This window comes from Pan paniscus, chromosome 1, assembly GCF_029289425.2.
Source record: "Pan paniscus chromosome 1, NHGRI_mPanPan1-v2.0_pri, whole genome shotgun sequence".
Lineage (NCBI taxonomy): Eukaryota > Metazoa > Chordata > Mammalia > Primates > Hominidae > Pan > Pan paniscus.
In genome coordinates, this window is record NC_073249.2 from 46,274,751 (window position 1) to 46,382,273 (window position 107,523).

The window sequence follows — 107,523 nt, forward strand, 5'->3', positions numbered from 1 at the left end:
ATCTAGGAAGCTTCTGCTTTGGTCTCAGTATTGGGGTTTCATAGCACAGATGGCCAGGGTTATTTATAACTTGCAACAGGCAGAGTTGAGATCGGTGAAATGCAAGAGGCTTGGCTGACAATGGTTGGGGCCAGGGTAGGGATTGAGACCTCCAGAAGCCCTCCTAGAATGCAGGACTTTGTTTTAGGGATGGGGGTACCACCATGGAAAGGTTATGGAGCCCAAGCCCCCTCCTACAGGCTAGATGAGAAGTTTTCCAGAGAGCTACTGCTTTTAGGAATAATCATAGTCCCATTAATAATAATAAAAAATAATAGCTAACATTTTATTAGCTGACCGGGTGCCACGCAATAAGCTAAGTGCGTTATTATCCCCATTTCCAAAATGAGAAAACTGAGGCTTGGTGAGGGTAAGGAACCAACCTAAGGCCTCATATCCATAAGTAGTGAAGCTCTCTATCTGCTCTGTATGGGAAGGAGGAGAAGCCAAGGGCCTAATATCACATCTATGTCACAGCTATGTCACATCAGCCCTTTGCCACCCAACAGAGGCAAGATCACTGGGGTAGAAAATTGGGCAAGGAGCTTTGATGGGGGGCAGTGACAGGAATCTGGAAGGATCTGGGGCTTGGCAGGCCCAGGAGAGGTCCAGAAGGGAGGCTCTAGACAACGTGTGTGTGTGTGTGTGTGTGTGTGTGTGTGTGTGTGTGTGTGTGTGTACTTAAGTGATCACCTAGGTAAAGGTGGTGTGATTATATGTAGAAGATATTAAATGAATATTTCCTGGCTCTTGAAGACAAGGCAGGCAGGCTGCTAAAGTCCAATGTGGCTTACTCCATTCTGCCATCTGTCACTTCAGACAAGGACTTCCTCCTCCCTACTTCTCAGTTTCTCCTCTCTAAAATGATGCAGTTGGCCTAAGATTCTTCCCAGTTCTGATAATTTGTGCATCTGTGATTTCACTGTGGTTACACATGTGGAGGAGGGGGAAGGCTGGATGTCAAAGGTCAAAGGTTGGCTATCAACCACCAAGGCTGGCAGCCAAGCCCTGGCAAGGACAGCCAGCAAGATCAAAGCTAAAGGAAAACCAGTCAGGAGGCACTGTCTGCTCCCCAAGCTCGAGCCCAGGAGCAGCATGTGCAGGGAGTGAGGCGCCACAAGCACAACTGATCCTGCCAGCACCCACTCCCAGGGCTCCAGGCACTGGTGCCAAGTACCCCCACCAATGGGTGGATGGAATGCTCAGAAATTCACAACTCCAGGAGCAAGGCTGTCTGTCTCAGGATAAACAAAGCCCCAGGCAATTTGATGCAGCTCACCTACTCTTCCGGCTGCAACAACCTTTTTGAAGGTCAAGTCATCCAGCCCCCGGAAGCAGTCTACAGTTCTACGTCCCTCTGAATTACATCCTTGTTTTTTCCCAAGGTCAAAAGGGCCAGTAATTCACCCCTGGTCATAGAGCACGTGGCTATTCACAGGATTCAGATCTCTGAATTCTCACTCTGTGCCACAGAAAGGACTTGCTTCAATGACATGGACTTTATTGCTTAGTTTCACTACTCAGTGAGTATGTAGCGAATATCCACAATGTGCACTTGCTGAGTGTCTACTGTATACACACTCTAAAGAGGAGTTGTCACCAAGGTTGTCCAAGGTCAACCTTAATGGCTATAGATCTTAATGGAGAAGACTGTCCACTGACTTTGGAGTAAGCCAGGCTGGGTTCTAATCCTGCCTTTATCTTCCAATTGCACCACAGCAAATTTCTTAACCATACAATATGATTTGGCTCGGTGTCCCCACCCAAATCTCATGTCGAATTGTAATCCCCACCTGTTGAAAGTAGAGCTTGATGGGAGGTAATTGGATCATGGGGGCAGTTTCTAAGGGGTTAGCACCATCCCCCTAGTGCTCTCGCGTGATAGAGTTCTCGTGAGAACTAGCTGGGTTTTTTGTTTTTTGTTTGTTTGTTTGTTATTTGAGATGGAATCTTGCTCTGTTACCCAGGCTGGAGTGCAGTGGCATGATCTTGGCTCACTACAACCTCTGCCTCCCAGGTTCAAGCAATTATCCTGCCTTAGCCTCCCAAGTAGCTGGGATTACAGGCACCCACCACCACAGCTGGCTAATTATTGTATTTTTAGTAGAGACGGGGTTTCACCACATGTTGGCCAGGCTGATCTCGAACTCCTGACCTCGTGATCCATCCGCCTCGGCCTCCTGAAGTGCTGGGATTACAGACATGAGCCACCGTGCCCGGCTGAGATCTGGTTGTTTAAAAGTGTGTGGCACTTCCCCCCACCCGCCTGCCACTATGTGAAGAAGGTGCTTCCTTCTCCTTCACTTTCTGCCATAATTGTAAGTTTCCTCAGGCCTCCCAGTCATGCTTCCTGTACAGCCTGCAGAACTGTGAGTCAATTAAACCTCTTGTCTTCCTAAATTACCCAGTCTCAGGTAGTTCCTTACAGCAGTGTGAAAACAGACTAATACACCTTGACTCCCAGTCTGAAAACTGGTAATAATACCTAGCTCATAGACTCATTGTAGGGACAAAATAGTTAATGTGCCTAATGCATTTATCACAGTATCCAGTAAACAGGAAGGTCCTAAATGATGATGCAACTGTTGATGATGGCATGGTGATGATGGTCACATTGTCCCCCTGAGGCAATCCTACTCTGGACCCAGGTACTTCCTTGACCATCCAACCCCTACCAGGTGACATTACATGAAGAATGCAGCTGGCTCTAGGTTCAAGAATTTAAAACAAACAAACAAACAAACCACAAAACCATTGCTCCTTGCCCTTGGACCAGGAAGTATGAGAGCTCACAAGCCAACAAACAAACAGCTGCTTTCAGAAATCTAGTAACAGCCAAGAAAGATGAGGCCCGTGTTGTGGCCGCAGCCCTCCTGAAAGGGCAGGGTAGGAGGACCCCGAATCAGGGAAGGACAGGTTCCTGAGCTCCTATCCCAGGCTGGCCCCTGACCCACCTCCCAATGCCTCTACTTCCTCACCTGTAAGCTCAGGAAAGCAAACCACAGGTGAGATGAGCCACAGCTAGAAATCTGAAGTCAGGGCTTTGTCTCCACTGTGGGGGAGCCAAGATGGGCTGACGATGTGGAACAAGTGAATCACTAAATGTCTGGCTGCATGAACTCCTTCAGTGGTGTGAGGACACAAGGGTTGGCACTCTAGAAATGGGAACAGCCTGCTGATAAAAATCCTTGTGCCTGGGAAGCAAGTCCACCCAACCCTGCCCCTACCATAAGGAAGCCATCTGCTTTCAGAAACAGAAAAGCAAATGGGTCCTGACTTGGGCTGGCCCAAGCCCCCACAGAAAGGGGAATGCAGACAGGCAGGGTGGCTCAGGGAAAACACTCCAGGCACCAGGGTCTGGAGGGTGGAACACAGTGTTCCCACGGCCCGCTATGCAGGGAACGCAGCAGATGGAACTGCACTGACTCCAGGGAAACATTTGGTTCCTTGTCTCACGCCAACTCACTGGAGAGGATGGTAAGGAAGGCCTGAGAATAGACAAACAAAAGAGAAGGTCAGGGAAAGGCAAGGAAGCCAAGCCAGGAAGCTGAGCAGAAATTTCCTCAGATCCTTCCAGAGGCCCTGAGCAGGTGGTGACAAAATGCCAACACCAGAAGGAACTTTCTAGAACAATAAATCCAATTCCCTTATTTTATGGATCAGGAAACAGGTCCCTAGGGAAGTCAGCACTGTGCAGTGGAAAAAGACTGTAGAGTCAGGGAGATGTGAACTCCATAGCTGTGTGATTTGGTGCAAGTTTATTAACCTCTCTGATCCTCAGGTTTGTCTTTTGTAAAATGGGGACCCTGTCATCTCCACAGTCATGCCGTGAGAAGGGAGTGAGGTACTCAGCACAGAGCAGAGCCTCAATAAATACCGGCTTCCAATTCTCAAAGTCACATACGAGTTAATGGCAGAGCTAGAACTAGAATCCAACGTCCGAACTTTCCACACTCCTTACTCCAGTTACAGAAAAGAGTCAAAGAAAAGACATGCCTGTGATGTGCCACTGGGGGTGGGGTAGGGAGAGGGCAATGAGATGTTAGAAGGGATTTTCTCATGACCAAAGCACGGGAATGCATTACCAAGGGTTCCATTTTGGGAGCTTATTTAAGTGTGTGCCTGAGATGGATTAAAGGCTGGGAATGAACTAAATGTCATCTTGATGACCTGTTCAGCCCACAGATGGTAGAATTCAATTTACCGGAGTTAGGGCTGGCTATGCCACTCCCTAAACTCCTCCAAAGAAAGGAAATGAATATGCATTCTTTCACTCAACTAACATTCATTGAGCACATAATATGACCTGAGAACAAGGTTTTCTTATTATCATTTTTGCCTATGAGGAAACGAAGGTCCCAAGATATTACAGGAAGATTCCATGCAGCTAGCAAGTGGCGGAGCCAGAATTCAATGCTATCTTAGTCTGCTCTTTGCCCAATGCCATATTGCATCTCCTGTCTTCTGATAGACTGAAAGGGGTAAAACTGTGCTAAGGCTGAACTTCCTCAGAACAGTGTGCATGGTGTGCATAGACAGAAGGGTTCTTAGAAGAACTCCCCAGCTTGCCCCTTCCTGGGGGTAGAAATAGCTCCTGGAAGCTGCCTTGGGATCTTGTTTCTGGAGCTGCTCTGGGGAGGAATCTGCCTAGGATCTCCTGGCTCCCTCACCAAGGCCAGATCTATCCACCAGACAGAGTTTCCCAGGCAAACAAAAAAATTCAGAGCCTGACAGGCAGATGCAGTTCCTGTCTAATTGTGGAGACACAATCCCTGACCTCAGGGAGCCCCCATTCTTTAGGGGAGATGCAGCCCTACTCTGCCAGAGAGCTCCCAGGATAATAGAGTGATTGAAGAAACACTACTTATGCTCTCAGGAAGCTCCCAGTGTGATGGAGGAGACGAGGACAAAAGGATGTAAATTAATAACAGAGCCAGGCATGGTGGCTCATGCTATAATCCCACCACTTTGGGAGGCTGAGGTGGGAGGACTGCATGAGCCCAGGAGTTTCAGACCAGTCTGGGCAACATAGTGTGGCTCCATCTTTACAAAAAAACAAAAAAATTAGCTGGGCATGATGGCATGAACCTGTAGTCCCAGCTACTCCAGAGGCTGAGGAAGGAGGATCACATGAACCCAGGAGGCTTAGGCTGTAGTGAGCCATGACTGCATCACTGCACTCCAGCCTAAGCAACAGAGTGAGGCCCTGTTTCATAATAATAATAATAGGGCTAATGCTTATTGAGTGCCAGGCACTTTATAAATATGAAATCATTCAATCTGTATAACAACCCTGTGAGACACATCTCATTTTTATCCTTATTAAACAGATGAAGAAATGGAGGTTGCTATTGTCTGAATGTATCCCCCAAAGTTCATGTGTTGGAAACTTAATCCCCAATGCAACAATATTGAGAGGTGGGGCCTAATAAGAGGTGATTGGGTTTTGAGAGCTCTGCCTTCATGAATAGATTAATGTCATTATCTTGGGAGTGGGTTAGTTATCATGAGAGTGGGTTGTTATAAAACCAAGTTTGGCCCTCCTCTTCCTCTTGCTTTTGCCCTCTCTTGCCCTTCCACCTTTCACCAGCACAAAGGCCCTTGCAAGATGCTGGTGCTATGCTCCTGGACTTCCCAGCCTCCAGAACCATGAGCCAAATAAATTTCTGTCTGTTGTAAATTACCCAGTCTGTGGTATTCTGTTATAGCAGCATAAAGACGAAGACAGAGGCACCAAGAGGTAAAATGACTTACATAAAATTACAAAGCTTTCAAGTGATAATTCCAGGATTTAAAATCTAGGCAGTCTGGTTCAAAGATCTCTTAAATAAAAGAGAAAGATAAAGTGAGCCACTGGGCAGTTCTGGAGACTCTGGGGATCCTCTGGCTACTGGTGGACTCCAGGTGGGCCAATGACAGTTGGTTTGGTCTGATAAGGCTGCCTAAGGATAACAGAAGAATAGTGTTGCAGGTCTTGCAACATCTGGACCTGGATCCACATCTTTCTGGATGAGGGTCCAGAAAGCCCTGAATCACAAAGCAGGCCTGCTGAGATCAGCATGGGGGAGCCAGAAGTAAAAGCAGTGAGGATAAGATCCTTAGAGGAAGAAGGCCTTATGAGGTGTTTGGATCAAGCACCCAGGAAAAGCCAGTGACCCTGCCAAGGAAAGAGCTCACTGGGGACATAGGAATCTCACAACAGAAGAACGAGAGTGGGGAAGAACATAAGAGAACACCCAATGGTAGAGTTTCCATTGGGAAGGCTCTTGAGCACCAAGCTCAAGCTCAGCACAGCTCTCTGCAGGGTGCCCATCTTGAATGCTGTAACTAGTTGCCTTTGGAATAACACACTGATCATGAGCTGGGCTTTGGCATGAGACAGATCTGGGTTTCTGCTCCTAGGTTTACAACCTACCAGCTGCCTCTCTGAGCTCTGGGGGCTCATCTGCAAAACAGTGATCACTGTAATTACCTTATGGCATTATTGTGAGGATTATGTAGCACTTAACTCAGGGCTTTATTTTCACCTAGCTTAGTAAGTAATAACCCATGGGTTATATAGAATTTTAATTTCCAAATATTTGGGGATTTTCCAGAAATTTCCATTATTGATTTCTAATTTAATTCCATCGTGATTGGAGCACATACTCTTTATTATCAGTATTTTAAAGTTTATTGAGAATTATTTTATAGCCCAGTGTATGATCTTGGCAAATGTTTCATGTGTCCTTGAAAAAAAATGAGTATTCAGTTATTGTTGAGTGGAATAGCCTACAAACGTCTAATGGTAAAACTGATAGATAAGGTTTTCTATTTCCATAACGACTTCATCTACTTGTTCTATGAATTACTAAGAGAGGAGCATTGTCATCTCTAACTAAAATTTTGGATTTGTCTATTTCTCCTTGCAGTTTTGCTTTGTGGACTTTGAAGGTCTGTTGTGAGGTATGTATAAATGAAGGATTAATATGTCTTATTGATAAACTGACCCCTTTTATCATTATGTAATGTGTCTCTTTATTCCTGGCAATATTCCTTCTTCTGAAATATACTTTTTCTGATATTAATGTAGGTGCTCCAGGTTTCTTATGATTAGTTTTTGCATGGCATACAGTTTTCCATCCTTGTACTCTAAGCTGTATCTTTATATGTCAAGTTAGTTTCTTGCAGACAGCCAATAGTTGGATCTTGCTTTTAAATCCAGTCTATTTATGTTTAATGCAGCTATAGATATGGCTGAGTTTAAATCTACCATCTTGCTAATAGTTTTCAAATTGTCTCATCTTCTCTTTGTTCCTTTTCTTGCTTCTTTTCCTGTATTCTTCTAGATTAACTGAGTATTTTTAAAACATTCCAATTTATCTCTGATTAGCTATAACGGTTTTGTTTTTTAGTAATTGCTCTAGTGTTAATAATATGCATCTTTAATTTATCACAGTCTACCTTCAAATAATATTATACCACTTCTCATATAATGTGAGAAACTTACAACAGTATACTTCTAGTCCCCACCTCCCATTCTTCATCCTATTGTTGTCATACATTTTATCTCTATTTATGCTGTAAACCCCCCAACACATTATTATTTTTGCTTTAAGTAGGCAACTATCTTTGAAAGACATTTTAAAATGAGGGGGAACAGTCTTTTTATATTTGCCATATGTTTACCACTTCTGATGCTCTTCATTCCTTTATGTACTTTACATTCCCATCTCGTATCATTTTCCTTCTGTGTAAAAAACTTCCTCTGACATTTCTTGTAGTGAAGAATGGCTAGTGATGAATTCTCCCAGCATATTGTTGTCTGAAAAAGTTATTTTGCCTTCATTCTTGAAATATATTTTCACTGGATATAGAATTCTTGGTTGACAGCCTTTTCTTTTGGCACTTTAAAGATGTTGCTCCATTGTCTTCTGGCCTTCATTGTATCTGATAGGAAATCATCAGTTTTCCTATCTGTTCCTATATACATAATGTGTCTCTTTTTCTTTGGCTGCTTTAAAATTTTTTCTCTTTATCACTGGCTTTCAGCAATTTGATGATGTGGGTTGGTGTGGATTTCTTTGTGTTTATTCTTTTGGGGACTTATTGAATTATTTAGATCTGTGAGTTTACAGTTTTTATTAGATGTGGAACCTAGAACATTATTTCTTCTAGGCTTTTCTGCCCTTTTCTGGAACTTCAATAACACATATGTTAGCCCACTTGATATGATATTATCCCACAGGTATGAAGCTCTTTTTGTTTTGGTATTTTTCTCTGTATTTCATTTTGGGTAGTTTCCATTGCTTTGTACTCAGATTCAACAAACTTTTTCTGCAATGTCTAATCTGCTAGTGATCTAATATTGACTGAGGGTTTGTGTCCTCCAAAATTCATATGTTGAAGCCCTAACCCCCAATGTAATAGTATTTAGAGATGGAGCCTTTGGGGGATAACTGGATGATACGGGAGGGGTCCTGGTCTCATGGGATTAGTGTCCTTATAAGAGATACCATAGACACTAAGATCTCTCTCTCTGTCTCTCCCTCTCTCTTTCTCTCTCTCTCTCTCTCTCTCTCTCTCCATCCACACACCAAAGAAAGGCCAGGTAATCATGAGGGCATGAAGGTAGTCATCTGCAAGCCAGGAAGAGAGCCCTCACCAAAATCTGACCATGCTGGCACCCTAATCTCAGACTTCCAGCCTCCAGAGCTGTGAGAAAATAAAAGTCTGTTGTTTAAACTACCCAGTCTTAGGCATTTTGTTATGGCAGCCTGAGCAGACTAATAAGTAATACTGTCCAGTGAAAGTCTGATTCCTTTTTATAGGATTCCTTCCTATCTGCTAAGTCTTTTTTTTTTTTTTTTTTTTTTTTTTTTAGATAAGGTCTCACACTATCTGGGCTGGAGTACAGTGTCATGATCACAGCTCACCATAGCCTCAACCTCCCAGGTTCAGCCTCAGCCTTCCAAGTAGCTGGGACTACAGGCATGCACCAGCATGCCTGGCTAATTTTTTGGTATTCTTTATAGAGACCAGGTTTCACCATGTTGCCCAGGCTGGTCTCAAACTTCTGTACTCAAGTGATCTGTCCCCCTTGGCCTCCCCAAATGCTGGGATTACAGGTGTGAGCCACTGTGCCCAGACCCCTATCTGCTAATTATATCACGTTCCTACCATTTCTGGGTCTATATCAATTGATTTTTCTCCTGATTATGAGTCACATTTTCCCCTGCTTCTTTGCTGTCTGCTAATTTTTTATTGGGTGACTCACTGTGAATTTTACACAACTGAGTGGTTAGATTTTGTTATAATCCTTTAAAAAGTATTGGACTTTATTTTGGAAGACAGTTAAATTAATTTGATGCTTTTGAGGCTTGTTTGAAACTTTTTGAAGGCAGATCTAGAGTAGCTTTTATTACTAAGGTGTGACCCTTTTGTAATCTCAGTTAAATGCCCCATGTCTTCAATGAGGCCTCTCACTTTGGCTGGTGGAATTGAAAAAATCCCTGGCCCTATGTGAATCTAGGAATTGTTTGGGGCTTTTTTGTTTTGTGTAGTTTTGTTTTGTTTTGTTTGAGACAGGGTCTCACTCTGCCACCCAGGCTGGGGGTGCAGTGGTGTGATCACGACTCACTGCTGCCTCAGACCTCTTGGGCTTGAGCAGTCCTCCTACCTCAGCCTCCAGAGTAGCTAGGACTACAGGCATACTCCGTCATGCTCACCCAATTTTTAAAAATTATTTCTTGTAGAGACAGAATCTCATCATGTTGCCCAGGCTGGTCTCTAACTCCTGGACTCAAGTGATCCTCCCACCTTGGCCTCCCAAAGTGTTGAGATTACAAACATGAGCCACCATACCTGGCCTAGGAATTGTTGAGACGAAGAAGACAGCAGGGATTGTTGGACTTGTTGAACAATTAGATGTGGAAGGATAAGAAATGAAGAGCAATTACTGGGTGGGTGGTGGCATCAGTCACCAGTAAGGGGGATATTGGAATGGAGGACAGAGTGAGTGAATTCTTTATCAGATAAATTTAATTTTAGGAGTCCGCATGACATGGAAGTAGAGAAGTCTACTAGCACCTTGGATATGTGATCCAGCTCAGGGAAGAGGCAGAGGCTAGAATATAGACTTGGGAGTAATTAATACGTAACATAAATACATAATTTAGTACATAAAGTTAAGAGACGTTAACATTTATCAAGCATTTATACACATGGTAGTTAAACTAGGTGAAAGAACGAGATTACAAAGGGAAACTGTAAAAAAGCAGACTAAAAATTAAAAATCCTTCTTAAAGGGTGGGCAGAGGTGAAGTGCATGAAAAGAACAAAGAGGAGAGGAGAGAGGAAGCAAAGAGAGGAGGAGAAATGGTGAGAAAAGTTAGAGAAGAGCCAGGAGATGAAGGGGTCGTGGAAGCTAAGAAAGCAGAGAGTTTCAAGAGAAGCATGGTCAACATTGTCAAATGACACAGACCAATCATGTAAAATTAAAACTGAGAAATATCCAGGCGATGGTGCCCAGTGAGGGTCTCTTTGATTTTGGGAAGACCCATTTTAGTAACTTGGGAAGGTAGAAGCCAATAAGTAGACAAGCAAATGAGAAGTGAGGAAGTGGAAAGAGTAAGTGTAGACTCCTCTTTCTAGAAATTTGGTGAAGAAGGGAAGGTTAGTTTTCGAGCCCTAGCTGAGGAGGCTCCATGGAAAAGAGAAGGATTTTTTTTTTTTTTTTTTTGACGGGACAGACTTCAGCATGTTTATAGGCTCTTAGGAAAGCCCAGCAGACAGGAACAATGGAATGAAGTCCTCAGAGGAGATAAGAGTAATGGGATCAATAGCACTGGCAGAGTTCCCCAAGTCTCTACAGTTAATAGGTGGCAAAGTTACTTATGACTGGTAGGGAAGAGACATGATTCGTCACCGCACTTTAAAGATAGAAAAACGAAGCCCACAGTGAAAAGAGAATTGCCTCAAACCATACAGCCTGGGACTTAATAGAAGAGATCCACCCCCCACCACTGGCCACATGACTTTCTATCCCAGAAGACTCCCTCTGTATCAATGTAGAGCCTTGGCCACCCCTGCAGAAACCTAGGAAATGGTGGATGTCTGAGTCCCAGAGAGGAGAATGCAGGGAGGGTCATAGGGCACATTCTGGGAAGGGGTGGCTCTCCGGAGAGGGACTGGGGAGGAGAGGACAGAGCTGGGAGGAAAGCAAAGGCATCTCCACCCAGGCAGCAGCTGCTTGCAAATATGTTACAACTTGTCAAACAGGCAGAAATAGATGCAGTCCAGGGAATGGAGGGGGTGGTGGCATGCTAGGGCTTCTGAACCCACAGAGAGGGCAGATTTGGGGGGTGGGAGGGAGTGGCAGGGAAGGGGACAGCCAGGGGAGCAAATCCACAAGTGAGTATGACAAATATATGCCGAGCAGTTCTAAGTAGGTGGAAATGGGTCCAGAGAACCGTCTGGTTACCTTTCAATGAGGTTAAACCTGGGAGCCGAAGTGGAGATGGGAAAAGGACAAAATATCTCTAGAAATCTACCCTCTCTGATCCTGTGAGTCTTCAGGGCTAAACCTGGTTCAGACAAAACAGTCCTCCTACCCTGACTCCATGAGCACTTCCTCCAGATGCACATGCTAAGTCAGAAAAAAAAAAAAAAGGGCATCCTGACCAGTCAGTTCGGCATCTTGGTTTACAGATGGGGAAATTGAGAACCAGAGAGGAGACAGAACAGCAACATGCCCTGCCTTATCCAGGGCTCCCTCTTCTACTTTCCCTCCGTGTCCTGATAGTATTTGTCCTAACCAGGAGCTGAAGGCCCAAAGGCCCTGTTCCCATAGGAACGTAGGATACTTGTAAGAAATCCCTGCCCCTATTTCCAAAGGCCCCACCAGAGCCAGGTCCCCAGTTCACAGTGCTAAGCCTAGTTCTGGTTATTTTTAAAACCAGCTCTCTGCTTTGTCTCCACCAATCACCTCCCCTTGACCCTCACCCACTCTCCTCCAACCCAACCCCTTCCACCTCCGGGTCTGCACCTTCCCACACCCTAAAGCCAGAAATTCTTGAAGAATGATCCTGGCTCTGAGCATCAGATTCCAGGCAGGGACGGGATTTCCCAGTGGTCATCCGATGCTCAGTCCTCCATGGAAACAACGTGTGGCTTCAGAGGCCTGGTGGAGGGGGGACCCTCCCCTCCTCCTCACATCTCAATCCTGGCATCTGCCTCCAAATCTCCCCTGTCTCAATCCCTCAGGCCTCTGCCTGGCACCTCCAGCCCACTCTCTCTCTCACACCTCTCCTGTATCTTCTTTTCATCTCTCCAGCAGTACCTCTCCTGATGTCTCTCTAAACCCTCCGTTCAAACTCTCCAACCCCTCACTGTCTGCCTACTTGTGGCCCCAGGCCCACCGGGAAATATCTACTCACTTGCTGCTTACTACTTACCCTTCCTCACCTGCCAGCCTCACAGAGGGAGAGGAGGCTCTGGGATTCAGAACAGGCACCCTTCACACTTCTGACACTCATCCTCTGTACGCTTGAGCAAGTCACTTCCCTTCTCTGGGCCTCCATTTCCCCATGTGTGGAGGAAGAAGGTGGACTAGTGGATTCTAGACTGCCTTGCAGCTCTGACATTCTGTGATTCTGTGATCTGTTCTCATCTTGCTGCAAAGCTACTGCCCCACAAATAATCAATGCTGATTTGCATGTAATTTTTATGCATCTATGTCCTATTGAAATGCACAAGCATTTGCCACCCACCCCCCACCCCCCCACCCCCGACCTCATCCTCATCAATAATACCCAGAGACCCAGCCTAGGAAAATATATGGTGAGACCTGTTTGGAGCAGCCAGAGGCCCCCACCCTTCCAGACCCTTCTCCTTCTTGCTCCTCTATTCCCAAGCACATGAGAATCCAGAATGGAAAATTTGCTTTGATTTTAGCCAAGCACCATGGCAGCCCAGGTCAGCCCACCTGCAAAATCAGCAGGGACTAGAAGATGCTGAAGGCCAGAGAGCTGTGACTGGGTGTGCAGCAGAAGGGGTAGTAAGGAGCAGGGAGCAGGTGAAGGGGATTTCTGAGCATTTTGAAATCCAGCCGCTACCATGCAAATGACATCAGCCCAGCGTGCAAACAGACAGAATCAAGTTGAAACAGTCAGGGTTGGGGAGCCAACAATGTGGCCCTGGAGCCCCAGTAGGGGATAAGGGCTTCCTCTGGAGGGCGCAGGACTGCTGGAGGAGGAGGCTACAGTCAGGGCAGGGGGCCCTGTGTGCCCAAGCCAGCAGGGATGGGGATTAGGGCCGGACGCCCTGCTGTCAGGTTGGAGCTGATGGATCGCCGCTGGTGGCGGAGCACAAAGGCTGTTCTGTGCTTGGCACCAATGTGTTCCCATCCATCAGAGGGCAGCTTGTGGGGGTGGAGGGGTGTACAAGGGGAGGAGGACCAAGCCTCTAGATGAGGCGTCTCCACAGCTCGGCTCTGAGAGAAGAACAAGATGGGTACAGGGCCAATCCCCCCCATCAGGGTATGGACAGGTCAAAGACACCTGGGTCACTCTATCAGCTCAGACCAAGAGGGTCTGTGCCCCACAGCGGGCTTTGACATGGTCCCCAAACCACTGTACTCAGACATACACAAACACACACACAGACAGGGATTCACAGAAACCAGGCACACAAGGTCACCCTAACCTCCCGGCTCTGCCCTCATGTTTGGTCAGAGGCAAACATCATCCAGACACAAGGCCAAATGCATGCCCAACAGAGCTTCTGCAGGCAAGCGCCGAGTCTAGGCACTGCTCTTGCCCCAGGTCAGGTCCCAGCCAGGGAACTGACAAAGAGTGGGTTCTCAGTAAATATGTGTTGAGCAGATGAAGGAGTGAATTAATAAATTCCTTCTCTGGATTACGTCAGCACTTTCTCTAGCCTGCTGTTTCTACCTTGGTTAGATGACTTTGTATACTCATTCTCCTTACTCATCAGTGAACATGCTGAAGGCAGAGAGGGCATGTCTTAGTAACCCCAGCACCTGGCACAAGGTGCTGAATGCACAGTACTTGATAGAAAAAAAAATGAATGAATGAATAAACACATTCGGGGTGGAGCCAGGTTTTCCCTCCTCCATTCCTGCTGCTGTGGTCCCCTGCAGGGCACACAGAAGTAGAAGAGAAGACAAAGCAAGAAAAGGGAATAACATTTACCAGGTGTATCCATGTGCCAAGTACCCTATCATTTAATACAGCCATTCCCCTATTGCTTGGATACTCGCCATCCTTTGCTAGCCTGAAACATGCACCCTCTCCCAGTCGAATCCATCCTCCTGCCTCTGAAGAGGTTGTTCAGACCTTCATCATCTCATTCCTGGATGACCATCACACTGTTCTGTGCGGTCTCCTTGCCTCAGCTCTCAAGTCCTTTCCTGCCCAGCTGGGCCTCCTCCCCTCTGTGCAAGTTTGTCTCAAATCACCCCCTTACCTGAACCCCAAGCTCCATACAAACAGCCTACCCAACGTCCCCTTCCCCTGCTCCCCTCTCCTCATCTGAATCCTACCAGTTCTCCAAGAGCTGGCCCAGCATGCTCCCCAAGCCTTCTGCAGAGCACCAGTCTTCAGCAGTTTTGCCGTCCCAAAAATTCCCGAAACGCTTTTGAAGAATCTACTGGTTTGCAATTGATCAAAGCCCCCATGTTTGCTGTAGAATCAACATAGCTCTCCCTTGTCTTGTAATCCAGCTTTCACATGTCAACCCATGCTCACCAACTAGACAGTAAGGTCTGGAAACCACCATAGAGCAAGCCAGCTCTGCCTCCATTTTAGAGGAAGAAGACACATTATTTAGAGGTAAGTCACACTGGATCCTGGAATAACAAAAGATGCAAATATGGGGGTTCCTATAGTGGCTTCAACATGACTTCTTTTCTCAGGGCTCATAGGACTGGAGGGTAAACTGAGGCTTTTTTTTTCTTTTTTGTTTGGCAGGGGATGTGTTAGAAATAGAGACTCTTCTTCAGCCCAGCTGGTCAGGGGAAAGCAAAGTTTAGAACCCACACAGTACCTATGCTGCTACTTTTTTTTTTTTTTTTTTTTTTGAGGCAGAGTCTCGCTGTGTCACCCAGACGAGTACAGTGGTGCGATCTCGGCTCACTGCAACCTCCTCCTCCCGAGTTCAAGCAATTCCCTGCCTCAGCCTCCCAAGTAGCTGGGATTACAGCGCCCACCACCATGCCTGGCTAATTTTTGTATTTTTAGTAGAGACAGGGTTTCACCATCTTGGCCAGGCTGGTCTTGAACTCCTGACCTCGTGATCCACCCGCTTTGGCCTCCCAAAGTGCTAGGATTACAGGCATGAGCCACCACGCCCGGCCTATGCTGCTACTTTCTATCATGCTGGTAAGGCCAAGAACAGAATTAAGACCTCACTGCTCTCCCTCAACATGCTTAGGGTTCTTTTGTTGTCCAGCTATGTTCCCTCCTTCCCTCCATTTCCTGTCCCAAAAGGACATCAGAATTCTCCTGGCTCCCTGCTGTGAATAATGAGAGGAAGGAACACTGGTTCTTCACATGCCTCGCAGATCTCACGTTCCCTGTGAAGTCTCCCATGAGTCCCCAGCAGGGTTCCCCTTCCTCTTATTGTCCTTGCCACTGGCTTGAACTTGTCAGTTTGATCTGTCGTAGGATAAGGAGCAGGACATTAGTCTATGGGGAGGAAAAAACTGGGAACAAAGGATAAAAGATAGAGGGAGCAGATTGCAGCCCAAAGCTACACGTCAATGGAACGGGCTGTCTCCTGACGTGAGCAGAAGCTGAACAGTAGCCGCCTCGGAGGCGATTTGGGCATCAGGGGCTAGGTAGAAAGAGGTGATCACCGTTGTCTATCAGATGGTAAGTTCGAGGGCAGGGACCCTGTCTGGGGTGTCCCTATAATCCCCAGCCCTAAGACTGAGCCTTGTTCACTGCTGGTGTCTAAGGTCTGCCCACTGCATTGGAAGGAATTTGTCCTCTCAGACCCTGAGGCACCTACTGAGAGGTGACCATGGCCTGAGAGGCCTGTAGATTAAATAGTCCCTGCTCTACCTGACATTTGAGACCTGCATGATACATGTAAAATTGATGGCTCAGACAGGAAGAGGCAGAACAACCAAGCCCGGTGGCCAACGAGAGAGGAGATTTAAACTGAGTTTGAAGGGCTCTGTTTTTTCTACTTTTTCACCCCCATCCACATTAATGAGCCAGGAAAATTCTGGTGTTGGAAAAAGAGTTGAGGAGGTAACATAGAAGGACAGATCAATGGTCCGGAGTGAGACAGGGAGGAGACAGGGAGCTTAGTACATCTTGACCTTGCCGCTCTGGGGAAGGTGGCAACGTGTAGGCTGTAAATTCTAATCTCTGCTCTGACCACGGCTGCTGTATTAAAGAGGAAATTTCTCTTTACCCCTGCCAAGAAAACCAAAACCCAAATAATTTCTCTTGCCCCAATTTACGCCCCAGATGAGACCTAAGAGAACATACAGCTCAGAGCTGCTTGGGAACCCCAAAAGTAGAATCTGTTAGCTGCTCTGAGTCTTGATCCTTCTTATCCCTGGATACTGAGTGCCCGTGAATGCCCAGAATCTGAAGCAGTCCCATTCTTTCCACAGGGAAGTCTTTAAAAGAGTCTCATCGACTGATGTAGTGTGGTTAAGGTGCTGTCAGGAAGCAAGGAGATGGATAAGTTGGCTCTTAAGACCCCTTCCAGCCTAAGCCTACCCTTCCTTGTTCCCTCCTGCCCCTATACCCACCAGCTTCTTCGGGACTGCAAGGAGACAGCAGGCAGGCCGCCCAGCTAGGAGTAATTGAAAGGAGCAGATGAGAGGGGAATGTGTCCTCCCCCAACGCCCCTGCCCCACAGGGGCTGCTGAGAAATGAAAACTAATCAAATTACACCCGACGGCCTCCCGACCCGTGCACAGGAGCCCGCCTGGGCCAGGGGCAGGCTGGCTGGGTGGGGTGGGGGCCATGGGGGAGAGAGAAGGGGAATCACATCTAATCCACTGTAAACGTCTTGATGTGCAGCAACAGCTTAGAGGGGGCTCAGGTTTCTGTGGCGTTGGCTATATTTATCTCTGGTTCCATGCCAGCGGGGAGGGTTTAAATGGCACCCAGCAGTTGGCGTGAGGGGCTGCTGGAGCTTGGGGGCTGGTGGCAGGAACAAGCCTTTTCCGACCCCATGGAGCTGTATGAGACATCCCCCTACTTCTACCAGGAACCCCGCTTCTATGATGGGGAAAACTACCTGCCTGTCCACCTCCAGGGCTTCGAACCACCAGGCTATGAGCGGACGGAGCTCACCCTGAGCCCCGAGGCCCCAGGGCCCCTCGAGGACAAGGGGCTGGGGACCCCCGAGCACTGTCCAGGCCAGTGCCTGCCGTGGGCGTGTAAGGTGTGTAAGAGGAAGTCAGTGTCCGTGGACCGGCGGCGGGCGGCCACACTGAGGGAGAAGCGCAGGCTCAAGAAGGTGAATGAGGCCTTCGAGGCCCTGAAGAGGAGCACCCTGCTCAACCCCAACCAGCGGCTGCCCAAGGTGGAGATCCTGCGCAGTGCCATCCAGTACATCGAGCGCCTCCAGGCCCTGCTCAGCTCCCTCAACCAGGAGGAGCGTGACCTCCGCTACCGGGGCGGGGGCGGGCCCCAGCCAGGGGTAAGTGGCCATCCCATCCCCCTGCCCCAAGGGGACGGGGCCAGAGGGAGGCACCTGGACAGCCTCAAGACCCCAAGAGGGGCTCAGAGGGTTGGAGCAGGTGCCAGACAGGGTCGAGGGGCTGCAGGAGCCCTTCCCTGGTCAGAGCTGGGCTATCCAGCTGACCTCCTGTGTCCTGTGTTCTTTCCAGACAAGATAAAGGCAGTGGGGAGGAAGTGCAGAAGGGGTGGGGGTGGGGAACACAGGACTGAAGAAAGATCAGGAGCAAGGCCACAGTCAGCCCGGGTGAGGGTGAGGATTAATCCCAGCGCCTGAGTCAGAGCCTAAAAGGCCAGGCCAAGTTCACCAGAGAAGACTGCTTTGCCCCCTGCCCCACCCCCATCCTGGGTGTGGCTGAGCAGAGAGAAAACCCACTCAGTCTCATTGGAACTCCAGCAGGCCTGCACAGAGCGACCTTCACTGGGCCACAAAATCTGTCTCCATCACCCTTATTGCCAGAGTCAGGAGAACCAGGGACCCCTTTAAGCTGGTGTCCCGTGAGAGCAGAACCACCACCCAGGATGGAAGCCAGGAAGGCCTGGAAGCAGGGCCTCTGGGGTGTGAGAGGAGCTAGTTACAAAGATTCTGGGGTTGGGGATGGCCTGGGCTGGAAGGCCACAGCCTGTGGCCCACCCTCCAACCCCACCACAGGTACTTCTGCCCACTGGGACTAGGCAGAGAGAGACATCAAAGAATGGCTGTGCCCCGACCTTGGGCCTTCGCCCTGTCTTGCAGGTGCCCAGCGAATGCAGCTCTCACAGCGCCTCCTGCAGTCCAGAGTGGGGCAGTGCACTGGAGTTCAGCGCCAACCCAGGGGGTAAGTGAGGCCTGACTGGTAACCTTGGCTCCAATCCCTCAGTCCCTCCCTGGGCCAGGTTCTCCCCTCTTACCTTATTCCTTGCTCCGGTCCTCTTCCCTTGGGTCTCTCCAGGGACCTGCTGACTCCAGGGCCCAAAGGGTGGGCTGGGAGGTTCTGTGTGCCCCTGCAGTCTTGACCAGCAAAGGAGTGATAGTAGCTCCTGCAGCTCCCCAGCTGATGCCTGGTGGTTGACCTTCTCCACAGAGAGGACAATGTCCCTGCCCCAGGGGTCCCTGTGAAGTGCTGAGTCAGTGCTGCAAAACTGGGCCGAGCAAAGGGCAGGTCCAGTCTCTGGGGAGCTCCATCCTGCTCCAACTTGAGTGGCTGCTTCCAAACCCTACCTACTAGGGGAGTTCAGAGAAGAGGCGCATACACACACACACACACACACACTCACTCACTCACAGAGCATGGGGAAAGGCAGGCACTAGGGAGTAGAACTCCGGAGCTTTGTCATTCATCTGTCCTGGAAAACCTCTGTCACCCCAAGGGTCCCATCCTCTATTCTGGGCCTCAAGAACCCCCACTGCTCACCCAGGTACCACCTTCCCACCTCCCCTTACAGATCATCTGCTCACGGCTGACCCTACAGATGCCCACAACCTGCACTCCCTCACCTCCATCGTGGACAGCATCACAGTGGAAGATGTGTCTGTGGCCTTCCCAGATGAAACCATGCCCAACTGAGATTGTCTTCCAAGCCGGGCATCCTTGTGAGCCCCCCAAGCTGGCCACAGATGCCACTACTTCTGTAGCAGGGGCCTCCTAAGCCAGGCTGCCCTGATGCTAGGAAGCCAGCTCTGGGGTGCCATAGGCCAGACTATCCCCTTCCTCATCCATGTAAGGTTAATCCACCCCCCAGCAAGGGACTGGACGCCCTCATTCAGCTGCCTCCTTAGAGGAGAGGGCATCCCCTTTCCAGGGAGGTAAAGCAGGGGACCAGAGCGCCCCCTCGTGTATGCCCCAGCTCAGGGTGCAAACTCAGGAGCTTCCTTTTTATCATAACACGGCCTCTAATTCCACCCCCCAAGTGAAACAGTTTGAGAGACGCAGTGTCCTGACCTGGACAAGCTGTGCACGTCTCCTGTTCTGGTCTCTTCCCGATGCCAGTGGCTGGGCTGGGCCTGCCCTGAATTGAGAGAGAAGAAGGGGAGAGGAACAGCCCTCTGTTCCCAAGTCCCTGGGGGGCCAAACTTTTGCAGTGAATATTGGGAACCTTCCAGTGGTTTTATGTTTTGTTTCGTTTCGTGTGTTGTTTGTAAAGCTGCCATCCGACCAAGGTCTCCTGTGCTGAAGTTGCCGGGGACAGGCAGGGAAAAGGGGTTGGGGCCTCTTGGGGGTGATTTCTTTTGTTAACAAAGCATCGTGTGGTTTTGCCATTGTTTTGTATTTTTTTTTTTTTTTTTTTTTTTTTTTTGCTAACTTATTTGGATTTCCTTTTTTAAAAAATGAATAAAGACTGGTTGCCAGAAGAGTGTCGGTGATGATGCCCAGGGAGGGAAATGACTGACAGCCCTGCCCCTTCCCACTGAGCAGTCCAGACACACCCTAGTGGGCGGGGCTCCACAGTGCTAAGGGCCTCATCTTGCTGGTGGTCACTAGGCACTGGGGACCCCTGCTCTTTTTACCATGATAAAGGAAGTTGAGCATGTCTGGACCTCAGTCTAGGTGGAGACCAGATTCCACAGACATCCTTGTGGGACACGGAGGACAACTGGCTATGACTATACTTCAAAGCCACTGCTCACAGGCTGCTGTGCTCTGTGTTATGTCCCAACAGGTCCTCTGGTTTCAGTTAACTGAGCACCTCATAAGCCCAGTGCTCAGCCCACAGCCAGGGTGCAGAGCTAGAAGTTGTGGTTTCCCTTCCCTAGTCCCCACCTCTGCCCTGGTGTCACAATACCAGGAGCCCTGTAGAGAAGTGGGAGGTGAGGAAGGGGGATCAGACACTGTCATTTCCTTGCGGGCCAAATAGCATGGCCCCTCCCCATTCTCCTCCATTCCCTCCAGGCCGAAGGGGATTGTGGTTCCTGCTTGCAGCTCCCAGCATGAAGGAGATTCAGATTTAGCTTGGGGAGGGTAAAGGGGTCCACAAAGAACAATCAAAGAGAAGCTGGGGTTCTCTTCATTTGGGGTGCTATTTTCAAATATTAGCTTCCTGAGGTTAGAAGGTGGGTGGGAAATTGAGAACAGAGATTTTTGGGTAGACATTACATAAGGATTAACTGGGGAGTTTAACAGGAGCTAGAATTTAAACGGAACATGGACATCTACTGAAAACTTTATTAATTCCAACTGCCTGGGGCTAAGTTCATCAGATTTATTGCAAATTATAAGTTTCAGAATCATTACCGAAGCAGGGATTCAGAGCATGGTACATTCCAGCTCTACTTAATCCTTTGGGGCCCTTGACAATGGTCTTAACCCAGTGTTGCCTGAGGCTCTAGCGACCACCCTGCACCCGCTCCGGGCTCAGCTGGGCCATCTCTCCCACACCCACCCTCCTGACCTTACTGCTGGAGAGGAGAGTTACCACTGTGCCCCCCGAGTTTCTTCAGAAACTCTGCCTAAGGAAAAGAATCAGAAGAAGCCTCTGGAGGCTCCCAGAACTCAGGTGAGGGTGCAGAAGGGAGGGTCTCCCCCACTGCCTGCTTGTCCCAAACCAGTCAGGCAGGGCTTATTGGGAATTGTAAATTGGCCTACTCTGCTCCCATTGGTGGGATTTTCTTCTTTTCAAGTTGGTGTCACTAAGTTTAGTCTTTCCCCCTTGGAGGGGCTGGAGAGGAAGACCAAGGTCATTTCCATGACTCTTAGCCCTGATTCACTGCCCTGGGGAATGAGGAGGGCAACGAGGAGGGCAACTGGGTGGGCTGCAGTGCCTTGGCTCTGGAATCTACATTCACTCCCTTATTACCCTCCGAAAATACTCAGAACACATTCATGGAGGATCGTCTCCCTTCAAGTTCATTTCTCTGCCCCTGGCACCTCCCACACTCCCAGGGTGGAAACCACCCTGTCCCCTGCAGCTATGACCTGCCTATCCCTTGCCCTCCTTCTTACTGGGATAAGAAGGGCTGGCCAAGGAAGGCACTCAGCTCTGCTGAAGGACAGGTTCTGGGGCTGCTGGATATATTTTTTAAGTCTGCTCCTCTTCAGTTATCCTGACAATTAGACAGTGAGGATCACATTCAGACTCGGGAAAGAATGAACAGTCCTCAGCACTGTAGTCACTGTCTACTTACTTTTTCATGTCTTTAAGTCCTTAAGGGAAAAACAGTTTGCTAGAATTCCACAGGTGTGAATGGCAAACTCTGCTAAGCAGCAGGCCAGCCTCACTCGTTATTTTCACAGAATAAACAATTGTTATCGAAGCATGGGGACTTTCTTAAATTAGCAAATGCTTAATCTTCACAACAGAATTACAGAAAAGACTCCAATTAATGAATAATGAGTTGGAGTTCTTTAGGGAGATTAGCTCAAATTTGTTCTTTAGTTGGAAGCACCTACAATAAATCAAACTGGATTAATCAAATGTTGCTTAATAATGGACTTTAGGGAATCCACTACAATGAAAAGATAAATATTACTTAAAATTGGCATACCAATTGTTGGTATGTAAATAGGAACTTCTTCGAGTGCTTAGATAATTGGTGTGAATTGAACGCTTACAGTACTACTTGTGGCACTCCGATAAACATTCCTAGGGATCTAACCTCCCAGAGTAATTTATTTGGTAGACTGGAAAACCTTCTTAAGTGCTACAGGTGTAGATGGGGTGGATCAACTGGAGAGGGAGGCGGCAGAGGGATGGCGGAGGGTGAGAGGAAAAGATACCCCTCAGCTCAGGTATCTGTTTCCTGGGTAAAACGCCACCCCAACATGTTAGGTTCCTTGGGCTTCCCCGGGCTTCTGGGCCCCAGGCTTGGGCAGAAAAGCCTGAGGGTGGGCCTGGAAGATTTCAGGTTGAGCCAGGATTTTGGCTAAGGAAGCTCAACCCAGTCCTGGATAGAAACTCCAATCACAGCCCCTCCACGATTCTGGCTGTGCCTCATCCCTGTCCCCCTCTGCCACAGGTCCCCACTCGGATCCAGACTCCCTGCCCCTCACTGCTTGGAGCATTCCTAGAGGGAGCAAAGGAAAGGGTTCTAGGAAAGACACCTAGATTCTTCTTTCCTACAAGTGCGGATGGAACCATGATGTCCAGTTCTCACCTCAAGCCCAGGATGTCCAAAATCAAACTCCCATTTACACATAAGTCGGCTCCGTCTATATCTCCTGTCCCAGTGGAAGGCAGCACAAGGAAGTCATAGTTTTCCTGGATCCCTTCAGTGAAGATCTCATTCCCATAGCCAGCCAGTCACCAAGGTTCATCAATTTTACCTTTGATCCTGGAGAGGGTAGCAAGGGACCCCCAGAGGCCTACAGGCACAGGGCCAGTACCTTCCCTCACCTCTGTTTTCCCTCCCTGGGCTGTGTCCAGGGTGCCTTGTCCCACTCCCTCCTGTCACTTGTGCCCATGGACTCTGCTGTCCTTGCTCCATCCATGTTTGGGGCACCATCAGCCTTAAAGAGGACACAGGATGCATGGTGCACTGTGCTACACGAAGGGGAGTTCACCACTCAGGGGAGCAGGGGAAACACAGCCCCCCAAAGATTCACAGCAGCCAAAGACCACATGAGTTGTACACACAAAGGAGTCAGGGAAAGGGAGCTGGGTAGCTGGGGAAGGCTTGTTGAGGGGCAGGGACTTGAGTTCACTTAAAAGAGAAGCTAGCAACATTCAATAAGCATTGCTTTTCATCATGCTACTCCTAATGAAAAAAAAAATGATAAATACTCCTGGCACTGGGTCAGGAGTTTGAACATACATATCATAGTTAAGGACAAGGCACTGGAGTCAGGAAGGCCTAGGTTTGAGACCCACAACTGTCTCTTACCAGCTGTATTATCTTAGTCTTAAAATGTCCTGTTCTATAAAATGCTGAGAATATATCAGAATTGTGAGGATTCATGAGTTAATATATTTACCATGCTTAGAACAGTGTCTGGCAAACAATAGTACTCAGTAATTTTTAGCTTTTACTAATATTAATCCTTATACAACCCTCTGAGAGAAGGCTGGTGCATTTATTTATTTGAAGATATACACCTAGGGATGGAGAGATCAACAAGACTGCCCTAAAGGAGGTAACTCACAGCCCAGCGTGGGAGGCAATCACTGCCCAGCTTGTGCAGTGTACAGAATGTCTGGAGAGCAGAGGTTGCTGGTTAACTAGTTCTGCTGGGGAGAGGTAGGTGATGCCTCCCCAGTGATGCTTGAAGTGGTCTTGACGGCTTAAAAGTACAAAGGTAAGGACAGAAGCAGTCATGCTGCCTTCTGGTGATGGGGTTGGGTGGACACCATGTTTCTGAGTTAGGTGGACTTGAAACTGGTGGGAGGAGGAGAGGTGAAGGAGCCAAGTCATGAATGGCTTCTTAGGCCACACTGAGGAGGAACTGCAACTCTGATCTAGAGGTGCTGGGAGCTGCTGAAAGTGGGAACGGTGGAGTGATGTGACCAAGGGGCATTCAGGAGAAGGAACTCCAGGAGCAGCAGGAAAGGGTGACAGCCTGACCAGGTGAGCGAGATGAAGGAAGACATCAGTTTCCTCTCTCCTTATCTGGTCCTCTACCTACTGGGCACATGCAACCCAAACATTAATCTATCAGTCCTGTGCTTATATAAATAAATAGACAGTTATTGACTACAAGTTCTGAAAATTGTGACATTTCCTTCCAGAGTACAGCAGCCTTTACAACTGTGAAAGAAGCTGGAAATCTCAGGTGAGTTCAGAGTTTAAAAAAAAAAAAAAAAAAAAAAAAAGACTGGAGGCCATTTGTACATTGTCTTAAAACCAGGTTGTTTATTGGTACGTACACACCCACACTCACACCCACCCACACACACCCATACACCCATTCCTGATGCACTGAGCAAATACAGTACTGAGAAGGGACCTGATGAGATACAGGAGGCTGGTGTGGAGGGCTCGGGTCACTGGTGACTCACCAAAAAAAAAATATATTGACTATGAGGCAAGGGATACACCAAGACAACAGCCTTCCATCACTGTTTGCACAGATTTCTCTTCTTAACACCTCCCTGCAACACTTCTCAAGGTGCTCTGAATGGACCCAGCTATCCTGGCACAGCTGCTGCCTCACGACATGGCCAACAGTGGCAGGAGTTGTAGAGGGGAGAGGCTGGGACTGAGTCTCCCTTACAGCCAGCCCATCAAGAGCACCCTGAAGGAGTCAGATGGCTATGCATTGCCCAACTCCACCAATCTTAGGAATCTCCATCATCTTAACATCCATTACCCAGGGATGGGAGCTGTTTATCTCCATCCAACTCATTTTCTGCTCAATAATCCCTCCATCTCCACTCCCGGCAACCTGATGGCAGGGAGGCCAGGGAACACTAAGGGAGAGCAAGGGCAGGTGGCTGCCTTGCCCAAGCCTAGGGGAGAGCCCACCCCACCACACCAGTGATGGGCCTCTCCTCTACCGAAAAGGAGCAGCAGGCTCTAAGCCCTGGCACTGCCCAGGTGCCATTGCTCCTTCTGGACTGGGTGCCCTGGCCCATTATCTCACCTGCAAGCCTAGTCCCTGCTCAGAACTCAAGGTGATCAGGTTGCAAAGCAGCTGCTCCAGCCACCTATAGGATGGCACTGCACTGGCCCCTATCCAAGAAACACATGCCAGATGCTTTTCCTTTCCTCTCACTTTGATGAAGCCCTCGGTTCCATCATCCCACCCTGAACATAAGTCTTGAACATTTTCAGGCACCTTGGTAGGATGAGGGAGTAGGTGAGGAGCGGGTATTTCTTGGGAATAATATTCCTACCAAATCAGGACCTGTATCCCTCAGCTTGGGTTCCCATCATGCTGCTGGGGAAAGCAATGAAAATGGTGGCAGCTGGGCAGATCTTAGGAATTCCGGGAGGAGGCAGTCCCTGCCCACCAAAATAGCCCTGGATGAGGGTTAGGTGATTTGGGGACAAGCAAGAGAGTGGCTGCCTTCACCAACATTGGATTTCCTGGACCTGGGACATGAATCACTGTAGGAGAAGCTATTTTCTTCCTGGGAGGTCAGAGAAAGGAGGCCTTAGTCTGCCTTTTCCCCAAACTTGACTTCAGGGTCAATGTATATTCAATCCACCCATTAGGTTCATTTTTATAGGGTTGGGATTACTAAAGAAGTGAGGCAGAGGAGGAGAGAAGGGGAAGGGATGCTGGGAGCAGAGCTAGCAATGCATGGTTAGATCTGTTCTGCCCTAGAGTCAAGATCCGCACAACCTCCCTTCCCCACAGCCCAGCAGGAGCTCCACCCGATGGTTGGGGCAGGGGACATTCCCACTGCCCTTTGGGCTTAAGGCTACCAGAGGCCATTGGCTCTCCCTCTGGCTGGTCTGCCTATGCTTCTTATTAGGCGGGAGCTTAGAGTTTCCCCATCCTCACCCTTGGCTCAGAGCTCAGGGATCCATTTCTCTCTGGTTCTTCCCAAACCCAAATTTGGGATTCAGCTTATGCTAGGGCCTGGAATCTCTACCTCAGTCTTCCTCCTCCCAGCCTCACCATCCTGTGGGAGAATGGGGCCTTCAGTAGCCCTTCCCAGCCCCTCCCTGACCCCAAGAGAATGGGGGCAGGAACTGCAGTCACGGTGACGGGTTGGGAGAGTGGTGATGCTGGGGATGCCAAAACCAGCTGCCAGACCATTTGGCACAGCCAGACGTGGATAGACACCCTAAGGTTGAATAGCCCAAGCAGGGCTGCGTCTGAAATGACCCTTTCTTGGAAGGATCATCCCAGCCTGTGGCCCAGGATCCTGGTCCTGGTGGAGGTTGCAGTGCAGACCAGGCTGGGTCCAGAAGAGGAAGGGTGGCTTCACATCCACCCTGGGCTGCCCTTCTCTCCTTCCCCCAGAATCCCAAGCATGGACAACCTGGGTGCCTCCACAATACCAGGAAACCCCAGCCACATCCACCGGACTTACAACGGACACACGGTGGGACTCGGGGTAATGGGGTGCCGAGGGGGTGGACGAATATATTCTGAGATCCAGGGCAACCGGAAAGTCACGGACGAGACTAGGAGCTGCGGAAGGAAGGGGAACGAGCAGGAGGGGTCAGGGCCAGAGGAGCCTGTGAAACCCAGAAGGAGGAAGCCAGCCCTGGGGGCCATGGCTAGTCCCGGAAGGCGGAGAGCATGTGTCCGTAGAGATAGTGGGAGTGAGCTGAGGGAGAGAGAGAGACAGGCATCGCACTGTGAGGCAGGTTGCAGGGCATCTGCGAGACAGGTTGTAGGATGTGTGCGACAGCGGCAACGCAGCGTGCTCCAAGCGCAAAGCGCCCCAGGCCAGACGAAGCAGGAAGGGGCAAGCCAGGCAGTGCTGGTAAGCGGGACTGGAGCGGCAGGGCCAGGCCGGCAGCCAAGGGCAGGTGCGTGGGGCCGAGGGCCAGCAGCAAGGTGCCCGCGTCCCCGGGCCTGGCCCACTTACCCCGAGCCACGGGCACACCCCCGTCAGACCCGGGGCGGGAGGATGGGGGGTCAGCAGGAGTAGGTCCGAACCGTGGAGGTCTCCAGTCTCTGCGACCCCGCCGTCCCGGCTGGGAGAAGTCGGCAGCCGCGGGAGAACACACAGAGCGGCGGGTTAGTGCGCGCACACGCTCCCCGCGGAGCGTTAGTGCAGCTGCAGCGCAGGAGCGCGGGGCACCAGGCTCGGCCTCGCCCCTCTCCACCCGGCCCGGCCCTGGGGTGCCAGGAAGAAGCCCGCGCTCGGCTGGGCCTCGGCCATGCCCAGCCCGCCTGTTACTCACCTTCAGGCATGATCTTCTTTGGCGGGGCCGGTGGGGGCTGCAGGGTCCCCAGGGTGGACACACGGAAGCCCGCCGGGAGGGTCTCCGCGGAAGCGCTGAGCATGCCGCCGCGACCGTGGTGCTCCCGCGGCCGGAAGCGCTTCCTCCAGGAGGGCGCGCGGCGAAACACCTTGTCATCCCCCTGCACCATGGGGGACACCAGAGGCCCGAGGGCCCTGTTGGAATTGCCATCCTCACGCCCTGCCTGGAGGGGGCCAGTCGCTGCTGGTTCAAGGGGCACCACTCCCACCCCTTTGGAAAGAGGGAGCGAGGTCACTTCCCCTTTCTAGCCTTGAGTTTTTCCATCTGTACAGTGAATCGGGAAACCCTGCGACTCTGAAATTCCCTGTCTCTGGGTGGCGGATGGAGGGGGTGTGTGTGGCGGGGGAGAGTCTTGTTGGGTCTGCCATCCTGCAGTTGAACTGTTTCCCAGCCCACCGCAATCTTCTCAAAGTAGGCTTGGCATGACCATTCACCTTTCAAGGCATTCCTCTGCCTCAGCCCATGGGAGGTGACAGCCAGTCCCTATACACACTGTCCTGTCCTTCTGGGGCCTCCGAATGGCTGTAGCCCAGTATACCAGAAGAGTACTATGTCGGGCGGGAGTCAGACACCTGGCTTCTAATCCTGGCTCTGCCATTTTACTGGCTATGTGACCCTGTACCAGGTGAGTGACCCCTCTGAGCCTCAGTTTCCTTATCTGTAAAATGAGAATAATAACATCTGCCCTACCTGTTTCTCAGGCTGCCTACCACTAATGGGATCAGATGAGATCATCCTGTAACAGGGATGGGTCAGGCAGACCACCAAGCAGATGCAGTCTCCTCCAAAGGACATGGCAGGCAGCCCCCTGCCACCTGCCCCCCTCACCCATGCCAGCCATGTCTCCAAAATAACCATCTCTGCCACAGGGCACCCAGGGCCACAACCCTACAGGATCCCCCTCTGCACAGGCCTCCCCACCCCACACTTCAGAGCCTTTATCCACCCTGCTTGGAAGCCATGCCCAATCTCCCTCCACCCCATGTTCTCAGAGCTGATGCAGGCAGAGTGGGACTAGCAGGAACAATGGACATTCACCCACCTGTTCTTGCCTCAACAACCCCTCCCAGCCCTGCCCCCCTAGGGTTTGTTGTGTGTGCCAAGTGGGTCAAATGCTTTGATAAATTCTCAGCACCATGTACCTCTCAGTCACAGCACTCATCCTAGTAGCATTTTTATATGTATTTATGAGATTATTTCATTAATACAGTCATGCACCACATAATGTTTCAGTCAGTAATGGATGGCATATACAGTGGTGGTCTCATAAGATTATAATACTTTTACTGTCCCTTTTCTATGTTTAGATATACAAATACTGACAAATGCCAACAGTATTCAATACAGTAACAAGCTGCATAGGTTTGTAGCCTAGAAGCAACAGGCTATACCATATAGCCTAGGTGTGCAATAGGCTATACCCCCTAGGTTTGTGTAAGTACATTCTGTGATGTTCACACAGTGATCAAATTGCCTAATGATGCATTTCTCAGAACTTATCCCCGTAGCTAAGCATCATTAAGCCATGCATGACTGTATCTCTTTCCTCCTCCTTTTCCCACCTCCTTCCTTTCTCCCTACCTCCATGCCTTTCACTTTCTCTCTCACTCTTTCTCTCAAATTCTATGCTCCATGGGGCAGAAACCATAACCTTTTTTGCTCCAACCAATGTATCCCCAACCTCTGAGCAGTGCCTGGGATCACATTAGGCACTCAATAAATATTCATTAAATGAATAGGTGGCAGCTGGCTCTTTATGCAGGAGTCCCATTCCTGAGTTTGTTAGGAACTTCCCTTGTCACTGCTGTCCTCCCCATGATCCTGCTCTTACCCTAGCCCAGAGCCTCTTTTCTCTCTCCCGCCTTCCCCTTATCTCCATTTCCACCTTCAGCCAACCCTAAGGACCTGTTTCTGCATTCCTCCCCTGTCCCCTAACAGTCAGATGTTATTCCTTCCTGCTCCCTTCTTCCTTATTTCCCTTGAGTCCTCATCTCCATGTGCAGGGAGAACTGGATACCGCCCTTAAGAGCCTTGAAGCTTGAGAAGGGACACTAAGTACCAAAATCAGCAGAGGGTGTGGTTGCAAGAGACAACTCAAGGTTGCTGATGATGTGCTAGACAGTTGGACAGGAAGCAGTCTCCTTGGACCTCAGACCCTCCCCTCACCCCTAAATCTTACCTTATTCTCAGGACCTGGCTTCTACTCTACGCTTCCCACAAAAACCCTCCTCTCTAGCCCACACCTAGTTGAATCCCCAAAACTCCACTGCACAGCTCTATGTGCACCCCAATGTCTAAACAATAACTCCACCCCAATGTCTGGAGGCTGATAGGCCAGAGAGCTCCACAAGCTTCCCAGAGGAAGTGGAACAAGGGGGAAGAGCTCAGAAATCAGACTCGCATCTGCTTTGGTCCTGCTCTGCCACAGCAGGTAAGTTCCCTCTTTGAGCTTCAATTTCCTCATCTGTAAGATGGGCATCATAACCTATCTCATGTGGTGATCATTACCATAAAGTGAGACATCGTCATCACTAACCACCATGCCTGGCACAATGCCTGGCACAGGGCAGGCATTCAAAGAATATTTTTGTAAGGATTGAAGGACTACATAGCTTCTAAATTAGACAGCACCACACTAATAGATATATGGGAGTCATTTCTCCAGACAGCAACAAAGAAAGCAGAGATCCTGAGTGCATGTGGAATTAGTGGGAGGGTCAATATCACAGGGGCATTGGGAAAACAGATCTGTCAGAGTTGGGACAGCTCTGGGTCGGGGGAGGGGGGGCTGCCAGTTTAGCCCCTTTAAAGTATCTAAATAACCAAAAAAAAATACATATATAAGTCTATTCTTTTCTCCCAAACTTCAAGGTACCTCTGTGAAGAAAACACTTCCACAAATTCTGTGTATTCCTTATAGTGCCCTGTGTCCCCCTGAGGCAGAGCAATCCTTCTACAAAGGTGGATTTTCGCCCTGTTAAACCCTACTAAGAAACAGTGATTGGACTGAAGACAGAGCAGCGAAAAACACACACACTCTGGGCTTTCTTTTAACTTGTTTGGAGCCAGATCAACTAGGGCAGACCTGACAGGCAAGGGCAGTGATAGGAAAGTGAGGAGGGAGGAAGAGGAGGCGGGGGCCAAGGAGGGGCTATGACCTCAGCAAACCAGTGCAAAACAAAACAGTAGGATGCTTAGGTTGGCATCTCAAAGGGGACCATATAGCTCAGAATGCCAGGGTCTTCCCTCAACTCAAGGGGAATGCCCGATGAAATCAAGTGCAAGGGACTGTTCCTTCAGTGACCAGGAGGGCGGAGAGAGGAAAACTTTAACTTGGTGTGAAGGTAGACCCAAGGGTGAAACTAGAGAAAGCTGGGATGGTAAAAGCCCGAGCGTGTGTTTAGCTGTGCAGACTGCACTGGTGAGCAAGAGAGCAAACCTGTCATTTAACAACCTCAGCAGGGCATCCGCCTCCACACACCCACACTCCTGGAGGACAGGCTGGAGTCTTACTGAGCAAGCTGGAGGTGTGCTGAGCTCAGCACTGAAGATACATGGTCTGAGAGATCAAGAAAAAGGTGTGATCCCAAAGATATGGCCTTTGGGGAAAATCTTTGATCCTATGTGGATAGGAAGGCGGGGCACAGAATTGGAAGATGCTGGAAGTACAACACATGGGCCTTCAGCTTTTGCACAGGAGTTTCACAGAGACTTCTCGACAGCCTATTACTACCCAAGACAAGTTCTTCTAGGGCTGGTCCACCTCCTCAACCCCCTGACATTATCCCCATCCCCTCTGGCTCTCCTCCCATAGACTAGCCTTCCAACAATTAGCCCAGGGAAGGCAGAACTCATGAACCTCAATCCAACGAAGATGACCAAATCCCCAAGGCTCCTAATTCATGGCCAGGTACTCACGTCATCCAGCTTCCGGTCTGTGCCCAAGGCCAACAGGTTATTGAACTCTCTTTCCATCACTTGGCGTGCCTGGAGTCCATAGAGCAGGAGAGGGAAAGGTGGGAAGGGCTATAGTTAACTACCTTTATGCCATCTTTCACCATTTTCCTAGGGTCCAAGGTCAGAGATGCAAGGCTCCAGTACATTTAGCCCATTAGAGGCCTTTACACACCTTTCTGAAGCTGCTCCTTCAAGCAAACTCATAAGTAAAGCTGTAAGCCTAGGATTCTTTCATATACAGCAAATTAGAACAACATAATTTTTTTTTTAAAGTAGTGGCCGGGCGCGGTGGCTCACGCCTGTAATCTCAGCACTTCGGGAGGCCGAGGCGGGTAGATCACAAGGTCAGAAGGTCGAGACCATCCTGACTAACACAGTGAAACCCCGTCTCTACGAAAAATACAAAAAATTAGCCAGGCATGGTGTGGCGGGCGCCTGTAGTCCCAGCTACTCGGGAGGCTGAGGCAGGAGAATTGCTTGAACCCAGGAGGCGGAGCTTGCAGTGAGCTAAAATGGCACTACTGCACTCCAGCCTGGGGGACAGAGTGAGACTGTGTCTCAAAAAAAAAAAAAAAATAGCAGTCTTGGCAACATACTGAGATCCTGTCTCAAAAAAAAAAAAATTTAATTAACTGGGCATGGTTGTGAACACCTACAGTCCCAGCTACCAGTTAGTTGGGCAGGAGGATAGCTTGAGCCCAGGAGTCTGAGGCTGCAGTGAGCTATGATCACACCCGCACTCCAGATCGGGTGATAGAACAAGACCCTGTCTCTAAGAAAAAAAAAACAAAAAAGTAGGATCATAGAACACATAGATAAAGAGACGTCACCTACTTGGAAAAAAAATTGTCTGAAAGGGGAAAATTGTGCCTGTCTTTCTCTTTCTGGAGGGGTAAGTAAGCATGTAAACCATGGATAACCAGAACATGACTGATTTGGATTAAATAAATATATCTGATAAGTTTTCACATCAAAAGCTTAAAATTAGGAAGCCTGCTCAGCTGTGGATACTGGTTGTCCCTGGGCTGTGTGCATACAGACTCTCTCTAGGCCTCCCAGGAGATTAACTCATTCAGAGTTTTCAGAAATGCCAAAAGCAGAAAAGTTTTCAAAACTGCTACCAGATATTTTTAACCTTTTTTTTTTTTTTTTTTTTTTTTTTGAGTGAGACAGGGTCTCATTCTGTTGCCCAGGCTGGAGTGCAGTGGCACAATCATGGCTCACTGCAGCTTTAAACTCCTGGGCTCAAGCAAAACTCCCGCCTCAGCCTCCCCAGTAATTGGGACTACAGTCACGCATTACCAAACCTAGTTAATTTTTTAAACTTTTTGTAGAGACTGGGTCTCACTATGTTGCCCAGGCTGGTCTTAAACTCCTGGCCTCAAGCAATCCTCCCACCTTGACCTCCCAAAATGCTGAGCATACAGGCCTGAGCTACCACACCGAGCCATTTTTAACCATTTTAAATGAGGGATTCCATATTGGGTCACACGCTACTTCTCCCAACAGCTAAGCTCAATGACTGGGTCAGGAAATTAAGAAAGCTTAGAAAGCCATAGGGAGGTGTCCCTGCTACTATTTACAGAATTACTGCTATCCTCCAAAACTGAATGCATTAGAGATAGGAAATCAAAGAAAGAGAAAAGTCCATTTCTAGGTAGAAAATATTAAGCGTAGAGTTCCATAAGGACAGTCTGTGCCGGTATTGGAAACATAACATTTTTAGAAATGATCTGAAAGGAGAAGCACAGTAAATTTCAAGTATCCAAATGACACTGCTCCTCTGGGCAGTGAAAGGTGAGGAGGATAGGTGTAAATTTCAGAAGCGTCTCACAAAGCGAGGTGAGTGGGCAGCAAAGTGGCAGACGAGGCTTGCCCGAAGTGGGCAAGTGGAGAGAACTGCACTTGGGGGAAAAATCCAGGCTTCTCTTGGAGAATGAAGGGATCTGTCCTATCCATTTTGACTGGTTGGGGTGGGGGTGGGGGGGGTCACTGCAGAATGCCTACAGGACACAATGGCCCTGTGCACTGCCACCACCCCCAGAAGGCCAACACACTGCCCAGAATTACGAGACAACACAGCCCTACCCTCATTCAAGCCAAAACGTGTCTGCTCCCAGAATAGCCTGTGCAGCTCTGGTGGCTGAATTTCAAAAGAGATCTGACAGCTGCAAACAGTCCAGACAAGGGCAGCTAAAACAATCAGGGGACAGAGGCGAGTCTATATGAGGAAAGCCTAAAAGAATTAAGAACAGTCCGTCTGGAGAGACAAAGGCTTGGGCCCAGAGGCAATACAATCAGAGTTTATGAAATCATAAAAGGTGAGAACTAGTTAAATACCAATATCCTTACCAAACCTAAACTATCAAGAGGAGGTAGTTCCTTCCCCAGGGGCCTGACAGGGGCATTTTTAGGACAAATAAAATCAGGAAGTACTCTACACAACAAGCAGTACTTCTAGAATCTATTACCCACAGGAAGTTAGAAAGGCCAAAAATATAAATAGGTTCAAGAGAATTTAGATATATTCTTAGATGACAGCTCCATAAAAATGATGAAATGTAATTTCATGAGATGTTTAATCATTTGAGCTGTTGACAGAGAGCCAAAGCCCTGGTGTGGAGAGGCTCTGGGTTGTGTAATTTGGTATATTTAGCTTTTTTAAGGCTGGGGGCCCAGGAGCAGATCCCTAGGGTGGTAGACAAAGGTGATATGGGCTCTCTGGTCCCTAGGGGCCCTGGGGCTCATCCCCCTCTAAGAAAAGTCAGATCAGAGAAGCAGGATGAAAAGGAAGGCTCAGAGTCTCAGCTATGAAGTGGGGTTAGGAGGAGATAGAGGTACCCAGGGCAGGACGGGGATGCGCATTGTAAGAGCACACTGTGTGCCAGGCCCACACTACGTGTGCTCTGTATGTGAAGGCCATGTGTTCCCATGAGGGCTTGCTTATGCACAGCGATCACTTGGAGAATTGAGGACATTGCGATCCCCTCTGGCATAGGCCCTAGAAAAGCTCCCCACCCCCCAAGATACCTAAGCCTTTGTGTATGAGGGAAAGAATGAGAGCAAGTGAGGGATACAGGGAGAGACTGAAGTTGACTGATTAAAAGGCTGCCCACCTGGGTGTTCTGTGTGGGGATCTGGAGGATCAGGGCCAGTGTGTTGTGGTCGAAGTTCTCGTCCAGGGCCAGCAAGGCTCCATGCACACCACTCTCATGCAGGTTTCCTGCGTAGTCCCGGAGCCCAATAGACTGGACCCAATGAACCACCTGGTCGTTGGTCCAGACTAACACATCTGGAGTGTGGGGGAAGAAAAGGGACGGAAGGAGATACTACGTTTCATCAAGGGCCCTCCAAGGACAGAAGCAGAGCTCCCTAAACCCAGAGCCGCAGTCCACCCTGCTCTCTGACCCCCACTCCATCCCTAACTTTCCATATCTTCTTTCTCTCCTCCCTGGCACCTGGGTGCCTGGGGAACCAACCCCCCACTCACTCCATCCCTGCCAGTTTACAGGACCCGGGGTCAGGCCAACAGGCTCCAAGCTTTCTCCCCAGAACCCTTGCACGGGTCATCCCCCTGACCCAAGCTGGAATGGCCTTCTTATTCTTTCCACCTTCAAGGTCTTCTCTAAGACTTGCATCTCCCATCCAACCCCATCCAGATCACCAAGTTCCACAAGCACACCAGTCTATAACACCGTCCCAGAGGATTCATTGCATTTGTCCAGTTGGTGGCTGCTGTCTGGTATGTGGGGTTGAGGGAGGGGAATTATAGCCAACTTGGCATGGACTATGTCTCCTCCATCAGACTGGGAGCTCCCTAAGGTGAGGCTGCATCTTCCTTTTCAGACTGGAAGATTCCCTGAGACACAGAATGCCTCCCCTCCACTTGGCCCAAGGCAGGGACCAGCCAAGCAGGCTGCTCCCGCACCCTCTCCAAGCCTGATGAGCTTACCCTTGATCTCGTGCTGGCTCTCCTCTCGCCTCTTCTCCAGCTCCTTCCGGTCATAATTCAGCCTCTTCAGACACATGATGCCATACTGAAGACTGGTTCTGCAGGCACACAGCCCCCGAGCCAGAGCCTCAGTGGGGCCACATTCCCACACCACCTGTCTCACGTCCAGCATCAGCCACAGCACGTCCAGACCTACTGCCTCCAGCACAAAGAGCACCCCAGCCTCCTCATGCTCCTCCTTCCCCAGGGGCTTGCCTACGACCCATCCCGAGGTTACTCCCTTTCTCTGTCTAACCCATATCCTCCCTCTCAGTCAGGGAGTGGGCCTGGGGATGGATTGATGGGAAAAAAAGTTCTTTGAATGAAACCAACATGTCCCTCTCTCTCCAGGCACTGGAACGACAAAGACCCCTACCACCTGCAAGTGGAAGGAAAAGCAAAAACAAGATACCCCTTTGTATCCCTACTTCACTCGGAGTCCTTACAATGGCCTATAAGATACTCCATGATCTGCTCCACTACCCATTTAACACCCACTTCAGCCACTCTCCCTCTTGCTCTCTCTGCCGCAGCCACACTGACACCCCTGCTGCTCCTCAAACACAGCAGGCTCACTGGGCCTGCAGGCCTCAGGGCCTTTGCACTGGTGGCTGCCTCTGCCTGGAACACTCCTCCCCCAGTTGGCTGTGTAGCTTACTCCTTTTGCCTCCATTAAGTCTTTGCTTAAATGTCACCTTCTCAGTCCAACTCACTAGTCACGTTGTTCATCCGATTTAAAATTGCAATTATCACCATCACCACCCCTGGTCCATACTCCCAATCCCTCTCACCCTGGTCTAATTTTTTCCTAGCATGTTTTGTCTATTAACATACCATATATTTATTATTCCTTGACTGTCTCTTCCAGTTAGAATTCATAAGCTCCATGAGGGCAGGGATCTTTGTTTTGTTCACTGATCCTAAACCCCTAGCACAGAGCAGGGACTCTACAAATGCTTGATGAATTAAATGAAATAATTAATTTGCACAAATTACTAAAAGTACTTAAACAGAATCAGGTGCAGAGCAAGCATTCAGTAACTAAGCCAGGCACAGAACCAGATTCTGTGGGTCAGAAGGAACCCTGGAGGCCATCAGTCCACGCTCCCACCTAAGGCAGGAGTCACCCCTACAGCTTCCTTCAGAGTAGTCACTGAGCCTGTGCCTGAATGCCTCCAGGGGAGCGAACTCATTACTTCTCAAGGCAGCTCATTCCATCTTGGAAGAGCTGTAGTGTTCTTCCTTCCTTGAACGCTACTTTGTCATTCAGCTTCTCTGAGTTTTCCCATCTTTAGAGAATTAGAATGGAAGGTCCCTCCCAACTCTATCTGCTTTTGACTCTTATTGAGGGCACTGCTTTGTGAGATTAAATTGTGCAGACTGCTCCCTCCTTTTCTCCCCTCACTTCTCAGCAGGAGGCTCTTCTGCCTAGAACAGAGCTCAGAGATGCCACTTCCAGGAACCCTTTTCTGGCCCAAGCCACCCTTATGTTGCTCAAGCCGCTGGTTTAAGCCTTGGTCCACTGTGAAGGGGCATGCGCACACACAGCTCATGACTGGAAATGCCTTCTGTCTAATTTCAATCGCACTCACTATAATTTTCAGTCCAGTTCCTTTCAAAGCTGCTGCATACCATGGCAAAAATATAAAGCCCTTAAGCTCTGCCCCTTCCTAGCTGAGAGGCACCCAGCAAATGTGAGATGGGGTCACACCTCTCTTGCAGGTAACAATAAATACAAGGGCTTAGCCAGCCCTTGGGAACATTACAGGCACTCAGTAGTGGCAGCACTATTAGGGTGACATTTATGACTATCATGCATGCTTGTCCTACCAAAACAGGAGCTCTTCTAGAAGACCTGCTCAATAGAGCACCATGTCCCAAGGAAAAGAGCTCTGAGTAGGGTGTCAAGAGACAAGGATTTGAGCCCCATTCTGTAATCACCTGGCTGGGTGACCTGATGGAAATCAACCTCTATTGAACTTGTTTTCCTTATCTGTAAAATAAGGTTTTAAAATATCCCTTTCTTGTCATAAAAATCATGATTTAAAAGAAATTTTAAAGACGTAAGAACATGCTTGTGAAATGTTACGTGGAATAAAAGCAGGTAGACACATAGTTTGGTGGTGAGATGTGAAAATGTTTTAGAAACTCTGAAGTACTCAAGATTCAGAGCTGAACCTAGAACCCCATGTTCAGGTCACAATTCTCTCCTGGGGATGGGGCAGAGGGGTTGTGGGGAGGATTTCCATAGTCCTAGCTGGGGCCAGGCTGACAGATCCTCTAGCATCCCAGGCACATCCCGGCTTGGTGGGGGAACAGCTCATCTCTCCCCAGCCCTATCAATCACTGAGTAGGGGACAGGTGCAGCTGGGCCTGGCAGCCTCCGGGCAGAGACAAACGATTCCTTTTCAGCCCTAGCTGATTTGGGTGGGGGCGGGTGCAGAGGGGAGGATGCGGTCTTCCCTCACAAGTCAGCCCTCATGCTGGGGTCAGATAGGCCAAGGGTTCCAAGCCAGGAGGCTCTGTGCAGTGCCAAGAGCACTGGATTTGAGTCAGCGTACCTGGGTTCCCCTGTACTCTGCTATCATCCCTGAGTGACCTTGGGCTACTGCTCCTCCCCATGCCTTAATGTTCTCATCCATAAAATGGGGACACTAACAAGATCCCTTCCAGATTTAACTTTCTATAAGATTTCTGAGTTGGAGAGACCACAGGACATCCACAGAGCCCTGAGAGAACCTCGAAGAGCCCTATTCCTGGTCTTATTATCCAGTCAAGACAAAAGACTTGGCTCAAAGAGCCACCCACACGACTTGAAGCTGGATGTTAAGAAGGACTTCCTAAAAACTGCCAACTCCTAGAACCATGGCCACCTACTGCATTCTCCAACACAAATGCCTGCTGGGAACAGGCAGGTAACACAAGTGAGAGAAGCAGGCTGGGGGGCTGGGAGGCCCTGGAGCAGGCCCACCCATCCTGAGTGGACCCCACTCTTCAGCTCCAGCTGGTTGCTTCCATGCTAGAACGTGTTGACAGAGCTTTCAAGTTTTCAAGAGAAGCCAGAAATCCAGAATTGTATATAAAATCTACTGTTTAAATACTGGCAGCTCAATTTGAGTGGTGAAGATTTATGTGGGCCAAACAAAAACAAGTCTGTGGGCCAAACTCTGCCCACAGGCTGCCAGTTTGGGACCTGTGCCGCAGATACTTTTGAACAGAAGATCTTTTCAGCAAAGAGGAGGAGAGGACTGGATGATATCCTATAAAAAGGGACGTGAGCCCAAAGCGGAGAGGTTCCGATCTGGGATGTCGGCATGGCAATGGCCCAGGAAGACCTTCCCTCTCAACTTGGAATGAGACACCTAAATTGAACACCAGGTTCAGTTTGAGTCTTGTCAGGTAAACACAGCAAATTCAGCAAGCCCAAAGACAAGCAATAAAATTCAGACCTGGGGAAACATCTCAAAGGAGGTGAAGCTAAAGAAAAATGACTTTTCATGTCTTTAGGACTAGACACAATGACCTAGTCATTATAAGGACAGAAACCTGGTCAATCTGAGGATCGAATCCTCAAATTACAGGATGTGACAAGGATTTGACAAGGGAGACTTTCCCAAGGGGGAGACCTGTTGCCACTCAGAACAAGCCACGGAAAGAGATGGAGGCACCTCTGTTCCTGGAGGCAGACCCTCAGAGCTAGGGGAGGCCCCCACGAGGGAGGTGGCCCTGGGTCCCAGCCGCGCTCACCGATGGAAGCTGTCCACCATCTTCAGGTGGACCCGCAGGTCCTTCTTGGTGAGGTGGTCCAGCATGCGGGCGTCCACCAGGCACTCCATGAAGTAGCTGCGGTACTGCGGGAGCCCCAGGCTGGGTAGCCATTCATTCCCAATCCACTCATGGTTCATGTCCCCATAGGCCAGGGTCTAGGGAAATGAGATGCAGGAGGCTATCATCGGGGAGGAAGGTAGAGCCAGCAGGCTGAGGCTGGTATAGCTGGTTGGGAGACACATGAATCCATCCTCCACCCATGAGGGAGGAAGGGCAGTCCAATACAATTTCAGTTTATCTTCAAAAAGGGGGCTGGTAGTGGTGGGAGGTGAGGATTTTAAATGGAACTTTTTAAGATCTCGAAATGATACGGTTCCACTCACATATCAATTATCTACACTAATGAACAGAAGTAGCTATCCCGGCAGCAGCTAATATGAAATCCTTCCTGTTGACTCTGGATTGCATTTGCGGTATTGTGCAGCAGACGTGCCTTCCTGACTCTCAGTGAGCCTCAAGCCCGCTGAGCCCAGGGGAGAGGCTGTGTTACAGAGGACCTGCAGCGTGGCAAAGGAAGCCTGTCTCACTCCGGGACAAGGCTGGCTTCATGGAGGAAGCAAGGAAGTTAAATGTTGGCAGAAGATTGAAAAAAATAAAGGGTGGTGGCCTGTGCCTGAATAGCCAGCAGCACTCATTCTCTAAGGCCTGAGCCTCTGCTCCGAGAACACTCCAGGTCCTCTGTTGCTTTCCCACGCACACCCTGCCGTGTGGTCCTGCAGGGCCTGTGCCATGTGGACGTGGCCTCCTGACCTGGGCGGGGTGCTCCGTGACCACCCATCTTGAGAAAGCTTTAGTTTTCATAGCGACCCTACCTCACTCTTTCCTTACCCTTACTTGATGTTTTCAGATGGAAAAAGTCTATTTTGTTCTCTTTTACAATGTAATAGCTGATACATATAAGACTATATGTAACATGCCCATTATGAAGCATATAAATGAAGTTAGCAACAGTGGACACCAACCAAGCTAAGCAGCAGAGCATTACCCACACTGTACTGTTTGCACACTGATGCTCGCTGTCAACACACGTCTCCTATTGCCCCTCTAAAAGGGAACCACTATGCTGAGTTTCCTGACTATTCCTTTGGTTGTAAAAAACTGTTTTATACTTTTTACAATCATCCATGTATATTTCCCTAAACAACATATTATTAATTTTGTTTGGTTTTGAGTTTTGGTATCAAATTCCATGCACCTTTTAGGATCTGCATTCTTCATTTCACACCCTATGGCTCGGATCCCCCCCGACCCATCACCTCTGCCAAGGGTGTTTTACGGCATGAATGATTCAGCCAGTCTCCTGCTGGTGGGGTTTTCCCTGAGCAGATATACACAGTGCTGCTCCCTGCTTCATTCTTCTCCACAGCTCGCATCACTATCCAATATTGTCCCTTTATTTGTTTACTTATTGAGACTATCTTTTTTTTTTTGAGACGGAGTCTTGCTCTGTCACCCAGGCTGGAGTGCAGTGGCGTGATCTCGGCTCACTGCAAGCTCCGCCTCTCAGGTTCACGCCATTCTCCTGCCTCAGCCTCGCTAGTAGCTGGGACTACAGGCGCCCGCCACCACGCCTGGCTAATTTTTTTTTTTGTATTTTTAGTAAAGACGGGTTTCACCATGTTAGCCAGGATGGTCTCGATCTCCTGACCTCGTGATCCGCCCGCCTCGGCCTCCCAAAGTGCTGGCATTACAGGTGTAAGCCACCGCGCCCAGCCGAGACTGTCTTTTTTATCCCTATTGACATGGTTTGTTTACTGATATTATTCCTTTATTTGTTTACTGCCTCCATGAGGGCTTGCTTTCTTTACTTCTATATCCAGAGAGCCAGGAAAGGCCTAATCCTTATATTTGCTCAATAAACGTTTGCTCATGAAATGGATGAAAGACCTTCGCTCAGTTCACCAGGGTGCCCCTGAGAGGGACAGGGAGAGGAAGAAGACTCATACTAATCTAGGTCTGATTATTCCCAGGAAAAGAGTGAGACTGAGGAGAAGGGCCAGGAATGCAGGGGCCACAGCCCTCCAGGGCTCCTCACCTGCCACCCTGAGAAACCAGAACAAGCAGTTAGAGGGAACTGGGTGGGGGCGGGGGGCGCTCTGATGGGAGCAGAGAACCTATGTCCAGGGCTTTTCATATGAAGGACTCAGAGATTCCTGCTGCGGAGAGAACCTACCAGAAGAACACTGTCCTGAAGTTTTGGGAGCTGGTTCTAGACAGGGTAGGGAGTCTTACCTGAGCCCAGCTGCCCTCCTCACTGTCCTAGCAGGAACGAGTGCAGCGTGTTAGGGGAAACAGGCAAAGTCAAGAAACCCATCAGCTCTACCCTAGGCCCCATCAAGGAGAGGAAAAAGACATCCCAGTATCTGGCTGGGTGACTGGGGAAAGCTCATCAGGATGGTTAAGAGAGAACACAAGGTTGGTGTGTGCACCCATGTTTGCGTTAAGGCGGGGCAAATGTGTGTGTGGCAAAAACACACACCTCCCAGGCTTGACTGGGAGCCAGGCAAGATGCCCAGCTCTCCCAACACTCCCCATTCCTCCACCAGGGAGGAAGCACAAGGGCAGAGACTCTGTGGCTCAGGTCCATAGCAGGGCAAAGCCCTCCCCAGCCCAACTCTCCTCCGCTGTAGCACACCAGTGGCCCAGGGCAAGCTTGTGACCTCCTGGGAAGGATCACACACATACAAACTGCCCCGCTCCCAGCCTCACCCCTCTCCCGACAACCCTCCACCCTGAGAGCAGATCACACTTCAGGGATACCAACCTCACATGAGATCGATGGCAGCCCACTCTGACTGCCCACAGCCTTCCCCTCATCCTCATGGGAGTATCAGTCCCAACCCCAGGCCCAGGGACAAAGGCCAAGGGCCAGACTCACTGTTTTAGTAGATGTTTCCAGAGTTTCCATCTCTTCATGGGTGACCCAGACATTCCCAGAAGACTGCAGGCAGAGAAGAAACCTAGCTGGTCCTGGGTGTGGGTCCCCAGGATCCCCATCAGGCTGGGAGCCCAAAAGACAAGGACAAAGCTCCCTCCCTGAGTCCTCCAATGGGCCCAGCCCACAGCTTGCACACTGTCTAGCTCTGAGCGAGTGGATAGCGGAAGCCACATCTCTGTTATCATCATATCCACAATGCTTAGCACAGCACCTGGCACATAGAAAATGCTCGATAAATGTTTCCCGGATGAATAAGAATGCATGGTGCTGATCTGGAATGGGGGCTGGTCTCAATCATGGAGATGGCCAACAATGAAAGACTCCACCCCAGGGGCCCACAGAGCAGTCCGCATTCTTGTGTTAGAGGACCAAGACAATATTCACAAATGCCCTCTTCCCTTTGTTTCCCCCAACCTGACAACCATATAAAACCCCAGAAAGCCCATCCTGGAAACTGCCCAGAGACCTGGAAATTTTGGCAGAGTAGGGATGGGGAGATGGAGCCCCATGGGTGGTATGTGAAAGGCAGGGAACCAAGGCTGCTGGTATCCTCCTAGAATCAACATCATATCCTCCTGAAGACCAGGGAGAGCCCTTTGTGAGGATGGGAAGGAAGGGGCAGGGCTCAATGCTGCCATCTTCCCAAAGCCCAACAGGAGACCTTGCAAACTCTGTTCCAGGACCTCTGAAAATGTCCTGGGCAAAGGAGGGGCCACTCACAGTCCTGGAGGTGGGCGGGGCAGAGGGGCTGGTCAATGACACCATCTCCTGAATGGCCAGGCGGAGCTTGAGCCGGTGCAGGGCATTACTGATGCCGATCTCCCGCTGGATCTCTGTGTCCGACAGAGCGGACATGATGGCACCACTCTTGACGTTGGCCCGGCAGGCTGCCACGTACCAGGCAGGCATCCCCACCCAGAGCTGCAGACACCGGGCACAGGGAGGTAATTCAAGGCCTGGGCCCTACCACCAAGAGTTTGGCAACAGCAAGGGGCAAGGGCCAGGCCTCATCCACGGACTCGAATAGCAAATACAGATCATAGGAATGTGGAGGTCATCAAACCCCTCACTCTCCCATTTTACAGATTAAAAGTAGCATCAACTCTCTCCTGCGACTGGTAGGTGTGTGTGTTGGGGAGGGGGAGGGGGGCTAAATGCTAGGTATGGCACACGTGCACTTGGCACGGGAGAAACACACTGTAAAAGTTCTAGGACACCACCCCTCTGCCCACCCCAAGCATCCTTCCCTCCAGACCCCTGAGTGGACTCCCTTTGCTCAGGCTTACCTCCAACCAGGAGACCACAGTAGGACCATCCCACTGGGCAAAGGGCATTCCTTTCCTGCGGGCATCTTCAAGCAGCTGGTGTCTTATAGGAAGAGGAACAACAGACTCACTAGTTCTCCCTCCTCCCTTAACTGTTCTTGCTCCAGGGACCACTGGGCTGTGCAAGAGCTGGAGACCCACAACCCTTGCTCCCCACCCTGGACTTCCTCTGCTCTGCTCTTCCTTCTTCCTCTGAAGAAATACGACAACAAGAAATGGGGCAGGAACACCTCACCACCCCAAGAGGGCGAGGAGCTCTCTGTTTGCATGTGACCTGACATTGACTTAGAGATTTCAATCTGCCCTGCCAGAGACCCAGAGGACCCAGGTCACTCTCCCATAACCCCCTTGCCTCCTTCTCCCTAGGCTCATCCTAAGAACCTCCTCCCAGCCCTGCTGTGCCCACATGGACCAGACCAACTCAGTTCAGGAAGGGCCTTGCTGGGGTCTGGGTCCCTGAGCTCAGTTTCACAGCAGCCCAGGGGAAGGGAAGTGGGTAGGGGGCTGGGTCCCACCCCGGCAGACCCTGGCCTGTGGCTCTTACTTCTTCTTTAGCCGCCGGTCCTTCTCTGCCTGGGTCCCCAGCTTGGCAGGCACCATAGGCTCCTGCATACTGAATTCGGAGTCTGTTAGCAGAACTACAAGGAAAGAGATGTGTGTGTCAGCCAGCCCCTCTGCCTCTCCTCCCTTGCCTGGATCAGGGGTGGGGAACAGAAGCAGCAGGAGGCTCCTCGGCAGAGGACAACCCATGGCCTGACGGGACCATTATTCCTGGAGCTTCTGCTCAGTGTCCCTGCATCCAAGCAGTCTCAGAGAATGGCATCAAGCGGGTCATCCCCAGTTCAGAGAGTCTCCCCAGGAGCCTCAGCCTTGGGGGTGTTTTCCAGCCAGATGGACCCAAGTTATCGACCCTAGAATCCTAGACAGAACCTGTCCTTCCTCCAAGCCAAGATGCAAAGGAAACCCAGAGCCCCAAACACAAGTGGGCTACAAGGCTCAGAGAGGATGACCCTGGCTTGGGTCAGGGGTGTGGAAATCCACACACTGAGAGTTGTGTCTCTGAGCCTCCTTCTCTGGGTGCATTCACTTGCACAAAATCGCAAAGGGGAACATGCAGAGTTCTGTCTTCTACTAAACATCTCCTTGAATTGATGCTAGAACCCTTCAGAATTCGTGGCCAGAGGCAGAATCTTAGAATTCTTTTAAGTCCCGGTCACCCCCACACAGTGCACAGTAGGCAACAAGTCTGGGTAACCCAGAAACCAATCTGAGGTGCTGTCTCAGGTTTAGGTGCCAACGTGGTGTGGAGAGCATCGGAAATCATAAGGCTTCACCCAAAATGCTTCTTCCCCTGATCAAACCGTTCAGCTTCCCCTGTCTGTGGCCAGCTCCACAACTCCCCTCGCCCCTATGGACTGGGGAAGAAGGAGCTGGACCTCATTCTCTGGGCTGACACTCCCATATTCTGAGCAGAGGTGGCCATGTTCCTCCTCCCTGTTCCCAGACCACCCCTTTCCTTCACACACAGACCTCTCCCTGTCTCAGCGAATTCCTCTTTCTCCTTCCTCTTTCCCCAACCTCCTCCTCTCATGCTCTCCCTCCTCCTCCTCCCCAGCCAGCTAGCTGTCTTCTGATTCACATCTTCCTGAGCTGCAGAAGGTCTAATTATGCATTTGGGTCCAAAGGTTCCTTTATTCTTGTTGATGAGTTCCTCCCCTGCACGAAATTCATCAATGCTCCCACTGCCTCAGGGGAACTCTTAAACTAAAACAGACGCTGCAAGGCCCTTACAGCTGGCCCCAGCCTAGCTGTCCAGTCCCATCTCCCCACTCCGCCCACCCTCCTCCTTCTCAACTCTGAACATGCATAAGTACATACCAACCTCTCACACCCACAAACCTTTGCCTTTCCCAGACCAACCCCTTCCTCCACACACAGACCTCTCCCTGGCTCGGCTAATTCCTATGTGGCCTTCACACTTTAGCTCAGGTGTCACTACCAAAGGAGGCCGCCCCTGTTGTCCCCACCATTCCATAGCCGAGTTCTGAGTCCCACAAGCACCCTGGGCACATCTCTATCAATAGGTTATTCTGGAATTGTCTCTTCTTCCTTTTCATTAGACACTGAACTCCTTGAAGGAATGAACTGTTGGTCAGCACCTGTTACTAAGACATACAGTAGTTACTCAATAAATGTTTGTGGAACAAATGGCTGAATAGATGACAGAAAGAAAAGGTGGAGGAACAGGAAGGAAAAGAGAAAAGAAGAAATAGAACAGAGGGGGCAGATGAAAGCTAACATTTAACATGTACTCACTACATGCCAAGCATGTACTAGACATTTATACTATCACAGAGGTGATAACGATGCCATGCTTGCCTAAGCTCTTCCTTGAATTTAATGTCTACAAAGCTATAATTAGGTGTTATCACATTTTGAGTCCCAGAGGCCAGATGTACCCAGAAATAAGTTCCAATCAAGAACTGACTCTTCTAAAGAAACAACCAAGAGATTTCTCCTGAAGGTCCCGAGCACAGTACATCAGAAAATCTCCAAATTCAAAGAAACCCCAGACACCCAATCTTTCACTCAATACAGGAGACCTTTCCACAGCATGCCAAATAAAGCCATCCAGCCACTTCCTGACGCTTGTAGAGGCAGGAGCTTACCCCCTCACAAGGCAGTCCACCCCGCCATGAATAGCTCTAACCAAACACTGCTTCTGCAGATCTGAGGTCACCTGCCTGGGGCTTCCCCCAAATGGTCCCTGGGACGCAGGCAGAGAAGGCCAGTCCAAGTATACCTTCCTGCTTCTGATGCCCCAATGCCCGCCCAGACCTCCATTAGGAAGGGGACAGAGACCATGGCCTGTGGCTCCATCCCGACTCAGCTGGATCAGCCTGCCCTTCTCCTTCTTCCCAAACAGGCGGCCAATGGATGACTTGATGCCCTTGCGCTTGGCGCCCTTGTGCAGGGAGTCCTGGCTGCTGTTGCTGCTGCTGGGGTTGCTGCCCTGATCCTCCAAGGCACTACAGGGTGACAGCCAGAAGGGGGTGGAATAAGAAGAAACATACTTAAGTGACAGCGGTAAAGATGGAAGTTAGACCTCAGGAAGAACTTCTATTAAGTCAGAACTGGGATGGGGGAAAGGGAGACACAGGAACTCCCTTCCCTGATGGTGTTTCAAAGAGAAGTAAGACATTCAGAAACTGGGACAGGGGAGATGCGGTCCCTGCAGAGGCAGAGGAAGGGAGGAGAGGACCCTGTGGATGGAGAGACTGGAGGTGGGGCCTGCTCTACTTACCTCTTGCCTTCTTCCTGGCTCAGGGCTGGGTGGCCAAGCTTCTCTAGCCGCAGCGTCCTGGGTGAGGAAGGAGGAGAAGTCTCACATTTTATGGTGGCTTTATCCTCTCGGTTCTCTTCCCGAGACACTGGCGACTGAACAGACAGTGGAGCCGTCAGGGGATAGAGGGAGAGATCTCGGGCCTGCCTACCCAGCCCAGAAGAGGTGGCGGAGCATGGAGAAATGCAGTGGGGAGGCCCTGGGTGCCTCTCTGAGTTCAGACTCAGACTCAAGGGCCCTGGGGGAGGAAGCTGAAAGGAAAGGGCATGGGAGCAGTGAACCCGTTAGAACCTGGGCCATCAGGCAGCACTCACCAGCAGCTTCCTCCTATGCTTTCTTAAGTCACTGGGCTGCAAGAGAGAGGGATGGGTAAGCTCGGACTCACCCTCTGGGTGCCCTAGAGCCAACCCCAGGGGAGCCCAGTGGTCTTAGGATGAGAAGATAGGATTCAGTGCCTCACACAGGCCCGGAGAGAATATCACACCAGAAAAAAAAAAAAAAAAAGCTGGCCTAGAAAAACAAGCCAGGGCTTATTTCTCTGGAAGAAAGGAAGAGGTGAGGGCAGTGGGTGAGTTTCTTAAGCAGTCTGGGCTCATCCAAGGGAGAGGGCAAAGAAGATATGACCTAGGTCCTTCCCAAACCCAGAAGGACGGGCTGGTGGCCTGACATGTCGGGGTCTGCACACACCATGGGAAGAAGATGGCAGGCCCAGCTGAGAGCACGTGAGTCCTACCATCCCTTAAAACCTCCCCCGGTGCAGGGTCCAGTGATGCCAGGCCTGCTCCTCAGCTGCCTCTCACCAGGGTCATGACCCCCATTCGGTCCAGGTCCTGGGCAGCACTGCGGGAGGTGAGCTTAGGTGTGGAGCGGCCGCTGAGTGGTGGGGACGCGCTGGCCAGGGACAGGGCCGTCAGAGAGGTGGGGATGGAACCACGCTTGCGCAGCTGCTTCAGGTTTAGGGCTTCCATGCTGCCGCTGGTTACACGTGTCTCAATCTCCTCCGCGCGGAGCTCCGTGGACTCCTTCTCTTCCTGAATCATCCTGGAAGGGAGGCAAAACCAGACCTCACCACTAGCCCCAGCCAGGACCAGCAGGAGGTAGTGCGGGTCGATGCCTGCACTCGCCACCAAGGACCACATGCGGTGTACACCCGCCAGGCTTTGTCTGTCCCACTGGAGCTTAGAAACACATCTCTTTCTTGTTAGCTTGCCTACTCCCTCCGTTTAACAAAAGCAACTGCTGGGGAAGGAGGCACTTTCGTCAGTGGAACATAAACCATCCTGAAAATCAGAATTCTTGACATACCCCTAACTACAGGGTGGCCTTGAGTCAGGTATTTTGCTGTCTGTGCCTCAGTTTCCCAACATATGCAATGTCTGAAGTGGTATAAGTCAGCAGTTTCCAAGTGTAGGACTTTTAAATGATGCTGACCCCTGGTGGGGTTTTCCCTGTTCCACAGAAAAATGAGAGAAATAATAAAAATGGTACACGTGTGTGCCTGGGAGGCACTCAGCAAGGAGTGCATGCACGCGTGCACACACACACTCTCTCACACACACACACACTCTCTCTCACACACACATGCTCCAGTAAAGATGCCCACTCCCTTTCACAAAGAAGGACTCGCCTTTATTCTGAGTATGTCTTTCTTACTTCAGGAATGTTAAAATGTCCTTTCTTTTGCAAAATGATTGTGATAATAGATAGTCATTATCATTAATGTTTTACTTTGCAAAATAAAAAGCTGGTGGTCCTATGTTTGTACCTTTCTCTCTCTCTCTCTCTCTGTGTGTATGTGTATCTGTGTGTGTGTGTGTGTGTGTCTTCTTTGTAACTCGTCTGTGCAATACATTGAACCATTGAACTGGATGTCCTGTACAGCTTATAAAGCTCTGATACACTCCAGCTCAGATATTGCCCTGCTGTTTGTCATTAACATTAATAAACTCATTAAAAAGGCAGGATAAAGTGAAGGTTTTCACAACGTTCCCTGTCACTGTTTCTGTTTGATGCCTGATTAGGGACAGGAGGCATGGTGCAGTGGACCAAGTTCAGACTTGAGTTTGAATCCTGGCTCTGTCACTTCTGTGTGGCTTTGGGCAAGTCACTTAACCTCTCTGAGTTTCTGTTCCCTTGTCTGTAAAACAGGGATCATGCTGCCTACCTCAGGCACTGTGGTAAGATGGACAGTGACATTTTCAAAGCTCTCACCCTGAGCTAGCCTCAGTAAGCAGGAGCTACACTCTTATTGGTTAAGATCAGCTGCAGGGCTGCAGGAACACAGCCTGCATCCTCCTGAGCCCAGCCACATCGCAAGCCCTGAGAGGGGAGGTGAAGCCTGAGAAGTCCACTAAGGCCCTGCTCCTCTCACTCCGGCACTGGGCCAGCGGGCCTGATGACCCACAGAGGGTCCCTGAACTGTGGTACTCTAAGTTGCAGCTGTAAGAGTTGGGCAAACCCATATAGGGTTTTTCCAACACAAAGGGCCCCCCTGCCCTTCAAGGCACTTCCCAAGCCCTCCAGCCCTGCCCTAACCTGATTTCCTCATTGATGGCATCCAGCTGCTCCTGCAGCATCATGGCCAGGGTCTGGGCATCTGAGTGGCCGCTGGGGGAGACAACATCCGCAGAGCCCACCAGACCCCCTGGCTCATCCTCATCCACGTCGGAGATGTCAGGGTCACTGTCAAAGGCAGAGGCAGCTGCCGGGGCCAGCATCCCAGGCAGTGGAGAAGTCTCCCAGTCCTTAGCAAAGGAGGAGGGTAAAGGAGTCGTAATAAGACACCCAGATAACTGCAGAGCAGGACCCTCCCTACCTCTACCCACCAGCACTGGCATCTCCTGGGAGCTTGCTGGAAATGCAGAATCTCAGGCCGCACCACCAGACCTACTGATTCAACATCTGCATTTTAACAAGACCCCTGGGTGGTTTTTTGGTTTTTGGTTTTTGGTTTGTTTGTTTTTTGAGATGGAGTCTCACTCTGTCACCCAGGCTGGAGGGCAGTGGCGTGATCTCGGCTCACTGCAACCTCCGCCTCCCAGGTTCAAGCAATTCTCCTGCCTCAGACTCCCGAGTAGCTAGGATTACAAGCGCACGCCACCACGCCCGGCTGATTTTTTGTATTTTAGTAGAGACGGGGTTTCACCATGTTGCCCAGGCTGGTAGTGAACTTCTGAGCTCAAGCAATCCGCCCACCTCGGCCTCCCAAAGTGCTGGGATTACAAGCGTGAGCCACCGTGCCCGGCTGACCCCTGGGTGATTTGTTTGCACATTACAGTCTAAGAAATACTGCTCTAACTGTTGAGAAGAGAATCCAGAGAGAGACTGCTTTGGTTTGAATCTCATCTCCACCAAATACTAGTTGTGCAACCATAGGAAAATTTTTTAACCTCTCTGTGCCTCAGTTTCTTCATCTGTAAAATAGGGATGGTAAAGTACTTACCTCATAGATAGCTGTGAGGATCAAATGAGGAAAATACATGTAAAGCCCTTAGCACTGTGCCTGGCACAAAGCAAGCACTACATAAATGCTATCAGTTTCCATCCATACAAACTCAAAGGCTGACTACACCCAGAGAACAGAAAGGCCAAGCAGGCCTGACTAGACAGTCTGCAGAGTTTCAGATCATCACAGGACAGTCTGGTCAACCCTGAGAGGCGGCAGCTTCTCTGAAATCATCCTACAAACCTATCCAGCGGACAAAGGCCCAGAAGAGGGGAGAGTGGAGAACAGAAGAGTAGAGAAGGAAGGAAGGGAGCCAGGGACAGAAAGGTACTCTAACACCCATCCTCTATGACGCAAGCCCCCTAGCTCCCCCTCAGGCTCCTGCAGCCTCTCAGCTCCTGGATAGCTGCTATATTCTTATAAACAGAAAGCAAAGAAGTCAGGGGAGAAAGAAAAAGAGGCACCTTCAGACTGTGACTCCCCCATCAGACTGAGGGTTTCTTAAGGGCAGAATGAATCTTCCCCTGAGACTAGGAGTTCCCTCTTTCTCCATCTATATCTTCTAATACCCCAGTGCTCTAAATGATATTTAGAGGGCCTGGACTCAGGACAGAGCATGACGAATAATCGCACTTTCCCAAAAGATCAAACTCGGCATTTTTCTGCCCCATATCTTTCCTCATTCTCCCCTAATCTCCCTAGGCAGACTCAGACAGCATGAACTCACAGCTGCTTCTCGGAAAACTCCAGGTGCCATCCCAAGGGCCAGTTAACCTGTCATCCCTCCCTCGTCTCCGCCATGAACCACAGCTTTTGTTCCAGAAAGTCTGCCAATTCCATCTTACCCGTGAAGCTCCCCCGCCCCCCACGCCCGACCACCAGATACACACGCCTGCACGCCCAGGCACACGCACACACACTTCAGTGGGGCCTCAGGGACTGTTGGCTGCCTGCCAGCCCCCACCTCTTGCCCACCAGGAGGCCAAGGCAAGCGGGTGGGGGGGGGGGGGGCACAGCTGTTGCAGCTGACGATGGCCTCAACCCCAGGGCTGCAGCTGTCATTGACACAGGGGAGGGAAGGGGAAGGATCTGCCCCACACACCAGCCGTCTGCGTAACTGGAGCCAGGCACGCGGCCGAATTGACCCCAAACTCCCTGAGGAGATCCCTCCACCCCCTCACCTTGGCAGACTCTTCCCTCAATGCCGAGTAGCGGCGATGCACGCCTGGGGGTGCGTGTGTGGTTGTGCCCAGGGAGAACCGCACGTCTGCTGCACTGCCCATGTGCGACCTTGAGCGGTGATGGGGGAGAGAAAAGACAGGCCCTGAGGACTGAGACCCCCAGCTCACACCCAGTGGGCCCAAAGAGTCAAGGGATCTTCAGCTCAGAGAAGAGACATCTTAGCAGGACACAGAGCTGTCACAAATGTCTGAAGGGCTGCCGTGTAAGCAAGAGAGCAGACGTATGCCCTGGTGCTCCAGGGGTCAGAATGAGCCAGGGGAGAAAGTTCCAGAGAGCGGTTTTCCGTCTGGCATAAGAAGGATCTTCTAATGGCAAGAGTTGGCTTACGATGCAACTGGTGGCTTTTAAAAAGTTGAGCTCCCCATCAAAGAGGTATTCGAGCAGAGGCTCTCCGGCCATCTGACACACGTGGCGCAGGAGGGCTCCAGGCACTGGGAGACGTTGGAAGGGATGATGTCTAGAGGCCCTTTTCACTCTGAGGGTCTTTGTTTTTTGGTCTTCTACCCAGCACTTTTCCTCGGGTCTCCCCATAATCTGGACTGAGTCCCTGGTTAAAATTCAAGCCAGGCATACCCCTATGCCTAGGAAGCTTTAGGAGGCCCTAACACTGTCAGAAACACAAGCCAGAGAAAATACTTTGACTGCCCCAAGAGTCTATTCCAACCCTGAGATTTTAGGACCCAAGCAACAATCCCCTGGAATATCTGGAAGCCTCCCCTAGTGATACTTCCTCCCTGTGCCTTCCTACTTGGAACCCTTGAGGGAGTCCAGAGTGAAGGGACACAGTGAGCCTACAACAGACCATACGAGGTCACTGGAGGGAGAGGGAAGTTCCTGCATGTTCCCCTTTTCTCCCTGCAACTCAGCCCCAATTCCACGATGAATCCAATGATTCTATAGTCGAACCCAAGCATTCCCAACCATTAAGAAAAAAAAAAAAGCCAAGCAGTGGCAAATGGCTTGGTGTACTGTGGGCCGTATTTTACTAATTGAGGGGTTGTCTCTTCTGGTCAGGATGGGAGAAGTAGGAGAAATGCCAACTACTGTTGCCTGTCTCCATCCTCTGCTTCCCTTCATACCCATATACAATAATTCCTGGCGAGCGTGGAGATGGCACTTAAGTCTCTACCACCCCAGACACCCGTGGGCTTCTCTTCTTCAAGCTCAACATCCCCTTCCCTATTTCAACCACTGCCCCTCCACACATATCCATATGGATATTTCCATTAACCTTTCTTCATGGTAGTTCATCCCCATTTCCCTGATAGAGCAAGCACATGACCAAAGGGAACGGCAAGGGTTCTGATCTAAGAGACTTTGGTTTGGAGAGAAAACAGCCAAGAGCCATGAATCTTGAGTGGCACCATCCACTTCAGTCTCCCCTGTCTTCACCCCACCTCTCTGGCCTGGGTACTGAGGACAGGCTCGAGGTCTGAATTCAATACCCATCGCTCCACAAAATGTGGGGGAAATCCCGAGGTTCCCTAAACATGGGCCTAATTCAAGCATTAGGAGATAAGCTCCATCTCTCACAATGGTTTCAAGAAAAGGGATGCCAAGTCCATAGGATTGCCATGGCGTCTCAACTTCCAGTAAGGAAGTTTCTGATGCTTCATTCCAATCTCTCCTGCTGCCTTTCTGCCCGCTGCCTGAACTCAGGTGGTCCTTGACTCTCAAGAGAACTGGAGTGAATGGCTCTCCCTGCCAGTGGGCCTTGTGGGACATGGCTAAGCAAGGGATGTGCAGGCCTCTCTCAGGGGTGTGCCCTCTGTCAAGGAAGCAGAAATCATGGCCTATGTCCTACCACAGCGGGGACAGAGCACTGGCTGTCTGATGACTCGCCTCTCAGCAGCCCTCGGAGGACAGGTGTTCCCTCCCAAACTGCCCAAGTAAGCTGGGTGACTCTGACCAAGTTATCTGAGCCTCAGTGTCCCACCCTGAACAGGAGGAGGACCCTGAGGTCCTGGGCAGTCTTTTGTTGGAAGGAAGTCTCCTTCCTCACGGTCCATCAGGACCCCGTCCTGGCATGCCCAGCCTCTGGCGCTGCAGTACCTGGAGTGGACGCCATCCACAAACGGCCCCCCTCGGCCCTTCAGCTGGTCCACCTCTTGGCGCAGCTTCTCAATCTCTTCAGACAGGCGGCCCTGTGCCAGCAGACCCGGGGTGGGGGCGGGAGTGGGGGCCAGGGAGGGGCAGAGAGGGAGGGTGGGAGTCAGAGAGGGACAAAGAGGACAGCAGAGTTGGGGAGAAGCTGAAGAATGTACTGCAAAGTCCAAAGCCAGGGGCCCCAGGCCAGGCCCACAGATGACACCAAAAGAGAAGAGGTCCAACCAGAGAGTGAGTGGAAGGATGGGCAGGGGCAGGGCCAGGAGGGGGTCTGTCTGGGGAGGGCTCTGCTAGCCTAGGCCTGCCGACCCCTCACTACTGCACAGATGCACAGCAGATGAGGCTGGGCAGCAGAGGGCCCCAGCACCCTCTCAGACCTCACAGACATTGCCGAGGCCAGGACGGAGGCAAATCCTCCCAGAATCACCAGGCTCTGGCCGCACCAGGGTTTGAAGCTCCCTCCAAATCCTGGGGTGGAGCCCCTCACTGGGCCCTGCCTCTGTCCACCTCTGCCCTACGCTTCTGGCCTCAGTTTCTTCTTTCCCTGTGGGCAGTAATGCACCTACCATGATGGGCTCTAGTGAGAAATCACGGAATAATGTATGTAGTGCACTAACATATGCACTAACACTGCCAGGTATCAGAGCAGTAGCGTTCAAAGCAGGGTGTCCTTTCCTCCCTGCAACCCGGCCCTCCCAGGCTGGGCAGGGCTGGCCGCAGCCGGGTACCTTGTGGTGGTGCTGCTCCTCAATCTGCCGCTGGGAGCTCTCCAACTCCTGGATCAACGTGTTCTGGAGGAGAGCAGCTGTGAGCCAGGCCCCTGCCTTCCTCTCCCATTCCAGACCTGAGCCTCTGGGTGTGCAGTCTCAGCCCCACCTCTCCAGGCTGGCCACCCACCCCATTGAGACCCCGCCTGCGCCCATCACAGTCCCGCCTCCCCCCTCCCCACACCCAGCACTAACCTCTCGCATCCCAACCCCGCCCCTCTGGGCACCTTCTCCTCCAGGGCAGCCATGCGCTCCTTCAGGTGGAGTTGCAGACGCTCGTTGGACTCGCTGAGCAGCCGATCCACTGTGTCCGACAGCCGCTTGTTGTGGTCCTCATTCATCTTTTCCCGCTGGCGCACCTGCACAGCCGTCTGCCTCGCACCAGGCCGCCCTCCCAGGGAGGACCACCCTCTCCTGCTGGGGTTTGACTCCCTCCCCTGTCCTCTTCTCATCCTCTGGGAGCCCCTCTCTCCAGTCTCCTGACCACCTCCCCCGTCATCTGCCAGCCTCCTCCCACTCTCTGTGGCTGTGTCCCTGGCCAGGCCCTTCCTCCGTGCCCCTTCCACAGACCGCCCTGGGAGCCTGTCCTACGGGAAGGAGGAGGCCTGAGGGCCCAGCCTGGTGCCCTCACCCGTGCCAGGCCCAGCCTGGTGCCCTCACCCGTGCCAGCTCCTGGTTCTTCTCCTCCAGCTGTCCCTCCAGCTGCCGCAGGTGCTCCTCAATGTTGCCATGCCGTTCTTCAGCCTAGGGGCAGGGATGGGTCGGTGCAGCCCGCAGATCTCTGTTCTTCCTGCTCAGGCCCCGCATCCCCTGCACCCTGGTGCCAGGGTGGCCCTGGGGATCATGGCCCCCAGTACCAGTGACGTTCAGCCTCCACTTATCATCTTGGAGCAGGACCACCATCCCCATTGCCTTTCTTCCCAGGTACTTCAATACCTGCCAGGTCTCCCCTGCCTCCTCCTCGCTCAGGCCTAGCCTTAAAACATCCTGAAGCTAGCAGTTCGAGAGACTGTAAATAATCCCCATGCTTCCAGAAAAAGCTCCACTTGAAAGCATGAGCTACCATAAACCTCTACGCCTCCAGATGGATAGAACCACACTGAAGAGCATGGGCTCATGCCACACCGCCTGGGTTCAAATCCTGGCTCCCTCTTACCACCTGTGTGACCTTAGACAAGTTACCAAACCTCTATGTGCCTTCGTTTCCACAACTGTAAAATGTGGGTAATAATAGCACCCAGGCCCACTGGACCATCACAAAGACTAAATGAAATAATCCAAGGTGAACACTGAGAACATAGTAAGCACTCAACAAATGTTAGCCCCGCATGGTTACAGCTCTGCTGTTAAACCAGCCCAGGTGGAGTAGTCTCCCTTCCAGTCATGGATGTCCGGAGATGGAGACCCTACTGTCTCTGCTGGCAAGATATTCTAGAGAGCCACATCTCTTATAGTCAGGAAATCCTTCCTTAAACTCCTCCTGCGATGACCCACTTGACCGTATTAATCATTTCAGCCCATGCCTTCATGTCAGCTTTGGGAGACACTAAAGCTGACTGCTCAGCAGCCCACACATAACATCCTCTGCTGTGATTTCAACCCAATCCTTCATTCCTCGAGGCTGGAAAGACCTCCGAGACCATCCCGTCTAACTCCACCATAGTGATAAGGACACTGAGGCCCAGTTAAGGGAGGGGATGACTTTTCCCAGGTCGCAGAGACAGTCAGTGGCAGAAGCAGTCTTGGTCCTGGGTCTGCTGGGACACAGCCAGGCTGCAGGTTCCGTCCTCGAAGCAGCTGAGCTGCACACTGGCCGGCCAGCCTCTCCCTTCCGAGCACTGTGCCTGGTGCTTCCTAAACACGGGTTTTCTTCTCGCCACGGGTTCGAAGATCCCATATGAGGCTGACCAGCTGAAAACACTCCTAAATTATTTTGATTAACCCCTGCATGTCTAAATCCAGGCATTTACCTGGCTCTTCCAGAACCTATTATGTTTTCAGCCAGCACACCTCTCAGGAATTACTACTTCATAAAGTATCCATTAAATAAAATTGTATTCTTTTTTCTTCATCCTAAAACTGCAGCCTTCAAACAACCAGGAGCAGTCCCTAGATCTAGAAGCTTCAATTTGGCAATCAAAGATGTACTCAACCTAACTCTCACCCCTTTGCCCTTCAGGGATATATATACCATTTCTCTTCTAAGGTTTCATCTTTCCAGAGATGAAAGTCCTAATCTTTCTGCTCCAGCCCCAAGTGAAAGAAAGTATTCACCACAATGGTGTAGAGGATTAAAAAAAAAAAAAAAAGAAAAAGAAAAACACTTTGCATCAACATAGTTTCTTCTCCTTCAAGTACTTTTACACCCCTTCTTATGAGATTGTCACATCCCTGCAGGGTGATGAGGACAGGGATTACTCTTCCAACTGACAGGCACAAGGCAGTGTGCTCCCTGGAATCACACGGCGGGAAGCAGTTTTCTGGCTCCTGGCCCAGTGCGCCTCCCACGCGCTCCCTTCCCTGCCTGGCTCCCTGAGAGCTCAGAACATGGGGGACAGAGGCAGATCCCAGGCCCCTGGCCCACTTGCCTTGGTGAGGGCTGCAATTCTCTGGGCCAGCTCAGCCTCCACCTCTGGCAGCGTCTCTGCCTTGCGCATCGTCTGCTGCAGCTTCTGCTCTGCTACCTCCAGCAGCTCCTGCAGGTGTCGGGCCTTCTCCTCACACTAGCAATGTGGGGGTGGTGAAGTGATTCAAAAGGGAGCACTGAAGCCCCCACCCCCACCCCAGCCTCAGCAGAGAGCAGATGACAGGTCAGAAGCAGCAAGGGACAATCTTGGTTGTTGGCTGCCCGAGACGCCTGACTTCCCCTTTCAAAGGGTGACCTGCAGGACCCCAGGGGCTCCTCAGCCATCACCAGTAGGTTCACGAGGACACCTCCAGGGCTAAGTACAATGCCCATCCCCACCCCACCCTGAGGAGGTACCTGGCGGTGCAGGGACTCCTTGTTGGCCAGCTCATTCTCCAGCTTGTCATTGAGGTCATGGATGGATGTTGCCTCACGCTGAGCAGCCAGGTAGCGCTTCTCCAGTGTAGTAATCCGCTCTTCCATGTCCTCCTTCTGGGCCAGAGCCTGGGAGAAGAGGGGACAAGAAGGATGGTAACCAGCCTTTCCTTGCCCCCATCCTGTCTACACCTCCCCACCCACACCTGGCTGATTGGAACCCATTAAGGGGCATGAGCTACACTCTCCTGTCAGTTTCTGGCTTTGACCCACCCCTTCCATGACCGCCCCCCACAATGGAGCCAGGCAAGGAGGCAGGTGTTCAGTCTCACGCCCCACAGCCTTTGCCTGGCTCTCCCTCCACACGCTCCACAATGAGGTCACAGAGCAGGCCTGCGCCCTCACACACCTCCCGGAGGTCCCGCTGATGCTTGCTGCTCAGCTCCTCCGACTTGATGAGGTCCCGGCGGGCCGTGCCCAGGTCCTCCTCGAGTTCAGTCACGGTTGTTGTTAGGGTGACCAGTCGCTCCCGGGCCTGGCTCAACTCAAAGTTCTGCTTCTCCAGGAGCTCCTGCAGCTCCTCTACCCGGCCCGTATCCTCCTCCAGGGATAGGGACAGTAGCTCTGTGAGTCACAGCAGCATCCCACCCACCCCACTCCCCTATCCCAGGGGTGGAAGGAGGAACAGCACACCCAGAGCAGGTCAAGGCTCTGCCCCCAACATCACAGCACTCCTCTGGCTACAACTGCCTCCCTCTGGGCCCCAGGAGGTCACTCCTGACAATGACCAAACACCTTGCTATCCTTTGTCTCTCTTGAAAAACAAGTTTCTAGTTTTATCTGCTATGCCAGCCTCTTGTAACCCAGAAAGGGGCATGACTGGGGGAACAAAGGTTCAGACAGAGAAGGAATCTTGCCTGATGCTGCCACATGAGGCAGATGGTGCCTAACAATTCAAGCAGACAAGCGTATGATGTGCCCAGCATGTGTTGGGCACTAAAATAAAAATCTACAGATTTCATTGCAGATGGGGTAGGGAGAAGAAGAAAAGAGAAGGGGGAATATCAGAGAAAGCCTCAAATTTAATTCAAGCAGTTAGTCTACTGAACTAAGGCAGAGCCGGGCCTCCAACCTCCCACCTTGGGGACCTCCAACCTCCCACCTTGGGGAGCACATGACCCCTGCTACACAGCTCCCCATGACCTACCTTCCACAGGCGTTTCGGTCCCAGCTCCACAGTCCCCTCCTCTTCTGCCGCTCCATCCCGCACCCCTGCCCCCTGCTGCAGGGCAGACACCTGTAGGGCACAAGCCCAGGGCAATAAGTCAAAGAGAAGAGAACCTCCCATACATTCCAGACCCTTCCAAAGCCCCTGTCTTAGTTAAAAAATGTCTCCTAGAAAGAGGTGCTCAGCCTAGCTTTGCCTAGCAGCTTCCAGCCATGGCAGGGAGAAATCTGACAAGAAACAGAGTAGGGCACAGGGGTGAACCAGCCTGGACTTCCAGGAGCTGCAGACTGAGGGTGTGCAGGCAGATTACCTGCTGGTGGGCACCTGCCAGCTGCTCCTCCAAGGTGGTGACTCGCTCCAGCGCTGCCCGGAGCCGCTCTCGCACCTGCTCGAGGTAAGGGGAGATGGAGGAAGAAAGGGGGACCCCACTTGAGTCAGGCTGGAAGAGACTGGGCTTGGTCTACCACCACCGAGCATGAGGACAGTGAAGGGCCTACTAAGCAGCACATTTGCATGAGGGAGCCTAACAAGAGGACCTTGAAGTTAAGACAATGTTTGGAGGGAGCCAGTGCTCCCTAAATACCGGATGTGGAAATCTCAGAGAAGGGACACATGGGAGGCTCCAGGGCAGCCTGGCTGGATGTGGGGGCTGGCGGGCAGGTGGGCACCTTCTCATCCAGGGCCTTGTGGTGCTCAAACAGTGACTTGAGGGCCTTCAGCACCTCCACCTCACTGGAGACCCCCGAAGGTGACTGGGCCTGGCGCTTCACCACAGTCATCCGCAGTGACCGTTCATGGCGGGACACCAGGCACTCCAGATGTTCCAGAAGCAGCTGGCAGGGAGAGCAGGGGAGGGTGAGAGGGAGGGCTGTAAGCATGTGCCCCAGGGGCTACAAGCAGGGTCCACGTGATCACCGAGCAGACATGAGTACAGCCACCCCACTGTGAAAACACTGAAATACTTCCAAATGGGCACAGAGCTCCTGCCCCAACTGATACTACTCAAGGTGACTGCCCCGGCCTCTCCCCAGGACCCTGAGCTTTCTGTGAACCAGTAACTACAGGTGGAGAGCCCAGCACTGGTGGTTAAATGATGTAACTCTCACCCCAGGATGGGAAACAGGAAGAGGGAAGGATGGGGCTTGAGCTAAGACTGTGCCTGGCCCCACTCTTGCCTGCTCTCTTGGTCAAGGTGTTCACAACACACCCCCATACACACACACACACACACACACATGCGCGCGCGCACGACACAAGGTCATCCCCACTTACCCGTGTGTTATTCCGTTCTGCTTTCAGTTCTGATATCTCTTCCTCCCGCTCTAGAAGCTGCTCCCGACACATGCTCAGCTCCCGGGTTAAGGTGGCAAATTCCTGAAAACCCCCAAGGCCCCTCAGTGCTTCGGGATTCACCCCCAAAGCAGTGTCCTGCACGTGCAAGTCAGTGGTGGGATCCTCTCACCCATCCCTTACTTCCACCACCTCCCCCACAAAATCCCAATCCATCCACACTGCAGGTCAGTAAACCTGTAGCTAGCATGTGCTTCTCCAGAGGGGTCCACATCTCTGGGTCCTCCATGCATTCCATGTGTTAGAATCCAAGGGAACAGAGTTGTACACAAGAGTGAGAAAGTCACTGAGTCTGCTCTGCAGACCCTTCCCCATCCAGCCACCAATATGACCAGATTACATCCTCCCTCCCACTTGGCATTTCCATTTCTCCAGGAATTCAATGACATTTTCCTTTAGAAACTGATGGAGGGGAATTCTGCTTCTGGTTTGGTGGATTAAGGTCCAAACAGAAACTGATGGATATGAAAGAAGGAAGAGAAGGCCCAGCACAGTGACTCACGCCTGTAATCCCAACACTTTGGGAGGCTGAGCTGGGCAGATCACCTGAGGTCAGGAGTTTGAGACCAGTCTGGCCAACATGGTGAAACCCTGTCTCGACTAAAAATACAAAAATTAGTCAGGTGTGGTGGCGCACACCTGTAATTGCAGCTACTCCAGAGGCTGAGGCAAGAGAATCACTTGAACCCGGGAGGCGGAGGTTGCAGTGAGCTGAGGTGGCACCACTGCACTCCAGCCTGGGCGACAGGGTGAGCCTCCGTCTCGAAAAATAAAAATAAATAAATAAAAGAAACAGGGAAGAGAAAGAGCTTTTGAAGATAATGCCTGCATGAGTGCCCCAGGGAGCTCTTCCAGCCCCATCCCAAGGCTTTGCAAACTGCAAGTAGCGGGTGAAATAAGCAGATCAAAGGACCTACCTACATAGGAGCAAGAGAGTATGCAGACCTGCCCAGTCAGGCTTTCTAGGAGCCCTGCTCAACCAAGCAAGGGCTACGTCCCAGCTCCTGATGCCAAGGCAGTTGCCCTGGCTTTACCAAATATCCATGTACCAAGTATCACTTCTAGAGGGACCCATTTCCACACTGTCAGGCCCAGATAACTTCAGAGACCTTGCCAGCCCACCCTCCCCCATCAGGACAAGCATACAGGGGTGAGAGACTGCTCCCACATTCCAGGCTCATCATATCCTGTTTAGCTAAACATCACCTCCTTCCAGGGAGGTTTTCAAATGAGTGGCCCCAACTCTGTGGATGTCCAAGGTCTAAGAGCGATGCAACAGGCCTCATCCCTGTCCTAACCTGCAGCCTCCCTCACACACCAAGGATTCATGACCAAAGGAAGAACTCCCAATCCCCTCTCATCACTCCAGATAGGGCAAAAGGGGCTAGAAGGGTTGTGGGAGGGCAGAAGGGACAAGAGATGCCAGAGCATGAGAAACCATGAACCTCTGACATTATTACTCAATTACTGCCTTTCTGTCAGGGCCATGGCCAAAGGTGGTCAAGGTCAAGCATCTCATACTCCAGAAGCCCAGGCCTGATGCTGTCTCACCCCTCAGCTTATGCACAAACACAGTCACACTTTCACAGGCACACACAGTCATGTACACATGCTTGTAACCAGAGACAGGGCTTGAGAGCCTGCCACCCAGCCCTACACCATGACACCACCACCAAAAGGCTGGTGCTGCCCCCTCTCCTGGCCTCAAGCTCAGCAGCTGTCTTATCTCCCCCCACCACAGGATACCTGTCCCCTCCCTTCCACCTCTAACCTATCTGACACCCTGCTGTCTACAAATCTCCCAAAGCACAATGCTGTCTACAAACATAGGAGACGGTCTCCTCTGTCACCCAGGCTGGAGTGCAGTGACTCAATTTCAACTCACTGCAGCCTGGACCTCCCGGGCTCAGGCGATCCTCCCACCTCAGCCCCACGAGTAGCTGGCAGCATAGGCATTTGCCACCATGCCCAGCTAATTTTTGGGATTTTTGTAGAGATGAGGTTTTGCCACATTGCCCAGGCTGATCTTGAACTTCTCACCTCAAGCAGTCCATCCACCTCAGCCTCCTGAAGTGCTGGGATTACAGGAGTGAGGCACTGCACCCAGCCTACAAATACAAACTTCTTATCCTGGTTTTCAAACTTCTCTCTCATGTCATTTCCATATCCCCTAAGACCCAGTCAACCTGGATCACCTGCTGCTTCTAAACACCAGCATGCCTCCCTAATATCACATCTTGGCTCAGTGGACTCCCTCCCCCTGGAAAAACCTCTGTCACCACCCGATGAAATCATAATCATCCTTCAAAGCCCATCTCAAAGGATACAGCCTTGCTGGGAGCTGTCCAGACTCCCCACGGGGAGGCTCTCTCCCTCTCCTGAAAGCCATTTGGAGGAGTGGTCAAGAACACCAACTTGGGAGTCCATCATTCAACCACAAATATTTGTGAGCACCTATCATGTACCAGGTCCTGTGCAGGTCACTGGGGATATAGTGACAAGAAAGACACAACCCCTGACCTCATGAAGCTTCAGTGTGGGAAGTCAAGTAGGCCTGGGATCAAATCTCAGCTCTGCCCCTGTTAGCTGTATGATCTTGAATAAGTTATCTAATCTCTCTGAGCCTCATTCTCTGATCTGTAAGACAGAGGTAACAGTCCTCCCTCCAGGTGCTGGTATGAGAGTCAAATGAGCCAATGTATAGAAAGCACTTAGCCCAAGCCCATCAAAAGCAGCTATTTTTATCACTGATACTGTGCTTAATAACCCTTTTGGGCCTCTCTTATCTTCCTCTGCATTCTCTCCGGTCACATGGATGGTGTATCTCCTTCCTAGTCTATGAGCTCCTTGGTGGCAGGAACTAGTTCATTCACTCTAGGGCAAGTTCAGAGCCTCGTGCACAGTGAAAGAGGAGGTCCCCACCTGCCCACCCAACTGCTTCACCAGGGCTCTGTATTCTTGTCCACCAAGCATCACTTTTGTGTAGGAAACTCACCCACTCAGGCCCAGCCCTGGTTCTCTTCCCCACACACCGGGAAGGGCCTGGCGCTGAGGCTTGAGCTCTTCGGCTCCTCAGGGCTGCCTTCCCAACCCCAGCAGCGCCCCCACTGGGTCAGGGTAGGCTATGCCATGTGTCCACAGCTGGCTTTCAATACCCATCTCTCTGCTCATACGAGGGGCAGAGAGGGCAGGATGTTCCCACAGTCACTGTGAGCACTGTCTCACAGACACACAACCCCCAGCCCTCTCTGGGTCTGGTTATCAGGCAGAGTTCACAGCTTCTTTGACAAGCAGCAGCTAAACAGCCCAAGAACCAAATCATCCAGGCTCCTGCTCCCTCCTGCATCCCCAGAGCATGCGCCATGCCTGGAATATCTACCAAGTGGGTGATAAGCAGGCACCAGCAGGGAGCTCCCAGGCCAATGCAGTGAGGGAGAAATAGGTGCAGTGGTGAGAAACTTAGCCCCAGGCTCAGTTCCTGCCTCCACCACACACTACCTGCATGGCCACGAGCAACTTACTCATCTCCCCAGCTTTAGTTCCATGATTTGTACAATGGGATGATGGTGGTAACAGCACCAACTTCAGGGTTGTAAGAGTTTAGTGAGAGAATCCTTATAAAGCGCTTGGTCCACAGAAAGGACACAGTACACGGGACTACAGGACAGCTGGTGGTTGTGCTGTTGAGTGCGAGACAGGATGTCGAGACATCCGGCAACTAGATTCAGCCCTGCCTATCATCTTCCATGTGATGTCTCTTGCTTTTTTGATCTATGCAATAACGGAGCTGGACGAGATGACCTCTAAGAACTCACCCATCTCTACTGTCTGTGATTCCCCACCCACCTCCAAGAATAGGGCACTGGAGAGGAGTATGCAGGGAGGAGGTTTCTTTCCAGTCTAGGGTGCCACCTACTGGCCGCCTGAGCTCACTGTAGCTGACACCTATGGCTGCGTTTTTCTACCCATATCAAATTCCATCCATTTCACCTTCCAGACTGAGGAGCTTGGGAGTGACAGGGAAAGAATTCAAGTAGAGAGATGAAGGAGAGTAAATGCTCAGTGAATTCCAATTCTTGATATGCAAATAGATGCAGATGAGCTGAGGGCCCAGTGGATCTAGCAGGGCTAGAGGAGGGAAAGGGGTTAAGAGAGACGCAGGCCTTCGGGCCTTACCTGGGGGAGGGCGGAGTTAAGGTGGCGCTGGAGCTGGTCCCGCTCGTGTAGGGCATCCTGGAGCCGGCTCTGTGTGGCCGCCAAGGTCTCCTGACTCTCCCGAAGAGACTCCAGCAACTTCTCCCGCTCGTCCAGCATGTTCACCATCAGCTGCTCGAAGTTGGCGTCAGCATCGGCGCCATGAGGGGGACCCAGGGGGTCCCCCTCATTGATTGTGGGCATCACCTCACACATGGTGGGGGTTGGCAGGGCCTTCTCAGCGTCAGGGGACAGGGAGGGACTCACAGGGTTGGCACCTCCAGGGGAACCCAGTGCATGGGTCTCAGAGTGGGCAGTGCCAGGCGAGTGGACAGGTGGGCAGGGGCTTCTCCCATAGCATCAGTTGCTTTTGCTCTGAAAGGGGCCTGGGGTCTGGAGTGCCCCTGTGGAACCGAGCCAGAAGGCCTGGCTTAACTTCTCAGGGCTGGGGCTGGGTGCCCTGTGTCCCCAGACATGCAGACAGCAGCCGAATGTGGCCATGACAGGCAGGGACAGCAGGGCTGGAAGATGGCCCTTCTCTTAGACTGAGTGCCGGAGGCTGGCAGAGTCCCAGCTGGATCTAGCGACACCCATCGTTTCTGGAGGGCAGTGTGTCTGTGGGAAAAGAGACTGCTGTGAGTACCAACTGGGTGGAGAAGGGCATCAGGGGAGGGGGTGGAGCAGAGGAAACAGGACCTGAACTAGAACGTGGGGGAGGAGAGGGAGGTGCTGGCGCATGCCCCTTCTCCAGGCTTACTCACTCTGATGGCACCTCCTTAGTTCTCCCAAGGAATGCACATGCCTACTGCCCAGCCTCTGCCTCCCCCTGCTCCCCACAGCTGTCAGAAGTGCAGCCGCAGTGGCAGTGGTTCCCCTACCCACGTGGCTCACTGGCCAAATATAGAAATGATTCAGTCAGCGGCAGGGGAGCAGCCGGCAGGATGCCCAGAGTCCTCCTGAGACCTGGGGGTTGGAGGGGAGGAAATAGGGTCTCTGTGCCACCCCCAACCTTTTCCCCATCACTTAAGCCAACCAAGGCAAATGCAGATGGGTAGAAAGGACTCTTAGTGGGAGTGGCTGTGAGTCCTAAAGGCTGGACTCTTGGGGTCCTAGGAAACAGGGGCAGAGTAGTTCCTGCCCTGGATACTGGCACAACATGGCTAAGGGTTTGGAGAGGCACAGACTGGGTACTGGGGCAGGCAGAGAGCCCTGACCTGCTACATTGCCCATAATTCAGGGAGAAGGCTCTGGCTCAAGTCATTCCCCACTTCCAAAACCTGCCAAGGAGGACAGCATGCAGGCCTAGCAGACAGCAGGCTTGGATTCGGAGTTCACAGCCTCCTACCTTTGCATCAGAGCTGGGACTGAATGATGGAAAGGAACCCAGGGGTGATATAGAGGTGCAGGGTGCCACTCTCCTAGGGTGGGGCTACAGTGTGGCCCCTATCATGGCTGAGAATCTGCTCTCTTGGCATCATTACCCATTGCTGACACTGCAGAAGTCACCAGTGAGGTCAGTTAGCATGTGCATAGCCTGGCTCTGCTGATACGTTGAGCCTGGCACAGGAGCCCAATGGTCAGAGCAAAGGAAGCCGGCGATGAAGTAACACGAAAGTAATGAGAAAAAGGCCGCATGCAGCTAGGGATTTCTCTGCCTACAATCAGATTCCAACCTCCCTGTCTACATTAGAAAGCTACCACCTTAGTCGTTTTTCAGAGAGGACTGTCTTCAGAGGTCCCAGTTGCAGGACAGAAGGGGTGTGAAGCCCCCAGCACAGCAATAGGCACACTGGAGGTGGCCCAAAAATGTTGTTTTCCCTCCTTCCGCTCTCTCTTATCTTATGGGAGACACAATGAAAGCCTTCTGTCTACCCTCGGGGTGAGAATAACAGGCAGACTAGGAGGGTCAGGGTGGACAAGAAGCATCAGGACCCAGTGTGAGGTGAGAGGTCAGACACTGCACAGGCCTGTGGCAGGACTGAACCCAGCAGGGAAAACAGAGAAGGGCCGGGCCTCTCCTACCTGGACCCCCTCCCCAGAGTACTGATGCTCTAGGCAGAAACAGGGGAAAGGAAGAGGGAGACTAGGGAGCAATGTGGGGTCTAGATCCGAGGAAAGTTAGTGCACCAGCTTGAAAATTCAGAGCTCACACTCGCAGCCCTTCCCAGAGGGGCGCAGTAGTGCAAGCAGGCACGTGGGCATGCACACACACATGCCCCAAGATAGAAACACAGAGACCTAGAACAGATACACATGTGGCCACATACACACTCCCATGCATAGAAACTGGACACAAACTCTGGTCAAGGGGATCCTTCCCCAAGCCAGACAGCCACTGTGGAGGGGAGGGTCCCAGAAGGCTACAGAAGTAAAAAGTAGAAGCTTGGTCTGCCTCCTCCTTTCCCCAACACTGCTGCTGCCAGGGCAGCCTACTCGCACCTCCCTGCTCCTCAGAGCAGCTGGGAGTGGAGAGGAGGGGCTGCTGCCCCAGTCTGTCCAGAGCTGCCATCTCCCTGATGCTGATAACAGCCATTCCTCCAATTCTCCCACCCACCATGCCCAGGTCCCTCCACCCTGAATGCTCCAGCCCTGAGGCTGAAAGGCCATATGGCCCCAGCCTACCCCTCCAAGCTCATCCACATCCAGGCCCACCTCCCCATCTTCCCCCACCCCTCCACACACACCAAGATGCCACGAGAGGCCAAAAGAGAAGACTAGGCTAGGGAAGGGGCCCCTTGTGGCAGAGGCTAACTTTGGAGAAGACTGTAGTGTGCCAGGAAGGAGCTTAGGTATCCCAGGAATGGCCCCAGCCCAGCAGATCCCCAGGCAGCCCGTAGCATAGCATAAAGGAAGAAGCCCAGAGCAGGGACTCAGGAGACTGGGGTACAGTCCTGCCACAGACCAGCTGGCTGACCTCAGGCTTGTTATCACCTACTGAGGCTTCGGCTACAAGACAAAACCCACAACCCTGGTTTTGCCTACCTTAGAGGGATGAGATCATGGCTGGGCAGCAAATGAAGAGTAGAAAGCACCCTGTGATTGCACGGGAATGTGAATTACCTTAGTGTTGGCCACCTGTGGGTGGAGTTTTTAAAGCTTCTTACAGGAAAGGGGCTGGAGAAGTTCTCAGGAAGGAAGAACAGGACCTCAGGCTGCCCACTGTGAGGTACTGGCTATCTGGTCCAACTTGGCCTCCCCAAATCCTCCTGGTCATTTTAGCAACTGAGAAGCTGGCTTTGGTTGCTTCTCTTCTCACTAGCCCTTTCCTGGCCTCTCTCTAAACCAGGTGCCAGCGAGCAACTCCACTTCCCCTGGCCAAATGGCATCATGTAGAGCTGGTCTGAAGATAGCCCAGAGAGGACTGCCAGGCAGATGCCCCTGAGATGACTGTCCAGGACCTCCTGCCCCTGTCCTGTCTGCTACACAGAAACAGTGAGCAGAAGGGAGCCCCAGGACAGCCACGTGGGGCACCTGGCTCCTTCCAGCTCCTTCTGGCTCCAGGGCCGTCTTTAAATAGCGCAATTATCATCTCAGCCTAACAGAAGCCTCCTCAACTCCCGCACAATTTCTAAGTAACACTCACAGGTCCTGATTCAGAGGCGAAAGCTGCCAGTCCCCAAAGCAAGCATTTGCAAGGGGCTTTGCCGGGGAGGAGTGTGGGCAGGCTGTGAAACAGAGGAAGAGGGCTCAAGAGTGAGTGGGTGTGAGTGTGCGTGTGTGGGGGTGGGGGATTGGACAAAAAGTAGGCCTTGGGCCTTTAGAAACACAAAAGAGGTAACTTGGGGGCCTCTTTGGCATCCCAAAAGTCACCCCCACCTTTTCCTAACACACAGGAGGGATGGGCATTTGGGTCTGTTGCTCTGGCTGGCCCCACACACAGGCCTGGCTCCCTCCTGCCTACCAGATGGCAGGCCTGGCCACGGAGAGAGCTGGACAAAGGCAAGGTTGCCAGCCCCTGCGGAGACCACAGCCCGGGGCAGGGCTGCTAGGAGCGTCTGAGGGGCTATTCAGCTGGGCAAAAAGGGAGCCTCCAGGTGGCAGCCACGAGGGAAAACAGGAGGGTCGGACACCCACCCAGCTGGAGGTCAGAGGAGGATCTGAAGAAATGGGGAGGGCGGGGGTCTTCCAGAAAAATAATGGTCGCCAGAGCTGCTATAAGTCACTCACATTTACCATGTGCCCAGCACTGTGCTTCCAAGTGGTATGGATTAATTTATTTTAATCCTCATAATTATTTGCAAGGAAGATGTAATTATTCTTCCCATTTCACAGAAGTGAGAACTGAGATGCAATGTCATGTAACCAAGTCTACACAGCTAGTGAAATGAAGAACCAGGATTCAATTTGTCTGTCTCATGCCAAAGAGGGGTAGAAGGAGGAAGAAGAGAGAGGGTAAAGACAACGCCTTCAGACTTCATGTCTTCTCCAAGAAACCTTCCCCACCCTCATCAGGGTGATGGCAGATGGAGGACAGCTCCCCTCGGCCTTCCCTGTCCGTCTCCTCCTCCAGCCTGGGGAAGGCCTCTGCAGAGCAGCCAACATGGTCATGAGGCCATGGGTGACTGAAAGGCCCCACTGGAAGGCCCCATCCTCCACGCACCCAAATCTCTGCTCCCAGCCCCTAGCTGGCTCCACACCAAGTTGTAGGCAGCTTCCCTGAGTTCCCCCCACTGCCCCCCACTCCCATAGGCGCTGCAGAAACAGACACTCTTCGGAGCCCTCGTCCTTGGGGCTCTCAGACATTCTCCCCAACGTGGGCCTGCAGCCCAGCTGCCCATGCCTCAGGCTGCCCAGAAGCTTCTCCTTCTTCCCTGTCTAGCTTTGTACCCCCAGAAGCCTGGCCCTCACCCATCCTCTCCTCCAGAAATCCAGCCCTACCTCCTCTCCTGCTGCTCCCTAGCCCTTCCCTAGCCCTGCTCACTGAGGCCTGCTCCCAGGACCCACCTATAGCTCCTGTTTGTCCAGCTCCTCACTGGCCTGCCTCTCATCTCCCTTTCCATGTTGGTCTCATGAGCTTAGATCACCTTGCTAAGCTCATCTCAAACACCACTTCCTCCATGGAGTCTCTTCTGATCCCTCCAGTGTGTGAGATCTGCCCTTCCGCTGACCCAGCATTGCCCTCTAGTTATACCTCTCTTCACGGGACTTCTCTTACTTTACATCATCTCATCTGTAGACCCATCTCTGAGTACTCTAACACAGGGCCCTAACACCCATGGAACTGAACAGACCTGTGCTGACGGTCATTCCAGGGCAGTCCATCCCTGACTGACTTCAAAGAAGGGGAACTCCAAAACAGGACTGACATGGCCACCTCCCGGGTTCAAGTGATTCTCCTGCCTCAGCCTCCCGAGTAGCTGGGATTACAGGTGTACGCCACCACATCTGGCTATTTTTATTTTTTTTATTTTTAGTAGAGATGGCATTTCACCATTTTGGCCAGGGTGGTCTTCAACTCCTGACCTCAGCTGTCTGCCCACCTCGGCCTCCCAAAGTGCTAGTATTATAGTGTGAGCCACCACACCTGGTCTGAAAATTAAACCTTCTTGAGAGCAAGATAGGGGCTGCTCCTGTCTTGAAAGGCAGACTCCAGAGCAGCTGATGATGCAGGTGACCCTGGGAAGATCCTGAATCTCTCTGAGCTTCCATTCCCCAACCTCTGTGAATGGGGATGATAACAGTACCCACCTCAGACAGCTGGGACAGAGGATGTCTAGAGTCAGCCTACACAAAGTGCTGAGATCAGCACCCAGCGAAACTCGGTAAGTGTTCATGAACTCTCAGCACCCTAGGCTCCCAAAGCGCCTCAAGGCTGGGCCCACTGAACTACAATAAGAAAATTACAAATCTATTCTGGCTACAGGAAGCCATTCCCAGAGAAAAAACTCTTGGAAAAGCCCCACTTAAGAGTTTCCACTGCTAGCCACAGATCCCTTCAAAAGCATCCAGTTCTCTGGGCCCCCAACATGACTAGCAGTGAGACTTTACCCCTCTGTGCTTCAGGTTCCCAAATCTGGAAAATGAACATTATAACACACAATATGCTCCAGTGCTCTCACAGGTTGTCATGAGGCTCAAAGAGGTAACAGACATGAAACAGTTCTGAGAAGTATAAAATGCCGCCCAAGCACAGGTTAGTACCAGCTGCCGAATACACTCAGCCTCCTAATGCCAGGCTCATTCAGGGGACACGGAAGGAAGCATCTGTTCAGACAGGCTCCCCTGGGCCTGAGTCTGTGAAGCCCAGCTCTCCAGCTGCTCCCCAGGAGTTAGACATGGGCCACCTCTTCCCAAGACATGGCCCATCACTTGAGTGAGCACAGAACTTACTGTCTAAACCATGACCCTCTTGGTTTAGAGGGTCATGGTTTAGACAGTAAACCACTGTTAACAATCACACCAGAACACAGGTTTCACCTAGCCATATGGTCACCCTTGCCATTGCCACCCTAGTAGGACTAATGTCAAAACTAATGGGGAAGGCCGGGCATGGTAGCTCATGCCTCTAATCCCAGCACTTTGGGAGGATGAGGTGAAAGATTGCTTGAGCCCAAGAGTTCAAGACCAGCCTAGGCAACATGGTGAGACATCCTCTCTTAAAAAAAAAAAAATGTTAGCTGGGCACAGCAGCATGCGTCTGTAGTCCCAGTTACTCAGGAGGCTGAAGTGGGAGGATCACTTAAGCCTAGGAGATGGAGGCTGCAGTAAGCCAAGATCACACTACTTACTCCAGCCTGGGTAACAGAGCAAGACCCTATTTCAAAAACAACAAAAAAAAAAAAAAAAAAAAAAAGCGGGGAAGGGAGAACTACAAGCCTCTGGGCCCCCATCCGCAAATAGTTCCTCTTCTGCAATACCCAAAATTATAGACATCACACCTACCTCTTTAACTTAAGACTGGTGTTTGCAAACTAGGCTTTACGACAGAGTACCTTTAGGGGCAGTCCGAGGCCAAAAGGAGGGTGAAGAGGTGTGACAAACTCAAAAGGCTCTAAATTCCCTTTTCTTACTTTAATCCCATCAACTCCTAATCTGTCCGTTTTATGGGACATCTGATTAAGGTTTCAATTGTATAAAAGGATTCCAAGTCCATGAAGAGGTTAGAAAATCCCTAGTTTAAATATTGTCTACAGAAGCCCCCTGCTAAAACACACACACACACACACACACACACACACACACACACACACACGTTCTCTCAGAAAGGCTGTACATCAGTGCAACAGTGACAACCCCGGGAATGCTACACAAGTCACACCAGGAGCCAACCATTTTCCACACTCTAAATGTCTAATAGAGATCATATAGTTACTAAGTCAAAATATGAGTCTGCACCACCGAATACAGACACAGCTTTTGCTGAACTTACATCATTAAGTACATTCCCAGAGAAAACCCTAGACATCTTCTGCTAATCAGAGCCATTAATCAACACAAATGTCCTCAAATAATGTTTGCAGAAGAAGAAACAAAGTAATAAGCATAGCAAATTTGGAGAATAAAAATATTTCAAAACTAGGGATCCATGTGGGACAAATATTAAACAGGGTCCTCTGGTGGTAAAAAAAATGCTCAAAGTCACTGCATTCGTAGATCAACCCATCAGATTAGGGAGCCATCGCAGAGGAGAGAAGAGGACGGGTCCAGAGTGCTAATAGGCACCAGGTGTAAAAAGTCCAGAGTACAGAACTGCAGGGAGGAATGTAGGCATCATAAAAAATGTGCATTAGTATGTGGTCACAGAAGTGGCGGGCAGTACGAAAAGAGAATGGGGGGGTGTCATGTGTCATCATGCAACAGAGTGTGTGTGTGATCATGAGAACGCATGGTATATATGTGTGGCCATGAAAAAGGAAGAGAAGCCAGTGCAGTAGTAGTTCATGCCTCGGGCATAAGCCCTCGGTGCAGTAGCACTTTGGAAGGCCAAGGCAGGGAGATTGCTTAAGCTCAGGACTTAGAAACCAGCCTGGGCAACATGGCAAAACCCCATCTCTACTAAAAATATGAAAACTAGCTGGGCATGGTGGCATGCACCTGTATTCCCAGGTACTCGGGAGACTGAGGTGGGAGGAGCACTTGAACCCAGGAGGTTGAGGCTGCAGTGAGCCATGATCATGCCACTGCACTCCAGCCTGGGCAATAGGGAGAGAGAGGGGAAAAGGGGACCGAGAGAGAGAGAGAGTATATGTTGTATGTATGTCTGTGTATAAAGGTATGGTCATAAGAATGGCGTCCTGAGAGCATAGGCATGAGAGCAAGTAGGTATATAGACTCATGACAGTGTGTAGATGTGTGTGGTCATAAGTACATCAGGGATCTTGACTGCATATAATTGTGGTCATGAGAACACATGTGTGGGTACACAGCCATGACAGTAAATGTGTGTGGTCATACATGCATAAGCATCTGGGATTCATAACATCATACATGCTCCCAGGAGCACATGGGAGCTGTGAGAGCTTGTGCAAGTATGTGTGTGTGATCATGAAAGTGTATTGCTGCTCATGAGACAGCGTAAGTCCACGTGTGGCCTCGAACCTGTGTGAGAAGGTATAATCGAGAGAGGAGGGAGGGATGGGGTGATACTGAAAAAATGAAAGCTCCACTTGCTCCAGGGGCTCTGCCCCAAAGTATGACCAAAAATTTGGGGCACTCCACAACTAGCCTAGTTTGAGCTGAAGTCATGGAACTGGGGCCATCCCATCTTTCTACCTACCCCCACCCATCAGGGATGCACTGCACCATCTCCCAAGCCCAGGCCTCCATGTCCATGAGATTGCTGGGGTCACCCCCCTGCATGTCCCAAAATGCCCACTCCTCACGGAACAGCTCATGCAAAGCTCCAGGCCCGGCCCCACTCCCCAGGCCTCCACTCCCAGCAGCGCTCCTCTAGGCCAAAGGAGAGCCATCTTCTGAAGCAGCTGCTGAGGCCCTCTCCCATCCAGCCTCACCTCACACCTGGACTCAGAAGGGCTCTCGGAGGTCACACAGGCCACTTCCCACCCTGTGTGGGAGTTCCTTTCACAACATCCCTGGCAGCCCAGTCTTGACTTGATTATCCTTCAGGAACAAGCAGCTCACTATCAAATGAGGAAGGCTTCATCGTTCTAAGGAAGCTTTTTCTTAAATTGAATGGAAAACCCATCTCTCTTTGAAATGACAGTTATCTATCTGAAGACAGTGGCCATGAAGGCACATCAAGTATATATCTAACTTATGAGAATTCAACTCTTAACAGCTGGGCGAAATAAGCAATAAAGGCCTCTAAAATCAAATCAGCTATTTCATCTGACACTTCACTACAAAATCATATTGTGCGTATGCACTCTTTGTAAAATCACTCTACAGTAGTATATACAGTATCTATTTACATAATATAGAATACATATATACCATATCTATACATTCATATTACTGTTCAGGGTTATAAACCCATATGCCATGCTTTATGAGAGACTGGGAAGTTTTCACTTCATCTACTGCCCACAGAATCTAATGCTCCCAAAGGGATGTAACACCAGTGTCCTGGGTCCCCAGAGGCTTCGCTGCTCCAGGTTAAATATCTCCAGTGGCAAGGAGGCCCTGCTTCATGGAACTCAGGGGATCAGAAGACAGACCTCTTCAATTCAATCCAATGATCACTTACTGAGTGATTTCCATGCAACCGATACTGTTATGAAAGCAAAAGACATGTAAGACAGAAAGTTCACAGGCTACTTGAGAGAACACAGATACACATGTAATCACTGGAGAGCAGTACAGAGAAGCATGTGACCAAACACTCAGTCTCTGGCACAGCCAGGGGGTCAGTGCTGAGCACCACTTGGAGTTTGACCAACGGAATTAACTGGTGGCAGCTTCTCCTCCAACTCTCTCAGAACGAAGCATCCCCAGCCAAGGCCTCTCAACCACCAAGTGAAAGGCAGATGGCTATTCCACGCTACAGCTGACTTCACCTAGGGGGATGGAGACACCTCAAGGAGGCCCCGAGGTTGCAGCACCCGAGCCTCTCTGAAGGCAGAGCAATGAGCTGGGCAGCAATCGTGCTTCTTGTGCAGTGGGCCAGCAGCCAGGCAACAAGCGGGGAGGTCTCAGGCTCAGACCAGCCCTGGAGTCTCCCTCCATCCTCGCTTAGAGCTCCTTCCCCCACTGCTGTTTCCCCCACCAGCCCTGTCCCTGTAACATTCTCAGTTGCCTCAGGCCCCTCCCAGTACAGCAAATGCAGAGGGTCCCCTAGAAGCAGCCCCTTCCACAGTACATCAAGGACCATGGTCCCTCTGAATCCTCCACTCTGCTGGCCACCCGAAGTCCCACGCTCCTGTGAGCCACCGTATGCCCTCCAGAGCTAATTATAGGTCCGTGAGCTAGCAGGCCAGAGGGGGACAGATGGTGACTTCATGTGGCTGCAATACACACTTGTCCCTCCCTCTGACCCCACTCCCTCCCCTCCATTTCTCTCAATTCCCTACGTAGGACCCAGACTTTGAGGCAGCTTTCACTCCCTCAGTCCTCCCTGCTCCTCACCACTCCTCCTCTCCAACACATGCACAAGCACACACACTCACACACGCGTGTGCACACACACACACACACACACACCCCATACCACTCAATTGCCACACCTTGTTTCTACAGCAACTCACCTATGGAGCCAACACAGTAGGGCCTAAAGCCCAGGGAAGAATGTCCTTGGCATTCGAAGGCCTCGGCTAGCTGCCCATATCTTAAAACCCCCTTAACACCCAGCTCCCCGGCCCTGCTGAGCCTTCATCCCCACCTCATCACCACCACAGCCTGACTACTCATTCTCTTGCCTAGTTCTAGCTCTGCCATCCTCAGAGGCTCTGTGATGACCTACAAGCCATCCCTGACAACTCTTTCCAACTCTAAGATTTCAGCAATCAACTCAGAGATGAGACCCAGGAGCCTGGCTGCCTGCCATGCCCTGCCCCTCCAGCCCTCCTTTACAGCCCAGCAGCCAGACCTCATGCACCGCACGGTTCTGACATCACGACATGCTCAGCAGCACAAACCCCAACTCCACTGGATGCGAATTCCCTTCCACACCCTCCTCCCCCACACTATTCCATCTTCCAGAGATGGCGTCTCCCACTACACAGAGTCTAGGACATTCTTGGCCCCCAATAACCATTTTGTCATTCATTATCTCCTTACTTTGAGATACCGTTTACCCCACGAAGCCTCCTCAAGCCTCAGGACAAAATCTGAGAAAATAACCAAGGGAAATCATTCAAGCTGCCCTTTTGCTTAGGCAGCTTCCCTGGGACTACCTGGCCAGTTAATAGTGGTAGGGGGTGTGTAGGTTGGAGTCTAATTCAGACAGCTGTTTGAAAGCACGTGGACACAGTTCTTTCTTTTTCTAATCCAACAGCAATGTAACAGAATGGGGATGGGGGGTGAGAAGGGTGTTAACAGAATACCTGCTATGTGTGCCTCCTATGTGTACCTTTCAGCTACTCCGCAGCTGTAAATTGCCTTCAGAAGACCTAGCACCGAGCACAGTATCTGGCAGATAGTAGGTGTCCAACAAATGTTTGCTGGATGTTGAGCAAAGTACTAGGTACCAGATCCAAGAACTCTGGAAAGGACTATGGGAAATCCCTGAAACCTGGCTCCTGGAGGGGACCCTTAAGCTCACACCAGGAGGGGATCTCCCTGCGAAGCAGCGCCTCCTTAACCACTTGCTCTCCACACAGAACGGCCCCAACTCTCCTGCTCTTCTGATGGAAACTACCAGCACACCTCTCCTCAAAGGTGACATCAGCTCCTAGCGGCACCTTGTCCTGGATCCCTCCTCCTTCTCGAAGAAAACCACCTACACCATGTCTCCAAGTCCTCCAGCCCGACCTCTCTCTTCCCACCTACCATCAAAACCTCAAAATCTGCGCTGGAAAACATCCCTACTGCGTGGACGTGAGTCAGCGCCCCACTCCCACCCTCCCAGTTCAGGCATCTCTATTCCAGCCCTCTTTTCCTGTTGCGCCCACCCCTGTCCCCACCCCCACCAGGCCTCGGGTTGGCCGCTCCTTCCACCCCACCGCCCTGGCACTGCGGAGATGGGGGCATCTCTGGCACAGACTGAGGCTGGCAGTTCGAGGAATGGAGAGCTAGCGACAGGAACAGGGGTGCTATGAGCAACTCGGGAAAGATTAAGACCCCCGCGAAGAGCGAAGACCTCAGCCCATCAGAATCGCGTCCCCAAAGGAGTGGGGTTGGCCCCGGAGCCGAGAGGCGCTTTTTCTGACTCTCCTGGAGGGGAAATGGGGGCGCAGTCTGCTCCGTTCCCACCGGGAGACTCGCCAACTCGGCCCCCTCCCCTGAAGCCGATGGAGCAGAGGGCGCACTCCACGCCCTCCCCGCAGATCGGGCATCGCCCCTATCCTCACCCCCAAGGGCACAGGGCACCGCAAAGGCCGGCGAGGGGCGGCAGGGGAAGCAGTACCGACGCCTGCCGGAGATAGCACATACGGAGTCAAAAAGGGCTGTTTCCCGAGGTGCGATAGACGAGACCCCTCCCCAAACTGTCGAGGGGAGCTGGAGATGGGGAAAAGACGCATCCTACCCCAGTCCAGGCTCTGGGCGCTCACCTGCCTGCAAATGCCGAAGGCCAGGCGGCTAGGCTCGGAAGCAGCAGGGAGCCGCCCCCGACCCGGGCAGCCCGACACGTCCTAGAGCCGAGCCGGCGCCGAGGTAGCTGCAGCCTCCGCCGCCCAAGCGCGCGGCCGCGGGGCCCCGCCCCCTTCCTCCGCGGACAACCCCCCCCCGGCTCCGCCCCCTAGGCGGGGCTGGGCTGCCGCGACCGAGGCCACGCCTCCCGCCCCCAAGCGCCTCGGGTCCGGGCACGTGACGAGAGCGCCGCTTTGAGGCCGCGCGCCATCTTGGTTCAGCCTAGGAGGTGGCGAAGTGCCAGAGTTTTATTCCGCAGAAGGGTCTCAGGGCCCAGGAGTGCTGCCCACATTCTGCCCCTCCCTCTGAACTCGCCCTTGTTCCTAGTCTAACAGCCCGTTCCCTAAATTGGCCTTAGTCTCGGCCTTGTAATTGTCAAGTTTGTCACCTTTCACGCTTGCTCTCCTGCCCGTTCCTTGCTTTTCCTTTGATCGCACCCATTTTTTAAGTGGGGAAACTTGATATCCGGATACTACATCTGTAGTATGCTCTTCAGTGAATTGTGTCGCTTGCCTTCAGGCACCTGGCTGTTCTAACACTGTTACTACAAAATGAAGGGTTTGTCTATGACATATACATAGTATGAAAACAAGTCTCAAATGCCAAAATTCCTGACTGACAAATTTTAGCTAAGCCTCTCCATTTTCCTGAATTGCTCCCTTACCCTGCCCCCTGTGGCTATTAATGCATCTTTTCCATCTGCTTTGTGAAGTTTCATCACAGTGCCTACTCAATCCTTTACCAATACCCAGTAAGCACCACTAAAAGTGTGAACAATTTTTATATACATGCAATGTGTTCATGTGTGTGTATTTATAGATATATACACAGCATGTTCTATATCAGCAGCAAATGCTATAGTTGAGATCAGTGACACATACAACCTTCTCTCATTTATCTTCCACCCAATATATTCACCATTTGGCATAATTTCCTTGCATCTCTTTGAAGACAGGGAAATCTGGGTAATTCTGATCTGAGGGGTGGGTAAGTGAAGCTAAATCTGTGACCCTTGAACAACAGGGCCTTCAACTGCACAGGGCCACTTGCATGCAGATTTTCTTCCTTCCCCGCCACCCCTGAGACAGCAAGACTACCCCTCCTCTTCTTACTCGTCAGCCTGCTCAACATGATGACCCACTTAATAAACAGTAAATGTATTTTCTCTTCTTTGATTTTCTTAATAACATTTTCTTTTCTCGAGCTTATTTTATTATAATAAGGTATATACTACATATACAAAATACACATTAATCAACTGTTTATGTTATCAATAAGGCTTCCAGTCAACAGTAGGCTATTAAGTTTTGGGGCAGTCAAAAGTCATAGCAGATTTTCAACTGTGTGAGGGTCTGTGTCCGTAACTCTCACAGCGTTCAAGGATCAATTTATGATGCTTGACAGAGCAAAATCACGGTATATAACCTGTAGTCCAGAAAGTTCTAATTCTTCTTCGGGTGGTCTGGGGTCCTCACCAAAAGGAAATCCCTGAGACACTTCACATCCTGTCACTAATAAAGCATGCATCATGCTAGAAACGGCAACTCAGCCAATGCAGAGGAAGGCTGAAGCCAAGATAACCACTGGTAACACATTTTACCAAATGTTTGTCAATATTATGCTGAGAGAGAGCTGAGGCAGTATCTAGTACTGTATCTGTCACCATATCATGGAATTTGACACAAAAAACTCAGAGCTGAGTCAGAATACAATTATTAAGCCAAATTTATTTCACCCCCTTTTTAAAGGTACTCCTAAGCAGGGAACAATGCACCAAGACACTCCTGCTCCATGGCATCTTTAGTTCAGGCAACCTGGCAGGGACTGTGCTTCTCTCCTCCTGCCTCAAAAGAGGCAACTTTTAATTGTAGAGATCTGCAAAGTGCTCATTGTCCTTAGGTTGTCTGTTATCACTTAAATGCCCAAATTCTGTTTTTGACTGACCCAGGCTCACTCTGTGTGAACAGTTTTAATACCACCCTCAACGTGGGATAAGGTTAGCTGTTAGCAGCAAAATTAAGCAGATGCTTTCTAGGAATATTCCTAGGGAAGATGGTAAAAAAAAAAAAAAAAAAGTGAATTTAGCAGTTTGCCTCACAAGATTTTCACTTTTAAAGAATACTGTCTTACTGCCCACCTCCTGGCAATATCCAGGTAATATCGAGCTCACTGGTTAATTTTGGATGGTGGAGGGTGGGAGGAGAGACAAGCAGCAAGGTTTTCTCCTTAGCAAAACAGAAAAACGTGATTCTCTTCTCAGAGTACACCTGAACAACAGGAGTCATCTAAACAACAGGAGGACATAAGCATTTCTGCATGGACAGAAGACCAGGCTTCTGTAGGCACACAGGATGACAGCAGAAGCAGCACAGTACAGGGCAGAGCAAAGTCGCTAAGTGCTTATGGTTCAAGAGGCTGGTTTCAACATGCAATGCATTTTGTTAATGACGTTTTAGCCTAATAAATGCCCTTCTAACAGTTCAATGAAAGGGTCACTATCCTTCCTGAAATAACTTTCTTGGTTTTACATTTTATTCAGAAATACATATTTAAAAGATCATTTCATCAATCTTCTAAACTTTTTCGGCTGATTAGAATAACATATACCACAATCAATTTTTTACTTACCCTTTTACTTTTTTTTATCTATGTACACTCTGCCTACTCCTTTTTACCACCATCTACCACAAGAAAAATGAGACTCATCTTTTAAACTTATGGTACAACAAAAAGACCTGGGTCAGAATCTTGGCTCTGCATTTACTGGTGGTGTTATAGGTACAGTCACTAATTCCGTTTTCTCAACTATAAAATGGGAATAATATCACCTACTTTGCAAGACTGTGAGAAGTAGAGATACTATGTAAAGTTCCTGGTATAGTACCAAGGGTATAAAGTCATCATCACCATTATCAGCCTCATGCAAAAAAATACCTAAAATCCAAAACTGGCAAAAGAAAATGTATGCAATAAATATCACAAATTATTTTTTAAAAAAGATACACAAGTCAATCTGGTAAGATTCTGAAAACCCTGTCACCTGCTTTATTTCTGGAGAAGGGTAAAGGGAGAAGGGAAAATATTCACTTGAATTTGAGGGGCAGCTAAACTGGAAGCAACAATTTCAGGCCTCTAAGGTTCCTCTGATCCATAAGGGAATGCTGAAACTTCCTTGTTTGGAGATTCAAAGAGTTTAATTTTTCCCTACAGCAAGATCAACAATTTTCACTGGGATAAAAGAATAAAGAACAAACTCAATAGCACCAAATGGGGTTTTAACACAGAAAACAGGGCCACTCCTTTTAAATGCAAATTTTTACATTAAAATATGTTTATAAATCATAGTAGTTGTTTTCCCTCTTGATTCAACATTTCTCCCTCCCCTAACAGGAGCCCTAGAACCTGAAGAGCATGTACATTACTAACGAGATATACAATCCAGCCACCCTATCCAAACTGGAATCTGATTACTAATGGACTACACTCGAGGCTGCCCCCAAGGGATGGGAAGCAGTAACTACGCTCTCAGGGAGAATGGGTACTGAGGATGCCACCAGTCAAAGAGCCGAACGCTGTGCACTGGGTCCAGGATGACTTGCACACCCTGTTCACTGCGCAGTTTCCGACCACCATGGACAGGGGAATCTTGGAACACCAGTCTCACTCGATGATGCCGCATGTCTGTGCTCACATTGATAGTAAACTGAAATGGAAAAGCAAATTCAGTATCCAACTTACACAACCTTGGTTTCCAAGAGCTCACTCTGAAATGAAATAGTCCAGACTAATTTATACTGGCTAGGCCACAAGATTAATCTCTAAATTATAACACAAACACCTTTTTTTTTTTTTTTTTTGAGAAAGGACCTCGTTCTGTTGCCCAGGCTGTAGTGCAGTGATGTGATCTCGGCTCACTGCAACCTCCGCCTCCTGGGATCAAACGATTCTTGTGCCTCAGCCTCCCAAGTAGCTAGGAATATAGGCGTGCACCACCATGACCGGCTAATTTTTGTATTTTTAGTAGAGACAGGGTTTTGCCATGTTGGCCAGGCTGGTCTCAAACTCCTGACCTCAAGTGATCTGCCCACCTCGGCCTCCCAAAGTGCTGGGATTACAGGCATGAGCCACCACGCCCAGCCAACCTTTAAAGATATAAAAAATTAAGGAGAATTTTATAAGGCCTTCTCAGCTTCACGTTTAAACTATGCTAAAGAAAGCCTCCCTAATGAGCACTTTGGGAGGCTAAGGCAGGCAGATTGTCTGAGGTCAGGAGTTTGAGACCAGCCTGAGCAAACCCCATTTCTACCAAAAATACAAAAATCAGCTGGGTGTGGTGGCAGGCACCTGTAATCCCAGCTACTTGGGAGGCGGAGGCAGGAGAATCACTGGAAACCAGGAGACAGAGGTTGCAGGGAGCCGAGATTGCACACCACGGCACTCCAGCATGGACTACAGAGCGAGACTCCATCTCAAAAAAAACAAAACAAAACTGTATATATGACACAATCTCAATTATACAAAATTATTTGAGAGAGAGAGAGTACATACATCATATTAACAGACACATTAAGAGAACAGTTCCCAAAAGATTAATTGCAGTTACAGGATAGTGGAAGTCTAAGTCACCTTTACTTTGTCAGTATATTTATGTATTATTTGAAGTCATTTACCATTTTAAAAAAGCTACTTTCATTGTGGAAGGCGAACCTCATGTATTTCTGAATGTAAGCCTAAGATACAGAGAAGACAAATTACATGAACTCTCCAGTTGCCAAGCCAATGAAAAATTTTTAAAACCTGGAAAAATATGCCAGAGGCACATACGTTGTTTACTAATTACTGGCCAAGCCTTGAACAGTGATAATATCACACAAAGGACAGAGCTGAGCTGGTCACCCTGTATTTTAATATCCCATTTGTAACCCCATATGCATGCCTCAAGGTCCTGACATACAGTGCCCATGTATATATCTCATCATTCTTCCTAATAGGATAATCTTTCTCAATCATTAATCATCACTACACATGAAAATGCAAAAACATTCCCTTTCCTACAAAGAAGGAAACAAGGTGAAATACTCTCAGATATAATTAATGTCTCCACAAATCTGTCTGTTGCTAATATACAGGACTGAGTTCAAACTTTTTTTTTGAAAAAAGATACCTTCCTTCATGGTTAAATTTACAAATATCCTTCAAACCTCAGATATAGCAAAAATCTATAAAAAAGCTGAATGCAGTGGCTCACACCTATAATCTCAGCACTTGAGAGGCCGACGTGGAAGAACTGCTTGAGGCTAGGAGTCTGAGACAAGCCTCAGCAACGCTGTGAGACACCCATTGCAACAAAAAATAAAAATTAGCTAGGGGTGGTGGCGCACACCTGTAGTCCTAACTACTTGGGAGGCTGAAGCAAGAGGATAGCTTAAGCCCAGGAGTTTTGAGGTTGCAGTGAGTGATGATTCCATCACTGCACTTCAGCCTGAGTGACAGAGTGAGACCACGTCTCTTAAAAAAAAAAAAAAAAAGAAGAGCTGCGGTTCACCTCCTTTCAGAATGAAAAAAAAAAAAGGAGCTGAGAATGACATCCTGAGTCCCCACTTACCAGAGTAAATATCATTCCCATGACAATCGGAATAAAGATGAAATTGAGGGTGGTGACCTGCAGTAGGCAGCAGTCCTGGTCTGGATTGGTATGAACATCTTCGTACTGAACGGGAGGCTGCAATCCTCCTGTACACTTGCTCTTTAACCTAGGGGACTGAAGAGAACTGAGAATTAATCCAATGGCTTAGAAGAAACATTATATGGCTCTAAGAGTCCACCAAAGAAAATCCTATGGCTCAACTAAAGCTAGTGAGATACACTTTTATCTTCTCTCTTTATACATGTTTCTATACAGAGATCAAAGAAAACCTACCCTTTGAAAGAAGGGGAAATACATTTGGATGAGCAAATGTGGCAATGGGTTTATGCTTCGTTTAGATGGTATTCCTTGCCATCTGACAAGAAATGGAAACTTACAGCCTCTACCAGAGGTTCTACAATGTTTGAAAGACTGCAAATTCCTTGTAACTTGTCAGACTCCAAAGAACATCTGCTGCACAAAAGGGATGGAAGCAGAAGTGGCCACCTAATTCCAGACACCATAAAACAAAGGAATCACAAGTCTCGGAACTAAAGGAAAATCTCAGCATTCACTTTCCTGCAGTAATCCTAGTGTCTGCTTCTAGTCACATTTCACCACTAAGACTGCCTCTCAATCCCTTCTCAGAAAGGTCTATGGTGGACTTTCTACCAGTGTCTAATGGATATCACAGACTGTGCAGATCTTATTAAATGCAAGATATCAGAACTAAAATTCTTCCCCAGAACCATGTTTTTGAAATAAATCAATAGGAAAATAAGGTTTACTTTAATTACAAACTTATCTGTAACCCACCTGCCATCACGTGAGAATAATTCATAGTATTTGTGTCTCATCAGTGAGATACTAAGTAGAGGAGACAAGTGAAAACATCTCCCTCCCCACCCCATCCCCACACCCCCCACCCCACCCCATTCCATGTGTTTTCACCTGTCTCCCCTGTAATGAGTTTATGGGTTTTATATGCATAGTGAGAGAGAAACCCATAAACCTATTGCCATATCTGCTCATAATTCCACATAAGAATATAGGGTGATCATAATTACACCTAATAATACAGGTGTCCTTTGAGTAATACTGTCACTGTTCAAGGCTTGGACAGTAATCAGATTAGTAAACAATATATGTGCCTCTGGCATAATTTTTCCAGGTTTTAAAAAATTTTCATTGGCTTTGCAACTGGAGAGTTCATGTAATTTGTCTTCTCTGTCTCTTAGGCTTACGTTCAGAAATACATGAGGCTCCTCCTTCCACAATGAAAGCTTTTTTTAATGGTAAATAAGCTTAAATAATATATAAATATATTGACAAAGTAAAGGTGACTTAAGACTTCCACTATCCTGTAACTGCAATTAATCTTTTGGGAACTATTCTCTTAATATGTTCTCTTAACATTTATACTTCACTCTTAAATAATTCAGCATACACTTACATATAACCACATTATCATTATCACCCATAAGAAAATTAACAATTATTTCATCTTATCCATAGCACATTCTGATTTCCTAAATTGCCTCAAAATGTCTTTTATAGCTTTGTTCCCTTATCCAGGATCCACTCAAGATTTACTCTTTGCAGTAGGTTGTTATCCTTGTCTTTCAACACAGCATAGTTCCTCTTACCTTTTGTTTTCATGGCATTTCGGATTGAGTATCCCTTATCCAAAACGCTTAGGGCCAGAAGTGTTCCCCATTTTTTCAGATTTTGGAATATTTGCATTATACCAGTTGAGCATCTGAAATCCACAAACCCAAAATCCAAAATGCTCCAATAGGCATTTCCTTTGAGCATCAAGTTGCCACTCAGAAAGTTCCAGATTATGAGGCATTTCAGATTTTGGATTTTTAGGCTGTACACTGTTTTAGTAAGGCAATTTCATGCCTAGTGTTATGATTTGAATGTTTGTGTCTCCTCCAAAATTCATGTGGACACTTAATCTCCAACACAATAGTATTAAGAGGTAGGGCCTTTTTAGGAGGTGACCTACTGGGGAGGCCCTCCCTCATGAATGGGATTAAGGCCTTTATAAGAGAGTCTTCACACTAGGTTCAGCCCCTTTTGGCATTCCACCTTCCACCATGTGAGGACGAAGTGTTCCTCCCCTCTGAAGGATGCAATCAGACACCATCTTGGAAGCAAAGGGACCAGGCCCTCACCAAACACCAAACCTGCAAGTACCTTGATCTTGGACTTCCCAGCCTCCAGAACTGTTAAGAAATAAAGTTCATTCTTTTTAAGTTACCCAGAATCTGTGGTACTGTTATAGCAGCACAAACAGACTAAGAAAGATATCTAGGGAAATCTCTTAGAACAAGGTATTATCTGAAAAACAAAGAGAAGACCACGTACCTGTTTTTTGAACTTGAAGTTGAATTCCCACATTGGTTCCTGTCTGTTCCCAACAATCTTTCTGCACCAGAAAAGTAAGCACTATAAGAAAGTAAAAATAAAATAAACCAAGAAAAAGAAAAACAAAAAAATCAAAATACACTACAACCAAAATAATCACCAAAAACCTTTCTGTTTGACAGCTCTAAAGCCAGCCACGGTCCCAATGCTGAGATTTTACTTTGGCACAGATAGACCCCCAAGTTGACACTGGTGCAACATAAAAACGGACAATCCCAGGGCTGTTCAATAAGGACAGGAGGGACCAATATAAGTCAACCTCAGAGGCTACTGACATCAACTCCTATTGTTCTTATCATCAAAGACAGAAACATGGTATCTAGAGACTGGAGCATCCTCTCTGATTCAGCAGGCTAATCCTCTACATTAAAATGTAAGGAGAGCCAGCAGCCACCAGGCAAGATGATACAAGGCCATAAGGTAGGCAGAGAGGGCTGGCCCTATAATAGAAGCAAACTGCTCAGGACCTTCTGGGAGCAGACAGCCAGTAAGGAAACTACAGAGCTAGGCTGAATTCTGTCTAGAATAAGCCCCTCAGTGAAAGTCAGGCTACAGCTAGGGTTAAGCACAAGAAGTGAAGTACCTCCCAGGGGATAAGGGGTGGGTCGTCCGCCGTGCCAGCTGTCCTGCCCTTCAGACATGCCCTGTACGTCCTGCTGTTCCATCAAAATTAATGGGCTTGGCTTTAAGGGGAAAACACTTCTGCTGCCATCACAACGGCTCCAGTGTCCCACACAAGCTATGCTACTGAAAAGAGAGAGAGGGGGAATCAAATACGAAAAGCTGGAGTCCAGAAACATGGGACAACTTCCTTTAGGCATGCTGGCAACTCCCTGAATGCCACGCAATCATGGGTATACAAGTGGCAAGGCCATGCACGGGATACCTGCCACTGCAGGCCCCATACCCTCTTCAGAAGATCTCTAACAAGGCACAAAAGCAGCAGCCAGATGGCCTGGGCTTACTATCTGGATTAAGACCTTAGTTTTCATTCTACTTTGGCTTTTTACAGTCCACTTTAAAAAAATTAATAGACAATGATAAGAATATGAAGATAGGGGTATTTTAGAATTTAGGCAGTAGCACTTGCATTGTGCACTGGAGCCGCTAAGATGTGTCAAGCATGAGGAGTTTGCCCAATGCTGCTCTGCCCCAAGCAATTGATTCACTCCTGGCATGGCTAACTTTGGGATGATCCCCATGCTCACCACAGTTAATCTGACACTATCAAATGTTTTGGGGGAAAGGGACACTGTAAATGTGAGAAGATACACTGTCCACTCATATTACAAGCAGAAGCAGCTGCTAGGTGAAATCCTACTCTCCCGGCATTCTACTCCTTCTCTAAATCCACCAGTTAGCATGATATTAAATTGAGCTCAGCCAACAGCCCTGACCACCTCAGTTTACAAGGCTGGGGGGAACCTCGATAATCTTGAAATCAAAAGTACCCTTTTAATTAATATGTATTAGGTAGGATATGATCACCCTAGAGCTAAACTAGGGGAGAAGAATCATTATATAATGTGCAATACCATAAAAACAAACTACAAGAGAATGGGAAATGCTATGGAACATCAGATTTGGGGTAGGAACAGAGTAACCTTGTTTGCCAAAGGTGATTTAGTAATTTCATCAGGTAGGAGAAAAAGAGAGAATGGACCAAAGGCTAGTAGACATATTTACAAATCAGAAGAATGACAGAAACTTGAATATAAATATATGAATATAAAGTATCAGGGAAATCCTGAGATAAAAAGAGCCTAGAACACAGAAAGAACTTGAGAGAACTAAGGTTTATGAATCAAGGTACCTTATAGTCTATGAGATGACCTACCAGAGCCTGGCAATAGCCTGGCACAGGGCACTTCCAAATGCTACAGAAGTCAAGTCTACACCAGAATCCTTAAGGAGGTCAACAATAAAGGGGAATCCCTGATGTCAAGGTTGCATTAGAAAGAGAAAAATAGTGAGATGTTCATGTTATACCTCTGTACTGTGATTTAAAGCCCCTCTTAAAAATTACAGCATTCGTCTACCATTTGAGTTATGCTCTTCCTAGCCCAAACCATCAAAACCATTATATCTAGAGTGGTCCAATGTACAATGTATGCAAATACATTAAAATAAAAAGAATAAGGAATACACTAAAAGCACCAGAAAGCTTTAAGGTAAGATAAGCCAGCCAGCACAGCAGAAAGGTCTTGGAGAAGTGAAATCTCTGAGCCCTGAAGTTTACATTAGTCCCCTAGCAGCCTGGGACCTACACCCCTCCCCATCAAGGAAGCTGGAGACAAGCCATGATAACAGGCCTACCATACAAGAGTTCATTAGTCAAACCCCAACACAAATTCTCACTTACTTTGGAATTCTTTAATGTGCTGGGGGTGCTTTCTGGAATGGCTGGATTCTTGGAGATTCGAGCAGCAAATGGCTCATACATATGGTACAGAGATCGGATCACACAAGCCCGGAGACAGCGCAGCTTCTCCATTGACTCTGGTCGCAGACGCAAAGGCAGGGAAGCATCCAGCGTGTAGTGCCTGAAACATGACACATTACTCCTACCAATATGTGACCTGTCTCTCCTGCTCTAGGTCAGTTTTCTAAGACTCCTGGTCTCTGTATGAACTTTACTGCACTATTCCACTGGCCAGTAGATAGCCTGTCCCCAGTGCTACTTGACCTCTTGGCGACTTTTACGTCTTTGCCTTGTAATCCAGCAGTTCTCCATCCATTTTTAAAGTTGAAGTCCTCACTTTTTCACTGAACAAAAGAGCAAACTCTGAATTGGTATCAGTATATTATGCTTTAGCTGCTCAAAAAGAACCTGTCCTGGAGGAACCTATACTGGCGAAGAGCCACCAGGTTCTCCAGTCAGATCTCACAGTGAGTTCTCTACTCCTTTCTACTTCAACATTCCTTCCCACCACAGCCTGACAGTTTACAATTGTCACTACACTTCCATACCTAGCATCAAAAACTAGCCCTTTTACTAATCATATAATTTACCTACTCCTCACCACTACAACTATACATAAGGCTGCATAAATACAAAAACTGTGTAATACTTAAAGACAACTAGCAAATCTAAGCAACACCTAATCCAGCTGGAAAGATGAGCAGATAGGCATCTGTAGCTTTAAACATTCTAGCTAAAATAAGCCTCTGAAGAAAAGTCAAAGACTCTTCTATCTGGGACTTGAAGCAAGACGTTTTGCTGAAAGTGGATACTGGAGTGGGGAAGGAGGCAACCACACGGAAGACAATTACCTGGATAATTAATAATATCAAATTTAAATTAGAGAGGGGCTCAAGGAGTCCAAAGCTGGGTCATGCCCAGACATGGAGTAGAGAAAGTGAAAAGAGGTCACCATCCAGTGAGTAGCTCCAAATCACAAACAGTAATGAAATCAGCCACACAGATAAAAGAGTGAGCTCTCTGTGGTCGCACCTTCGGTACAACCTGGTCCAAAAGGCAGCAGTGCAAGTGACAGTCCAGGCATTCTTACAAATCAGGGAAAAATTCACAATGTCCTCAGGACGGATATAGGAGGCCAGCAATAGCCAAATATCCATGGGATACTCTTCTCCTCCAGCCCCGTCCAGTTCTTCTGAAACAAAAAAAAGAATAATCTCTGATCTTCTACACCATATCTAAAGATACTCGATAATTTCATTTCTCCCAAGGATTGATTGCACAGTTAAGAAAATGGTTTTAAATAGGTCCAAGGAAACCCCTCAAACTTATCATTTCCTGCTCATCCTAGCTGCTGGAAACTTTTACCTCCTGTTGCCCAAGTAAATAGGTTTTGTTCTTAGGGCCTTTATTTAACAACTATTGGCAATACCATTTTGAAGTTTAACTTTTTTTTTTGAGACAGAGTCTCACTCTGTTGCCCAGGCTGGAATGCAGTGGTGCCCAGGCTAGAATGCAGTGGTGCAATCTCAGCTCAGTACAACCTCCGCCTCCTGGTTTCAAGCAATTCTCATGCCTCAGCCACCAGAGTAGCTAGGACTACAGGCACACTCCACCGCACCCAGCAAATTTTTGTATTTTTAGTAGGGATGGGGTTTCACCACGTTGACCAGGCTGGTCTCGAACTCCTGGCCTCAAGTCATCCACCCGCCTTGGCCTCCCAAAGTGCTGGGATTACTGGCGTGAGCCACTGCACCTGACCATCATTTTAAAGTTTCAAAAGTGCCTTTGCACATGTTGTCTCATTCAACTCTAATAATTCTTCAATGGAATAAGAAAAATATTATTGCGCCCATTTTACTAATAAGAAAACAAAACCTTGCCACTCAGTCAAGGGAAATAGAACCAAGATTTTCTGACTCCGAATTCCAGCTTTATGCTATTAAGCCCTGCTCATGGTTTCTCTTTAAGTCTCCACCCACTAAACATTTTCAGTCAGGAAAAAAAACAAAATTGACTTTAAGATGGTATAGGGAGGCCGGGCGTAGTGGCTCACGCCTGTAATCCCAGCACTTTGGGAGGCCAAGGCAGGCAGATCACGAGGTCAAGAGATCGAGACCATCCTGGCCAACATGGTGAAACTCCATCTCTACTAAAAATACAAAAATGAGCTGGGCGTGGTGGCACGTGCCTGTAATCCAGCTACTTGGGAGGCTGAGGCAGGAGAATCGCTTGAACCAGGAGGTGGAGGTTGCAGTGAGCTGAGATGGCACTTAGGCCGGGCACGGTGGCTCACGCCTGTAATCCCAACACTTTGGGAGGCCGAGGTGGGCGAATCGCGAGGTCAGGAGATCGAGACCATCCTGGCTAACACAGTGAAACCCCTTCTCTACTAAAAAATACAAAAAAATTAGCCAGGCGTGGTGGCAGCTGCCTGTAGTTCCAGCTACTTGGGAGGCTGAGGCAGGAGAATGGCATGAACCCAGGAGGCGGAGCTTGCAGTGAGCTGAGATAGCGCCACTGCACTCCAGCCTGGGCGACAGAGTGAAACTCCATCTCAAAAAAAAAAAAAAGTGTCCCTATCTCTTCCTTCTTCAGAACTCATTAGCATTAATTCTCTTGACCTTGATGTCCACTATACTTCTCAGGTTCAGGTAATACACATGCTTTGTAAAGATACCTGAATCTGAGCTAATCCTAACCTTAACCCTTATTTCAAACCTAGTCATAGAACTATCCTAAAATGACCAGCTTTCTTCCTTCCTGGGGAAAAAGCCCCTACACCATCTCCCCAAAGTTGCCCCTGCTTTTCTAGCTAACTGCTTCCTACAGCTCTATGATTAGATCAGGTTATTTGGTTAGGTTCTTCACAACAGAGACCCAATATGTCTAAAACATCATCATCTTTTCTAATTCTTATCCTTCTTATAATCTCCAGTAATCATGCAAGACACAGTCTACCATGTCTAGGCCCCACTTTCTCCCACATTACCTCTTCTCTCTTTGAAAGAGAAGGCAAACGACTATTAAAATTTCCTCTATTGTGGCTGAGTGCAGTGGCTCATGCCTGTAATCTCAACGCTTTGGGAGGCCAAGGTGGGAGGATGGCTTGAGCCCAGGAATTCGAGATCGGCTTGGGCAACACAGTCTCTACAAAAAACTTAAAAATTAGCCAGCCATGGTGGTGCATGCCTGTAGTCTCTGCTACTCAGGAGGCTGAGGTGCAAGGATCAATCAAGCCCAGGATGTCGAGGCTGCAGTGAGCCATGACTGCACCACTGCAATCCAGCCTGGGCAACAGAGTGAGTCCCTGTCTCAAAACACCAAAACAAAAACCAAAAAAACAAACAAAAATTTCCTCTACTGAGACCCATAAGGACTTTTACAAAGCAGAGTGCTATTACAAATTTTCTGTCTTTAGAGACAAAATTTAGTAAATAATGAAGAATTGTCAGTGTTTTATACATAATTATTAAGAGCTTTCAAAACGAAGGAAATAGAATCAGTAAATGAAAGCTTCATGGAGATAAATCATGAAGGACATGAAGAATTTTGATAGGCATAGGTTAAGAGGAAAAGCATGTCAAGTGAGTAAGTGCTAACATGAAACCAAGGGACTCAGAAAAGCAAAACATGTGAGAACAGTAAACAGAAAAGTCTAACAAGATTTTAATAACATTGAGAAATTACTGTTAAGTCTTTTAGATATGATAATGGTATTTTTAAAAAGATAACTACTAAAATATTTACAGAGATGATGATGGTATATCTGGAAATTGTTTCAAAATAACCGTGTGTGTGTGTGTGTGTGTGTGTAGTGGGGAGTAATGGTTGAAGTAAAAATGGCCGTTACAAAATAACCGTGTGTGTGTGTGTGTGTGTGTGTGTGTGTGTGTGTGTGTGTGTGTGTGTGTGTGTGTGTGTGTGTGATGGAGTGGGGGGTAATGGTTGAAGTAAAAATGGCCGTTGAATTGACAGCATATAAAAACAAAATGTTAATTAAAAAAAGAAAGAGAAAAAAAACTTTTTAATAGCCATGAGTTGATCATTGTTGAAGCAGGGAATAGTTATATGGAGTTATAATCAGACTATTCTCTCTTCTTCTACATGTTTCATTAAAAAAAAGGCTTTTAAAAAAAGAAGAAAAATACATTATACCTGCTAAAACAATAAAATAAAAAGAAATTTAAAAAGAAAAAAAAAAAAAAAAGACCAGTCTGATGGAATGGAGAAACCTAATGGAGGTAAAGTAGAATAAGGAAGTAAAATATGAATTATGGTTAAGTGCCTGTAAGCCATAAATCATGTATCTGATAAGTGACTAGTAATCTGAATAGATAAAGAAGTCTTACAATTCAATAATAAAAAGATAGCCGGGTGCGGTGGCTCACACCTGTAAACCCAACACTTTGGGAGGCCGAGGCAGGTGGATCACCGGAGGTCTGGAGTTCGAGACCAGCCTGACCAATATGGAGAAATCCCATCTCTACTAAAAATTACAAAAAATTAGCTGTGCATGGTGGTGCATGCCTGTAATCCCAGCTACTCGGGAGGCTGAGGTAGGAGAATCGCTTGAACCCGGGAGGCAGAGGTTGCAGTGAGCCGAAATCATGACATTGCACTCCAGCCTGGTCAACAAGAGTGAAACTCCATCTCAAAAAATAAAAAAATAAGAAGAAGAAGGTAACCCAATTTAAAAATGGGCAAATATCATTAGCCATCAGGGAAATGCAAATCAAAACCACAAGGAGATAGATACCAATCCACATCCATTATAATTTAAAAAGTCAGACAATAACAAGTGTTGATAAGGATGTAGAGAAACTGGAACTCTTATACACTGCTGGTGGAAATATAAAACGATGCACACACTTTGGAAAACAGTTTGGCAATTCCTCCAAAAGTTAAACATAGAGTTTCTGTATAATCCAGCAATTTCACTCCTATCTAACCAAAACTAAAAAAACCTATGTCCACAGAAAAACTTGTCCATGAATGTTCACAGCAGCATTATTCATAGCAGCCAAATAAAAAGGAATAAAAAAGAATGAGATACTGATACATGCATAGTATGGATGAACCTTGAAAACATTATGCTAAATGAAAGAAGCTACATGCAAAAGACTATATATTGTATGATTCCATTTACATGAAATGTCAGAATAGGTAAGTCTGTAGAGACAGAAAGTAGATTAGTGGTTTCCAAGGGCTGGAGGAGGATTTGGAATGAGAAGGGATGCTAATAAGTATGGGGTTTCTTTTTAGAGTAATGGAAATGTTCTAAACTTAGACCATGTTGATGGTTGCACAACTCTGTGAATATGCTAAAACCACTGAATTGTACACTTTAAAGGAATAAATTTTATCTCAATTTTTTGTTTTAAGTCAAAGCCATTCTGTGGAACAAGTCCAAAACAACAAGAAGATAAATCCCTAATAGAATGGTGATAAGTAGTGATTTCAAGTGAAAAATTAAGGACAAAGAAGTATGAAGAATGTCAATACTGGTTGAGTATCCCTTATCAGAAATGCTCAGGACCAGTAGTGTTTCAGATTTTGGCTTTTCCCGCATTTTGGAATATCTTGACCGTACTTATTGGTCGAGCAGCCCTAATCGAAAATCAGAAATCCAAAGTGCTCCAATAAGCATTTCCTTTCAGCATCATGTCATTGCTCCAAAAATTTCAAATTTTGGAGCTTTTCAGATTTGGAATGCTTGACCTGTATTAATTTTGGGATCCTGAAAAAGAGGGATATGACTAACAATAACTAGAATAATTCCAAAGCAATCATACCATTAATTTCATTAACTTATTATTTCAATATACTTTAACAAATAAAAATATCTATTATCTGATTCTCAGGTACAGGTGAAAGTGCTGGTAAATCTGAGACCAAAAATACACACATCATTTACTATTTTTTTTTTTTTTTTTTTTTGAGACAGAGTCTTGCTCTGTCGCCAGGCTGGAGATGTAGTGGCGCAATGCAATCTCGGCTCACTGCTACCTTCGCCTCCCAGGTTCAAGCGATTCTCCTGCCTCAGCCTCCCTGGTAGCTGGGACTACAGGTGCACACCACCACGCCCAGCTAATTTTTGTATTTTTAGTAAAGACAGGGTTTCACCATAATGGCCAGGATGGTCTCGAACTCCTGACCTTGTGATCTGCCCACCTCAGCCTCCCAAAGTGTTGGGATTACAAGCGTGAGCCACCATGCCTGGCCTCACCATTATTTATCGGCTTTCACCTAAACGTAGCTGATCATCAGAACCACTTTAGCTTTAAAAATTCTGGGCTAAGCATGGTAGCTTATGCCTGTAATCTCAGCACTTTGGGAGGCCAAGGTGGGTGGACTGCTTGAGCCCAGGAGCTCAAATCTAGCCTAGGCAACATAGTGAGACCCCTGTCTACCAAAAATAGAAAAAATTAGCAGGCATGATGACATAGCACCTGTAGTCCCAGCTACTCAAAAGGCTAAGATGGGGGGATCGCTTAAGCCTGGGAAGTCAAGGCTGCAGTGTGCCATGATCTTTCCACTACACTGCAGCCTAGGCAAGAGACCAAAACCCTGCCTCAAAAAAAAAATAAAATAAAAATTCTGAGTTCCACCCCAAGAGATTCTGACTCATTAAGTCTGAAGGAAAACCCTGAATCTGAATGATGGTTTGGCACGTTATATTATCATCAGTTTATTATTCTTTGTTTCATTTGTGTACATTTCATTGCCATTAGGATATAAAAAAATCACCTACTTTTCTATTTCCCACAGTACTTATTAGACATAAAGCAGACATTACTAATTGCAGAGCACTTAAAAGCCCACGATAATGTCTATGTTTGTGTGTAACAAAACTAGTTAACGTAAAATCCACATACTTCGGAAAACATTTTTTGGTTACATCTCTGCTTCCTTACACATTCAGAAATCCAGAAATGCAAAGGCCTTTTATTTTCACATTGCCTTATGGGTTTTTACCTGATAATAACATGTTCTCAATGAAGGGCTACTAGAGTCCAGTTCACAGCTCCAGAACTCTACTAACACGTACTAATCTCTTTCCCTCCGGAATTCAGACAAAAGAAAAAAGAAAGCCCAGGTGTATTAAATCCTGTCCCACTACCAAGGTTCTTAGGGAGAGCCAAGTTTTCTTTAAACTCTCCTGGTATCACCTCTTATATCTCCTCCTGTGCTACTGGGAAAGTAACATCTTCAATTTGTCACCACAGGCAGGTCTAATAAACCAAAAGAGAACAAGCTCCATACCTTTGTGTCTCTTGCTTTTCTTTTTTCTGGAGACAGTTCTCTCATGGATGCTTTCCTCCTGGGCATCCATCTCATCACTGCTGTCGATGATGTCACAGGGCTCACCAGCCCCAGAAAGAGCTTCCTCTGCAGGAACCTGAGAGGCTTCCAAGCCACAAAGAGATTTTACTAGAAGAAAATAAAAGGAGAATGAGATGGCACACAGCTCCACCCAGAAATACAAACAACTTAGCCAAGGTATCAGCATCCATTCAGGAAAGGGGGGAAAAAAACATCGTTGAGAGAGAAAGGTGAGAATCTGTCACCAAAAAAAATAAAGATTTTAGTATTTTAAATACAAAAAAAAAAAGGAAAGCAATGGGCAAACTGACTCCAAAGTTGCAGAAACTCCTTTTTTCAGCCCTGAAGAAAAAAGGTGTGTACAATTTTTCCACTATAAACCCTGCAGGATAAAAGCTGATTTGTATTCTCATAAGGTCTACAGAGAAATGTTTGAGACAAATTGAATCCAATTTAATCCTGGTCCTGAGCTGGAGGCAGTAGGTGTCATAAAACACAAGTCTCAGACCCATGAGTAAACAGACTGAAAGCAAGAGAAACACCGGAAAAGGAAAAGAACACTCCAAGGTTATTAAACAAGGAAGCAAACTGCAGAGTAAAACATGTGAACTACAGCAAAGAGATTAATAACCAAGAAGAATGCAGTGGAAACTAAAAAGTATGCAAACATGTTTTTAAATGCAAAGAAAGAAAATATTTCTGCTTTCTGCTACAGAAACTGCTACTCTTGACTAATCCTCCTCCACCCCCAATATGTAAGTTAACACTAACGAAAGCAAACACGGTTACAGGAAGACGACTAAAGGACTGCAAGAAAAACAGAAAATAAAATACCTAGTTCTGTCTTCGCGGCATGAGTCTTTAAAGGCTCGCGCAAAGCTTACCTTCCTGCTGAACAGCGTTGGCTACGGCTTTCTTGACTCGTCCAGACCTCACGACCGCTGGATCCGAGTTGGCGTAATCCGCCACGGTCACTGCAACACAGCACCAACCCTCAAGGAAGAGGCCTTCTCTCGTCAGCGTCTTCCCCGCCAACACCTCCTCCTCGCTGCAGGCCCCCGGACCGAGCCGCCCTCCAGCCGCGGGCACGCGAGCGCTCACCTCGGCACGGTCCAGCCCCCTCCCAGCCGCCAGCCCCCAGAATGTTTCAGCGCCCCTGCCCCCCTCGCCCACCTCGGCCGGAGCAGGCGTCGTGGGCCCGGAACTTGAGTCGCTTTCCTCTCTTGGGCATGGCGACCGTATCGGGGCGAGGCCTGCCTAGCGGGCCGGGCCCCCGGGCCATGTCTCCGGCCGGAGAGCCGGCCCCGGGAGCCGCAAGCCAGCTCCGCCCGGCTCCGCGGCCATCCCACACCGGAGGCCGCTAACTCTCGCGAGAACATAGGTCCGGGTTCCGAGTCGCGTTGACGGACGACGCCTCTCCACGCGAACCAATCATCGCCAGGTGCAAGGATACGTCATCATCCGGCACCCGCGAATCAAGCTGGGTCCGGGTTCCAGGTGGAGAGAGAGCTGTTGTACTGGGTGGTGTTGGGTGTCGCCGTACCTCGTGTGAGATGAATGGTGTCTCAGAACCATAGCCCACACCTGTGTTGATTAGAATTGAGAGTTTACATCCTGGTCTCCGGGATTCTTCTTAGTAACTCCTCTGTCCACACTCCAGGTCCACTTCAGCACCAAAATGCATATACACTGTCATCTTCGTGCTCCATCTCGGACCACAGAGACTGAGCGCCTGCTAGTCTAACATAGGTCTGTAAGAGTCTTCACTCTATTTTACGAAAGCTATAAATAAATTTCTGAATTCTCAAAATAGGAGAAGGAGTTCTTAAAAGCTTCCAATCGGCCGGGCGCGGTGGCTCACGCCCCTAATCCCAGCACTTTGGAAGGCCGAGGCGGGCGGATCACGAGGTCAGGAGATCGAGACCATCCTGGCTAACACGGTGAAACCCCGTCTCTACTAAAAATACAAAATATTAGCCGGGCTTGGTGGCGGGCGCCTGTAGTCCCGGCTACTCGGGAGGCTGAGGCGGAAGAATGGCATGAACCCGGGAGGCGGAGCTTACAGTGAGCTGAGATCGGGTCACTGCACTCCAGCCTGTGCGACAGAGCAAGACTCCGTCTCAAAAAAAAAAAAAAAAGTTTCCAATCTATCACCATATAAGGTTAGCCGAGAGAAAGGACGAAAGAGAGACCCAGGGTCAGCCGAGGAAGTTCATTAACCTGACGGCTGCTCCACCACAGACAGAGGAGGCACCCCTGAGCTTACAAAATGAGGGGTTTATATGGGGGAGAGAGACCCTGGGGTTGTTTGCTGGTTAGTTTTGCCACATATTAGCTTGTGACGTTTATTACAGGAGGGTGTAGGTAAAGTTTGTTTATGCTTCCCATCACCTTCCCCTGTGCGGTCCGGATGATTTGTAATTGGGGTTTGTTTATTGCAGCAAGGTCTGATAAGTGAAGTCTGCTGGCTTCATAAGGACTTAGAAGTGTAAAGAGGCTTGGGGGAAGAAGAGTTGCAGAGCATTAGGGGGAGGGGTGGGCGGCACGGAGAGGTTTGGGGGAAGTGTCGGCAGTACCAAGAAGCTTTTTGGGGCAGTTTGTTCCTAACACACCATACCTCCAAAAAACTACTAGAAGCATCCATGAAAAACTATCGCAGAGGCAGGAAGGTCACTTGAGTCCAGGAGGTCAAGGCTGCAGTGGGCCATGATTGCGCCACTGCACTCCAGCCTGGGCGACAGAGCGAGACCCTGCCTCAAAAAAAAAAAAGGAGAAAAAAAAAATAACGTCTTTCCTTTGTATTGAGACAGAAGCGAGTCACTGAGTGAAGATTACAGAACTGTAAGGGAGCAGGACCCTGGGCTAGTATTATCAGGCGTCTGAGCCCAAGCCAAGCCACCGCATCCCTGGTGACTTGCCCGTGTACGCCCAGATGGCCTGAAGTAACTGAAGAATCACAAAAGTGAAAATGCCCTGCCCCGCCTTAACTGATGACATTCCACCACAAAAGAAGTGAAAATGGCCAGTCCTTGCCTTAAGTGATGACATTACCTTAAGTGATGACATTACCTTGTGAAAGTCCTTTTCCTGGCTCAAAAAGCTCCCCCACTGAGCACCTTGCGACCCCCACTCCTGCCCACCAGAGAACAAATCCCCTTTGACTGTAATTTTCCTTTATCTACCCAAATCCTGTAAAACGGCCCCACCCTTATCTCCCTTCACTGACTCTCTTTTCCGACTCAGCCCGCATAAGAAGTTATTTGGTTCCCTAAGTTATTCTCCTTTATCCTTCTAACTTCCTTGCAGCTCCTAAAAGGTGATAATCCCTGGCTGGTGAAACTTAGGACCCAGGCATCCAATCCACTGGATATACCAGAGAGTATCTTATTTTCAGTCTAACGAGCTAGCACCAAGTTTGTTAGGAGAAAAACCTCAGGCCTTTTACTAACATTATGTAACAGACTACCACCAGGAGTCTTGCTAATAGGCTTGAATCAATTAGGAATTAAAATTGAAGCTGAAGAGAATTGATTACAATTATGAAATATTCAAATTTAATTTATCTAAAGTTACAACATGAAACAAATGTCTAATAAACTGTTAACAAAAGAAAATTCTTTCAAATAAGGTTTCTATTTATATGTAATTCATGTTTGTAGTCCAGTTCAAAATGCAGATGGTAAGTGCTGAGGCTTCTCATTTCACAACGTTATCAATAAAAAATTCATGGCCGGGTATGGTGGCTCACGCTTGTAATCCCAGCACCTAGGGAGGTGGAGGCGGGAGGATACTTGAGCTCAGGAGTTTGAGACCTGCCTGGGCAACAAGACCCCATTCTCCACAAAAAGGTAAAAAAAAAAAAAAAAGACCAAAAAAAAGTGTAATAAAAATTTCACAAGGTTCACATAGATGTAGATTTCTACTCATGTGGCACCCTGTTGAAAACACTCAGGCATTCAGATTCTGGAGGAAATCAAAGGTACAAGAAACATAAACCCTATTACAATGTCACTATAAAAAACTTGGGTTTTAACAAGAATGTTGTCTCATTTTTCAGCAGTATAATTACTATTTTAATGCATTGGATGAAAGAAATGCTAGTTCCCAAAACTGTTTATTTCTTTTTTTTTTTTTTTGAGACGGAGTCTCACTCTGTCACCCAGGCTGGAGTGCAGTGGCACGATCTCAGCTCACTGCAACCTCCGCCGCCCGGATTCAAGCAATTCTCCTGCCTCAGCCTCCCGAGTAGCTGGGATTACAGGCATGTGCCACCACACCTGGCTAATTTTTTTGTATTTTTAGTACAGACGGGGTTTCACCAAATTGGCCAGGCTTGTCTTGAACTCCTAACCTTGTGATCCACCCACCTCGACCTCCCAAAGTGCTGGGATTACAGGCGTGAGCCACCGTGCCCGGCCTCAAAACTGTTTATTTCATCTTTCAAAATTTCTAGACTGAGAAGATTTTAAGCAAATCCTCTGAGACTCTTAAGTCCTTGGGCCAATATAGTGGAACAAATGATCCTACTCTTTCATTCCACCTTTTATTAAAAAGCAACAATTTTTAATTAATAGCACTGTTAATCTCCAGACCAGAAGATACAAGTTCTTGCTAGGAAGACAAGTAAAAGTTACTAAAATTGTTATTATGTTTAAATGCAAGTGGCTTAACCTAGCTATTAGGAAGAAAGTGAAAGGAAAATGTTGTTTTCAAATATTTTCCTCAGAAAAGTGGGAAATTCAAGGACAGCAGATAAATATATACAGCATTCGAATGCTATATTTCTAGATTATGTCCACCCTACTTTTTTGGTATTAAGCTGTCCTTTAGACCCGGCACGGTGGCACACACCTGTACTCCCAGCACTTTGGGAGGCCGAGGCGGGTGCATTACAAGGGCAGGAGTTCAAGATCAGCCTGGCCAACATGGTAAAACCCCGTTTCTACTAAAAAACAAACAAACAAAAACAAAAATTAGCCGGGCATGGTGGCGGGCGACTGTAGTCCCAACTACTTGGGAGGCTGAGGCAGGAGAATAGCTTGAACCCAGGAGGCGAAGGTTGCAGTGAGCCGAGATCGCACCACTGCACTCCAGCCTGGGCAACAGAGCAAGACTCCATCTCAAAAAAAAAAAAGTTGTTATTTATTTTGCACTAATAGTAAATGCTCACAGGAGGTGTTTGCTTTTTAAGGTTCCTTTATCTTGAAAACTTAAAGATGGCAAATCTATGTTGGTTGTCATAATTTTCTTTCAAATTTTAATAGCCTGTGAAACCCTAAAGCCTGGGAATCGTTGCTTTGGAGGTATTGGAAAAGTATCCCTTCGGTTTGAATAAATAAATACATGACAGTGGGATTTCCTACTGAAGGCAGTTTAGTATAAAAAAGCAATATTTTGAAAGTAGTCAAGAGTGCAGCTTGTGAAGTCAGACTTGCTTGCATTCAAAACTTCCCTCTGCCATTTATTATCTGTGTGACCTTGGAAAAGTTACTTAACCTCTCTGAACCTCAGTTTCCTTGCCTGTAAATTTCAGATAATAAAAACACCTGCTTCACTGGGTTGTTGAAATAATTAATTGAATTAACCCATAAAAAGCATTAAAAATAGCACATAGTAAGCCTCTCAGCTGTTATTATAGTGGTGAAAAAGTTGTGGTAGTTGTTATTTGAAAACATCTTAGGTGACTGATTCCTTTTTGCTTCTACTGCATGAGGACAGAATACATAGAGTCAGAAGGAAGGCAACCCATTCCAGTTTATTAAAATGCTAAGACTAGTTAGTACCTAACATACAAGTGGCAGGGTTAGAATTCAGACTATCTCCAAAGTTCATATATTAAAAAAACACTGTTCACTTTGGGAGGCCGAGGCAGGTGGATGACTTGAGGTCAGTAGTTCGAGACCACCCTGGCCAACATGGTAAAACCCCATCTCTACTAAAAATACGGAAAAAAAAAATTAGGCATGATGGGACATGTCTGTAGTCCCAGCCACTCGGGAGGCTGAGGCAGGAAAAAACACTGTCTTGGCCAGGTGCAGTGGCTCCCAGCACTTTGGGTGGTAGAGATGGGAGGATCACTTGATGCCAGGAGTTCGATACCAGCCTGGTCACCATAGTGAGACACCATCTCTGTTAAATAAATAAATAAGAATAAGAAATAAAAATAAAAACCACTGTCTTATATTGCCTCTAAGATTAAAAGAGTCATACTGAACTTTTGCCTTTGATTAATATTAGTAGTCTAAGTGTAAGTTCCTCTGAGCTGGCCGCACCATGGTCAAGCCATTGTGACATTCCCCCACCCTTGTGATAATGTACTTTGTGATATTCCCTATCCTTGTGAATGTGCTTTGTAACATTCCTCCCCGCCCTTGTGACAATACAGTCTCCCCCTCCGCCTTGTGAACGTACTTTGTAACATTCCTCCCTGCCCTTGTGACAATGCGTCCTCTCTGCCCTTGTGAATGTACTTTGTAACATCCTCCCCGCCCTTGAGAATGTACTTTGTAACATCCATCCTTTGCCCACAAAAATTGCTCCTAACTCCACGGCCTATCCCAGACTTATAAGAACCAATGATAATCCCACCACACTTTGCTGACTCCTTTCTCGGACTCAGCCCACTTGCACCCAAGTGAATAAACAGCCTTGTTGCTCACACTAAGCCTGCTCAGGTGGTCTCTTATACAGATGCGTGTAACAGTTAGTACACGTGGAGTCAAACTAAGAGAAAACCTGTAACAGAAAACAAACTGAAAGTGTACTTAAACAATGAATTTCTATGATGTGCTAAAGCTGTGGAAAAGATCTGAGAAGAATCTGATTCATAAGAAGAATGCAGTGAGCCAAGATAGCGCCACTGCACTCCAGCCTGGTGACAGAGTGAGACTCCATCTCAAAAAAAAGAAAAAAAAAAAAAAAGCTGTGGCACCAGAAAAACTGCATTTATTGCATTTATTAAATCTAGGGAAAATTGCTTGTGATTAACTTTACCCGCCTTATTTAAAATATAGTATATTGGTGCCGAGCGCGGTGGCTCACGCCTGTAATCCCGGCACTCTGGGAGGCCTAGGCCGGCAGATCACCTGAGGTCAGGAGTTCAAGACCGGCCTGGCCATCATGGTGAAACCCCGTCTCTACTAAAAATACAAAAATCAGCCAGGCATTATAGCGGGCATCTGTAGTCCCAGCCACTTGGGAGGCTGAGGCATGAGAAGCACTTGAGCCCAGGAGATCACACCATTGCACCCCAGCCTGGGTGACAGACTGAGACTGTCTCAAAAGCAAAAAATAAAATACAATATAATATATGGCCAGGTGTGGTGGCTTACACCTGTAATCCCAATACTTTGGGAGGCCGAGGCAAGAGGATTGCTTGAGGCCAGGAATTTGAGACCAGCCTGGTCAACATAGTGAGACCCCATCTCTATTTTATAAAATAAATTTTAAAAATAAAATATAGTATATGATACAAATAGTTCAATTCACATAGTTCTCAGTGGTTTTCAGTTAAAAATAATAGTAACAAATAGAGTAGCCTAGCGATGGGAAGCTCAGGTTCTAGAGGCAGATGTTCTCAGTTTCAATCACTGTTCTTCTCTTAATAGCTACATAACCTTGAGCAGATTACTTAATCTCACAAAAATTCAGTTTCCTTATCTATAAGATGAGCTTCATAATGGTTCCCAATTCATAGAGTTGCTTTAAGGATTAAATGAGATAATACAATATATGGAAAGCTCTTAGCTCAGCACCTGGCACATAATAAGCACTCAATAAAGGTGGGCTGCACTTAAAACTAGAAGCATATTCATTTGAATCAGTAGCTCTCAGCCATGACTGCACAATGGACTCCCTCCCTGGTGGTGGCATTTTATAAAGTACTAGTGACCTGGCCCTACACCCAAAGTTTCATATTCAATCAGTCTGAGGTGTAGCCTGGGCACTCACATTATTTTAAAACAATCCCTAGAGGGCCAGGCTGGTGGGCCACACCTGTAGTTCCAGCTACTCTGGAGGCTGAGGAGGGAGGACCCTTCAAGACCAGGAGTTATTCTCTTAAAAACAAAGCAAACAAAAATAATCCCCAGATAACTTTAATGTTCCGTCCAAATATTGAGAACACAGGTTTAGATCAAGGGCCAGCAAACCAGAGGCTGCAGGCCAAATCTGACCCCTACATATTTTTTGTAAATAAAGTTTTATTGAAATACTCCTACCTATTTATGTATTATCTGTGGCTACTTTTTTTCTTTTTTAACCAACTGATAATCACTTAAAGAAAATTGATTAATCCTGTGCAGAGGTGACTTCAACACCTGGCTCGATACTGATGAAAGTAATCAATTTAGCAATTCAGAAGTTCTGTGTCAGTCAGTGAGTCGCTTGTGGATTCTTATGGGGATTTATCTTGGATTCTTACAAGTCTTAAACAACCTTCACCACAGGAGTTTTTCTCTTAGTGATTCTTAGAATCTTGGTAGGGATCTAAAATGGTCCTTTCACTTTGAGATTATTTTCCTTTGCACTTTTGATCAAGTCAGCACACATCTTCGCCAGGGATGTTAGGTTGCAGCTAGTTAGGGTAATTTTATTTTCAGAGATAGGGTCTCGCTCTGTCGCCCAGGCTGGAGTTCAGTGGCGCGATATCAGCTCACTGCAGCCTCGACCTCCTGGGCTCAAGAGATCCTCCCACCTCAGCCCCCCAAGTAGCTGGGACCACAGGTGCGCACCACCACGCCCGAATAAATTTTGTATTTTTTGTAGAGAAAGAGTCTCTCTATATTGTCCAGGCTAGTCTTGAACATGGGCTCAAGTGATCCACCACCTGCCTTGGCCTTCCGAAATGCTGGGACTACAAACGTGAGCCACCGCGCCTGGCCGGTTAGGGTAATTCTAATTCAGTGAATTAACTTGTGGTTCCAGGGATGTCTTTCTCATGTTGTTAAAAGCTGCGTCTGTGGCATGATTTCCTCTGGAGAGTGAACAGCGGCGAGTCAGTTGCAGGAGCGGGTGGACCAGAGTTCCGGTACAGCTGGGACCAGGTCTTCCTCAAAGAGCTGTCTGTGGCTCCTTTCACTCTACAAGGCGTAATAATGACAAAGATCGAATGATCCTCAAAGTCTAAAATATTTGCCGTCTGGCCCTTTACAGCAAGTTTGCAGACTTCTAATTTAGAATAAAGTTTCTGGGCACTCTGCACCACAAGAGGGCAGTATAGCCTCAGTACGTGATAATTGAGTCTACAAAAATTTGCACATCAGGAATTACAGAAATGAACATTTTTTCCCACCTATAGGCTCCTTTCTCTAATTTACAAACATGCACAAGTCTACTCTGTCCTGAAAACCTCCATGACAAACACTGTTCCCTCCTCTATCTACCATGACTAATAAGAACAGCTTTTGCCCATTGTCTTTGTTTCTTCAGCACCTAGACAATTCTTGTGTCACCAGACTTGGGCTTCAAAATTCACCTGTCCATTGAAACTACTCTTAAGGTAGCCAGTGACCTCTTCATTGCATTTTCTACATTCTCTTTCTTATATTTCTATGAGATCTCATCCTTCTTGAAATCATCTTTACGATGATACTCCATTTTTTTAGCTCTCTTCATTATCTCTCTGGCTACTCTCACGGTGACAATGCTCTTTTTTCTCCTTCTGTAACCTGTGTTCCCTATTCCACTCTGTTTAAGATGGGCATCAGTCCAGATAAATGCTGTTTTTGCTTTTGCAAATTATTAGCCTTACAAAGTTTTGGGCCGGGTATGGTGGCTCATGCCTGTAATCCCAGCACTTTGGGAGTCCGAGGCGGGTGGATCACGAGGTCAGGGGTTTGAGACCAGCCTGACCAACACGGTGAAACCCCGTCTCTACTAAAAATACAAAAATTAGCTGGGCATGGTGGCGGGTGCCTGTAATCCCAGCTACTCAGGAGGCTGAGGCAGGAGAATCGCTTGAACCCGGGAGGAGGAGGTTGCAGTGAGCCGAGATCGCGCCACTGCACTCCAGCCTGGGCGACAGAGCGAGACTCGTCTCAAAAAACAAAAACAAAACAAAACAAAACAAAGTTTGGGAATCAGATTGCTAATTTATAAGGGGCATGGCCAGGACTTAGTATGCAATGGGGCCAGGTAAGAAGGAATTGCTATTAACTGAAGAGGTTTGATAAAGTACCACGTCCCAAGGGCAGACCAGAATGAGTTGGAGGGTGAACACAATCTTCCTCAGCTTCATAATTCCACACTTCATGATCCAGTCAATTTTGGGGGCCAGACCCAAGTCTAATCCTTAGGATCTTTATACTGTTTCCTCTATCAGGGAATACCTGTTCCATTCCTTTCTCCTGGGTAACATAGGAGCTCCGTAGGATTAAAAAAAAAATGGAGTTCCATGCTAGCTATAAACACTCTACTTGCAGTTACTATAATTAGCTGAGAGCTCTGGGAATTCTCGAGCTTCATTCACGCTGTATTATGAATCAGAACTTCATCTCTTTTTCTTGCTAAATAGTGTTCCATTTTATGTATGCACCACATTGGGTTTTTCCGTTCATCTGTTGAGGGACATTTGAGTTGCTAATGTGAATAATGCTGCTATAAATATGGGTCCACAAATATTATTTCAAGACCCTGCTTTCAATTCTTTTGGTATATATCCAGCAGTGGAATTACTGGATCATGTGGCAATTCTATTTCTAATTTTTTGAGGAACCACCATACAGTTTTCCACAGCAGCTGCACCATTTTACATTTCCACAAACAGTGCACAAGGATTTCAACTTTTGTTCATCCTAGCCAACACTTGTTATTTCCTGTTTCTTTTTAATAGTAGTCATCCTAATATGTGTGGGATGGAATCTCATTGTGGTTTTGATTTGCACTCCCCTGATGATCAGTGATATTGAGCATCTTTTCATGTGCTTATTGGCCATTTATATATCTTCTTTGGAGAAATGTCTATTCAACTCCTTTTGCCCATTTTTGAATCAGGTTTTTTTGTTGTTGTTGCTGCTGCTGAGTGTTTGGAGTTCTCTATATAAACTGGATACTAATCCCTTATAAGATACATGATTTGGGCTGGATGTGGGGGCTCATGCCAGTAATCCCAGCACTTTGGGAGACTGAGGCAAGAGGATTACTTGAGCCCAGGAGTTTGAGATCAGCCCGGACAACATAGCAAGACCCTGTCTTTACAAAAAATTTAAAAATTAACCAGATGTGGTGGTGCAGACCTGTGGTCCCAGCTACTCAGGAGGCTGAGGTGAGGATTACTTGAGCCCGGTAGGTTGAGGCTGCAGTGAGCTGTGATTGTGCCACTGCACTTCAGCCTGGGTGGCACAGAAAGATCCTGTCTCAAAAAAAAAAAAAAAGATGTAGGATTTTCAAATATTTTTTCCAACTTTGTGGGTTGCCGTTTTACTCTGTTGATAGTGTTTTTGATGCACAAAAGCTTTTAATTTTCATAAAGTCTAAATTGTCTATTCTTTCTTTTGTTGCCAGTCCCTTTGGTGTCATATCCAAAAATTCATTGCCACATCCAATACTGTGAAGCTTTTGCCTATGTTTTCTTCTAAGAGTTTTATAGTTTTAGCTCTCAAGTTTGTCTTTCATCCATATCAATTTAATTTTTGTATGTGATGTAAGGTAAGGATCCAACTTCATTCTTATGTGTGTGCATATCCAGCTTTCAGAGCACCATTTGTTGAAAAGACTGTCCTTTTCCCATTGAATGGTCTTGGCTCCCTTATCAAAAATCATTTGACTGTATGTTAGAGTTTATTTCTGGGCTTCTTTTCCATTCCATTAGTCTATATGTCTTCCTTTATGCCAATACCACACGTTTTGATTACTGTAGCTTTGTAGTGAGTTTTGAAATAAGGAAGTGTGAGTCCTCCAACTTTGCTCTTCTTTTTCAAGACTGTTTTGCCTACTCAAGGCAAATTCCATATGAATTTTAGGAAGGATTTTTCTATTTCTGCAAAAGACATCATTGGGATTTTGATGGGTATTGCACTGAATCTGTAGATGACTTTGAAAGTATTAACATCTTAACAATATTAAGTGTTCCAATCAATGAACATAGGATGGCTTTCCATTTATTTATGCTTTCTTTAATTTCTTTGGCAATATTTTGTAGTTTTCATTGTACAAGTCACATCCTTGGCTAAGTGAATTCCTAAGGACTTTGTTCTCTTTGATGGTATTAGAAATAGATTTCTTTTTCATTAATTTCATTTTCAGAGTGTTTATTCTGTTTATTACTGCATAGAAATTCAACTGATGTTTTTGTGTTGATTTTGTATCCTGCTAATTTGCTGAATTAGTTTAATAGTTCTAACAGGTTTTTTTGGTAGAATCTTTAGGACTTTGTACATATAAGATCATATCATCTTCAAACAGAGAAAATTTTGCTCTTCTTTTCAAATTTGGAATTTTTTTCTATCTTTCTTTGTGCCTAATTGCTCTGGCTAGAATTTCCAGTACTATGTTGAGTAGAAGTAGCAAGAGCGGGCATCCTTGCCTTGTACCTGATCTTACAGGAAAAGTTTTTAGTCTTTTACTATTCAGTACGGCGTTCACTGTGAATTCTTTATATATGATTTTATTATGTTCTGGTAATTTTCTTCTATTCCCAGGTTGTGGAATGTTTTTATAATGAAAGTGTGTTGAATTTTGTCAAATGCTTTTTCTGCATCAGTTGAGATAATGGCGTGGTTTTCTTCCCCTTCGTTATGTTAATGTGGTGTATTACATTGGTTTTCATATGTTAAT

The 107,523-nt window shown here is 48.6% G+C and overlaps 3 protein-coding genes across 22 annotated transcripts; 1 reads left to right on the forward strand and 2 right to left on the reverse strand.

Moving 5' to 3' along the window:
- Positions 1-17,034: 17,034 nt before the first annotated feature.
- MYOG (myogenin) lies at positions 17,035-24,341 on the forward strand. The gene is made up of 3 exons (XM_003822999.5): positions 17,035-17,706; positions 18,481-18,562; positions 19,170-24,341. The coding sequence occupies exons 1-3, from the start codon at positions 17,161-17,163 to the stop codon at positions 19,289-19,291; spliced, it is 750 nt and encodes a 249-aa protein (XP_003823047.3). The 5' UTR covers positions 17,035-17,160; the 3' UTR covers positions 19,292-24,341.
- A 138-nt stretch (positions 24,342-24,479) lies between these two features.
- Positions 24,480-77,027, reverse strand: PPFIA4 (PTPRF interacting protein alpha 4). 17 transcript variants are annotated; one of them, XR_612577.6, is made up of 31 exons: positions 76,867-77,026; positions 64,241-64,873; positions 59,987-60,088; positions 59,383-59,547; positions 59,025-59,099; positions 58,694-58,783; positions 57,896-58,087; positions 57,469-57,615; positions 57,074-57,208; positions 55,146-55,229; positions 54,713-54,844; positions 54,447-54,509; positions 53,665-53,756; positions 51,552-51,660; positions 49,461-49,669; positions 47,726-47,966; positions 47,240-47,275; positions 46,887-47,020; positions 46,445-46,611; positions 44,127-44,220; positions 43,544-43,625; positions 42,978-43,178; positions 42,198-42,260; positions 41,552-41,578; positions 39,239-39,414; positions 35,453-35,550; positions 34,617-34,792; positions 31,462-31,530; positions 27,463-27,643; positions 27,144-27,252; positions 26,740-26,879 (listed from the first exon to the last, which is right to left on the reverse strand). XR_612577.6 is itself a non-coding variant. In XM_063600859.1 (30 exons), the coding sequence occupies exons 2-30, from the start codon at positions 64,472-64,474 to the stop codon at positions 26,391-26,393; spliced, it is 3,924 nt and encodes a 1,307-aa protein (XP_063456929.1). In that variant the 5' UTR covers positions 64,475-64,873; positions 76,867-77,027; the 3' UTR covers positions 24,480-26,390. The 17 variants fall into 17 exon arrangements, 11 of the variants coding, with proteins under 11 accessions (XP_063456929.1, XP_008974858.1, XP_063456951.1 ...); XM_063600859.1 differs by lacking the exon at positions 27,144-27,252 and having other exon boundaries at positions 24,480-26,740; positions 76,867-77,027; XM_008976610.6 differs by lacking the exon at positions 27,144-27,252 and having other exon boundaries at positions 24,480-26,879.
- Positions 77,028-78,652: 1,625 nt separating this feature from the next.
- Positions 78,653-96,780, reverse strand: TMEM183A (transmembrane protein 183A). Of its 4 annotated transcripts, none has more exons than XM_003823001.7 (8): positions 95,923-96,780; positions 95,634-95,723; positions 94,690-94,857; positions 88,459-88,618; positions 87,367-87,547; positions 84,945-85,025; positions 82,551-82,706; positions 78,653-80,648 (listed from the first exon to the last, which is right to left on the reverse strand). In XM_003823001.7, exons 1-8 carry the CDS (start codon positions 96,029-96,031, stop codon positions 80,463-80,465), a joined length of 1,131 nt encoding a protein of 376 aa, XP_003823049.3. In that variant the 5' UTR covers positions 96,032-96,780; the 3' UTR covers positions 78,653-80,462. The 4 variants fall into 4 exon arrangements, with proteins under 4 accessions (XP_003823049.3, XP_034799837.1, XP_034799852.1 ...); XM_034943946.3 differs by having other exon boundaries at positions 88,459-88,615; positions 95,923-96,770; XM_034943961.3 differs by having other exon boundaries at positions 82,551-82,698; positions 88,459-88,615; positions 95,923-96,328.
- Between the last annotated feature and the right edge of the window lie 10,743 nt (positions 96,781-107,523).

Coding starts and splice junctions, on each gene's coding strand:
- MYOG (XM_003822999.5), top strand. CDS start 17,161: ATGGCACCCAGCAGTTGGCGTGAGGGGCTGCTGGAGCTTGGGGGCTGG. Junction 17,707..18,480: donor GGGGCGGGCCCCAGCCAGGG/GTAAGTGGCCAT, acceptor CCTGTCTTGCAG/GTGCCCAGCGAATGCAGCTC. Junction 18,563..19,169: donor GTTCAGCGCCAACCCAGGGG/GTAAGTGAGGCC, acceptor CTCCCCTTACAG/ATCATCTGCTCACGGCTGAC.
- PPFIA4 (XM_063600859.1), bottom strand. CDS start 64,474: ATGTGTGAGGTGATGCCCACAATCAATGAGGGGGACCCCCTGGGTCCC. Junction 58,088..58,693: donor GACCGAAACGCCTGTGGAAG/GTAGGTCATGGG, acceptor CTATCCCTGGAG/GAGGATACGGGCCGGGTAGA. Junction 46,612..46,886: donor AGCCAGGAAGAAGGCAAGAG/GTAAGTAGAGCA, acceptor GTCACCCTGTAG/TGCCTTGGAGGATCAGGGCA.
- TMEM183A (XM_003823001.7), bottom strand. CDS start 96,031: ATGGCCCGGGGGCCCGGCCCGCTAGGCAGGCCTCGCCCCGATACGGTC. Junction 87,548..88,458: donor TGGACCAGGTTGTACCGAAG/GTGCGACCACAG, acceptor GTCATGTTTCAG/GCACTACACGCTGGATGCTT. Junction 80,649..82,550: donor TGGGAATGATATTTACTCTG/GTAAGTGGGGAC, acceptor TTTCCATTTCAG/TTTACTATCAATGTGAGCAC.